General features: G+C 38.7%; 1 protein-coding gene and 1 long non-coding RNA gene across 3 annotated transcripts; one reads left to right on the top strand and one right to left on the bottom strand.

Annotated features, from left to right (window-relative positions):
- Positions 1 to 3,761: 3,761 nt before the first annotated feature.
- Positions 3,762 to 13,971, bottom strand: LOC116663548. Of its 2 annotated transcripts, XR_004319718.1 has the most exons (4): positions 13,724 to 13,971; positions 9,383 to 9,532; positions 8,050 to 8,199; positions 3,762 to 4,864 (listed from the first exon to the last, which is right to left on the bottom strand). It is a non-coding gene; the product is annotated as an uncharacterized LOC116663548 (long non-coding RNA). The 2 variants fall into 2 exon arrangements; XR_004319717.1 differs by lacking the exon at positions 3,762 to 4,864 and having other exon boundaries at positions 7,931 to 8,199.
- A 62-nt stretch (positions 13,972 to 14,033) lies between these two features.
- On the top strand, positions 14,034 to 120,431 carry UGGT1 (UDP-glucose glycoprotein glucosyltransferase 1). The gene is given in 42 exon segments (XM_032479242.1): positions 14,034 to 14,275; positions 19,156 to 19,291; positions 24,053 to 24,135; positions 26,377 to 26,507; positions 36,960 to 37,072; positions 38,834 to 39,008; positions 40,142 to 40,238; positions 41,178 to 41,256; positions 43,658 to 43,758; positions 44,455 to 44,554; positions 45,681 to 45,741; positions 49,628 to 49,719; positions 51,505 to 51,655; positions 53,657 to 53,776; positions 54,872 to 54,957; positions 58,439 to 58,574; positions 60,537 to 60,668; positions 65,398 to 65,562; positions 77,530 to 77,650; positions 80,265 to 80,363; positions 81,139 to 81,162; positions 81,665 to 81,759; positions 83,628 to 83,834; positions 84,714 to 84,845; positions 85,639 to 85,769; positions 88,753 to 88,848; positions 90,902 to 91,004; positions 91,874 to 91,953; positions 93,007 to 93,130; positions 93,132 to 93,197; positions 97,112 to 97,270; positions 97,830 to 97,915; positions 99,634 to 99,718; positions 100,796 to 100,884; positions 101,409 to 101,513; positions 102,912 to 102,996; positions 104,034 to 104,216; positions 105,422 to 105,582; positions 106,637 to 106,751; positions 113,905 to 114,021; positions 114,469 to 114,637; positions 116,405 to 120,431. Coding segments are annotated over 42 exon segments (4,674 nt in total). The 5' UTR covers positions 14,034 to 14,217; the 3' UTR covers positions 116,431 to 120,431.
- The last annotated feature ends 23,748 nt before the right edge of the window (positions 120,432 to 144,179 follow it).

Genomic DNA, 144,179 nt, shown 5'->3' on the forward strand with positions numbered 1-144,179 from the left:
TCTCTGGAGTGGCTTCTGTTTTCCTGATGAAATCGTGATGAACCCAACCATCCTCTCAGGACTGAATCTGTATCCCTTCGGTGACCTAGGTGACTGCTCTCTGGTCTAATCAAAGCCATGGAGATCATAAAACCTGGGGGCTTCCTTCTTTACACACTCAAATAATCTTCCCCAGCAGACCAGACTATTGGGACATGCTTTCCACTCTGACATTATTCAACTTAAGTGGTGTTAGAAGATGAGACTCAGCCCTTTCCTGAAGCCAGTTTCAGCACCAGACACCATAAGCAGAGTGCAGATCACAGGAACTCTTCTCCTATATCTTTTTAATAAGGATTTATGAAAAATTGGCTAAATGGTTAAAAATGCTTAATTGCTTGAAAATGGTTAGGATGGTAAATTTTATGTTATGTGTATTTTGCCACAATAAAAAAAATTGGGAAAAAAAAGTAGTGAGTGCTAAGGAAGGGGCAGAGTTTTTTATTCCCAGTGAAACCTACAAGTGATTTGCACAGGACCTTGGAGTTGCAGAGTTGTGAGACGCCGGCACACGTTTGGTGAATGATTCACACAGCTGCCCGTGGATCCCCCTAGGACCTGAGGGACAGGAGCGTTAAGTGCAGGAAAGCAGCTGAGGTCTGAGTGGTGCCTTTTGAGGGGCACTCCCAAAATATCAACTCTCACTCTAGAAGTGCAGTAGGGAGTGGGAGGCTCAGAGACAGAGTCTGACAACCACATAATCTAACTCACTAGATTAGTAGTTAATAGAGTCTAAAGTTAATGACATAAAACTTCTTCATGTTAAAAATACCAAGTAGTATGTCTACTGCCTCTTTTTTGTGGCTGAGTAATATTCCATTATATATATGTATAATATATACACACACCACATCTTTATCCAGTCATCTGCTGATAGGCATTTAGGTTGCTTCCATATCTTGACTATTGTAAATAATGATGTAGTGACCATCATTGGGGTGCAGGTGTTTTTTTAATGAGTGGTTTTTGTTTTTTTAGGATATATACCCAGGAGTAGAATTGCTGGATCATACAGTTGTTCTATTTTTAGTTTTTTGGAGGAAACTCCGTACTGTTTCCCATAGGGACTACACCCATTTATGTTCCCGCCAACAGTGTACAAGGGTTTCCTTTTCTCCATATCCTCACCAACATTTGTTACTTGTGCTCTTTTTGATGATAGCCATTCTGACAAGCGTGAGGTGATATCACATTATGTGTGTGTGTGTGTGTGTGTTTTATTGAAGTATAGTTGGTATACAATATTGTGTTAGTTTCTGGTGTACAGCATAATGATTCAGTTATACATAAGTATATATTCTTTTTCATATTCTTTTTCATTATAGGTTATTGCAAGGTATTGAATATACTTCCCTGTGCTGTACAGCGGGACTTTGTTGTTTATCATTGTGGCTTTGATTTACCCTTCTCTGGTGATGAGTGATGTTGAGCATCTTTTCCTGTGCCTGTTGGCTGGCTGTATGTCTTCTTCAGAAAAATGTTTATTCAGGTCTTCTGTCCAGTTTTTAATGAGGGTGTTTTTTTTTTTTTTGACATTGAGTTGTATGAGCTGTTTATATATTTCAGATATTAACCCCTATCAGTCATATCATTTGAAAATAACTTTCTCCCATTCAGTAGATTGTCTTTTCATTTTGTCAGTGGTGTCCTTTGCTGTGCAAAAGTTTCTAAGTTTAATTAGGTCTCATTTATTTATTTTTCCTTTTGTTTCCTTTGCCTTTGGAGATAGATCCAAAAAAATATTGCTATGATTTATGTCAAAGAGTGTTTTGCCTATGTTCTCTTCTAAGAGTGTTATGGTTTCTGCTCTTATGTTTAGGTCTTTAAACCATTTTGAGTTTATTCTTGTATATGGTGTTAAAAATTGCTCTAACTTCATTTTTTCACATGTAGCTGTTTGGCTTTCCTGACACCACTTATTGAAGAGACTATCTTTTCTCCATTGTTTATTTTTGCCTCCTTGTTCATAGATTAATTGACCAAAAATGTGTAGGTTTACTTCTGGGCTCTCTTCTTTTTTCCATTGATCTTTGTGTGTTTTTGTGCCAGTACCATACTGTTTTGATTACTGTAGATTTGTAGTATCATTTGAAATTGGGACGCTTGATATCTCCTACTTTGAACTTCTTCCTCAAGATTGTTGTAGCTATTTGGGGCCTTTTGTGGGTTTCCATATAAAATTTAGGATTGTTTGTTCTATTTCTGTGAAAATGCGATTGGAATATTGATAGGGATTGCCTTGAATCTGTAGATAGCTTGGGTTGTATGGACATTTTAAGAATACTAATTCTAATCCATGAGCACAGAATATCTTTCCATTTATTTGTGTCTTCTTCAATTTCTTTTATGAATGTTTTATAGTTTTTCAGAGTAGATCTTTCACTTCCTGGTTAAATTTATTCCTAGGTATTTTATTCTTTTTAATGCAATTGTAAATGTTGTTTTCTTAATTTTTCATTTTAATAGTTTATTGTTAGTTTATAGAAATGCAACTGATTACCATATGATCCAGCAATCCCACTCCTGGGCGTATATCCAGAGAAAACTCAAATTCAAAAAGGTACAAGCACCCCAATATTCATAGCAGCACTATTTACAATAGCCAAGACATGGAAGTAATCTAAATGTCCATCAGTACGTGACTAAATAAAGAAGACATGGTACATATATACAATGGAATACTACTCAGCCATGAAAAGAATGAAATAATGCCATTTGCAGCAACATGGATGAACTGAGAGATTATTGTAATACGTGAAGTTTATTTATTTATTTATTTAGGTTTATTTATTTTATTTTAATGAAGGTACTGGGGACTGAACCCAGGAACTCGTGCATGTTAGGTACACACTCTACCACTGAGATATTCCTTCTCCCCCCAGCCAGTCTTTACTTGTAATTTGTTAGATGTGAAAAGGAAAATTTGAAGGTGACAGACAGCAAATCTGCAATGTAGGGCAGACACTCAGATGCAATTTCTCCCCAGTTAACTGTCATGGAGCTCTGAGCAGTGTGGAAGATATGAAGTTTCTGGATCTTCTGTGATGAGGCAAAGTCTTGGTTCACATAGAAGTAAAATAAAGCAGCAGTACATTGGCTGGAGAGCATGGAAGGACCTCCTACCACTATTCCACAGCAGAACTTTCATTAATCTTCCTGAATGTGGCCTGGGTGGTACCTCCAGCGCCAGCCTGGACTGAACTGCCCCTGTGCTGCTGTCCAGGCTCATTTAGGGTCCTGGTGTCCTGAATGCTTCCTGATCCTGTTCCCAAAGCATCTTCCCTGAGGCCGCAGGCCATCCTGTGTCAGCTGTGGAGGTACCTCCTGTATCCTTTCTGGTGCCCACGGCTCAAGCCTCCAAAATCTCTTGTTTTTTAATTGAAGCATAGCTGATTTACAATGTTGTTAATTTCTGGTCTACAGTATAGTGATTCAGTTATACATATATATATGCATTCTTTTTCATATTTTTTCATTACAGGTTATTGCAAATTATTAAATATAGTTCCCTGGGCTATACAGCAGGACCTGATTGTTTTTCCATGTTTCTTTTTAAAAAATTTTTATTGAGATATAATTGACATATAACACTGATATTAGTTTCAGGTATACAACATAATGATTCAATATATGTTTATAATGTGAAATGATACCCACAGTAAGTCTAGTTAACGCCCACCACCATACATAGTTACAGTTTTTTTCTTATGATGAGAACTTTTTTCTTTTAATAGATTTTTTTTTTAGAGCAGTTTCAGGTTTACAGCAGAATTGAGCAGAAAATACAGAGTTCCCACATAGACCTCCCCACCCACACATATATACTCCCCTACCCTCAAAATCCCTCATCAGTGTAGTGTATCTGGTACAATTGATGAGCCGACATTCCATGTTTCCTTTTTATCTTTAATATTATTCTGAGTTTCCACCTAAATGTGAGTCCTGTGTGCTTTTGTGTGTATGCAGATTTATGTATCAGTGTTAAACACCTTCTGGAAAAGCAAATGGCTTTCTGAGGTCTATGGAGAAAGCACCAGATGGAACTTATAAGGTTCATGTTCCCAAAAGCCCTGCATCTAAAACCTCCTCAGGGATGATAAATACTTATGTTCAGCAATCCAAAGCTTTGTTATCAATAAAATGTACATAGGTAAGCACATGCCTAGAAGTTAGTGCAGTCGGGAGACTAATAGTCCCAATATTTTCTATGCTCTAATCTCTGGAATCTGTAAATGTTACTTTACATGGAAAAAGTAACTTTGTTGATGTGACTAAGGGTATGGAGGTTGAGATGGGGAGATTATCTAAGTGGGCACAATCTAATCGCACGAGTCCTTAAAAGTGCGGAACCTTTCCAAGTTGCAGTGGGACAAATGCAAGAACGGACAAAGAGAAAGATTCAGTGCCCTGTTACTGGCTCTGAGCTGCAGGGTGTGTGTGTGTGTGTGTGTGTGGATGGGAGAGAGGCCTCTGGGAGCTAAGGGTAGCCTGAGATGACATCCAGCAAGGAAGTGGAGACCTCAATCCAACAACAACAGGGAATTGAATTCTGTGAAAGCCTTGATAAGCAAGGAAGTGAGTCCTTCCCAAGACCCCCCAGAGAGGAATGCAGCCCAGGAGGACCCATGTCAGATTCCTGACCTATAGAACTGTAAGGGAATGTGTCATTTTAAGCCATTAGGTTCGTGGTAGTTTGTTACAGCAGCAACAGGAAACTAATACCAGCAGGAAACCATATGCAGCATCTGTGCAAAAGCTGAAAGCTTCTAACCCAGTGTTTTCAAATCTGCAGATCACAACCCTCGAAATCCATGGGCTATGACAACTATTTAAAAATAAAAAAGAACAGAAAATTATCACAGTGCATTTCACAGATTCTTACCCCCAAACTGCACCCATTGTGACAAATATTGATGCCAGTCGTGACAAGTTTCTGAGTGAGACAGTGCCAGGGAGGTACATTGGCTACTACTGGTGTTTCAAGCTTTTGTTTACAGGTGTCATTTGATTTACCAGTAAATGACAGTTTGACTGTTATCAAGATGTTATTAACATGAACAGAATTCACACCTGTGAAATGCATGAGAATTTTATCTATATTTAGCAAGTATGAGATTTTTCACTGAGGTTTTTTTTCAATTGAAGTATAGTCAGTTTACAATGTTGTGCCAATTTCTGGTGTACAGCATCATGTTTCAGTCATACATGTACATATATATATATTCCATTTCATATTCTTTTTCATTATAGGTTACTATACATGTTATTGAATATAGTTCCCTGTGCTATACAGTAGAAACTTGTTGGTTATCTATTTTATGTATAGTAGTTGGTACCTGCAAATCTTGAACTCCCAATTTATTCCTTCCCACTCCCTTTCCCCTCTGGTAACCATGAGTTTGTTTTTAATGTCTTCCACTGAGTTTTTATTATGATTTATAGTCATTTCACAATGTTGTGTCAAATTCCACTGTAGAGCATAATTTTTCAGTTATTACATGAACATATATATATTCATTGTCACTTTTTTTCTCTGTGAGCTACCATAAGATCTTGTGTATATTCCCCTGTGCTATACAGTATAATCTTGTTTATCTATTCCACAATTCTGAAATCCCATCTATCCCTTCCCACCCTCCGTACCCTTGGCAACCACAAATTTGTATTTCTATGTCTATGAGTCTATTTCTGGTTTGTATTTATGCTTTGTTTTTTCTGTTTTTGTTTTTGTTTTTTAGATTCCACATATGAACGATCTCGTATGGTATTTTTCTTTCTCTTTCTGGCTTACTTCACTTAGAATGACATTCTCCAGGAGCATCCATGTTGCTGCAAATGGCATTATGTTGTCAGTTTTTATGGATGAGTAGTATTCCATTGTATAAATATACCACTTCTTCTTTATCCAGTCATCTGTTGATAGACATTTAAGCTGTTTCCATGTCTTTGCTATTGTAAATAGTGCTGCTATGAATATTGGGGTGCAGGTGTCATCCTGAAGTAGGGTTCCTTCTGGATATAAGCCCAGGAGTGGGATTCCTGGGTCATACAGTAAGTCTATTCCTAGTCTTTTGGGGAATCTCCATACTGTTTTCCATAGTGGCTGCACCAAACTGCATTCCCACCAGCAGTGTAGGAGGGTTCCCCTTTCTCCACAGCCTCTCCAGAATTTGTCATTTGTGGATTTTTGAATGATGGCCATTCTGACTGGTGTGAGGTGATACCTCATTGTAGTTTTGATTTGCATTTCTCTGATAATTAGTGATATTGAGCATTTTTTCATGTGCTTATTGATCATTTGTATATCTTCCTTGGAGAATTGCTTGTTTAGGTCTTTTGCCCATTTTTGGATTGGGTTGTTTGGTTGTTTCTTATTAAGTCATATGAGCTGCTTATATATTCTGGAGATCAAGCCTTTGTCGGTTTCATTTGCAAATATTTTCTCCCATTCCGTAGGTTGTCTTTTTATTTTACTTATGGTTTCCACTGAGTTTTAATTATGAATGTTCAGATAAGTCTCAACCAGATATGTGCACAGTAGCTTTGTCCTTGTGTGTTTGGGGCTGAAATACATTCATGAACTGTCATTAAACAAAGCCATTTCTAATTTTTTGTTTTTGTACTGTTTATGTTTTTCCTGGGTTATATATACATATGAATAGAATAATATTTGAATATCAACTTTGCAATGTTTTTACATGATCAAATGTGCAAGTTTGAAGTGTTGCTTCACAAAATATTTTTCAGTTTTCTACATACATTTAGAGCATTAGGTCACAATGAAACGTTACTTACTGTCTGTTGCAGTCTAAACAGGGTTCTAGATCGTTCTAGACAGTACCATTAAAATACAGCTGCTATGGAAGGGCCTCATCTCATGTTCAAACAGTCTGGGGTTCTGGGATGTTACACATTTTTTTTTCTACAAGACTGTTTACAAAGACACAATAGTAAGAAAAATAAAAAAGAATTCCCAGTGAATAGAGGGTTTCTTTCCAAAGCATCTTTGAGCTATACACCATGTGGAAAAGGGATTCCTCAGAAATTACATAAAACTAGCATGGACTGCTTCCCATCAAACCTCTATTTCTGGTCAGAGTGATGAGGATACAATTTCCAGCTGCTGCCTCTACTCCCAGCATGGGGAGTCCTTTCCCATCCACCTCCAGTTATGCCTGGGCTGATGTGCCCCAGGCCCTTCTGTGTGTGCTGGCACAGGGCCATGCTGCTTTGTGGCCTTGGGATGTGTAACAGATTACACTGAATTGGTGGCATTAAAAAACAAGGATCATTATCTCACATAGTTCCTGTGAGTCAGGGGGACTACTTAGGGGATCAGAGAGCTTAACTGGTTTTGGCTTGCCACTTCTCATCAGAGCAATTAAGATATGGGCAGAGACATTTGCAGCAACGTGGATGGACCTAGAGATGATCATACTGAGTGAAGTAAGTCAGAAAAATGCCATATGATATCACTTATATGTGAAATCTAAAAAAAAAAAGTATACTGATGTATATGTATAACTGAATCACTTTGCTGTACATCTGAAACTTACATTGTAAATCAACTACATTTCAGTAAAAAATTTTAAAAAATCATACATCACTTAAAAAAATTTTAAAAAATCATACATCACTTACAAAAAATTTTAAAAAATCATACATCACATCTATAAAATTTGATACAAATTCTATTTACAAATCAAAAACAGACTCATTTACATAGAAAACAAACTATGGTTACCAAAGGGGAAAGGGCCAGGAGGCACAAATTAGGGGTTGGGGATTAACAGACACATATTACTATGTATAAAATAGATAAACAACAAGGACCTGCTATATAGCACAGGAAACTATATTCAATTTCTTGTAATAACATACAATGGAAAAGAATTTGAAAAGAAAATATGTATATGTATGTATATGTACAACTGAATCACTTTGCTTTACAGCTGAAACTAACATTGTAAACCAACTACACTTTAGTAAAAACATTTAAAAAAAAGATACAGGCAGAGACTGCAGCCATCAAACAGTATCCAACAGGAGCATCCAACGCCATGGAAACACACACACAGCCATGAGTTTGACGCCTGTCCATCTACTCACGCAGACCTCTCCTTGGGGCTGCTGGACTCTCAACACCAAAATGGCCTTTGGCTTATCCCAGAGCAAGTGATGCAAGAGAGAGAAAGAAGAAAGTAGCAATGTCTTTGATGACTTAATCTCAAAACACAGACTCCATAATTTCCACAATTTTCTATTGGTTACCTAGTCATCCATGTTCAGCGTGGAGGGGACCTAAAAGTGTCCAGATCCCAATTCCAGTGCGGGGGAGGATTCCCACACAACACCAAGCGATTCTTGGACAGTAGTGGAGTATTCTACAGTTCAACTCAATTCTGACACTGTCTACCTAGAGACAGAGTCAGATCCCACAGCTTAAGGGTTCAGTCCTACAGGACTGACTCCTCACCCTCTCTTCAAACACCTGTCACAAACCCAGGTTGTTGCCTGTCCTTCTGACTGATGGGTTACAGATTAGAGGTTCCCACAACCCTCTCCTTGGACTTCAGATGCCAGTTGTGAGACTACTGGCTATAAATCAGAGGTTCCCATGACTTTATTTTTGGATTTGATAAACCTGCTAGAGCAGCTCACAGAACTCAGAGAAACATTGTATTCACTGGATCACCAGTTTATTATTAAAGGATATAACTTAGGCAGAGGCAGATAGAAGAGGTACATAGGGCAAGGTATGTGGGAAAAGGCACAGAACTTCCTCACCCTCTCAGAGAGCATCATTTCCCCAAAACCTCCATGTGTTCACCAGCCCGGGAGCTCTCCCAGCTCCTCCCTTTTGAGTTTTTTTTTTTTTTTTGAGGCTTCAATACATAGGCATGATTAATTAAATCATTGCCATTGGTGATTGATTCAACCTCCAGCCCCTCTCCCCTCCTGGGAGGTGGGGGAGGGAGGGTGCTGAAAGTTCCAACCCTCTAATCACATGGTTGGTTCCCCTGGCAACCAGCCCCCAACCTTCTGTGCTTTTCAAAAGTTATCTCATTAATATAAAAGACACCTTTAAGCGCTCATCACTTAGGAAATTCTAAGCATTTTGGAACTATGATCCAGGAATTGTGGATAAAAACCAAATACATATAAGAGGTATATTTTTGTCATCTGAATGACCAAATACATATATTTCTCATAAATCACAATATCACAGGACCACGAAAGGGTGTGGATATTAGGAGGCAAGGATCTTTGGAGGTCCTCTTCAAACCTCCCCACAACCTCCTGAAGCAATCTTAAAAAGTAGTCTAAAAAAAGTATATTTTACCTTATTTTAGCAGAATGAAGATCTGAACTATATTCACCAAGAGGTAATTATTCAAGTTTCTTTAAGAATAGTTGAGGCAGGGAGGGTACAGCTCAGTGGTAGAGTATGTGCTTAGCATGCATGAGTTCCTGGTTTCAATTTCCAGTACTTCTGTTAAAATACATAAATAAAATTAAAAAATTTTAAAAATAACGAATGCTTAAAAAAAAACAATATAACTGAAATCAGCCCAGGCATGAGAGGATGAACCCATATTAAATTGAACCTCTATTAAAAGAACAGAAAGAAATTATTTTGACATAGACGTCTTGTTAAACAAAGGCCCCTGGGGTATAGAAGTGCTCAAGGAAAATCAAGATCTGGAAGCCCTCCCCCCATTCCAAATGCCAAAGTTTCTGGGCTCTTGTATAATATGTGGGTTAGAGCTGAAAGAACTGTAACTTCAAGACTCTACTTAAGAAGCAGATTCTAGGGAAATGCACATACAACAGAGGAGACCAAAACAAGACAGCAGAGGAAACTTAGGTCTCTGACACATACAACTACAGCAAACAGGAGCCTAACTCCTAGCCAGAAAAACAAAACTTCACACCAAGGCCTATTTACCTCAGTTCCTTTCACCAAAGTACATCATGTTTAGGTTTAAGGAAAAATTAACAGGCAAACTGAATGTCTTACAATCTGAAGATATAAAGCATCAGAATCAGACTCAGATATGGCAGAGATTTTGGAATTATCAGACTAGAATGTTAAAGTAACTTTGCTTAATCTGCTAAAGGCACTAATGGAAAAAGTGGACAACACACAAGAACTTGTCTTTGTGTCCACAGATGGCAGAAAGGCAAGGGAGCTTCCTGGGTCCTTTTCTTTTTATAAGGGCACTAATCTTATTTATGAGGGCTCCACCCTCATGACCTAGCACCTCCCAAAGGTCCCACCTTCAAATACTATCACACTGGAGATTAGGTTTCAACACATGAATTTAGGGGCAGAACGCAAATCTTCAGTGTACAGCAGATGGTCATAAGATCAGTGGTTGTCAGGCTTGGGGGAGAGGTGAATAGGTGAACAGGGAAAGTGGTGAAACTATTCTGCATGAAATTGTAATAATGGATACACATTTTTATGCATTTGTGCAGCTCATAAAACTGTAAAACGTTAAGAGTGAATTTTGATGTAAACTATGGACTTCAGTTAATACTAATGTATCAGTATTATTTCTACAATATTGCGTTTAGAGAGTTCTTTATGTATTTTAGATACAAGTCCTTTGTCAGACCTGTGGTTTGGGGATTATTCCATTTGAAAATTATTCTGGGGAAGAAGGTACAGCTCAAATGGTAGAGAATATGTTTAGCATGCACCAAGTCCTGGGTTCAATCCCTAGTACCTCCTCCAAAAATAAATAAACCTACCTACTTCCTCCCTGCCAAAATTAAATAATACAATAATAAATAAATAAATGTTTTTTTTAAAAAGAAAGTTATTCCACATATTCCATTATAAGGATGTAACAGTAATGTACTACCCTGATGCAAGATGTTAATAATAGGGGAAAGTCTGTACTGAGTATTAGGTATTGGGGTGGAATGGATGTACAGAATGTACGTACTATCTGCTCAATTATTCTGTAAAATAAAAACTACTAAAAATAAAGTCTATTAATCATTTTTAGAAGTTTGAGTCTCATTTTTACTCATTTTCCAATGAGAATAGGGTATTACATTATTTCTTATACTCCTTCCATCTTTAACACTTATGGTTTTCTTTTTTAATATTTTACTTTTTAAAGCAGTTCTAGATTCTCAGCAGAAAGGACAGACGTCTAGTATACCCCAACCCCACACAGGCACAGCCTTGTCCATTACCAGCACCCACAGTGATACATTTGTTACAACTGATGTTCATTCCTGGTGTGAAGTCTTTGGGTTTGACAAATGTATAACTACATGTATCCACCATGAGAATATCATACAGAATGGGTTCCCTGCCCTGAGAATCCTCTGTGCCCCACTATTTGTCTCTCCTCCCCCCTTATGCACTGGAAATCTTTTTGGTGCTGGAATATATCTTGATTTTGGTAGTGGTTACATAAATCGACACAAGTGATGAAATGACAAAACTATACAAACACACTGTACCAATGCCAATTTTCTGACTTTGATACAGTAGTATAGCTATTTGTGAGCATCAGGAGAACCAGGTAAATGCTACATGTGACCTCGCTGTACTATTTTTGCAGTTCCTTATGACTTTGTAATTATTTCAAGAAAAAGTTAAAACAGTAAGGACAAATCTGTTTTGGTTCAAATAACACAGCACTGAATTTTCTGAGAGAGGTTCAGCAAAAGAGAAACCCAACTTTCTTAGAAGAGATGCATGATCACTTACTGTATTGCTAACTAAAAACTGGCACTTGCCATCTGCCTCTACAAGGATTGTGTCACACTGGCACTTGCCATCTAATTCTGCTTGGATTAAATTAGAGCTGCTGCAGCTGCTGACCTCCAACATGCCCTGAAAGGAGTTCAGGAGTGAGGTGCTCTGGGAAAACGGCTGAACAGGCCTTCAAATAGTTAGCTATTTTTAGAAGATTTTATGAGCCTAATTCTTGTACCTCCTCATATCTAGAAAAGCACTAAAATCATTAATGGTGACATCTGCTCCTCATGACTAGCAGCAGCCTCTGTCTCAACACGTGCTTGACTGCATGTACCCCCTTCACTGAAATCATATATAATATTGAGTTCCCCCTGCTTCTTTGAAACAGTCTCTCAGAGCTTTCTGGGATGCTGTCTCCCAGGCTATAGTCCTCATTTTGCCCCAAATGAAACTTAACCCACAAACTTCAGATTGTGTGATTTTACTTCAGTCGACAGTTTACTATAACTAAGTAAACATTGGTGCTGTTAATGCATCAATAGTAGGAAACCAAGTTAAAACAGAAAGAGTAAACTCTGTCCTGTGGTGAATTAAAAAACAATTCCTTACACTTACCATATGACCCAGGAATCCCGCTCCTGGGCATATATCCAGAAGGAACTCTGCTTCAAAATGACACCTGCACCCCAGTATTCATAGCAGCACTATTTACAATAGCCAAGACATGGAAACAGCCTAAATGTCCATCAACAGATGACTGGATAAAGAAGATGTGGTATATTTATATGATGGAATACTACACAGCCATAAAAACCAACAACATAACGCCATTTGCAGCAACGTGGATGCTCCTGGAGAATGTCATTCTAAGTGAAGTAAGCCAGAAAGAGAAAGGAAAATACCATACGAGATCGCTCATATGGGGAATCTAAAAAAAACAAAGCATAAATACAAAACAGAAACAGACTCATAGACATAGAATACAAACTTGTGGTTGCCAAGCGGGTGTGGGTTGAGAAGGGACAGACTGGGTAGAATAGATAAGATTATACTGTAAAGCACAGGGAAATATATACAAGATCTTATGGTAACTAACAGCGAAAAAAATGTGACAATGAATATATATGTTCATGTATAACTGAAAAATTGTGCTCTACACTGGAATTTGACACAACATTGTAAAATGACTGTAACTCAATAAAAAAGTTAAAAAAAAAATTCCTGGGGGGGAAAGAAAGGTATAGCTTAGCATGCACAAGGTCCTGGCTTCAATCCCCACTACCTCCTCTAAAAATAAATAAATAAACCTAATTAGACGCCCCCCCCCCCAAAAGGTTAAAAAAATTCCTTTCTTATGGAAGCATCACCTGAAGCGATTTTAAAAGGTGTAGAAAACATGCAGTGGAAAGCTATTAATACAAAACCTCCCTCGAGAAATACATTTTAATATGGTCCTTTCCATTCCTTACAATGATTTGAACTCCTTTTATTCCAGCAAGGAACAGAAAACCCAACAGTCAGCTCCAGTTCTTAAGCACAGTACAGACACATCAGATTAAGATAAACGGTTTTAGTCCTTATTCTGGTATTCTCAAGGGAATGACTGTCATATTATCAAAAGTCAGTTAAAATTTTACACTTTTTATGTACCTCTTAACGTATTTTTGGTTTTTAGTTCACCTTAACAGTTAAAACACACACACTGTAAAGACATATCCTGGGTGGCTAAATGATCTGCTCAGTGTCACATATTCTAAAACAAAGTTTACATAGTTGATTTTTATCCCCACCCCCCAAAAAAGTTCAGAAAGACAAAGTAATCCTTGCAGATTAAGTATAAAATATAAATCATAAAAAGCGTAAAATTAAAAAAAAAATTCCTTTCCTCTGCTCCCTGGAAAGAGGAAAGCTATTGAAGTTCAGGGTTTAAAACAAAGATGCTCAGAAACATTAAGTCACCTTGTCCTTCACTGCGCAACAGTGCTTTTAATAGAAGGGTTTAAGGAAGTAGACTCTGAAGCTCCCCAGAGTTCAAATCAGAAAAAAGTGCGAAACCCCTAACTGGCTTCAGCACGTGGTAAAGCTTTTGGGTCTCAGCGGTCAGCCCGATAAGTCTCCCCGGAACCTGGACGACGACTGCCTCTTCGACCACTCTGACGGCAGGAAGCAAGGAAAGGCGGGCCTCCTCAGATGTAAGATGGCGGCGCGCGCGGCGCTCTGGGCGGCCCGACCACGACTCGGTAGCCGGAAGTCCTCCGAGGCTGGCGAGTAGGAAGCGGAAGTAAAGGGCGGTCGGCGGCCGGGCGCTTGCTGTGCGAGGCCGGCTTGCGAGCTGAGCCGCGGGAAAGGCGCGTGTCGGCTGCTTACTGGCGCAGCTGCTGCAGCCTCCGCCGCCGCCCCGCCCCGCCCAGGCGTTGTGGCAGGTGCCTTGGCGGACGGAGTGCGGTCCCGACATGGGGTGGAGAGGGGATGCGAGCGGCGCGTGTGCCGCCGCCGCGCGGCCGGTGACAGGTACCCCCGGGGTGGCGGGGGGAGGTCGCGCGGACCGGGCGAGGGTCTGGGCGCGAGGCCACTCTGAGTCCGGGTCACCTTGAGCTTCGCTTTCTTCCCTGACTCAGTTTCCCTCCCATGCCCTAGCCCTCCCCCTCCCTGTGAGCGCCCCAAGTTGCCCCTCAGTGTCCTCTGGGCAGGATGCCTTTTCTGCCAGGGTGGCCGCGGCTCTCTGGAGCCGTTGAGAGCCCTGCTTGAAGAGCTCTGAGACCCGTGTGCCCAAGTGCAGGAGGAGGTGGGGGAAGTGCCCTAACCTGAATTTAGCCCGAGCCTGACCCTGACTGGGTGGAGGACCAGCAATTTGCAGGACCCCGACTGGAGAACGACTGGATCTTTTTGTAGATCTCGGTCTTCCCTAAAATGAATTCGGGTGATGAATACTGGTTGCCGTTTTCAATTAATGTGGGGATCTGTTGGATGGAAATTGAGTGATCCGGTTTCACTTTTCGTGTGGGACCTGCCGGAAGAATAAGATCCGCGTCCATCGCCAATAAGTTATGGGTGTGAGCTGCTCGCGTTCCTTGGCCGGAATCTCTGGATTGTTTTCCATTTCTTGCCCAATTTGAGAATTGGCTTATTTTGTTCATTTGAAGTCCTGAGGTCTTACGCTTTACTATGCCACACTATTTTGGAAACATTCATCGTGCACCTGGCCAGCCAATTTTAGTGTGATGTTTGAAGACGTTTTAGATAGCTATATAACAGCATCACAAAATTAGGGATGATTGTAGCCTTTCTACTTGACTTGCTTTGATAAATTTGGCTGAAACTCCTACAATAAGTAGGAAATAAATATGGCTTTGTACAGCAGCGTGGCACCTTCACAGAGCACGTTTAACTTGAGGGGAATAAATTGAACTATGGAGAAAATTCTGTTAGACCTTTTGTGCAGTTACTTGTGATCATTTTCATATCAGATGTGTATTATCTTTTAATCAGAAATTAGATTTATGTGGCTCACAGGAAATGGGTTTTTAACAAATATGTATAAATGTATATTAAGTTTAATTATTTCAGAAATAAATTTATTTCTCAGGAAGGGTGCTTCCTAATGTTTTTTCCTTGCTGTTACCATATATGTGGAAACTCAAATAGCTATTAACTTGCAGGCTGCAAGTTGATTTTTGGAAGTTTGCTAGCTGTTTTCTTCAGCGTAAAAATAGAAAAAGAAAAAGTTGGTAATGACGTAGAAATTTATATCTCTTCTGTTTTCCTAAAGCAAAAAGCATTTGCCATGATATAATTTTGATTAACATTTCTGATACCTTGCTGTAGGTAAATAAGCAAAATTGAGTGTCTTTAATTTAAACTAGAGAAACCGAGCCACATACTAGATTTTACAGATGATACACATTTGGGCCTAGAACTTACTGAAGATTGTTTTTAATTTCTCCACCATGCCACAAGCAGTATGCCTACAGTCACGCAGTGTCACGTTGAGGATTCTGACAGTTATTTCAGAGACTGTTCCTCTTTACAAGCAACATTTAAGAACCACGAGGGTCAGGGGGATAAGAGATCTCGTAAAATGAAGGCATCCTCAAACAAAAGGCCATGTCAGTGAGGTTCTTACTTCTGCTTCCCTGGACAGCTGTTGCCTCTGGTGTCCCCTGTGGTATCTAGGAGGTGGGGTCTGGGTGGGAAAGCTCTTCTCTAATGTATGGTTCTCCTCCCTTTCTCATCCACACTGGTGCTGTACTGTGCTCCCAGGAACAAGGGGATCTCTGGGTGAGTCATAGTGCGTAGAGTTTTCATTTTCACCCTTCTCAAATCCTAGGCTTTTCATAGCATCTTTGCTCTTGGTGCCACGTCTTTTTTTCCGGTGGCTTTCATTCATCCCTCGGTGAACAAAGCCCGTATTTGTTTATTTCATTTTGAGTGCCTCCCGTGTTCCAAGCGTTGTGCTGGGCCTGTGACTGTGACAGACGAAACTCCCTGCTCTGGAGGAGCTCATGTGCTGTCCCCAAAGCCAGCCCAAGTGTGGGTCTGTTGGGCTAGTTGCTCCGTTTGGTCTGGTCGCAACTTCAGGCCCGCACCCTTGGTTTCAGGTTGAAACTGTCCCTCTCTCAGCCACCCATGTCCCAAGGACTCTGCCCCTAGAATATCCTTGGCCTTGCCTGGGGTCTCACAATAAAGCCCTCCCTCAGTCTGGGTCTGCAGTGTGAATTCTTACCCCTTCTAACGCCAGAGAGCCAGGGCAGAGAGCAGGGTACTGCAGAACTTTTAAAAATAGGCAGATGTGGGCTCCAAGCTTCGCTGTTTATTAGTTGGGCAAGTTCCTTGGCCTCTCTGAGCTTCGGTTTTCTTATTTTTAAAGTGGGGTTGATAGTGTTTCATCCCTTAAGCAGTGTATTTGTGGGCTGTCTGTTGTTGGCTGTGGTGAGCAGAGAGGACGAGGCAGCCACCCTCGGGAGCTGCAGCCTCCTGGGTGTTGTGTGGAAGACGGGATAACGTGGTGTATGCCGAGCCCTGACAGTGCCGCTGTCCAGGGTGATTTTGCTGGGAGTCATTGCTCAGTAAATGCTGGTGTCTTCTTGGGGCCTTCTCCCACTCCCAGGCCCCTGCCCACCCTGTGCATGCTGTCAGCGTGGATCAGTGCGCAGTGGCATCCCATCTCTCACCTGGAATCACCACTTCTGGGGGAGCGCACGTCTAGGTCCCTCAGGACACATTGTAAACATAGCCGGAACATAATATTGCTCCAACATAGTTCCTGTGCTGTCTCCAGTTTAGAAGCTAAGAGACTTTGGGGGAGAACTTTTTGGATTTTTTTCCCCTAGCCACAGAGGATACCTTTCCAAGACTTATTTTTGAGACCATGTAATAAAGATGAGGGTTATTCTATAATGTAGAAGATGACTTTCTGTTTCTTTTCCTTGTGATGACCCATTTTACTGGAACAGTTGATTCTGGTATAGTCCTTGGCACTTTACGAAGTGACTTTCACATTGCTTTCCCTGTCTCCCAGTGACCTGGTGTGGCTGGTACTGTTACTCCTATTCTAGAGTGTGCGAGACTGAGGGTGGAGGAGTTATTAGGTAACGCGCCTAGCTGTGGTTAAACTGCTAGCAAGTAGCAAACTCAGGAATTGCTCACAGGTCCCTGACTCTAAAGGTTTTTTTTTACTAGCCTGTGTTCTCATGCAGTGTGGGTTTCTGATGCTGCAGTCCACAGACCTCCAGGGGAGGGTGTCTAAGAGAGCTTTTGAATGATCTGACATTGGATGTAAGAGCTAGGGTCCTTCTTGCTCCCCTGCAGGAAATGTCAGTAACTATTGCTCCATTCTGAAAGGGGCCTGTGTCACCACAACGCCCGCATCCCCAAGCCAGGAGCCACTGCTGGCAGGTTTCATTGTCAGAGGTCTGCCCTAGGTTTTAGTCTTAATCTCTACCGGTGTTGATTTTTTTAAGTTCTTATTTATAAATGGGATGTTCATTCTTTTTTGTTTGTTTCCAAAGAAACTGGCAGTGCCTAAAGTTAAAACTCTTGTAACAGCAACTTTTCTATTTCTTATAATTGATTTTGCTTTTGACCATTGTTCTTCAGAGACATTGTGTGTTGTATGAAGCAAGATGTTGACACAAACGATAATGCTTTTTGTAAAAAGAAGATACTGATTGGTCACTGCAATATGGATTGGATTGTCTCCCCCAACAGTATGTTTTATAACTAGTGTCAGGGAATTGGGGTGAGCCATTAACATTCAGAAGCACAAGTTTGGTTTAGTGTTTCCCATGGATTCATGTCCCCTTGTGTTTCCATTCAGATGGGTGGAACTTGGATGCAGACTTTTCTATAGCCCAGGGGAAGTCTGGTTAGGGTTCTGTTGAAAAATCAGATCAAAGAAGTCTGCAACTGAAGACCTTTTTCTGGAATGATGTGGATGCCATGAGGGTCGCAGTGTGCTGAGGAAGCTGGGGATTTAGGAAGCCTGCATCCTATGGCCGTGAGATTTACTAGTGACCCCAACTTCCTTATTTTGTAGATGTGGACCTATTGACTTCCTACATTTCCTCATTCCCAAACCTAGATTTGAGTTTTCATTCAAGACTTATCATACTAGCTTCCTAAGGCCATTCTAACAAATGACCACAAACAACAAACAAATAAACTGAAACAACGTTTATTGTCTTACAAAGTTATGGAGTCTGGAATCTCTGAGTTAAGGTGTCAAAGGACCGTGTTCCTTCTGAAACCTGACAGGGAGGATCTTTCTTTGCCTGTTCCAGCTTCTAGGAGCCCCAGGTGTTCACAGCTTGCTGTATAAACTCCAGTTCTGCCTCCGTCTTTACCTGGCCTTCTCTCCGTGTCTCCTCACCGTAGCCTTCACTCTGTGTACCTGTCTCTCTGCCCCAATTTCCCCTTTTTTATAACACCAGGCATTGGGTCAGGGCCTGCCCTAATGATCTCATTTTAACTTGATTACCTCTGTAAAGACCCTGTTTCCAGACAAGTTCACATTCCGAGGTCCTGGGAGGGTAGAACTTTGCTGTATCTTTTTTGGGGCATACAGGTCAGCCTGTTACATCCATCCAGAAGCTGAGCTTCTGTCTCAGCTTTCCTCCTATGCTTCATAAAGTATGACTGTTACACTTCTGTGTAGTGTAGGTGCCCAGGAAACCAAGTGGAGCCTTTGTGGGAGAGTGTAATGAACCACACACCTTTCATTGTGTGTCGGTCACTCCGCAGATTATCTATTGAACTGTCTAGACAGTGGGTGCTGTTCGGTTTCGGGAGCATTTCTATTTCTGTAATATTCATGTTATTGTGTGTGTCTAAGTATTAGGACTCAGGTTTAAACATTGCCTTGTAACAAAACATTTTTTTTCCTCCCTTTTTAGGGGTTTGCCATAAAATGGGACTTTTGATTGTTCTTACTGGACTGTGGCTGTTTTCCTCAGTGAAGGCAGATTCAAAAGCCATCACAACCTCTCTTACAACAAAATGGTTTTCCACTCCCTTGTTGCTGGAAGCCAGGTAAGGAGGCCTCTTTTTCCTTTTTTCTCTTTCACATGTTAGAGTAAAAATGTAGGCTCAGCTAGTGAATGTTCAGGAGCTTTTTTAGGGAGTGTGGTTGCCATCATATGCGTTTAGTAAGAGCCTCTTTCAGGGCACACTGTGCTGTGTGCTGTTCACAGGCCGTTTGCACCCAGCATCTGTCAGCAGGCAACGACTGTATTTATAATATAATACTTAGGGACTTCTTTAGACAAATTTATTAAATTGGTTAAATTATTATGTTATCTTCCAGGAAAAGTATAAATGTGGTCAAAAGGAAAGAGACAATTGTACTTAAAGGACATTTTCTGTTTATCCGAAGAAGGTGTTAGGAGGTGTGTAATGAAAGGAAGAGAAGGGAGTGTGACAGGGAGGGGGCCCCTCAGAACTTGGCAGGAGACCCCCCAGGGTAGAGAGTACAAGGGAGGCTGAGGAAGTGGCCCCAGTTGATCTAATTTTAACCTCTCCGAAATCAGGATGCATTTCATCAAATCAAGATGTTAGCTTACATGGTTAACAAAAGCAGAAAGATGTGGTGGGCCGGGGAGGGCAGGGATAAATTAGGAGTTTGGGATTAACATATACACACTACTATATATATATAAAATAGGTAAACAAGAAGAGCCTACTGTATAGCACAGGGAATTGTATTCAATGTCATGTAATAACAATGGAAAAGAATCTGAAAAAGAATATATAGTCACTTTGCTGTATACCTGAAACTCACAGAACATTATAAACCAACTGTACTTCAATAAAAAAACGGATGTTAGCTTACAATTAAAATTGTTAGCGTCTTTCATTCTTAGTGTTTCATAAAATAATGACATGTCTTAAAATTGACAGTGTCTTCAGATTGATAAAATGCAATATAGTCAGTGATTTCTTGGGCGATTTTATAATCCAAGTGTATTGTTTAGTTAGTGTTCATAATATAAATACAACCAGATGCCTCTCTTTTAGCCAGTTTTTTGTTAATAGATAGGAATTTATTTTTATTGTATCTCAGATAATATACAGCTAGGATCTATAGGGAGTCTTTCTTTCTTTCTTTCTTTTTTTAAAAATGGAAGTATTGGGGATTGAACCCGGGACCTCATGCAGGCGAAGTGTGCCCTCTGCCACGGAGCTCCACCCTCCTTCTAGAGGATCTTTCTAAAGCATACCTTTAAGTGGGTTGAACAGCAAGCATTGGGTAAATCCTCAGAATTTGACAGTGCTGGAAATGTGAACTGTTGCGTTATTTCACTTAACTTTGTGGTCTTACTTTTGTGAGCTTCAGCCTAGAATTTTATCTTTGAATGTCTTCCCCCTTAATCCCTAGAAGAATGTGAGTGAAAAGTTTATGTTGATGGTGTATATGAACAGTTGCATCTCCTAGGGAAAAGCCCCATGTGGTATTGAGAGGCCAGTGGGAACGTGGGCCACGTAGGAGACTGGTCTTGACTTGCTGAGAAGCCTCCGGGACTTTCTGCTGAACACACTCTCTCCCATCACTTCTCTGTCCGTTTTCTCAGCAATATCAGCAACAAAATGGCAAAACCCCAAAACAACTCCAAAAACCCAACCAACCAATCCCCTTCTCCCCTCAGGCCCTAGACCCCCACTGCATGTATTTCATAGCAGTGTTACAGTAACTGATTGGGTCAGTGGGTGGGGCTCCTCAGGCCTCAGCACTTTGTTAGATCTCGGGTGGTTGTCAGAGTGAAGTGGCTGAAGGTTGTTTGCGGTCCTAGACAGCCTGAGCCTCATAACTGAACATTTCTTCCTTTCTGCTGCCTTTAGTCTGGTTGACTTGTCTGGTATAAAACTAAGTCAGTGAGACTTACTATCACTTTCTAAATAATTTTGTGCAACTCACCGTAGCAGATGTTTTATATATTCTGCTTAGTATTCTTAACTGAGTGACATTGCGTTCCTCTCACTCACACTAACATATTTCTTGGTTTTTGTATATCGTCTTAGAAGACTCTGATGACATACGCGTGTGGACTTTTGAGAAAGTATGCTAAAATTGTCCACCTTAATTGATCAGTTGTTTTCAGTTTCTTTGATCTCTGAAGGGAGTATTGTAAACTTCACCAAGTTACCTATCGCAAGCGTCGCCACTTTTCATGGTACACTGGCCATTTGCCGTCTTGGTTCACTATTTTTAGTCTTCTCCTGTGGCTGTTTGCAGACAATTTGCCAAGGTAATGGGACACGTAGGCAACTCAGAGATGAGCTGTGCTTACTTGAAATCACTCTACATTCACCTCCAAGGCTGAGGCCATGCCTTCCCTCCGGGTCCAGGGTGGACGTTGATGGTGGATCCCAGCACAGTCCATGGCGGGAGGGAGAAGGAACAGACTCTATCCACACATCGAGGCATGTGGCTCACACAGACCTTTTGCCTTCCTTGCATCTGGCTCTTAGGGACTAAAAATACTCCCATGTGTACTTTTAGATTGAAGCTGATGTTGACTTAGGGTTTGTAGCTTTCTGATTGTCCGTGGAGTGATACATACTTAATTAGGTAGACCCCTGAATATGTTCTGAGCTGCTATGGTTACTAACAGAAATAGGTGTAAATAAAGTAATTATTAAAATTGAAACAAGTGATCATTTATTGAGTTCTTAGATACTGTAATGGCCCAAGAATGCAGCATGATAGACTTGATTGATTGAGATTGGAATGTAAATTACAGTTTTCATTTCCTAACTCTGTGCCTTTAAGTGAGTTAATAACCTCTCTGAATTGCAGTTTCTTTATTCTAAAAAATGATTGTAACTCAGAGTGGCTCTGAGGGTTTGAGGACATGGGAGAGTGTTCTGAGCACAGTGCCTGTCATGTCGTAGGCCCTCCTTAAATGTGCATTTCCCTTCCCCTTCCTTCTGTATAGAAGGAAGACCAATTCTGATCTCCCACAGTAACCTTGTTAAACAAGTTTACTACCAGATATTTGCTATGTGGTGGATATTCGGGTTGTTCTAGTTTTTCTTTCTTTTGCCATAGGTGAAAACCTTTTTATTGTGACATTTCAGAACGTTTATGAGTGGAGAGAGTGGCGTATGGAATGTGCCCTCCCTCCCTCTACTTGTCGCCCAGGTTTAGCAGTTGTCAGCTCAAGTCCAATAACTACCACCACCACCACACTCTTCTCTTCCCTTCCCCCACTGAAATATTTTAAAGCAAATCCCAGACATCATTCAATTTCATCTGTAAAACTAGATTTTTTTACTGAGTGGAATAAGTATAAGAAGCTACAAAACAATTTAAAACGAAAAGCAAACACATGTAAGTGTAATGGAAACAATTGGCAGCGTTCCTTTTAATAATACCTTATATTGTTCCTGTCTTCCATGGATTAGTTCATTGGATATGGTAATTAATTTCCTTAAGACTCATTGACACTTATATATTGTAAGACTTATAAATGCAGTGGGATGCAAAAGATTGTGTGTTTAAGAAGTTTTCCTGTAATTATATGAAAAGCGTATATTTATGAGCAAGTGGCCTTTGTAGGAGGGTCTTAGTTTAAGTGAATCCATGTTCTCACCACAACTGACGGGTGTATTCTCTCTCCCCTCTTCTGCTAGCTTGTAAGTGCAGCTATAATTCATGAATTTAGTGTGTATTTGCATATCATAATCTATCTGTCTCGGTACCTGTTTTCTTAGACTATAAGCTGTTATAAGGTTGGGATGATGTCTGTGTCAGTTATTAGAAAGCCTAGGAAAATGCCCCACGCAAGGAGGCCCTAGATAATTTAATACATTATGATAATGGGTGTTTTAGGAAACCTATTTTTAGAGAAGCTGTGCATTACCAGGAAATGCTTCTTATTTTTCCCCATATTTCTGTGTCTAGCTGTGGAGTAGCGTGAGAGTTGTACAGCCCAGTGTTGACAAGTAATGGGAAAGTCTTCCTTTGGCTAGGTAAGCTGAGACCCAGATCTGTAGTTGGCTTTAAGTCAGGGAAAGACCACCACTCCATCCCTGTGGCTTGGAGGAGAAGATGACCAATTTACATGAACCGTTCAATTAGAACATGCTTTTTTTTTTTTTTTTAAAGGATTTTAGACTTTTGAATGAAGGGAAATTTAGCATAGCCATTATTTTAGGGCAGTAATACAAAGTCAAGAAAAAAATTAAGACGGCATTAAATTTGGGGATCCGATTTTATTAAATTAGTGCCAACTTTAAAGTAAAATCTGATCTCGAAAATGTGAATTTATGGATATTAAAAGACTACAACATGCTGCCTTTCGTGTCCTAGACATCTTTCTAGGGTTTATATTTCCCTTGGGAGGACCTTAGGCAAACACATTTTTTGTTCCTGGTTAAGTTTTTCAGAAAATGAGTGAGCAGAACTAGTACTGGAATTATCAATTCCTAATTCTGCTTCCAGTGCCAACAGCATTTTCACAAATGAGGTTTCATAAGCTTTCTTTATATTGGGACTTCCCTGTTGTGACATTGTTTTTATTATTCTAGGTTTCTTAATGCATACTCATTAAGTTATTAAGTGAATAAACTACGAAGCTAATTATCTATTAATAGCTAATCAGCTAGGAAGACTTGCTTATCATTAAGAAACATGTTATACATGTTTGTGTATAATATATATTATAAATTAAAAGCCAAACTATAGACATTTGGAAACTTAAAAAATGAATTTTATTCTCCTTAGTAATATAGCTTATATTAGAAGATTTTACTAAGTTGTTTAATTTCTGGTATTTCCCCCTTTCCTCCCAGTGAGTTTTTAGCAGAAGACAGTCAAGAGAAATTTTGGAATTTTGTAGAAGCCAGTCAAAACTTTGGATCATCAGATCATCATGGTAAAATTGAAGCAAATGTTTCTGTGACTTTGGTGTCTGGGAAAGTATTAGAAAAATTGGTTTCTGTCAGAGTATGTGTGACATTGCAGGTAATGGAAAACATTTTTATCTTTAACGACTAGAGTTGTGATGGTCACCAGCAGAACCAACACAAACTAATAATTATTTTTGAAGTTTATAACTGGCTGTAAGAACTACCTTTGATTTTTTTTTCTCCCCTTGTTTTTGTTCTTTTGAGTTCTTTTATTGAAAGTGCTGTGTGAATATTTTGTGGAAGTCAAATTCATTTAAAATCATTTAGTATTAACTTAATAACCATCCGATTTGATTCACTCTTTACAAACTGATTTCAGTTACAAACTGATTTCACAAGTGCTCTATTATCCGTTGTTTGTTATCACTAAGTCAGTGCCATTCAGAATGTTTTCCATCCTGCATGCCAGCCACCCACAACTCGACTGTCAAGGTAGCAGTTGTTTACAGGTTTCTGATGTACTTTGACAAACATTTTCTAATTTGGTAGAAGCTACGTAGAGTGTACACATTAGTTGTCAAAGATGCTGATACATGAGTTGTAAAACCTTGACTATTACATTGACAGGCATAAGTCCTTGTTGAAGAGAAAATGTGTAAGAATCATATGACTGCTGTTAATATTTGGCTGAGCTGATTTTAACTTTTTGATTTTTAAAAAATTAATACATATTTGAAAAGTCAAATCTGAATCTCTTTTGTTGCGATTTAAGTACCTAAATTAAAGGTTTTGAACCAGCATCTCCCAGCTTTAGTGATGGAATGGAGAGTCAAGTAGAATTGTTTGCGTTATCAAAAAAAAAATTTTTAGTTTATGATTTCATAAAACAAATTTATCAAGTGGGTTTTAAATGAAATTTGAACTCTGACATTTACAATGACATTTCTTCAATATAAATGATAATGTGTTCTTGTGAAAATTAGGGAGTATGAGTTCTTGGAAGTAATCATAAAAGTATGTTAAACGTTTTATTTGAAATATTATTTATAGTCCCACTACCCAAAGATATTCACTGTTAACATTCTGGCAACCTTTTGAAGTATTTCTTTCTGATCTCTTTTTCTACTTAGAAGATGCTAATGCCTTATGAAGCATTTTCTGTTTTGCTATTTGAAATGTTAATATTTTTCTTAAAATTTTTTTATGTATAGATAACTGATTTGAAAGTCAAAGCTATATGAAAGTCTATAACAGAAAAATCTTCCTTTTCTTCTGTTTCTCTCCTGATTTTTATAGGCATTTAAATTAATTTGTCTAGCTTTCAGTGTTTTTTTTTTCCCTTTTTTTTTTAATAACAAACACATATGTATCTATTCTTTTTTATTCTTTCTTGCAGTATAAAAAGTGTACTATATACATTGTTTGGTACCTTGTACTTGTCATTTACTATATCCTGGGGATTTTTTCATACTGGTACATGTTTGTTTTCCCTCAGATAATTTCTTCCAGTTGTTGTTTGTTACCTTTTTTTCTTTCAATTTTTTCTTTTTTTTTTTTTCTTAAGGGAGTGAGGTAATTTTGGGTTTTCTTTTTGTTTATTTTTTTAAGCAGAGGTACTGCAAATTGAACCCAGGATCTTGTGCGTGCTAGTCATGCACTCCACCACTGAGCTATACCCTCCTCACTTTCAGTTGTTGTTTTAATGCTTCTCCCCAAACTACAGTTTCTTCAGTATCCTTTAATACCTTGAACTTCCTTATCACCCTGCTCAGTTTTTTTGGGTTATTTGAGTAGATAACGTGCCCAGCACTGGGAACACAAAGGCAAGTCATAATTTCTGCCTTTGGGGGGCTCAAAGACCATTTGGGGAGATGTAATAGTGAATAAGTAATTTAGTAAATGGTGTGACAATGAAATACTATGGGAGCACAGAAGAGATGAACTTGGTCCAGTGAGGCATGGAGTGGGGACTGGGGGCCCCTCCCTGGAATAGGTGATCTCACTGCTGAATTCTTCATGAGAAAGTAGGTAGGGGTCAGTCATCCAGGGAAGTGGGAACATCACAGTCCAGGGAGAGGGAAGAGTCTGAGCAAAGGAAAAGGAGAGGAAGAGTCCAGCTGCGTTGTGTGCACCAAGGAATTGCAAGCATTTGCCAGCAGTTCGAGAGAGTATAGCGGAGAAATTTCGCCATCGTGTTCTTCATGAGCTGTCTGACTTGGATGGCTCTAGTCGTGTATGATGATTTTGATTAATGTTCTTCTTGACAGGTACTGATTATTCCTATTATCATGAGATATTGGAAGCTGCATTTCAGTTTCTGTCACCACTACAGCAGAATTTGTTGAAATTTTGTCTGTCTCTTCGCGCCTACTCAGCTACAATTCAAGCCTTCCAACAGGTGAGTTCAGTGCTTCCACATAACAGTGTTTTCAGGGCTTGTGTAACATGACTGGGTATGTTGCAGTTGTCCTGGAGTTGTGTTACACAACTAGACCTCTTCTGCCTGAGGTTTTCTAGATTTACAATGTGTTCATAAATTATAAGCAAAGCTGATGATATTAAATACTTAAATCATACATTATAAAAAATATAATTTGCACTTATTTTTTAAAAACTTAAAAAAAGTATATATTTATTTATTTTTAACACCTTTATTGTGGTGTGGTTCCTTTCTGTAAACTACACATATTTCTGATGTACAATTTGATGACTTCTGATAGATATATACACCAAAGAAATCACTACCACAATCAAAATAGTTAACATTTCCGTCACTCCCCAAGAGGTGGAATTTTCAAATTCCTGGTTTATCCCTTCCCACCTCCTTTACCCTCTGATAATCATAAGTTTGTTCTCTATGTCTGTTAGTCTGTTTCTGATTTGTAGATAAGTTCATTTGTGTCTTCCCTTTTAGATTCCACATATAAGCAATATCGTATGACATGTTTCTCTATATTTCTGGCTTAGTTCACTTAGAACGACAATTTTCAGGTCCATCCATGCTGTTGTAAATGGCATTATTTTATCCTTTTTATGGCTGAGTAGTATTCCGTGTGTGTGTGTGTGTGTGTGTGTGTGTGTGTGTGTGTGTGTGTGTGTGTGTACACATATATACACACATCTTCTGTATCCAGTTAATCTGTCAGTGGACATTTAGGTTGTTTCCATGTCCTGAGTATTGTAAATAGTGCTGCTGTGAACATTGGGGTACATGTGTCTTTTTGAATTATATTTTTGTCCGGATATATGCCCAGGAGTGGGATTGCTGGATCATAGGGTAAGTCTATTTTTAGTGTTTTTAAGGAACCTCCATACTGTCCTCCATAGTGGCTGGACCAAGTTACATTCCCACCAACAGTGTAGGAGGGTTCCCTTTTCTCCACAACCTCTCTAGCATTTATGGTTTGCAGACTTCTTAATGATGGCCATTCTGACTGGTGTGAGGTGATATACCTGATTGTAGTTTTGATTTGCATTTCTCTAACAATTAGTGATGCTGAGCATCTTTTCATGTGCTTGTTGGACATCTGGATGTCTTCTTTGGAGAGATGTCTATAGAGATCTTCTGCCCATCTTTTGATTGGTTTGCTTGTGTTTTTAATTTTATATTAAGCTGTATGAGCTGTTTGTATGTTTTGGAAAGTAATCCCTTGTCAGTCACATCATTTGCAAATATTTTCTCCCATTCTGTAGGTTGTCTTTTCATTTTGTTCATGGTATTCTTAGCTGTGCAAAAGCCTTTAAGTTTAATTAGATTCCATTTGTTTATTTTGCTTTTATTTCCATTACTCCAGGAGCTGGTTCAAACAATATATTGCTGTGGTTTGTGTCCAACAGAGTTCTGCCTATGTTTTCCTTTAGGAGTTTTATAATATATTTATTTATTTTTTAATGGATCTACAGGGGATTGAACCCAGGACCTCATACATGCTAAAGATGCACTCTACCAAATGTGCTCTATCCCTCCCCCCCATTTTTTTCATTTAAGGAAAAAAGAAAAAGAATATGCACACAAAAAACTTCATTTATATAACACAGCTCAGGAGAGAGGAGCTGTAGTTTTGCTAAACCAACTAACCCTAAAGTCTGATCACAGCCTGTGGATCTAAAAGCAGTTCACAGGAGGTAGGAAATGTGAAGCCATATCATATGAGACAGTCAGGAAGGTCTAGAATGTGGGAAACCTTGTGGTCAAACGATCTGATTTTGTCAACAAATAAGTTAAAAGGAGGAGAAAAGAGGAAAGGAGGAACTTCAAGAGAGACTTAAAAAAATGTGTCAGCTTAATGCATGTGTAGATCTTGTTGGATTTTGAGTTGAACAAACTTGTTAAAAAAAAAAGTAGAGAGCAAGAAAATCAAAGATGTGTGTATACCAATTATATATTTCGTATAAAAGAAATGTTAATTTTAAAACTGTTGTTAAAATTCTGAAATAAAACAGGTATAGAAAATGACTCACAAAACATAGTATAGTGAATTATTATGAAGTGAACACTCTTGTAGTTTTCAGCCAGGTCAAGAAATAGACTAGAACTTAGCCAGGCACCCTATGAGCCCTTCATGTGCTCTGTCCCCATTGTCACAGCTGCCTTTGCCCTTCAAGAGGAATCACTTCCTTCTGTTGGAATCACTTGCTGTTTTTTTTTTTTTTAATCATTTTATTGCCCAAGAGAGCATCTCCACACAGTAGAGTTCATTAGTCCTGCCCAATTTTTAAAAATTTGATCATATTTTGGGGGGTGGATAGTCTCTTAATTTACAGGTTCTCCCTCCATCCCTTTCTTTTCTGGTGAATAACAGACTGTGTGCCCTATAGATTTTTTCACAGTGTACATTTTGTTGATCACACACTTGTGAGGCATTGTACCTTCTGCATTTTCCTCTGATCTGTGTTCCTGAAAATTGGTGGCTGGATCCAGAGTCTTGGTCCAAATTGTGTTTCATCCCTTTGGCAAGTCTGTCAGTGGTGTGCCGTTCTTCCATTAGGAGGCACCTAGTGTGTGCTTTCTTCTCTTTTTGATTTAGCAGCCGTTACCACTCTATGCTTAGCTTGTTAATTCTTGGGGGTGGTAAAGTGGTGACTCTTTCATCTTTTCTTTTCATTTGTTCTTGGAGCATGGATATAAAGAGTCATCTTCATAGCAGCACGATATACAATAGCCAAGACATGGAAACAACCTAAACGTCCATGGACAGATGACTAGATAAAGAAGTTGTGGTATATTTATATAATGGAATACTATTCAGCCATAAAAATAATAAAATAATGCCATTTGCCACAAAGAGGCTGGACCTAGAGATTTTCATTCTAAGTGAAGTAAGCCAGAAATAAAGAAAAATACCATATGATATCACTCATAGGTAGAATCTTAAAAAAAAAAAAAAAAGGACACTATGAACTCATTTACATAACAGAAACAGACTCGCAGACATAGTAAACAATCTTATGGTTACCTGCGAAAGGGGGTGGGAAGGGGTAAATTTGGGAGTTTGAAATATGCAAATGTTAGCCACTATATATGAAAATAGATTTTAAAAAAGTTTCTTCAGTATAGCACAGGGCACTATGTTCAATAGCTTGTAATAACCTTTAATGAAAAAATATGAAAACAAATATATGTATGTATATATGCATGACTGGGATATTGTGCTGTACAACAGAAATTGACACACTGTGACTGATGGTACTTCAATTAAAAAAATAATAATTAAAAAAAGAAGAGGCCCCTCCGTCATGTGGTCCTGGGTCACGGTATTGTGCACATATGAAAGGCTGAGTGCATACTTCTTTCCTTTTATTTAAATAACAGGTTTCTAAATGCATTTGAGTCACAAGCTTCCTTTTACTTTGACCATTTAATTTTTCACTTCAGCTTTTTAAAATTGTGGTAAAATACACATAAACTAAAATTTATCCTCTTACCCACATTTAAGTGTACAGTTCAGTGGTATTCATACTGTTGTGTAATCATCACCATCATCCATCTTCAGAACCCCTTTCATCCTGTGAAACTGAAACTCATGTCCATCAAATAACAACTCCCCTTTCTCTCTATTCTGTCCCCGCCAACCCCTGGCCATCACCATTCTACTTTCTCTCCATGTGAATTTGCCCATTATAGACACCCCATATAAGTGAACTCCTAAATGTTTATCCTTTTCTGTCTGGCCTGTTTCACATAGCATCATGTTTTTAAGGTTCATCCATGTTGTAGCATATGTCAGAATTTCACTTCTTTATGGCTGAATAATATTCTATTGGATATATGTAACACATTTTATTTATCCATTGGATATTTGGATTGTTTCTGCCTTTTGGCTATTGTGAATAATGCTGCTGTGAACCATAGGAAAACAGGTGTCTGGTTGAATCCGTTTTCACTTCTTTTGAATGTGAACATGGGAGTGTAGTTCACGAATCATATGCTAACTCCATGTTTAACAATTCAAGGAACTGCCAGACTCTTCCAGAGCAGCTGCACTGGTTTACATTCCCACTAGTAATGCACCACAATTCCACTTTTTCCACATACTTGCCAACATTTGTTACTTTGTTTTTGTTTTTTTTTTTGAAAATGACTATACTGATGGGTGGGAATTGGTATCACAGGTTTTGATTTTCATTTCCCTAATGATCAGTAAGGTGGGAAATTTTTTCATGTGCTTATTGGCCATCTGAATATCTCCTTTGGAAGCTTGTCTACTTAAGACCTTTACCCATTTTTGAATTGGTTTATTTGGGGTTTTTTTTTCTATTTTTATTTTTGGAGAGTTATATTATTTACAATATAATGTGAATATAAATATATATTTACAAACTGAACGTCTTTGATGACATCTTCTGAGATATGCTACAGGCACAGGTTTAGCCAGTGAAAATTGGAGAAAAAAATCAGTGTATCACAGATGCATGTGCAGGGACATGTGGAAATTCCATGTTAATGTACCACATTTGCTGCAAATTTGTAGTGCATTGAACTATGTAGCACTAATAAGGGAAAACATGTTGAACATATCATAATGTCACTGAATGTATTTATTGTAACACAATGTCAAAAAGCCATTTATTATGTATACTTACGCTTCCAGAACTTCTGGTCACCCTGTGTAAGGAGAAAGTATATGATTATTTTATTTAAATTCATGGAGTAAGGGAGGCCTTTGTACATATGTAGTAAAACTCAAAGTCAAAAAGTAAATTCTTTGTTTCTTTCTATATGAGTGTGTGTGTGTGTGTATTTTTTTTTTTTTTTAATGGAGGTACTGGGGGTTGAACCCAAGACCTTGTGCATGTTAAGCATATGCTCTACCACTGAGCTATACCCACTCCTGCAAAAAGTAAATATTTTAAAATGCATTTTTAAAAAGCCCCCAAAGAATGCAAACTGTTTACACAGATTATCTTTAGTGAATGGGAACTTCTTATGTTTATTCTAAAATATTTTGAATTTTTTCATTTTTAATAGTATGTTTTCATAGGTTATTAGTATAAATTTTTTTTTGCACTTTTTTTGTTTGTTTTGAGCGGAGGTAGTTAGGTTTGCTTATTTATTTCTTAATGGAGATACTGGGGATTGAACCACAGGACCTTGTACATGCTCAGTCAGCATGCACTCTAACTCTAGAGCTATACCCTCCCCCTTAGTATAAATTTTAAAACAATAAAAATGAAAATTACTGTATAGCACTTAACTAAGCCACCAACACTGCATTTACTGGATTAATACATTTCTCTGTAAACACACTTTAAAAAAAAATTGGAAGTATAGTTGATTTATAATGTTGTGTTACTTTCTGGTATACAGCATAGTAATTCAGTTATACATATATATATATTCTTCAGATTCTTTTCCATTATAGGTTATGACAAAATATTGAATATAGTTCCCTGTCCTACAGCAGAAGAGCATTGTTGTTTATCTAATTTAAAATAATAGTGTGTATATGTTAATCCCAAACTCCTTATTTATCCGCCACCCCTTCCCCTTTGATAACCATAAGGTTGTTTTTTATGTCTGTGAGTCTATTTCTGTTTTATAAATAAGTTCATTTGTGTCATTTTTTAAGATTCCACATATAAGTGGTATTATATGATATTATATGGTATTTTTCTTTCTCTGTCTGACTTACTTCACTTAGTATGATAATCTCTGGGTCCAACCATGTTGCTGCAAATGGCATTATTTCATTGTTTTTTATGGCTGAGTAATATTCTATTGTGTGTGTGTGTGTGTGTGTGTGTGTGTGTGTGTGTGTGTGTGTGTGTATATATACACACCACGTCTTCTTTATCCATTCATCTGTCAGCATATATTTAGGTTACTTCCATGTCTTGGCTATTGTATGAACGTTGGGTGCATGTTATCTTTTCGAATTAGAGTTTTCATCTTTTCCAAATGTTTGCTCAGGAGTGAGGTAGCTAGGTCATATGGTAAGTCTATTTTTAGTTTCTTAAGGAGCCTCCATACTGTCCCCCATAGTGGCTGCACCAATTTACATTCCCACCAACAGTGTAGGAGGGTTCCCTTTTCTCCACACTCTCTCCAGCATTTATTATTTGTAGATTTTTTAATGCTGGCCATTCTGACCAATGTGAGATGATACCTCATGGTAGTTTTGATTTGCACTTCTCTAATAATTAGCGATGTTGAGTATATTTTCATGCGCCTGTTGGCCATCTGGATTATCTTCTTTGGAGAAATGTCTGTTTAGGTTTTCTGCCCACTTTTTGATTGAGTTGTTTTATTGATTGATTGATTTGCTATTGAGCTGTATGAACTGTTTGTATATTTTGGAAATTAATCTCTTGTCGATCGTATCATTTGCAAGTATTTTCTCCCATTCTGTAGGTTGTCTTTTTGTTTTGTTGATGGTTTCCTTTGCTGTGCAAGAGCTTTTAAGTTTAATTTGGTCATATTTGTTTATTTTTGCTTTTATTTCCATTATTTTAGGAGACAGATTGAGAAAAATACTGCTGCGATTTATGACAGAATGTTCTGCCTATGTTTTCCTCCAGAAATTTTGTAGTATTCTGTCTTATATTTAGGTCTTTCATCCATTTTGAGTTGATTTTTGTATATAGTGCTAGAGAATGTTCTAATTTCATTCTTTTACAGGTACCTGTTCAGTTTTCCCAGCACCACTTTTATGCAACATAGTTTTGAAAGTCCTAGCCACAGCAGTGAGAGAAGAAAAAGAAATAAAAGGAACCCTAATTGGAAAGGAAGAAGGAAAACTGTCACTGTTGGAGATGAGATAATATTATCCACAGAAAATTCTAAAATTGCCACCAGAAAACCACAAGAGCTCATTAATGAATTCTGTAAACTTGCAGGATATGAAATTAATATACAGAAATCTGTTGCATTTCTATACACTAACAACAAAATATCAGAAAGGGAAATTAAGGAAACAATCTCATTTACCATCGCATCACAAAGAATAAAGTACCTAAGAACCCACACAATGAAAAATTAGTTGGAAAGCACATATCTGAAAAGTGATTAATACCCAGAGTATATAAAGAACTCCTACAAACCAACACCAAAACCCCCGAAATAACCCAGCTTTTCATCATTCAGTTTGATGTTGATGGTGTCTGTTGATACACAAAGGTTTTAATTTTGATGAAATCCAGTTTATATGTTTCTTTCCTACTTTTTGTTGCCTGTGATTTTGGTGTTCTATCCATGAAATCATTACCAAATCCATTGTCAGGAAGCTTTTCCCCTATGTTTTTTTTAAGAGTTCCGTAGTGTAATACTAGTTCTTAAACTTTGGGTCTTGGATCCATTTTGAGTTAATTTTTGTATATGGTATAGAGTAAGGGTCCAGCTTCATTCTTTTTTATGTAGATACTCACTTTTCCCAGCACCGTTTGTTGAAAGACTGTCCTTTCTCCGTTGGTGGGTCTTGGCACACTTGTTGAAAATCAATTGATCATATATGTGAGGGTTTCTTTCTGGGCTCTGCTCTAGTCCATTAGTTTATATGTCTGTACTTAAGCCAGTACAACACTGTTCTGATTGCTCTAGGTTTGTACTAAGTCGATAAATCTGAAAGTATGAATCTTCTATCGAGGTCTTTTGATGCCACTCTACTAGTCTTTGATTGATTCCTTGCTATCTGGTATAATAAGTTTCAGGTTCATTTTGTACATCTCTGGTCCTAGATTTGCAATCAACTGTTTTGCTAAGAGGCTCACTGAAGTTTTGGTTTTTGTTTTTGTTTTGGTTTTTGTTTTTGTTTTTGTTTTGTTTTTGTTTTTGTGTGTGTGAGGAGAAATGGTATTTTAAGAGCATAGTCCTCTAGGCATCATTGCTAATGGGTTGGTCATTGTTCTTAGGCCTCCTACGTAGGTGGAGATAGGAAATAACTACCAATATATCTAAAGACAAAATATACAAAGCCATGTAAGATGAAATACTGCGTGAGTTCTTTCTGATGCGTTGAATTCAAATTGAAGATCACTTAGTTTGTATGTTACACATACATTTCTTTTCTTCCACATCGAGATCTTAGTTCTCAAGGATATAAAGGACGATGGAATTGGACTATCTCATGGTTACTCAGTTGTTTTATCCACGTCACATACATAGTAGCCTTAATAACGGTCATACTGTGGCCACAACTATGTTACTGAAAACAGTTAAAATTTTTTCTTTTGGCCTAGTCAACTCTGTCATTCCTCCCCCCATTTTAAAAAATGAGTGTATTCTACACAGAGCTTAGACGTTTCTTATTATACTGTCTCCCCTTTAGCCTCATTTAGTCTTTGTTTTATAAATAATTTGTATCTTTAATACTCACCACTGGTCCTTTTGCCAAATATCTTTAGTCAGTTGGCTTTTCTGACACTTGTTTACCAGTAAGATTTCTCAGGAAAGGTTAATGGGAGCAGTATTTCCTCAGTTTTTGCTTGTTTATGTAATAGTCTGGATATAAAATCCTTGGGATATATATTCTTTCCTTGACTATCTTAAACATACTGTCTCATTTTCTTTTAGCACGAAGTTGTCCTACCGAAAATGTGAAGATAATAGGAGTTCCTTTCCATTAAAAGTCTCTTGCTTTTTTTGTCTAGCACCGAAAAGGATTTTTTTCTTTTTCTTTAAAGTCATAATTTACTAGAATAAAGCTTACCAGTGATTGTCCTGGCTCAGTATTTTTAGGTATACAGTATGCTCTTTTAATACAGAGTTTCACATCATTTTTTTTATTCCAAGAAAAGTTTCTTAAGAACTTACTATAGTTTGTTCTGTCCCTTATTTTGGAATTCATATCATCCATATAGTGAATTTTCTTTGCTCAGCTTTGTTATCTGTCACTTTCCTTTGAATCTTTCTTTTCTTTATTTCTCTTCAATTAAAAATTTTTTTCCTCCATTCATCTTCTCTTTCTCTTAAGTCATTACTTTTTTTTTTCATTTTTTTGTTTTTGTTTTTTTGGTACTCCTTCTAGTTTAGTTTTCATTTCTAAAATGATTTTTGTTTTACTTCTGATTTTTTTCTTTAGTCTGTCATCTCATTTCTGAATTTCTCTAATTCTGACTTAGGTTTTTCTCTACATCTTATATAATTTTCTTAATATATTTTAATTTGTTTGAAATTGTTACTTTTTAATTTAAATTTTTAATTTTTGGGGGGGATGGGAGAAGTAATTAGATTTATTTGTTAATTTTTAAAATTTTAATGGAGGTGCTGGGGATTGAACACAGGACCTTGTGCATACTAAGTGTGCTCTCTACCACTGAGCTATTTCCCTCCCCTGCAGTGGGTTACATTTTGTCTGTCTTCTAGCTGTGTGTTTCTGACATGGTTTCATTGACTGTCGCTGTGCTGTCCAGTATGGTAGCCACTGGCCATGTGTGGTTGTTTAAATTTAAACCAATTAAAGTTAGACGAAATGAGAAACTGAGCTCTTCAGTTGCGTTAGCTACATTTCAGGTGCTCAATAGTCACCTGTAGCCAGTGGCCACCCTGCTGGGCAGTGCAGACGTAGATTTCTGTCCTTGCAGAAATTTCTCCTGTACAGCACTCATGTATAAGCATAAGAGTGTCATTCTGTTCTCTGCCCACCCCCCACCCCTTTTCTTACAATAGCTTTGTATGGGATTTGACACTGAGTCTTTTTCTGCTCAATTTGATGTGACATTAGTTCTCCTTAACTTTTAGAGGTTGGCATGGCTCCCTCTTCCATTAATTTTATGTTCTGTCGCTCTCTTCACCCTCATGCTGCTCAGTGCGCCCCTCGATGAAGTTGCAGATGAACTTGTCTCATTATGCCTTGGTGTTCACGCATTTCAGTCCAAACATAAACTCATATCTCCTTAAGCCTTTCCTTTGAATATCTTCCTGTGCTCCTTGAATAATTTCACAGCCTTTCCATCTACTCTTTTTTTAGGCCCAGTTGCTTTTTAAAATTCAGTGTCGTTCTTCCTATTTCAGGGAGAGGCTTCACATTTGTCTGCATAGTATACTTAATTCGGCTGCATTGTTATACTTTGGAACATACAGTTGACATTTGTAAGCTTAGTTTCTAAAAGGTACATACTGTATTCCCTGGATATCTGTTGATTTCTTCTGAGATAGAATTTTGAAGTTCTGTTTTGGGGATAATAACACCTACCTCGGGGGGTGATATTGGGAGGAAATAGATGAGACAATACATGGAAAGCAGTGAAACGTAAGGCTCTTATTTCCTGTTACTTAATGGATGCTCAGTAGATACTAATTTTTGCTTTTATTGATGTTGTTTTATTATTTTGTTACCTACTTAGAATATTCATGTCTTTATCTTATCTTTGGTTAGACAGTATTTTCAAAAACATCTTGTGTCTTAAATGACAGATAGCAGCTGACGAACCTCCACCAGAAGGATGTAATTCATTTTTTTCGGTGCATGGAAAGAAGAGTTGTCATTTTGATACCCTTGAGACTCTTCTCCTGACAGCTTCCGAAAGGTAGATTGTGTGTTTCTTTACTGAAATGTTGTGCATTCATTGTGCTTTCTTCTATATCAAGTCCGCCTTCTGGTTTCTCTTACGGGTTTTACAGTCTGAGGTCTAGTGGTTTAGAATATGAATTCTGGAACCAGACTGACTAGATTTATTTTAATCCCAGCTCCATCACTTAAAATAGTTTTGTGAACTTAGGCAAATTGCATAACCTTTCTTTCCTTATCTCATTTTGAAATGAAGATAGTAAGAGTACTTAATATGATTGTCGTTTGGTATTGACTGTATCAGAGAGATTACTTAGGCTTTGTCGTCAGCTTAGTAAAGAATATTCTGTGTATTGAAGCTCTCAGGATAGTGTTAGTTTCAGACAAAGGAGACCTTTTGGGGGGATGGTAATTAGGTTTATTTCTTTGTTTATGTATTTATATATTTATTTATTTATTTAATGGAGGTACTGGGGATTGAACCCAGGACCTTGTGCATGCTAAGCACACACTCTACCACTGAGCTATACCCTTCCCTGCCAAAGGAAGACGTTAAGGTAACTGCAAGCTTAATTTGAATATTAAATTGGTACTTGATGGGCTGGCTTTTTGGCTTAAAGGTAGGTCTCCTGTGGTGGACAAATATACCAGGTACGTCTTGCTGTCTGGCTAGGGCAGGAACCCCTCTGTACTTCCTCTAATGCTGTTATCCAGAGGACAGCAGTGATCTTTCTGTGATGTTGCTCTGCTGTACTAGAAGTGCCAAAGGTGTTTTAGGTGGGGAAATTCTTCTTTAGTAAGTTGATCTGCCCAGCACCTGTCCCCTGCCCACCAAATGACACAAGTGCTTCTTCCTTGGGGTGGTAACCAAAAAGTGCAGTGAGCATTCAACTTTCTGAGGGGTGAGGTATGGTGGTGCCCTGTGGGGAAACAAAATTGACTGACTTAAAAAATTCTTTGTTTAATTTGTTACCACAGTAATGCACTGCAGACCTTTATAAAGAAAAAAGTGGTAATGTCTCCTCTTCTGAGAGGTGGTTACTATTTTGAATAGTTTGGCATGTATCCTTTTATACTTTTTTCTGTGGTTATAAATTTATACAGGTAGGTAGGTTTATTTTTATGCACAGCGTCCGCCACTTAGTACATGTAGGTGTACCTCCTTCAGAGGGATTGGTAGATCATAAAGTCTATGCATTAAGATCTATAAATATCTTGATGCCATTCTTAGAGAAACTTTCTTGAGGGCAAGGTTTTAAAATTTATGAGGAAAACTTAAATGTTAGATCTGTTAGTAGGAGGATCATAATAGTAAAAATGACAGAGGAGGAAGATGCTGTAATTGGGAACTTATATGCTTAGAGTTATCTCTGCATTATTTGCATTATTTGCACTTAGGTTTTCAGATAAAGAGATCATTATATTCTGTTTATATGGTAGAATAATTTGCTAAAGCTTTAGTACTATGAGGTCTAAATATATATCCTTTTCCTGGCTTTTCCCCCTTCTCTAGGAATTGGTAACAATTATTAGTCAAAGTATACATTTTATAGTTAGTATGTATATAATGTAAATTTATTATTTTAAATTATGAACAAATAAAAACTCATACCTGTTAGTATTCTTACTAGCTGAAAACTATTCGTGATTGTGATACTCTATATTAAAATGTTTATAATCCTTTCTTGCATTATCATTGCTGCAGCTACATTTTGTACTGTTTTTAATGTTTAAAAACTTTTTAAGTTAACAACTTTAAGCTTTTAATATTTATTTTCAGACCCAAACCTTTATTGTTCAAAGGAGATCACAGATACCCCTCATCTAATCCTGAAAGCCCGGTGGTTATTTTCTACTCTGAGATTGGCTCTGAGGAATTTTATAGTTTCCACCAACAACTTATATCGGAAAGCAATGCAGGCAAAATCAATTACGTATTCAGACATTATATATCTGTAAGTATTGATTCATTTTATAACTGGTTTAAATATTAATTTGCCTAGCATAGCCTTAGCACTTAAGCTAATAATTTGCCCCTTTATAGAATGATTTGAACTATTTTTTTGAGAAATGTAATACTTTCATCAGATCTGTTACTTGCACATAGGAGGTACTTTGCTTGCCTTTCTGAAGAAATGTAAAACAATTATGCTTAAAAAATGGCTATGTAAAGTTTACATTCTTTTTAAAAATAAACCATATAAATTAATTTTGTCCAGATTTAATATGGTCATCATAGTATGGAACTGATTCTTGAATTCAGTTCCTTTTCAAACTTTTTCTTTTTGGAATCTTCTCATTTGATGGAAGGGGGAAGATTTCTAATGGGGTGAAATCAGGCAGAATTGATTTAAAATTAAGCCTTTAAAACCTTGTGTGATATTTAGTATTTAAAATATTTATATCTAAAGACTCTTAGCCTTTAAAATTTCTATGTCATAATGAGCTCAGTAAATATTGGATGCTAAGTCCATGCAAAAATAAAATTAAAAATTTTAAATGAAAATTTGTATGAGCAGAAACAGATTTTTCAATATCCAATTTTTAACCCTGCCTCCAGGCTCTATTGCTGGCATTAAAGATTCCAATGTCTCAAGGGCCTTCCTTATTCAGGGTAGTGGTGAACCTGTGACACTTGATCAGCCCAAACCCTGCCTGAAAACATTTAAATTCAATAAAAAAAATGTGCTTGCACACACGCACACACACACACGTATCTGTATACATGGTCCTAACAAAGCACTCTGGGTTTGAAACCTACCGATTTTCAACCCTGTGTAGATTCTGGAACTTTGTTGTCGCCTTCTCCATTTGTTCGCTTGGTGTGGTTACTTTTGCCCTCTTAGCCGTCCCTTCGTCTGGTTTTGTTTCTACCTTGAAATTCCTGTTCTCACTCTTGTGGCACGATCCACGATCTGAAGGTTGCCATGGAAGTTCAAGCGTATTTTGGATGCATAAATAACCCTCAGCGATGGCTCCGTGGCATTAACATGGTCGCGCGCTGCACGCTGTGAGACGTAAAGAGCGAGGCGGTAGTAATGGCAGGACGAACGGGGAGGTAATGATAGAATACTTGCTCTGCTTGCAGAATCCCAGGAAGGAGCCTGTTTACCTCTCTGGCTACGGTGTGGAATTGGCCATTAAGAGCACTGAGTACAAGGCCAAGGATGATACTCAGGTGAAAGGTGAATTTGTAAATTAAGACCAATGTGTTTTCTTGGCTTTAAATATGAGTTAAAGAGGAATTTGTTTCCTTGATGAGAATAGATTTGGGAGTATGATGAACCTGTGTTTGAATCCTGGTACTGTTATATCTGAGTTGGATGACAAATTCTCTAGGTCCTAATTTTATCCCCTGTTGAGTGCAGATGATGATATATGCCTCTTAAAGTATTTGCAAGGAGAATATTAGATGTATAGGTAAAGAATTCAACAAAGTTTTTTGCACAGAAAGGTTCAGTAAGTAGTAGCTGTTGTTACTGATGATGAGTAGTTTACAAATAGTGATTAATTTGTGACCCGATGTGAAATCTTAAACTGTCATATAATCAACGAACAATTTTATGTTTTTTATTATTTTCTACACTTGGAACAGTTTACTGGGGGTACTTCCTATTCTAATATTCTAGGATTTTGAATTATTTCAACAAATTTTATGTGCCATCTTTTTATGTCTTTTGGGCTTGTTTTCAAGGTAGAAATGGTTGGTTTTGGTGCATGAAGATAAGATAGCCTACTACCTCATCATCATTCTGTTCTCAATAATTGTATTTAGGATTAAGTTGCCTCATTGCAAATTCCTCAGAATTTTGATACTGAATACTATCATTCATAATTTTAAAAATATTAATTTTGAAATATTTAACATGTAAATTTTTCCAGAGTTTAAGGAAAAACACATTCTTACTTTATCCAGGAACACAGGCTCTATCAAAAACACGTTTATTCTGTTTGTTACCACTACAAAAATTTTAGTTGAGATATTCAACGTTTTCAAAGCTGTTACAATTTCAGGTGTTTCAAATTGTTTTTTTTTTTTTTTTTTACAATTTTCAAATTTCATGAAGTTAATATTTTTATTTCTAATCTGAGTGATTAGACATGTATTTGCTGTGCTTTTGTAGGAACTGAAGTGAACACCACAGTGATTGGTGAAAACGATCCTATTGATGAAGTTCAAGGATTCCTCTTTGGAAAATTAAGGTGTGTATATTCTTTTGGGAAATGATCTTATTCCCTTTAAACCTCCAGGCTTCTTCGCTGTGTGAGATCGTCTTTCTCATTACTGTCTGAGTTACAGACCTCCCAACAGTACTTTGTATATAAATTCTTATAGGAATAGATGACCACTTAAGTTTGTAGGACACTTTATGATTTCTTATTAATTCTGTTAATTTTTTTTTTTTTTGGTTTTCAGTGTACAAGTCTTGCATTTCTTATTTCTAAGCATTTTATTCTTTTGATGTTATTGTAAATGGAATTGTTTAACTCCATTACTGTATGTTTATTGCTAGTGTATAGAAATACAATGAATTGTTTTTAAGGGGGGAATTAGGTTTATTTACTTATTTATTCTTATTTTTTTTTATTTAACGGAGGTACTGGGTATTGAACCCATGACCTCGTGCATGCTAAGCATGTGCTCTACAACTGAGGTATACCCTCCCCCTGATTTCTGGTAATTTTGAAGCACATTATTCTGACGTGATACCATGGCTGCCTGCTTATGGCTCAAATTGATTTCCTTTTCTGGGTCTTGCAGTTGATGGTATAAAGTTACATGCCATTTTTTTATCTCTGTAATAGGAGAAATCTGATTGATTCCCTCAGTCCTTTCCTGAGAAAATCAAATGTATTTTAAGTTAGAGAGGTCGTGACTATTTACTTACGCTAAACTAGTTTGAAAAATTGCAAAAGAGGTGTAGTAGATTTTATGCCTGTTCAGTTGAAACACATTTTATTAGAATTTGCTTTATATGAAAGAGGCTAGGAAATGTTTTTCTGAAGAAAATTCTGTAACTTTTATGAAAGCATCAGAATTTTATAGCTGAAAAGTGTTCTTGGCTGTTATTTTAATTATTGCAATTCTTTCTTTTTCTTTTTTTTAGTAGGTTTTTTTTGGGGGGGGTGGAGGTAATTAGGTTTATTTATTTATTAATCATTTAATGGCGGCGGTACATGGGAATGAACCCAGGACCTTGTGCATGCCAAGCACATGCTCTACCACTGAGCTATACTCTCCCCCTGAGCTATACTCTCCCCTGTTGGAATTATTTCTGGTAAAACTTGATAATTGTTCAGAGCCCTGAATTCTGCCTTACCTGGAAATGTTAATTAGGATATCCACAGTGTGTTTTTGTTAATGGAACTAGTATGTGTAGGTGCAGTTTCATATACTTTAACATTTGGCTGATGAAAGACTTAACGAGATTAACCGTTTGGCACAGATGACGTACATAGTCCATGTTCAATTACTGTGCACATGTTGATTTCATCCTACACACATGTACATTTCTTTGTGTTTAACACTAGTTGTGGCCTCACTAGTATGCAGTCAGGTTCCATTTTTTTTTGGACTCAAGTTTCCAGAATCCCTTTGATATTCATGTTGTAGATGAGCTTTAGTTAGCACAAAGGTAGCATGCAGAATAATAAAGACATTTTCCTTTTAGACATTCAGAATAGTTATTTAGCTGTCTAAAGTAATTGGCTCATTTTAAGATATTTTTATCACGAAGAAGAGTTGGTAGTAACCGGAATTGGTTCTTGGAAGGTGAAGAATCTGAGTAAAATTTTACTTTCTGCATGTTACATTTAAGAAATTTTGATTTTCTAGTATTTAAAAACAGAATTACTCTGTTCCATCTGTCTGTCTGATCTAAATGATGTATTTCTGCCTCTGATAACTTCTGTTTTACTAACTTGAAATAGAATGTACTATATTTGAAGGTAAAACTAAACAAAACCAAATAATCTTGGTTAGCTTGAATTGTATTCATGTGACTAAAGGACTTGTGAGTGTGTAGCAGAAAGTAATTCATTTTGGGACTGGCAGCAGTGTATTTCCAGTTTTACTTTGAGAAATGAAAAAGATTCAGGAAAGGATGGAGACTAGCATAACACACCCATGTACTCACCACCCAGAGCTGATTGTTGCTATCCTACTTGCTTTTCTGTACCAAAGATCTATTTACTAAGGGTTTCCTCCCCACAACATAATGCCTTCTTTTACTTAAAGAAAGAGAGAAACAAGGTTAGTGAAACACAGCAGGTAGAGGTGAGATCCCCTCTGTCCCCTGCTCTCAGTCCCACTCCTTTCCCTCCCCCAGCATAGGGGTCACTGTTGTAGTGAGTCATGGCTTGATCTGTAAAATTTATGGTTTTTAAATTAACTTATACTTTTCTATATTAACTTCTTTTTAAAGAAAAGTATACTTTTTTTCCTACATTGTAGGAATTTGTATAATTCCTACAATGTAGGAATATAATAATAGGAAATTTTACTAAAAGGGGAAAATCATGTAGATAAAATTGGAGTCAACTTCTATATGTTCTTTGAGAAAGAGAAGTCACGTGAAAAGGACTGATGTTATGTTTCTTTCAGAGACCTGCACCCTGACCTGAAGGGACAGTTGAAAGAACTCAGAAAGCATCTTGTGGAGAGCACCAATGAAATGGCCCCTTTAAAAGTTTGGCAGTTGCAAGGTGATAAAAGCATAGAGGAATCATAGGCCTAAATTTTATGATATTAAAAACCAGAATTTGAACTTAATTATATTTATTCATAGATTTTAAGGATCATGTAATTTATTATGATTTATCAGAAAAGAAAGGAAGAAAGTCCTTTTGTAGGCAATAACACTTTTCAAGTAATACATATTTATAAATGAGTGCCAGATCGTTCTCTGTGTGACCAGATGTATAAGCTTGTAATACTAGAGAGAAGCGTGTCTTAATCTTTCTGTTTCTGTGTGTATACATTTATTAAACAGTTAGATGTTAAAGGCATGTGATTATAGCAGGATGGATGTGTGCATTTCTGGTCCAAAGAACTATATATCAAGGTTTTCCTACAACATAATTTACCAATGTCTTTTGCTAGACTTGGTGACATGTTGTAAATTTAGAAGGAACAGGATTTGGGATGGACTTACTCTGTGCAAAGTGTGTTGGTGTATGCCCAGGTGTTTATGCAGGAAGATCAAGGAATGGCTACAATAAACACTCCAGGGGCCTCAGAAGTGAATAAAACCTGACATTAAACCATGGGGCACTCTCTGAAGTGGTGACATTCTAGGGCATTCTTAATTACCAAGAACATAGTGGGAAATAAATGTGTTTTTCCCCATGTCTCACTGCGTTAGAGTAATACACTTTACTTTTTATTTGGCCTTGTTGCAGATCTAAGTTTCCAGACTGCTGCCCGAATCTTGGCTGCTCCTGTTGAGTTAGCTTTGGTGATTATGAAGGATCTTAGTCAAAATTTTCCTACCAAAGCCAGGTAATTTAGAGGGAGAAGGCTTTGAGACATGTACCTAATCATCCTCATGTTTATATGTAAAGTGAATCCATTCAAATATGAAAATTCTTAAGAAGTTAAGAGTCCTCTCCCCACCAGCACTGTGCTGCTGATGACACTATCTTTCTGAGAAGGTGACCAGTTGCTGCGTTGTGTGGTTGGAGCCCAGTCTAGGTTGTGTTCCTGGCACTGCCGCCTGCCAGGCAAGTGAACTTCACAAATAAACATGACCTCACATTCATCAGCAGTACAATGGTGATAACAATACCTACCTTTCAGGATTAGATGAGTTAACAAAATCTAATATACGCAGCCATAACTAATCTAGGGTCTGGCATGACTCTGGTGTTTTTCTTACTGAAGAGTTTCATGTATATCATCTTACTCAATCTTGATGAAGGAAACAAGTTATAGAGGCTGACTTGTTCATAATGATGGGTTCAGATTTTGAATGCAGCTTTTCTGCTATTGCTTTCAGTCATGGAATGGTCTTCCACATCCCATAAATTCAAGGCAAAATTGTTTCAAAAGTCAAATTTTTAGAAGTGTAAATGATAGTCTTTTTCCTGAGTCACTGAATGAAGTGCTTTGACTTCTGATATGAGATATCTTGTAAATAAATTTGTTTATTTGATTAGTCTTAGAAAATCCTTCTCAGCCGGGATCTGTCAATCATGTGGTACATTCTCATTTAGTCAAGCATTGCTGTTGAAGATACCCCTGCAGGATTCTGCCTCCATTGGAAGTGCTTAAACAGGATGAACAGTTTGTTGCCTTGATTTATTTAACGTTATCCTTTAGCCCATGAACTGCAGAGATCTTATATGGGAAGAGAATTACATGCGTTTAACTAAGGTCTTGAAAATAACTGCACTTGCACTAAAATGCAGCTACTACTGTGACTTTCCCTTGGCTTTGTGTCTTGTGATCATGAAAAAAATACAGATATCTGAGAGGAGAAATATATTTATCAATTATAAAGCTTTAAGGTTTTTTTCATCAGTTTTTTTGTAATTTATTGAGCAATGTGTTGTTTCATACTTAAATATAGGGAAATAGATGTTTCTATCAAATAAGCCAAGCACTGATCATGTTTTTATTTCCTTAGAGCAATAACAAAGACAGCTGTGAGTTCAGAACTTCGAACTGAAGTGGAAGAGAATCAGAAGGTATTAACCAACGGAAAACAGTGGCCCTTTCGTTTTGTATAATATCTTTAAAGATGAGGAAGTCTGGGTTAAATCAGTGATATTTAACAGTTTTACTCTTCTTTTATCAAAGATGGTGGTATTTTGATTCATTTCTATAATCTTTTTTATATTTATAGTTTTTAATCAAAGTTGAATATGAGCATAATTTGAAGCATCAAATGGTGCTACCAGTCTCTTTAGAAAAATGGCACCTCCCCAATATGTCTTACTCCCTGGTGTCCCCCTTCCCAGAAGCATCTGCTTTCAACTCCTGGTTGAGTCTTTTGTTATTTACCTCTGGACTTCTAGTAAGCTTAAACTGGTGCTTTCTCCATTCTGGATCCTTCTATCGCAAGGATGAGGTTTAACCTTCTTTCACTCCTGTCCCTCATCTCCCCTCAGTATCTTCCAATATTCCATACTGGACTTTCCCCACCTCCCTACCCTCCCTGTATTGTTGTGGTTTTATCAGTGTTTGAGCTGCTTCATGTGGACTGGTGGTTCTTTATGTTTAGTGCATACCAGTTCTCCTGGGACTTTTCTTTCACCTCTTGTTGGATCGCCTATTTCTTGGATTCCAAGTCCTCTTTGTTTTTGATTTACTCCTTTATTTTGGTGCGGCAAATCATTGTTCATGAGAAAAGTTGCATGCAAGGTAAATGTCAGACTCTTAAGAAACCAGTTTTCATTTCTGTTTTTATTGATAGCTTGGCTGGGATATAGAATTCTAGATTGGAAGTCATTTAGAAGTTTGAAGGCATTGCTCCTTAGAAGTTTGGTTTCTATTGTGGCTTTTGGGAGGTCTGAAGCCTTTGTATGAGACCTGGTTTTTCTTTCTTGAATCATCTAGGATCTTTTCTTTGACCCTAGTAATCCAAAATTTCACAGTGATATGCCTTTTTTAAAAGTCTCTGTACTGTTGCGTGGTTGCTGGGTCCTTTAAGCCTGGAAAATCATTTCTTTCAGTTTTGGGACATTTTCTGAAATTATTTCTTTGCATTTCTTCCCTTTGGTTTCTGTTTTCCTAGAACTCTGCTTATTTTTAAGATGTTATACCTCCTTGACTAGTTTGGCCTAATTAAAAATCTCTCCTTTTCTATTTTCTAGCTCTTTTGTCTTTTATTTTTAAACTTTCTGGGAAGGATTTTCAGTTCATTTGTTGAGTTTTTTTCTTTAGTTGTCAAATTTTTAACTTACAAGAGTTATTGTTATTCTTGGATTCTTCTTTTTATAGTATTCTCTTATCTTTCTGAAGATATCAGTGTTTTATGAGCATATTTCCTTCTCTCTGCATGTTCTGTTGCCTCTTAAGTTGCCTTTCTTTTTGTCTTGTTCTCTTGTCTTTAATGTTAGAGACTTTCCTTAGATGTCTGGTGGTCTGTGGCCAACCGCTCATATTGAGGAGTGAGGCAATAAAAAGCTGATTGGAAGCCCTAACGGTGTAGCTTTTTTGACTGTAGGCTGTGGAGTTCTGGCCGTTTCCTAGGGAACTCCAATGGCGGAATCTTTAAACCTTCCCTCTTGAGCCGCTTGGTCTCCAGAAAAGGATCTTCTGATCTTCTGCCTGGAGGGTGAGGTCTGGCCAGCAGGATTGTGGAAGGCCAGAGGGGAAGAGCATTTGGTAACTTCCACTCAGTCCCCTGTATTCAGTGTGGGATCCCCGCCCTCAGTTGTGTTTCATTTCACATAGTTCCGAGATTTTCTGTTTTCCTCTTTCCAGGGAATGAGCCTCCACTTTTGTGGAGCAGAGGGAGTCATGACCGCAGTCATCTGCCTGCATGAAATCAGCAGGGGAGTCTGGGGGCTCTCATCTTGAAAAGATATTCTATCAGAGCCATTTTTTTTTGCCTGTTAATTACCTCTTCATGCATGTGTTCTTCGTGCTGCCAACTCCTGAGCCTTTCGGGGGAGCTCCACAAGGTCACTTGGGGTTCTTGTTGGCTTTTTCCACTGTCAGCCTAGCATCTGGCTTTCTCAGGGTTGCTGGGACAGCTGCTCCTCCCACATCTCCTTTCCAGCTTCCACAATAAGTTGCCCTTTTTCTTTCCTGTTCTCTTCGTCATTGTGGATTTATAAATTTATTTATTTTTGCATTTTGTTTTGTTTTGTGAGGGGGAGGTAATTGGATTTATTTATTTGTTTATATTTGGAGGAGGTACTGGGGAATGAACCCAGGACCTCATTCATGCTAAGCATGTGCTCTGCCACTTGAGCTATACCCTTCCCCCAGACTTATAACTTTAAAAGAGGACCTTTAAAAAAAAAATGGCATTTCAAGGGAGTTTTCAGGAGGGGAAAAAAGAAGAAATGCTTGTGTTCAGTCTACTCTTTACCCCAGATTTTCTTAATCTTTATGTATATTAGTTAATTAAATAGATCCAAGGAATAAGTAATCCAGATGTACCTCAGATATTTACTAAACTGAAGAAACCTTATTGACCATTTTTATTTACTTAATTTTAAATTCCCAGAATAACAGTATCAAATATGACCTTAATTTTAGGGCTTTTTCCCCTCCACTGATGATAAAACATTAAACACAGGCTGTGTTTTGGTACTTCATGGATTCTTCTACTTCTACTTTTTTTTTTTGAGTAAAAATATTTTAATGAAGTATAAAATACAAAAACATAAGGCACATACAAAGATGTGCACAAATCCTGCATCTTTAGTGTGATGCATTTTCACAAAGGGAACCCACCTGTGTTTCCAGCATCCAGATCTAGAAATAGGTCTGCGCTATGTTTACCAGGCCAGCGTCAGTCTTTCTCCCAGTCGCAGGGTGCTGTATTTGCACCCTGGGAGCGAGTGGACATGAAGATTTTCTTTCCCATGCAAAAAATTCTGATCCTCATTGATTGAGCTCTTCTGTTCTTCCCTTACCTCGCTTGCCATTTAATCCTTGCAAGGCAAAGATGCAAAAGCCATGGCTTCCACATCGTTTTGTTTTGTTTGTGTTTGTCCCATACAATACTAGATCTTAGAGTTCATTCCTCTTGGTCCCCTGACTGCTAGGGAGCAAAGGGAGCTCAGTGGTCCCTGCCCCTCTCCTCCAGCCCTGGGAGAGTTAATGGATCAAGTTCTGTCTGTGGGATCTGATCCTCTTCTTCCTTCGCCTACTGTGTGGTGTCAGATATGTGAATAACAGCCCCAGTTTCCTTGGAGAGGAAGAGGAATTGAATGGAGGGGATATAAATCAACAGAAGCTACAATATGGCCCCAAAGTGATGTTTCTGATGGGTCAGGCGGGTCTGAGGGCTGTGCGGGCTGCACAGTCAACATGTGCTCCGCCGCCGTCGCAGGGAGCAGGGGTTGGAGGGCCCCACAGAGGTCAGGTCTCGGAGAACTAGGCTGCATGTAAGTGCTGTCCTCACCGCAGCAACTCACGGTTTCTTGGTGGGCCTTTGTTTGAAGGTTTAAGGGAGGCATGGGGTTTTGAAACTCTTTTAGAGCAGATCCCTGGACTTTGTCAAGAGGGCACAGCTGTTAATGGCTGCTGGGGCAACCTTGGCTAGCATCACAGACAGGGAAGGCTAACAGACAAGTGACCCTCAGCACTTGGCTTAATTAGTACCCTCCTTCCCCCTGACGTTGTAGGAAGCGGTGGTATTAATCATTATTGAAAGGAGGGAAGGAGGGAGGAAGAGGGGTGAGGTGTAAGCCACATAGACCAGCAGTTTTATTCCGTTGTAGTAAGTGCTAAGAACAGTCTGTGAGGGTCCATTAAAGGAAATCTTAACCCAGCCTGAAGTTTCCCATAGTAAATAAAAGGATGTCAACATTTGTGCATAGAATAAAGCCCCGAACATGGAAATTGTTGTTGAACATTCTCTTCCTGCTCCTTAATAAATTTTTAATGTTTCAGTATTTCAAGGGAACTTTAGGATTACAGCCTGGAGAGTCAGCCCTGTTCATCAATGGACTTCACATTGATTTAGAGACACAGGATATATTCAGGTATGGGTGACATTTTTCATTCCCTGAAAAGTTTTTACAACGTGTGGCCCCTGGTGACGTGTTCAGACTGGTTCCTCCTTGATGTAGTTAGTTACAAAGCCTGATGACGTCCCAGGCCCAGGGAGTGTGTGTACATGTGCCTGTGTTCTGAGCACATGATAGTTGGCCATTTTATCTGATGCCTTGGACTTTTAAGGCCCACGTGTCTTTTGAGGATTTCCTTGTAGAGCCATAGTTTTCCTGTCAACCATGGGAACAGAAAAGAGCAGGGTCTTTGGCTTCTGGGACAATGTGACGTAAGTTCATTCAAAATGCGGCCTCTGTTGTTTCTCAGAAGGGGTTTTGTCTTACATATGTTATATAAATATGTGTCTTTTTCTGTTAAAATGTGGTTCAGGACTAAATTGCTCTAAGTTGTCCTCATGAATTTTTAGGGGTGGGTGCAATGGACAGGTAGAATTCAGATTTTATCCTTGAAATTAAAATTGATACAGTTGACACTGTGGCTTCGTAATCATAAAAAAGTAGCTATTGCTAAGGCTTCAGAAGAAGTAGCTTCCAGAGTATGATATTTTTCAAATTAATTATTTTAATTAAGCTTTTATGTCCACATATTGCTTTACAGAGCTAGTAAAAAATTAGTAAACAACACATTAAAAGATTGCCTATATTTTTATTAAAAAATATATCTCTTTAATTTTCTGTAGTATCACAAACTGTGTAATTGCTTGTTGTAAACAGTTTTAAATAGTACAGAGATAAAGGAACTAAAAAGTAAAGTCTTCATTTCATCTTCTTATTTCTTGTTCCTCACCCAGCATACCTCTAACTTGGGTAGGAATTCCTCCAGACCTTTTTTCTGTGATCGTACGTGTGTGCGCCTGTGTAAATTGATACTGATATTAAAGCATATATTAACATATATAATCTAGTGTATTTTGGGGGTTTTTAATAAACTAATTTCAGATAATTGTAGGTTCATATGTGCAGTTGTAAGAAGTATTGCAGAGGAATTAGTATTTTTAAAAACATGCAGCGTAAAATCCAGACTTAGGGTTATTTCATTCTCAAGTTGTGTGTTTTTATTCAGAGATGATTTCTTTTTTTTTTTAAGTTACCATAACTTGCTCTTTCTTTCTTTCTTTCCTTCCTTCCTCCTTTCAGTTTTTAGTTTTATTAGGTAGAATTGTTACAATTTGACTGCACATATACAATATATTGCATGTAAATACATATACACAATATACTGCACATATTTTTTAATTGACATATATGTACTGTTTATTGTTTCTAAGAATAGATGAGAGCTTTATCTTTTTAAACTTACATAGTTATTAAAGGAATAAAGCCAACCACAAAAGAAGAATTAATTCAGAAAGATATATACACCCCGCTATTAACAGCAACATTATTTATAATTGCCAAGATATGGAAGCATCCTGAGTGCACCCCAGTAGATGAATGGATAAAGAAGATGCAACATGTATATGTAATGGAATATACCTCACGCATAAGAAAGAAGGGTATTTTGCCATTTGCTTCCCTTATTTAAAGATGATTTCTATAAGCAATGTATATGTTGATAAATATAAATAAACATGAACCATGAAGCAAGTCCTACCTACTTTGTTCTACATACTTGGAGAAAACGAAGCAGGGGAAGAGCTCCCTTTTTTGATTTCTCAACTACTTTGGTAGGACGTTGAGTGTATTTTTTCATGGTGAGAATTTTTTTTAAAGCTTTTTCTACTAAATACCTGTTTTTCTGTCTTTTGTTTTTTCCAGTCTGTTTGATACGCTGAGGAATGAAGCTCGGGTCATGGAGGGTCTGCACAGATTGGGAATAGAAGGCCTTTCCCTGCATAACGTTTTGAAGCTGAACATCCAGCCCTCTGAGGCCGACTATGCCGTGGACATCAGGAGCCCTGCCATTTCGGTAGGTGTCTCTGGGCGTGTCCACGGGGCATTCTGGCCACGTGTGTTACTATGGTTTTCTCATTTGTCTTTTGTGAGAAGTAGATTGTCCCTATCGTCTCTTGTAGGCATCAAAGATTTACAACTGCTTATATGGGACTATGTGTATATAATAAAGTAGGCTCTTAAATGCTCCAGAAAGTTGAGCTATTATGCTTAATGTGCTTAAGACAGTGATTTTCCCACTTTTAAAATCCCTCTAGGATTCAGCTGAGCATCTCCTGGGAAAGTATTTGGCTTATATTTTCTCAGTTGCTCCCATGTCTTATGTGATACTGTTTACAAACATCACAATTTTTAGCTGATAAACTTCTTTAACAACTTCGATATTTTATATTGAAGGATTTATAAAGATTAGTATCTGCTCTGTGATGTATCTGGGCCTCTGTCTCCTCATCTGTGAAAGAGGCGGGGGGAGTCGTGGGCAGTCTCGGGCAATGGTGGTGAAGGTGAGATCAGTGATGGAGACGTGCTTGTCACCCCCTCAACTCTCTAGTCCCCTTTTCTTGGTGTCTGTGCTGCATTTATTTGAGGGATTTTTTTGAAAGAGAAATAATATAGACTGTAGATACAACGATTTGAGTTCTCATTTGGTGGTATAACTGTTATTTTGATGAATACTGTTATGCCATTTGTTTTCCTGTTAAAATGTTTTCAGTTACAAAGAGTAAAGAGATGAATGTAATTGACAGCCATGTGACCATCAGCATATTTACTAAATGTTAACATTTAATCATTTTGTGTCAGGTTTGTTGTCTTGGAAGAAAAAAATGCTTCAGCCAAAGCCTTCCTTATATCCCTTCCCAGTCCCTCCCTCTTCTCCATGCAGTAATTCCTCTCCTGAGGTTGGCATGTTTCCCTCCTGTCCCTTACTGGATCATTTTCTTCCCCATTGCATCCTTTAAAATTTTGACAAATGCCATGTTAGCATCCTTCATCAATTTTTTTTTAATTATTACTCAACAGTTTTTTCAAGACTCAGTAGGTTGATACATATAGGTCAAGTTTATCATACCATGTTATATATTTTAACTTATTTTTTGAAGTATCTTTTATAAATTCACAGTTTAAAATTTAAGACATGCGAAAGAGTATTTATTGTAAAGACTGTTCACCCAGATGTCCAGTTTTTCTCCCCAGAAGCAACAGACATTATCAATTCCTTGTATACCTTTCCAGAAATACTCTGTATCCACCTGAGCAAGGTAATACATGCATATCTTCCCACCCTGCTCTTTCTATGCAAATGTTACGTACTACTTTATCCATTGCTTTCCTTATGGATATTAAGTTGTTTCTAATTTTTTGCTGTTACAAGCCATACTGTTTTGGCCTTTCTGTACCCCTCTCTTCCTGCATACGTGTGAGAATTTATTTGGGGTAGATACCTGGAGCTGGAGTACTAGTGGTAGGATAGTAATAAAGGCGTCAGCTTTATTAGGTCACCTTCTCTAAAGTGACCGTTCCAGACCCCAGAATTGGTGAGCGTTCCCATTGCTCTCTGTTTTTGCCTGTGCTTGGATATTGACAAACTTAAAAATTTTTTCAGTTTAATGAGTGTGAAATTTCATTGTGGTTTTAATTTATATGTCTTGAATTATTATAAGTGAAGGCATACATCTTTCCTGTGTTAACTGCCCATTTGAATTTTCTCTGTAAAGTTCTTACTCATGTTCTTGACTCATTTCCATTTCTCATATGTTGCTCGCCTTTATTGATATGTTAAATTTCTACAGATATTCTTGACATTAGTTCTGAATTGATTTTGTAGGTTGCAACTGCCTTCTCAATTCTGTGGCTTGTGTTTTAGTCACTCATTTTTCTATTTAATCGTTGTATTTTTGAAAATGGTCTTTTCCCATGTAATTCCTCTTAAAATAATTTAAAGTCTTATTGTTGCCTCTGCAGATTTCACTGGTAGTGACTAAAGTGTATGCACTGGTTTGTGTTCATTTTTCCTTAGTGGATCAACAACCTGGAGGTTGACAGCCGCTATAATTCATGGCCTTCTAGTCTACAGGAGTTACTTCGCCCCACGTTTCCCGGTGTTATCCGCCAGATCAGGAAGAACTTGCATAACATGGTGAGTAAAACTCCACATTGCCTGGCCATGATCTCTGTTTCTCCTGTGCCTTGTCCCCTCCCTTCCTGTCATATCGCGAATGTTCACTTCTCTCCTTCCCCAGCTGCTTCTCCCACCACTGCCACTGCTAAATGTGCCCGTTGTATAGCCCCATCCTAAAACTGAAAGGACTTGGAAATGTGTGGATCGTTTGTACAGCTAGAAAGATGTCAGTATATAAGGAGTGCTTCTCATCCTTAACCTGATGGTTCAGGCTGTGTTGTTTGAGTTTTAAGAAGGTTCTTTTCTCCTCAGAAGATGAGAATGTTGCTACCGTTTTTCTTGAATATCTTAATCTGTAAAATTTAATGGTTCAATTTATTCTCTTAAATAAGTCTTGCTGTCAGCTCCTACTTTTTATTCCGTATTTCACTGCTTTGGAGAGATAGAGGAGGAAGATTCTTGGTTGGCTGTCTTTTCCCATTTCCTCATTTCTTTCTCTTCCCTCATGCAGCTCCTGAAGAGACAGGAGCAGGTGAGGGCCGAGGTTGGCCTCCTCAAAACATGCAAGGGAAACGGTCCTCTTGACTTCCCTCACTCTTGAAACCACTTTTTTCCTTCCCAGTCAAAGTTTCAGTTTCTTTTTCGCTTACCGAAAGATAATTTATTAAATGATAATTTTGACTAAATAAAATTAGATGAAATAATTATTTTTTAAAGCACATCAGGAGAGCTTAATACATGACAGCTAGTATTGTGGTCTAAAAATTGGGTTCTAAGTGAATTCTTAATTCAGAGGTCCTTTGAAATGAGTACACAAGAAGCTAATCTCCATTTTCTAAGGCGGGAGGGTTAGTAGAACTTGAGTAAAGACTAGGTGTTAGCCACCTGGATACAAGCCCACGTTATTAGCATAATACCAGGGGAAGATCACTGAGCCTTTCAGTTCCACGTTCTTTCAACACAAAGGGAGGGTAGGTGCTATGTAACTCCTTTTCTGTGTGGATCAAAAGTGCCTGGAAGAAGGTGGCCTGCAAGTATAAAGAAGTCATTTTTATTGGCCCGGTGACATGTGAGTAAATGTGATTTCATGTTTTCCTTTTTCTTCCCCTGCAGGTTTTCCTAGTTGACCCTGCCCATGAGAGCACTGCAGAGCTGATGAACACAGCTGAGATGTTCCTCAGTAATCATATACCACTAAGGTAACGGTGGTATTGATATGACGGTCTGTCTCATTTAGCTGAGGTTGTGTTTGTCTTTCTTAAGAGCGGCTCTGGTGCTGCTGAATTATAGGATAATTAATAGTGGGGATCATTAACAGCAGTTTTATCTTTGCTCGGTATGAAACCAGTATCTTTTGGGATAGAGAATTTGATTCTCAATGAATAGAATCTTACCACTGTTGAATTATTAACAAATAGCCTGTTTAAAAATAGCACGTGGTCTCATCTTGCTTCCCAGCGAAAGGGAGCCCTCCTAGGTAAGCGTCCACGTCACAGAACCTACTTCCACTTTCAGGAGAGATGAGGACCTTTGCCAAGAACTTTTGTTAGACTGTCCAGATGTTTATACAGCTTTTTGTGATGCACACAGACACATGTATGTCACTTGTGTTACCAAGTCTGCCAACAGGGTACTGGAATGGCTGGGGTTCCACGGTGCCTTTTAAGAACAGTGTTTCAAGGGTTTACATATAAGGATTAAGACATTCTCACTTAGATTCTGAATAACGTAGTCTCTGGTAACTTGAATTCTTAGGAAACATGAAAACAAAGAAGAAAAGAACTGTTCAGCTAACAGTTGTGTGTTCTGCACTCAGCACTGAGCTAAGTGCTGTGAGTGGTGTGTAAGCCACATTTCTACCTTCTTGGAAAAAAATACCGTGTGTACTTCCAGTAAGATATTTGATCAAGTGCTAGGTTATGTCCTACTAGTTATAAGTGCTTTAGAATTTCAGGAAACGAAAGATTATGGGCAGATACTTGGGACGGACAAAGATTTCATGGCAAAGTTGAATTTAAGATAGGCTTTGAAGAAAATGATGAGTTTTCATTGATGGAAGAGCAGAGATTTTGAGTTTAATTACATTTTTAGTTTAACACATGAATACTGCCTGGTTGGATAGATGAATAAACTACTGAATTATAGCCAGTGCTATGTTTTAATTACAAGAGAAGTACAAGAACACAGAAGAAGTATGCAGTGGGCACTAATTAAATACTTACTGAGTTGCACTGAGGGACAAAGAGAGGGAATGTGGTCTTCAGATTGCAAAGGCAGGTGAGAAGAAGACACTCAACTCATAGGCAGTGAAGAGACGTGTTGTGGACAATTGGCAGGAAGACCCAGGGCAGACCAGCTGCTGGTTTCCTTAGTTTGAGGTGATGTGCTATGCTCAGCTGTCACCAGGACCCGAGGAGACGAGGGGACAAATCTGAGAATTCAGAAGTCTGAGTTTTGAGGTCTAGCTAACAGGAAACTCTGACATCCTTTCTAGAAATTGGGTACTTGAGAAAGGGAATTACTTTGTGGGGAGATAATTAGGTGCTAGCCTGTAATTTATTTTCATTAGAATAATATTTAGGTCATTTCTGCCTGGAGCTTACTTATATGATTTCTGTCATAAGTGGGATTTAAAAAAAAAAAAAAACAAAGACAATTTTCATCTAAAAACAGACTCTCACCACCTCATCCATGTATACACACATTCTAGGGCATGATGTTTGATATATGTTTATATTTTCATCTTCTATTTTTAGGCTGTACTTAAAAAAAATCAACTTTGTATTTTTTAGAACAGTGTTGATTAATTAACTGGTATTGGTAACATTATTATTAACTAAAGTCCCTAGTCTACATTAGGGTTCATTATTTTTGTTGTACACTCTGTGGGTTTTGACACATGAATAATGACCTTTCCCCTCTGTAGTGTCATGCAGATGAGTTCACTGCCCTAAAAATCCCCTGTGCTCCAGTTTTGTCCCTCTCTCCCCTCCTCTCTCCCTCTCTCCCAGGCCCTGGCAACCACTGACCTTGTTGTCTCCATAGTTTTGTCTTCTCCAGAATCATGATGTTTGTAACATTTCTAGATTGGCTTCTTTCACTTAGGAGTAGGCTTTTAGGCATTGTCCATGCCTTTTTGTGGCTTGATAGCTCATTTCTTTTTATCACTGCCAATAATATTCCATTATATGGATGTACTGTAGTTTTTTTTAATCCATTTTCCTGTTAACAGACATCTTTGCTTCCAAGTTAGTGCTGTTATGAATAAAGCTGCTACAGACATCGGTATTCAGGTTTTTGTTTGGATGTATTTTCGGCTCATTTGAGTGAGTACTGAGAAGTAGGGCTGCTTTATCTTATGGTAAAACCATGTTTAGTTTTTTGTGAAACCACCACACTGTGTTCCAAGTGGTTGTACCATTTACATTTTTACCAGCAGTGAGAGTTCTTAGCGCTCCACATCCTCTCCAGAATTTGGTGGTGTCCGAGTTTTGGATTTTAGCTGCTCTAATAGATGCGTAGTGGTATCTCACTATGGTTTTAATTTGAAATTCCCTAATGACATAGGATGCTGAGCATCTTTTAAGTTGAGCTTATTTGCCAGCTGTATGTCTTATTTGGGGAGGTGATTGTTCAGTTCTTTTGCCCATTTTAAACTTTTTTGTTAGTTTTAAGAGTTCTTTGTATATTTCACACATCAGTCCTGTATCAGACAGGTGTTTTGCACAGATTTTCTGCTAGCCTGTGGCTTGTCTTCATTCTCTTAAGTTTCTTTCTCAGAGCCGAAGTTCTTAATTTAAATGAAATCCACTTTAAAAATTCTTTTTGTTGTGGGTAATCTAAAGTTAGATCTAATGAGTCATTGTCAAACTGAAGATCACCTAATTTTCTCCTATGTTATTTCCTGTGAATTTTACAATTTGTGTTTTACATTTATGTCTGTGACCCGTTTTGAGTTAGTTTTTGTGAGGGTATAAGATCTCTGTCTGGATTCATTATTTTGCAGGTGGATGTCCAGTCGTTCCAGCACCATTTGTTAAAAAGACAGTCCTTTCTCCACTGCTTTTACTTCAGTGTGGAGGCTAGTGGCCTCTACAGTGGCCAGTGCAGGATTTTTTTGGCCCGTCTGTAGAGGTGTAATGGTGTCTCACGGTTTATTCCTTTAAGTTTTAAAATGTGGTAAACTTTAACTTTGGTTGTAGCTTTTTGTCTGAGGACAGTAGTAAATATTTTTACACTTTCCAGTGACCTATGAAGCTCATATTGCTGATATTAAATCTCCAAATCCCTCCTTTTCTATATATTTTCACATTCTGAAAATGTTCAGTTCCCCGAATTCTTGTTTAAAAACAATAAAATCTCCATCTAAAATTATAGCAACACCCTTCATGTCAGTCACAGCCTCGTTTCATGATGTGGAAACAGCTTGCTTCCACAGTGAAAAAGGTCTGAGCTGCCTTTGGGAACCTGCTTTTTTGTTCTGTGAGTGATGAATGTCTTTGCCAACCATGTTCCAGTATGATGTGAGATGTGTTTTTGAAGAGAAGATAGTCTTCTTCTATTAGCTGTAGTATTTCTGGGGGGTGGGGGTACAAGGATACCTTTCCTTTTTTAACTGGTTGCATTCTTTGAGATGTTTCTTTTTCTTCTTTTTGCCCTTCCCTTCCCTGTCTCCTCCAGACTTGGTTTAATCTTTGTGGTTAATGACTCTGAAGATGTTGATGGGATGCAGGATGCTGGAGTGGCTGTTCTGAGAGCGTATAATTATGTTGCCCAGGAGGTGGATGATTATCATGCCTTCCAGACTCTGACACATGTATGTTTTCATTCAACATGACGAATAATTTTTTAGAATCTAACTTACTCTAAGAAACAGTATGTGGTAAGGGGATTCTAAATTTTTTTAAAGAGAAAAAGGTAAATTATTTACACAAACTTTACACATTTTCTATTTCTGGAGTTGCCTTTATTGATACACCAATGTTACTAATAGATGGCTGTGATTTTAACTAAGATTCCTTAGATCCTAATTCCTTAGATACTAATATATTAATGTATCTTAGTCTTCTGCCTTTTGGTGATGTGAAATCACTAATTAATGCCTTTTGCTAAATGTGATGTTCTCTACTTGCTTAAAAGAGTGTTTTTTTTTTTTTCCTTTTGAGACCAGCATGATATTTTATTAGGAATCAGTTTAATAGTTAAGTCATAAAATTCTTACTGTCTGTTTTCTCTATTTTAACTGGGAAGTCTGAAGTACCCTGATATTTACATATATATTCAAGGTACTTGCTCAAATTCAGACAGAGAACTCTCCTTGTTTTTTGTTTTTTCTTTCTATTTTTGAGTATAAAAAACTTTACAACTAATGGTTCTTTTGTTTACAGAGTAGTGTTAATTATTGAAAACACATCTTTAAAGTAATTGATTGTCACCACTTTTACCTGTAAATGTGATGTGAGCCTGCTGTTTATGATGTTCGTCATGTTTATTGTTCAGAGATTCAGTCTGGGGCATTTTTTTATTAGTTAAAATGTTCGTTTGTTTATTTGGCCAACTTCTGTTAAAGACTTGGCATTTGCCAGGGCCATACTGGCTGCTTGGGATACAGAGAAGCTGCTCAGAATACATTTTCCCCCATCCTCAAAGGCCTTAGAATCTGGTGGGCGACACCATCACTCAGATGGTTCAGTACCGTGTGGGGAGCACAGGGGCTCCAGCAGCCCTGGGACCTCGCTCCACTGGGGCTGGCCCTGGGTGTTTTTGTGGCGTGGGAAGTTGTCCCAGCTGAGTGCAGGAAGAACAGGAGTCAGCTGAACAATGGCTACAGATTAGAGGTAGTGATTCCAAGTTGTTCGTGTGAGTTGAGTGGAGTATTGTGAGAGCAGAGTGGAGATGGAAACCTGGTCTTCGAGTCCACTGGGCTGGATAACAGGTGTCCAGATAGCAGAGTCAAACTCCAGTTGAAAACCTCATTCTGATGCTTGGAGATGGAGCTGATGAAGGATAAAGAAAGTGGCACAGATACGAGTCGATGAGCAGTTGCTGTGATCTCTGTGGGAAATGATGGTGGACCGCAGTGAGCAGTAGGGCTTGGAGAATGAAATAAGTTCAGAAGACATCGTTGAGGATAATGAGTCTGCTTTTTAAAGTTTTTTTTCCCCTCATAACTACGTGTATGAAGGAAAGGATAGTGAGTTTCACTCCTTTTTGTTTATTTTTAATCGCAAAAGTAAAAAGAATTACGTTCACTGCAAACAATTTTTTTTTAATAATATTAAAGTGTGTCAGTTTAAAATCTCTGTCTCTCCCCTCCTTACTCCTGCTCCATAAAGGCAGCCACTGTTAAAAGCTTCCCTTGTATCCTTCCAGGTACTTAATCGTGCATATACAGACACAGTTGTGTTATTTGTTTTATGTCTGCTTTTTAAAAACAGTGATTATGCCATACATATTTTGAAACTTTTTTCCCCTTAAACGTCATGGACATGAGGTCTTACTTCAAGGATTACTTACATGTATTCAGATTTTTAAAAAATAACACATTTTTGCACTTAGGACTTAATGTATGAACTGATTGAGTCATTTTCAGAATATGTAGTTTCTAACATAAGAAGGCATAAGGAAGTACCTGGAAGAGAGAGAATTGCTGATACAGCCAATTTGCTTTTTTAAGAGAAATAGCAATGTTTTCCTCTATGTTCTGAAATTTTTATAATAAATACTCTGAAATTTGGATTTCAAAGTGTAGTCGGTTACCTGGTTTTTCTTTCTTCAGATATATAATAAAGTAAGGACCGGAGAAAAAGTGAAAGTTGAACACGTAGTCAGTGTCCTGGAGAAGAAATACCCCTACGTGGAAGTGAATAGCATTTTGGGGATTGATTCTGCTTATGATCAGAATCGGAAGGTAAGACTTCTTTGGCACTTCTCATCTGGCTGCAACATGGTACTTTCCTTGCCTCCCCTTTTTGGGGGTTTTTGTCAGTAAAGGTGGTGGTGGTGAAGTATCTAGGTACTTGGCATTTAAAAGTTTAGAAACCAGATCACTTTTCTGTCTTTGCAAATATAGTTTATATTTCAATTGTGTGATGATATCGTCGATTTTTAGCTGGCCTGTTAACTATTAAAATGGAAAAACTTTGTTTTTACAACGCAGTGGTGGTGCTTGTGTGATGCATGTTCTGGATAAAATCACTGGGGAGTATATGATGTATGCTTGTCGAGATAGAGTGTCTGGCTTTATGTGTGTCATGTATCTAGTTGTTCAGGCTAAAGATGGGAATGTAGTAAGAAATGTAAGAAACAGAATGGCAACATGTGATAATAAAGACAGGGAAATTTTTTAACATTTTTATTTAAAGATAATAGTGTTTCTCGTGAGACAGTAAGCACAGCAAAGGACCTTTTATTGTAAGCAGGAACGAGGTGATCAGTTTATTGAAAGTAAATGTGAAGGCAAGGAAAGCAAATACATTTCTGAAACGTTTTAATTTAAAACAATGGAAGTATATTTATTTACCAACTTTTTTTCAAATGAAGGACAGGCCATTGGTTCTGCTGTTTGGAGATCCGAGCTATCATTCCATTAGGAAACCATACTGATAATGTGTTTATAATTCCTCTTATATCCAAGTACAGAATCCTAGATCGATAGTATCCCTCCCAAGTCTTACCCACACTTAATTCGGCACCAGTTGTTTTTAGCCTTTCTCCTTTTTGTTTTTCTAGTCATTCAAGTTGTTTTTGTTTCCTTCCTTCCTTCCTATTTTTTGAAGTAACATTGATTTGTAACATTATGTAAGTTTCATGTGTGTAGCATTGTATTTCTATGTCCATATTCCCTACAACTTGCTCACCACAGAAAATTGAGTTTTCATCCATCACTGTACAGTTGGTCTCCTTCACCTGTTTCCCTGCTCCCAGTATCCACAACTGTCTTCTCTGTATCTGTGTGTTTGTTTTTGTTTGGTTTGAGTTGTTCATTTATTTTGCTTTTGTTTATTTATTAGTCTTTTTATTTCACTTAGCATAATACCCTCAAGGTCCATCCATGTTGTCACAAATGGCAAGATTTCATCATTTTTATGGCTGAGTAGTATTCTGTTGTGTGTGTATATAGCACATCTTCTTTATCCATTCATCCATTGATGGACGTTAAGGTTGTTTCTGTATCTTGGTTATTGTAAATAATGCTGTGATGAACATAGGGGTACACATGTATTTTTTTTGATAAGTGTTTTTGTTTTCTTTGGATAAATAACCAGGTGTGGAATTGCTGGATTGTATGGTAGTTCTATGAATTTTTTGAGGAATCTCCATACTGTTTTCAATAGTGGCTGCACCAATTTACATTCCTGCCAACAGTGCAAGAGGGTTCCCTTTTCTCCATGTGCTCATCAACATTTTTTTATTGTCTTTTTGATGACAGCCATTCTGACAGGTGTAAGGTGATGTGTCACTGTGGTTTTGATTTTCATTTCCTGATGATTTGTGATGTTGAACGTTTTTTTCATGTGCCTGTTGACCACCTGCATGTCCTCTTTGGAAAAATGTCTGTTCAGTTCTTCTGCCTGTTTTTTAATTGGGTTGTTTAGTATTTTTTAATGTTGTGTTGTATAAACTGTTTGTATATTTTGAATATTGACCCCTTACTGGTCATGTATTTGTAAACATTTACTCCCATTCAGTAGGTTGATTTTATACTTTGTCAGTGGTTTCCTTTGCTGTGCAAAAGCCCCCTGCTAGCACTGTCTGCTGCCCTCCCAGCCACCTGAGGCGGCTCACAATTTGGTGTTCTGGTTGGGGCAGTAGAGAAATGAGCCTCTTTGACGGCATCTCACATAGCTGGAGAGGTTGAGCACTCAATCATTTGCCCTTACTTCCTCTGTAGGAGAAATCATGGGCCCAGAAGATGTCTCACAGCTCTAAACAGTGCTGTCTTGGGAGAGGGGTGATGTGAGTAAAGTCAGACTGTTTCTCTGACCCTCTCCACTGTGTCCAGACTCGTATCTTTTTGCTCTAACGGTGTCCTGGAACTCCTCTTCTGCAAACCTAGACTTCCGCAAAGGCTCCCTTGTCTGTAGGTGATTAATTAAGACAGTTTTTCCCTGAGGTTCCCAGGCTGTGGCCTGGAGCCAGCTGATGGGCCAATGCAGAGTCCACAGTCAAGGTCAAAGCCTGTCTGCCTGTTACCTGCCTGTTACCTGTTACAAGTGGGTGACACTTCTCGGGGCCACTTGGCGTATGGTGCTGGATCTCAAAGCTCCCACAGAGACACTTGGATGCATCCGTAGATGGATGCTGAATCACTGTTGTTCTGAGCTGGAGACAGCCATGAGGGACATCATATCTAGCCATGATGCTGGTAATATCATTCCTGCTTCAGTGTTAAATCTCCTTGTTTTACGATATATCCAGTCAGGTTTGGAGTCGAAGCTAGTCAGGAGATCTCCTCAGTTTAGACTGAAAATGGTTCCACTACTGTATTCCAACCTTCTGTTCAGTCACTTACCTTTTATGTTTTTTAAAAAATAAAATACTGTTGATATGGGCACCCAGTGATTTGTCACATTTTCACAAACAGCGTGAGTAGTGCTCTGGAGAAAAAGAAAAGGTAAAATAAAAGAAGGGCCACTTTGGGAATATTTGAGGAAACTAATGGAATTTTGTCATATTTCACATTTGGAATTTTTTTTTCTTAATGCTTAGCTCTAGTTTTCTATCATCCTGTTGAAGGAACAGTACATGTTGCCTTTTTTTTTGTGGATGATTGCTCCATCAAAGTAGTTGCTTGAAAAATATTGAATACAGTGGGCAACTGGGGAAAAGGGTATTTTTAAATGTTGTCTTTAATGCACTGACATCTTGATTTTGCTGAAGAATCAGTTGGGAGTATCACAGAACTCGGTCCTTAGTAGCTTCCCAGACCTGGCTGTTTTCCTCATCTGTGCTGACCAGAGGCCCTTCTTGTATGTACAGAGCATAATTCCCTGGCTATTGAAGTAGACATGTACTCTCAAGAGAAGGATGTTGTAAGATTCCCAGAGGTTCTAAGAATCTAAGTATCAGTAAGATTTTTTAAGTCGCAAGAACCGTACCACCCCTCCATATGAAAAAGCCCAGGAAAATAGAGTATTTTGAAAAGGAGAAATGAGTTCATTTTTTTTTTAAAGAGGAGAATGAGTGCATTTAGCAAATGTTATTACCCTGACAAATATCTGTACCTTTTGTTATAAATTTGAAGTTATGTCATCTTCTGGGTCTGATATTTGAAAGAAGTAATTATTTCTAAAATGAGGTAGTGCAATTAAAGTACATCTTTTAAACTGAAAAGAATATAGTCTGAGGGGTGCACATTTGTATCTTTCAAAGCCAGTAGATAGTAGTACTTAAGAAAAGTTCTAACTTATACATGTAGACATTTTACAGTTGACATATTAACTCTGAGTCTTTATTAAACTCAGTTATCATTCGTGAATGGCTCATTCATGACTTTCCCTGTAGTTAATGTTTTAAAATTATGTGTAATTAACATTTGTAGTGATCAGTTGATAGACACTCTCACATGTAACTTTTAAGCGTGACTCTTTGATAATTGGCCTGCATTCTGTTATTTGGTCTAATAATCTATTTGCAAGTTGTAAAAATGGAAAATGTATAGTCAAAACATCTACCTCCCGCCCTTGACTCTTACTCAGTTGCCACTTCCAGAGAAAAGCAGTGTTACTTACTTCTTATTGTCACTTAAAGTTATAATGTGGGTTTTGTTTTGCTTTCTTGGGGGATTGATTTTCAAAACTCAAAGTTATTAAAATTGAGTTTTTTTAATTTTAAAAATTGAGGTTTCATGAACTTCCTTGAAATAGTGGAGATGTCCCCCAGATACCTGGAGGAATATATGTGTGCTGATAGTTGGAAAAGTCCCAGATACATTTGCCACCACAGATGTATTTGCCTGGTGTTTCCTGCCAAGGAACCTCTTTTGTCCTGGAGAAGGAAAAAGATTGAGTTTAGTATATTTTAGAGTGATTTTTGAGCACTGTTTTCCCACCAACCTTGTTTGGTTTTCTATAGATGTAATTTCTTTTTTAGTAATAGGGACCCTTTTTAATTTAGAATTGGGTATAAACATTTCATCTTAAGTTATCTGCCTAATAACTTATGACAGTTTATACCTGTGCTGCCCATTATGGCAGCCTGTGGCCACACATGGTTTTTAACATGGAAATTAAAGGACTTCATGTGCTCAGTAACTACATGTCATTAGTGGCTGCTGCCTTTGACAGTGGGGATAGAGTATCTCCGTCACTGCGGAAAGGACTATTTAAGTAGCTTTGGCTGTAGTGATGTAATTCAGGTCTGATAGTCTGGACTGCTTGAAATCACCTTTCCCCCACCTTCAACCACTTCCTAATTTGCAAGATTTTATTAAAACACAGTCATTTAAACTCAGCTTTACCTAGTAGGATACTAAGTATGATTTTTTTTTATATATATTAAAATTTTCTTCTTTAGTTATTTCTTGGTTTCCATATTTCTGTTGATTTTTTTTCTTGTTAAAACACGTATGTGTGAATGCTTTGCTCCATTTGTCCCATGAAGGACAATAATGTGGTTTGTGGGTCCATGTGTTTCAGGAAGCAAGAGCCTACTATGAGCAGACGGGAGTCGGTCCACTCCCTGTCGTTCTGTTCAATGGCATGCCCTTTGAAAAGGAGCAGCTAGACCCTGATGAGTTGGAAACCATCACAATGCACAAAATCCTGGAGACCACAACCTTCTTCCAAAGAGCAGTGTACTTGGTAAGTAGTGCTTCAGGGCTGGTTTTGAAAGAGAATGATTTGCTTATATTTTTGTCGTCTCTGTAGTAGGCATAAAATTCTTTAAGGATCACTGTTTTCTATGCACCACTCCTAACTAATTTGCAGACTGCCAGCAAGCTCTGCTGTAATGGAAATATCCATGAGGCTTTCTGTAGATTATTTTTGAAATAGCTAATTTTATTGCCTTCAAGATTAAATTTTATTTTAAAAATTCTTAAGAATGTAGCATTTCTAAGAGGCATTTGTTCTATTTGTAAGGAATTTTGACTTAGAAAAATTCAAATGTTTTATATATATGGTTATTGTTGAGATATAATTACATGCCATAAAACTCAGCCTTTCAAGGTGGACTATTCAGTGGTTTTTAGTATTTACACAGAGTTTTGAAACTGTCACCTCCATCTAATTTGAGAACATTATTAGGTTCATAAACCTGACATGCAGTAGAAATCACACCCCATTTTCCCCTAGTCTACCCACTGGCAACCATGAATGTAATTTCTGTCTCTGTGGATTTTCTTGTTTTGAACATTTTATATAAAGGGGTTCATATACTATCTGGCCTTTCGTGACTGATTTCTTTCACCTAGCATAATGTTTGCAAGGTTTATCCTTGTTGGAGCATGTGTCAGTAATTCATTCCTTTTCATGGTCAAATAATAGTCCCTCAAGTGGATATAGCAACTATATTTTGCTTGCCCAGTCACCAGTTGATACATATCTGTGGTTACTATGAATAATGCTTCTGCTGTAAACAATTGTGGACACGTTTTTGTGTAGACACGTATTGTCAGTTGTCTTGGGTATACACCTAGAAGTGGAATTGCCTGCTTATGTAGTAATTTTGTTTTTAACAGTAATTCTGTTTTTAACAGAACTGCCAAACTGTTTTCCCAAAGCAGCTGCACTCTTAAACATTCCTACCAGCTCCACTTTCTCCAGATTCTAGCCAACACTTGGTATTGTCTGTCTTTGAGTGTAGCCTAGTGGGTGTGAAGTGGCATCTCACTGTGGTTTTGATGTGCATTACTCACACACGAATGACGTTGAGCATTCTTTCCTGTGCTTATTGACCATTTATTTTCTCTTTGGAGAAGTGTTTATTCAGATTATTGGCCTGTGTTTAATTGGGTTATTTCTTTTGTTACTGTTTAGTTGTAAGAATTCTTTATGTGTTCTGGATATGAATTCCTTATATGTATGATCTTCAAGTCTTTTCTCTCATTTTCTGGTTTTTCTGTTTACTTTATTGATAATGTCTTTTATAGGACAAATGTTTTAAATTTTGATAAGTTCAAGTTACTTTTTTTCTTTTGTTGCTTGTGCCATTTTATCGCATGTAAGAAACCTGCTTAATCCTAGGTCGTGAAGATTTCTTTTTCCTCTTCTGAGTATATTGTAGTTTTTTCTCTTAACATTTAGTTCTCTGATCAGTCTTCAGTTCATTTTCATATGTGGAGTGAGGTAGGAATCCACCTTTTTTTTTTTTTTATCCAATTTAACGTACAACTGGATAGCTTTTTGGATGCTTAACCGTCCCAAGCACTATTTATTGAAAAAAAAAAAAAACTCTTTCCCCACCAAATTGTCATGGTGCCTTTATAAGAAATAAATTGCCTGTTAAGATATAGCTTTATTTTGGGATGGTCTTGTTTTCCATTGACCTATATATCTTTTCATATGTGAGTATCTCAGTTTTGATTACTGTCATAATCAAGTGAGTTTTCCAACTTTCTCTTTTTTTAAGAATGTTTGGTTCTTCTGTGAACAAAAACTTCATAAGTATATAATGAATATAAAATACATGTGTACACCAAAGTAGTCATTATGATAGTGAAGAATTAGAAATAATTTAAATATACAATGATATGTCAGAGCACAATGCAGCCATTTAAAAGATATTAACTAAGAATATCTCAAGACACGTTTCCGACTTGTTGCCAAGTTAGAGCGAGCGGGTTATAAAGCATTGTGCCCAGGCTGAGTGTGTTACTGAATGTATGTGAGTGTGTCTGGGTAGGTGTGTTCACATGTAGGTGTGTCTGTACGTGTGTGTATGTATGTGTGTGTGTGTGTGTGTGCATGTGCGTGTGTGTGTGTGTGTTAGGCTGGAAGTAAACACCTCAAATGAGCAACATTTTCATGAACAGCATGGTGAGATTCCGGATGATTGTTTTTCTTTGGGCTCTTCTGGATGTATGGTATTTTCATCAATGAATATGCATTACACTGGTAATTTGAAATAAAAAGGTATTTTGAAAAGCACCAGCCCATTGGCCACCTGACAGATAGAAAACTGCTCAAGCACAGAGAAAACCAAAGTTTTAAATTTTTTTTTTTAAGAAGTCAGAATCGAGTCCAAAGAGTGAGCTACAGACAAGATAATTAAGATGCCCCTGTGGTTTCAAAACTTATTATGTAGTTTCAAATAAACAGCACTAATTTCAACTCACTATTTGCTAAAATGAATGTTTTTTGAAACAAAATCTTCCGATTCCAGATCCCATTGATTTAAATGAACACCTTTGCTTTCCAGGCTTCTCTTTTCACTGGGCTTCTCTCTGTGATCAGATGGGCCCCATCTGCCATTTTGCATCAGGCCACTTTGTAAAACTTGTAAAATACCTAATAAAATCTGATTAACTTTAATTAATCAGACATGTGGGGCTTTCTTTTAGGAGAAATCGAGGGAAGAGAAAAAGAATATTAGGGGCTTAAAACCAGCAAAAGCCTCTAAAGCTTAGCTTAGCATGTGTGCTTTGTGCTTGCTCAGCTTCAGGTGAATTTTAAAAATCCAAGCAAAAAGAAACCGCAAAATGCAAATAAAAGACAATTAACATAGCCCACAGTCTTCACTGTGACCTTGCCACCATTTGTAATTGTGTACCTGTTATCAGTCTTTGATGCACACACAAAACACATGATGCATGTGTGCACACAGGAGCTTACCCACATACCTGGTAGCAGGGTGACGGCTGGGTGCTCCCTTCCTCATGGAAGTTTTGTAACTGGAGGATTTGAAATTGGGGTATAATTGTTTAAAATTTTAAACAATTTTAGTTTTGGGAGGTGGAGACATCATTTCTGCTTTGGAGCAGTCTAACGTTTTTAGAAAAAGTCCCAATCTGGGCTCTTTAGTTACACAAATGTAAAGGACTCACATAGGCTACTGAGAGAAAATGACTAGGTCACCATAAATATGACCACAGCTGTGTAGTGTGACATGGCTCCTGCTAGAAACAAGGCCATTCTTTAGCCTGACTATGCCCTTAATATGTTGGAGAAACGATTTTTATCTAAATAAAAATACAGGATGAGCGTTGGTGTTCCTTAAAAAAAGAAGAAGAAGAATGTTTGACTCTTCTCTGTCTCTTTCAATTCCACGTGAAACTCATGATCAACTTGTCAGTTTCTGCAAAAATGGGGTCATTGGGATTTTGGTACGAATTGCATTGAATTTGTAAATCAGTTTGGGGAGTATTGAGATCTTAACAATACTGCATCTTCCAACCCATGAATACAGGATGTATTTCCATTTATTTAGGTCTTGTTACTTTCCATCAGTGATGTTTTGTAGTTTTCAATAAAGAAATCTTACACTTCTTTTGTTAAATTTATTCCTTAGTATTTTACCTTTTTTGATGTAAATTAGTTTCTTAATTTAATTTTTGGACAGCTCATTGATTGTACATAGAAATGCAATTGATTTTTGTATATTGTTCTTACATGCTGCAACCGTGTTGAACTTGTTTATTAATGGCTACTACTTTTGTGGATTCTTTTTGTGTATGTGTGGGTTCTTTAACATTTTCTGTATGGAAAATACTGTCATCTTTGAGATGACAAGGACATGTCATCTGCAAATAGAGGTGGTTTTGATTCTTCCTTTCTGATTGGGATGCTTTTTACCTCTTCCCCTTCCCCTTCCATCCCCTTGACTAGAGCTTCTTGTACGTACTGTGCTGAATTGGAGTAGTGAGAGTGAACATCCTTGTTTGTTCTTGATCTCAGGGGAGGAAGCTCTCAGTCGCTCACCAGCACATGTGATATTAGCTATTGGCTTTTGTTTTTGTTTTTTGCAAATTTCTTTTATTGGCTTATCTATGTTTCCTTCTATTATCAGTTTGTTGAGTGGTTTTTTTTTTCATTAAAATGTGTTGGAATTTGTCATATACTTTTTCTGTATTTCTATTGCGATGGTCATGTGGTTTTTGTCCTTTATCTGTTAATATGATGTATTATGTTGATTGGTCTTGTTATGTTAACCTAACTTTGAATTCCTGGGGTAAATCCCACTTTGTTATGGTGTGTAATCCTCTTTATTTAGTATTTGTAGATTTAAGTATATTGATGTTTTTTATATCAACTTGACTTCAATAGTATAGAAGAACTTAGCTCTTATAAATCTCTATTTAGCCCCTTCTTTATGTTGCTATTGTCATATAAATGACATCTTTCCACATTATATGCCCATTAGCATTGATTTATAACTATTGCCTTTTACAGTTGGCTTTTAAGTGAGCTAGAAAAAAAGAGTTTCAAATAAAAATATATTTATACTCTATGTATTTACCTATATAGTTACCTTTACTCATGCTCTTAATTTTTGTGTGGATTTGGGTTATTGGCTTGTGTCTTTTCATTTTAGCCTGAAGCAGTGCCCTGAGTATTTATTGTAGGTTAGGTCTGCCAGTGATAAATTCTCTACATTTTTGTTTAGCTGGAAATTGTTCATTATCCTTCATTTTTGAACAATAATTTGCTTGGATATAGAATTCTTGATTGACGGTCTTTTCAGCACTTTGAGTATGTCATTCTGTTGCCTTTTGATCTCTGTGGTTTCTCTTGAGAAATCAGCTGTTAATCTTATTGAGGCGCTGGTCTGTTGATGAGTCTGTTCTCTCTTCCTGTTTGGGGATCCTCTTCTGTCTTTCACTTTTGACACTTAATAATTCTGTCTAGGTGTGGAGCTCTTGAGTTTTTCCTGCTTGTTGTACCTTCCTTCCCTTCCCTCCCTACAGTATTTCTACTCTCTTAATTTTTCATTTTTCAAAACATGACTGACTGTACACATTTCAGGAACCCAAACCAATGTGTAGGCAAAGAAAATCTTAGTGTTCTTCAGGATTCTCATTAGCTTGAGAGGGAAATCAAGGTCCAGCACCCTTAAAGTGATGATTATTAAGACAGAACCAGTGGAAAGACTCAAGTGATTTGTCTGCTTTGTATTTAATTATTTAAAAATTCCCATGGCTACTAAATCTATCATAAAGAATAAAATAAAAAATTCTTCCCCCTATATCTAGCCATCCATCAACCCACCATCCAATAACAGGTGGTTGCTATTTTAAGTTTTCTCTGAATTATTCCAAAGTATTTTTTGTGTTTTGCTAAATGAATATTTACTCCTTTCTAACCTTTATTCAAAAGTGGTAGTATATTACATAACTATTCTGTACCTTGGCCTTTTCACTTAGCAAACTCTAAATTATAGGTCTTTCTAGTTCAGTGCATAGAGTATTCTCAGTTATTTAGATACCTGTGTAGTATCCATCACATCAGTGGGTCTCAATCAGAAGGAGCAGTTTTGCCCCACCTGGCACATTTGGCAGTGTGAGGAGACATTACTGGTTCTGGGGGATGGGAGGGGTGCTACTGGCATCTAGTGAGTAAGAGCCATGAACCCTGCTAAACGTCTTATAATGCACCTGACAATCCCTTCCCTTCCAGAGAGTTATCTAGTCCAAAATGTCAATAGTGCTGAGATTGAGAAATCATACATTATATGGATGTACCCTAATCACATTTCTTAGATATATAAATTAATGTTTTCCATCAAATCTGGGAACTTTTTACCCTTTATTTCTTCTAATAGTCTTTTGGCCTGTTATGACTTCTGACACCACACTGCTCAGAGTTAGGCCATAGTCCTAATAGATTGAGGACATGGTCCCCCCCAAGATTGTCTTCACTTTAGACAACAGCCACAAGTTCCGAGGTCCCCACGCCACCCTTGCTTATGATCAGCTGGCCACGACTGCAAGGGCTCTCTCAGTTTTGTCAATTGGCTGGAATGGCTTACAGAACTCAGCACAGTGCTATCTTTCCGATTAGTGTTACTTAATAAAAGAATATGTATCAGAACCAGCCAAAGAATGAGGTGCATAGGGCAAGTTTGGGAAAGCTTGGAACCTAAAAATTCTGTGTCTTTTCCCCATGAAGTCTGGATACATTACCCTCCCAGGTCACTGATGTGAGATAACATGTGGGGTCCTGCCAACCAGGGAAGTTCAGCCAGATTTTGGCGTCCAGAGTTTTTACTGGGGCTTCAGTCCACAGCCACTATTGATTGAATCATTGGCCGTGTAGCTGAACTCAGTCTGCAGCCCCTCTCCTGTTTGCGGAGGTCATGCTGCTCAAAACCATATGCATGCCTGGGACATTGTGCTGAACACCAGAAACTGACACATCGTGACTGACTATACTTCAATTAAAAAAAAAAACAAACACTCCAATCCTCTAATCACATGATTGGTCTTTCTGGCCTAGGCAGCTTCCATTCTGAGTCATCTTGTTAGCATAAACTGAGGGCCCACCATGAACCACCTCCTTAGTATAAACTATCAAATGTGGTCTTTGGGGCCCTCCGTAAATAACAAACACACCACTCCTACCTTCCAGGAGATTTCAGGATTTAAGAGGTTACTTCCCAGGAACCAGGGAGCTAGCCAAACTCTTTATTACGCACTGGTCCTTTGTTTCTCTCTTCTCCTTCTGCATATATGCATATATTGATACCGTCTACTGTCCCACAGGTCTCTTTTTCTCTGTTCCTTAGACTGAATAATCTCAATTGCTGTATCTTCAAGTTCACTAATTTCTTTTTACTGTCAGCTAAAATCTTCTTTTAGCCCTTCTAGTGAATATTTCATCTCAGTTATTATATTTTTAATTCCAGTTTTCTATTTGTTTCTTTTCCTTAATTTCTTTCTCTTTATTCATATCATTTGGTGAGATATAAATCTCAAACTTTCCTTTAGTTTGCTAGACAGAATTTCCTTTAGTTCTTTGAATATATTTAAATAACTGATTTTAAAACTTTGTGTAGTAAGTCCAATGCTTGGGGTTTCTCAGGAGTAGTATGTAGCAACTGTTTCTTTTTGTGAGTATGGGTCACATTTTTGTTTCTTTATATGTCTCCAAAATTTGTTGTTAACTGGATGTTTTAATTAATGTCATGTGACACCTCTAGAAATCAAAGTCTTTGCCCCACCGAGGTTTGTTGTTGTTGCAATTGTTGTTTGTTTAGTGACTTGACTGTATTTAGTGACTTTAAAATATGTATTTTTTTGCCTACGTGTGGCCTCTCAAGTCTCTGCTTATTAGCTAATTGTCACCTAACGAATAAACAGAAATTTTTTTAAATGCATGAATCCAAAAAAAGTCTTCCAGTTTTTCCCAAAGGTGTCTGTATACATGCTGGGGTATGCTTTCAGCACTCAACCAGGCAGTTTACAACTCTGCTGTAGCCTTCAGTTCTTGCTTGCACAGAGTGTCAAGGTTAGAGCCAAGAGTTGAGGGTCTTCAAAGATTTTTCCTGGCCACCATGCATATGTGGCCTTTTAGAGTCCAAGGAATATGAGCGCTTTTCAAGACCCCTTGTAGATATCTCATTCCCTAAATTTTTCTTCTGTTTCTTTCACCAGCTTTGTATTAATCCAACTGCTATCACCACTTAAACAACTGAGACATTAAACAATTATCCCTGATTGTTTTTGACAAACACCTCCAGGAAAAAGACACTTGGCGCTGAGTAAGGTCTGATTCAGCTCAAATGAAGAGAATGCCTGGAAATTTTCCTAGTCTGCTGGTTTTCACCTTTATTGCAGGGCTGTTGGTTTTTGAGGTTCCTGCATAGCTGGGGAGAGGTAGAGAGTAATAGGGCAAGTTAAAATGTCATAAAGGTTACTTTCCCTATTTAGCCTTTTTCTTGAATGAAAGTCCCCTGGAATTTTGAAAGCCTTTAGTTAATTTCCAGAGTTTCGAAAAAGTTTGATTTGACAATTTTTTTTTTCTCTAGTGTTCCTGACGCTTTAGGGGGAGAGGTTTTTCAAAGATCTTTACTCTGCCATTTCTGCTGAATGTCGCTCTCAAATACTATTTTATTGTAAATATTGATATAACAGTAACCCTAAGCAGAAATATGTATATTTAAAATTCTATTGTAGTAAAATACACAAAACATAAAATTTTACCATATGACCATTTTTAAGTATACAGTTTAGCACCATCAAGTACATTCACAATGTTGTGCAGCTATTACCGCTATCCATCTCCAGAACTTTTTTTCCGTCCTAAAGAGCAACTGTCTACCCGTTCAAAAATAACTCTTCATTGCCCTCTCCCCTGGCAACCACTATTCTACTTTCTATGTCTCTGAGTTTGCCTATTCCAGATATTTTGTGTAAGTAACATCATGCAGTATTTGTCACTTTTGTGTTTTGCTTATTTTAAGATTCATACATGTTGCAGCATGTATTAGAATTTTCTTCCTGTTAACGTTGAATAATATGTGTATCACGTTTGGTTTATTCATTCATGTGTTGATGGACATTTGGGTTGTTTTCCCCCTTGGGCTATTGTGAATAATGCTGCTATGAACATTGGTGTACAAATACCTGCTCAAGACCTTGCTTTCAATTCTTTTTGATATAGACCTAGAAGTGGAATTGCTGGGTCATATGGTAATTCTATGTTTAACATTTTGAGGAACCACCAAACTTTTTCATAGCAGCTATACTATTTTACATTCTCACCAGCAGATGTACAAAAATGCCCATTCTTCCACATGCTCACCAACACCTGTTAGTTTCTGTTATTTTGATTATAGCCATTCTGGATGGTGTGAAATGGTATCCCATTATGGTTTTGAATCATATTTCCAAAAATACTAATGAGACTGAACATCTTTTCAGGTGCTTATTAGCCATTTGTATATCTTCTTTGTAGAAACATCTGTCTGGGTCCTTTGTCCATTTTCCAAACGGATTGAGGTTTTTGGATGTTGGAGTGTAGGAGTTCTTTAGGTATTTTTGATATTATCCCTTATCAAACATATGATTTGCAAATATTTCCTTCCATTCTTTCGATTGTCTTTTCACTTTCTTGATAGTGTCCTTTTATGCACAAGTTTCTACAAGTAGTGCACAATGTGAGGGGATGAAATAAATGATTGTTCACTCTTAAAAAGGAATACTATGCAGCAATCTAAAAGTATTGAAGTAGAGTTGTTATGATCATAAATGCAGTGCTAAGATGTATTCAATTAGAAAGGTAAGCTAAAAACCTAAAAAATGCACATATAAATATATCTAAATCAGTATAGATGGAGACCACAGGAACATTTCTCCAGAGATTGGGATCCATTTTTACTTTATATAATTTAACATTTCTCAGATTTAATATTTTCTAAATATGTGTGGAAGCACATATAACTTTTGTATAATATTTATTAATATTAAAACTAGTTTTGGTGAAGTCCTGTTTGTCTGTTTTTTCTTTGTTGCTTGTGATTTTGGTCTCATATCAAAGAACTCAGTCAAATTCAGTGTCTTGAAGATTTTCCTCTAGTGTTTTCTTCTAAGAGTTTTATAGTTTTAACTCTTATGCTTATGCCTTTGATCTATTTTGAGTTAATTTTTGTATGTGGTGTGAGGTAAGGGTCTCACTTCCTTCTTTTGCGTGTGGATGTCCAGTTTTCCCAGCATCATTTGTTAAAAAAAATTTTTTTTAAAAAAGGAGTTACTTCTTATACTGACTGTTAAATGCCTTTATTCACACACAAAGAAATGTTGTTGGCTAAATTCAACTGCATGTCTTCTCATGAATAAGGATACATCCTAGTAGTTTTGTTAAGGAATTTGTTCTTCATGGAGCTATTGGAATGAAATGTGAAAACAGTTTTCATTTGCATGAATGTGACTTATTATCCAAAATTAAGAATAGTCCAGAAGAAATGGTAATTACTTTATTTCTTTTTGTTTAGGGATTTTAGTGAAAAGGTAAAAGATAATTCAAACATTTTGATTTTCCAGCCTTAATTTAACACATTTCTCTTTAACATTGTTGGATGTAAAAATTCAGAAGTTTCCTTTTCCTGTTTTTCAGGTACTAACATATCTGTGGCTTAAGAGAATGATCATTTTCAAACATTATTCCTTCTTTGAATACTAGTTTTCCTCTGTATCCCTTTGTATTGCCAGTGAGAATTTTAGTTTGATCCAGTTAAGTTTTATTTTAAATATCGTGACAAAAGTCATATGTGCTTCTGCATGTATTTAGAAATTAGTAAGTTTGGGAAATATTAAATTGTATAAAGGGAAAATGAAAGTTCTTTCCCTCATCCCAATCCCTAGAGGAATATTTCTCTGTGTCTCCATGTATATTGATTTATATATAACTTTGGTGCCTTTTTTTTTTAGCTTTTTAGCTTACCTTTCTAATTGAATATATCTTAGCACTGCACTTCTGATCATAGCAACTCTGCCTCAAAACTTTTAGATTGCTGCATAGTATTCCTTTTTAAGAGTGAACAGTCATTTCATCTCCTCATGTTGGATATTGCTTGTAGATTTTCACTTTTATAAATAGTGCTCAATAAATATTCTAATATGTACATCTTTGTACTTTGTAAGTTTTTTGAGAAATACCAATGATTGGAATTGTGTCAAAGGGCAATGTATATTTTAAATTTTGCACTAAATTCACTATAAAAAGATATGATATGCAGGTAGGGTGAAATTCAAAGCATGTGTAAAGATCTAAGTGAAAAGAAACTGTCACTTATTCACTCTTGTTCCCCTGCCACTCATCTTCTCTTTCTGGAAACAACTACTGTGTGTGTATGTCTATGTGTGTGTCTGTGTGTTTGTAAGTGGCTGCATTAAAAGGTATGTACATTTACAGTTTTGATAGATGTTGTCAAATTACCCACCTCGAGCTAGTTAGGCTTTTAATTGGAATCATTTCAGATTTATAATAGAAACCAAAGTTTTATACATAGGCTTACAGTTATTGAGTACCTTTGTAAGTCTTCTGAATTGCGTGCTTGGCTCATACGCTCCTTGTTGGCTTATAGTTTGAGAATTTGTATGCGAGTTATCTCTCTTGCGGTAAGCAGCCACAGAAGATGTCTGATTGGAATTTTTAAGACTTGACTTGTGTATATTTGAGTCATATCTATTCCCCCTGAAAATCATGTGGAAATATGGTTTTGTATGAAATATTTTAAGTGTGAAAGACTTATAGGTTTCACAGCCATTTACACTAGAATCACCTTCGTGAAATACAATTATTTCTGTAATATGAGAGGTATGAAAGGGAAGAATCAATGATAAATGATTTCTTCTCCCCCAGTGTAACTGTGACTCTGGAAATGTAGGATTACTTGGATGCCTGAAACTGAAAAAAGCTTTGGGTGATTTTTATTACAAAGTATAGTAACTGCTTGGGACAAGGCATTTGGCTTTCTTCTTTGGAGAGAAGCTGCTAGCCATGAGTAGATCTCTGGATGGAATTGTGTTAACTCTTAACTAATTTGTAGAGTTTGCCTGCTTCTGGAGGAGCGCAGTGGCGAGTGGAGAGATCAAATAAACACAGGTTTGCATGTCATACTCACTTCTCATTAGCTCTGTGACTTGGAGTAAGTTTTTTAACCCTTCCGTGCCACAACTTCCTCACATCGTTGACCACATTAGAGATGCTATACTTAGAGCACCATGCTTGGCTATGACAGGAACCTCTAACGTGGTAACTTCTACTTTTAGAGTTAAGCAGTACGTAAGAAGATACTGTAAATTTAATAATTTTTTAGTTCTTAGTAAACTGTCATTGATCATTTGTCTAACGTGCATCCCACCCCCAACCTGTTTCTTTTCTTTCCGGCAGGGTGAACTGGCCCATGACCGAGACGTGGTGGAGTATATCATGAATCAGCCAAACGTCGTTCCACGCATCAACTCTAGGATTTTGACCGCTGAGCGAGAATACCTGGATTTAACAGCAGCCAGTAAGGAGGATTTCAGAAACAACTTGGGGCTTTTTTGATTGGTCTTTTGGAATCTTTGCAGTTGTTGGATTGTAACATTCAGAAGATAACCCGAGATTGTGACTCAATTTTATGTTTAAGCTTTGCTCCTTGAGTTCATTATGTAAGTTTCTAAATTCAGAATGACTTCTCTCAAGTCATTCTGGGTAAATGTGTGTTAAACTCTGAAAGATAGTCAATGCCTTTTAAATACCAACTGAACTCAGGCCTTAGGTGATAACAAAGGACCTGGACTGTTGATATTCTTACAGTCCTAGAGCTCGTAAGCAGCTGTCTTCATCCTGATTTTGGAATCAGTCAGCAATAGTGTTGACAAATATCTCGGGCAGTTTTACTCTTGAGAACTTAAGAATCCCTTTTTAGAAAAATAAAGCTTCGGGGGAGACGGTATAGCTCAGTGGTGGAGTGCATGCCTACTGTGCATGAGGTCCTAGGTCCAATCTTCAGTACCTCCATTACAATAAAATAAATAAACCTAATTACTTCCCCACCCCACCTCCCCCCAAATAGTTTAAAAAAAGTAAATTAAAAAAGTAAAGCTTCATTGAGAAATAGGGTACATGCCAAAAAACTCAACCTCTTAAAGTGTACAGTTGTCAAGTGTATGATTTTTAGTATATTCTCAGAGTTGTGCAGTCACCACACTAATTTTAGAACATTCTCATCTCCCCGAAAAGAAATGACGTACCCCATTAGTAGTCATTCTCCATTTCCCCCTTCTGTCCATTAGCAACTCCTAATTTAGTTTCCATTTCTATGGATTTTTCTATTCTGGGTATTTTCTATTCTGGTATTCTTGGAAGATTTGGGCGACTGGTTTCTTTCACTTAGCCTAAGATTTTTAAGGTTTATCCACATGGTAGCCCATCTCAGACCTTCATTCCTTTTTATGACGAATAAGTATTCCATTGTATAGAGAGGCCGCACTTTGCTTATCTGTTCCTCAGTTGATGGGTGTTTAGGTGGTTTCCACAAGAATACCTTTTTAAGAGGTTAAGCCCAGGTGCAATTTGTTCCTTTTGCTTCTCTTGGGACCCTGAGGCCACTTCAACAAACTGCTGGAGACAAAGCAGAGCTATCATCCCGTGCCCAGGAAATCTCACTGGGGAAGAAGGGACATGTGTGATGGTGAAGTCAAAACCAAGGGCGCTTGTTGTAACTGAATACACTAAATATATAGGTCTCTTTATGGTTGTTACCTTATTGCAACTGTCACTATTCTACTTGAAACTAAATTCCTTTTCTTTCAGGCAGAAGAAAATGCTTAAATGTAAGCAGAAGAACATGCACATATATGCTTTTATTTGAAAAAGAAAGTTGTAAGAAAGTGAGCTAAATTGTTTCTTCACAGCTAGATTTTAGCTTTTTGCCAGAAGTATTATTAGAGCAAGGCAAGCAGTATTCTGAGTCTTTGTCAGCTGTAAAGGGTTATCTTTGGAGGACTCGTGAATAAGGAACATAAAAATCGTTCTGTGTTTTTGGATGTCTTTCTCCACTGAGTGTTGTAGTAATCAGCAGTGAAACGACGCTAGTCCACAGTGGCCAGGATGCAGTTTGCTTGGTGAGCATTTTGGAACAATCAATGAAAGAGCTGCCAGCATCCTCCTAACTCAGTGGTCACGGCCCCACCACCTACACTGCTCTTGGCCTCTGCTATCCTGCAACTAAGTTCTAAGGCCTTGGTATTTCCTCCCCTCCTGCCCATGGCTGTCATGGGCTGTGTCTGTCTTATTCACCAGGGCTTACCTTCACTAGACCAGTGACTGAACAGACAGGAGGCCCTCGCGGTGCTTTGTTGACTGAACGGGTAGACGGCTGAGTGGGTGGACAGGGGAATCGAGGGGAGGGCAGGCGGGCAGGCTGTGCTTGGAGGACCGTGCGAGAAGCATGGCATTTGTATTGGGGTGTCAGTAATGCGTGAGCCTGGGAAGGCTGCTGGAGAAAGTGGGTTTATGACACCATACTGGAGACCATCTTGTAGGTAGGAAGAAATGACCAGGTGTTTAGAGCAGGGGAATGACTTGATGAAACTGGGATTTCAATAAGAGGGGGAAATGGTTAATAAGAGCTTTGCCCTTGGGCACTAATTGGAGAAGATACGTATCTGAAAATGACCTTTCGTTTCTGTTAAGCTTAAAGATATGATATTTTGATAGACATGAAATAATAAGAGTTTTCATGTATTTTCTCTCTCATTCAACCCCCTTCCACCCCCAAATAGTTTAGGGAAGAGTTCACTGTGGGGACGGACTATGGAAGGAGAGATGAAGCTAAGTGGACCTCTATGAAGGATCATCCTCTAGTTGTAAAGTGAAAACAGTGGGAATAGAATCAACTTAAACCATGAAACTGACAAATACATATAATAGAGTGATGTGAGAGATGTGTATGTTTACATTTGTGTCTTAAAATGTGATCAGTGGGGTAGAGATCATGTTGTGAACTTGTTCAGTAAACATGAAACTTAATGTATTTCATTCATGCCTTAGAACATATTAGGTCAAATCAGATTATCCATTGAATATTAATATTAGATTGAATTTAGGCATATTAATTATAAATATATTTTTTTCAGATAACTTTTTCGTGGATGATTATGCTCGATTTTCTATCTTGGATTCCCAAGGCAAGACTGCTGCTATAGCCAATAGTATGAATTACCTGTCTAAGAAAGGTAACACATTTTAAGCTTATCTTGAATTCAACTTTTTTTTTCTTTTTAGTGTTTGCAAAAATTTTTAATTTTCAGTGTCTTTTGGGGGATTCCATAATTTTATTAATTATTTTGTATTATTATTTGAGTCTAGAAAGTATGTTTAAAATTTAATTTTTTATATATATTTGAAAATTCAGACAGCTTTATAAATTTTATTAGATAGTAAAGGCAAAAGAAAATTTTTTCATGGTTCCAATGAAAAAACAATTACAATGGAAAAATAGGTTAATGGATTGAATATTGGTTTGACTTGCCTCCTCAGTGACAACATTGGGTTAAATTTTGGGGGGATTTAGAAGATAAGCTTGGCTCGAAATCCTTGTGTTCATTTTTAAACTGATTTTTATGTAGCTATTTATTCAGATTAAAATTGTGTAAAATGATATCCTTTTAATGGCAGACAAATGCTCTTCCCCTCTGGTCACACTTACGACCATTTCAAAGCATGGACTGTCATTTAAGGCAGCTATTTTTATCCTCATTGTGATCATCTCCTAGAGAGAACTTTCAGTTTCCCAGATACATGGAAGTACAGGCAATCGCTGCCCTTTGGTTTCTCAAAGAAATTGGTTCTGAGGGGCACTGGAACAGTGCTAGAACTCCATGGGATAAAGGAGCAGAAAGAAGCATAGGTCATGTTGGGCAGTATTTAAAGTTTGACTTTTACAATAGGCATTAATTACAGAAATAACATTTACTTTTCTTCTACTCTTTCTCCTTCACTTTCATCCAGGAATGTCCTCCAAGGAAATCTATGGTGACTTTAAGCCTCAGAATGTTCTACTTCTTTTATTAATTACCTTAAGTGGTTTCAGGCACCTTTGTAATTCAAATTTATTGACACTATTGGCATGTTTCTGGAACCTGTGGGTAACAGATAACTTATCAATGCAGATAAATTTTGTGTAAATGTTTGCAAAGAATTATATTTCACAAAGTTACGAATGAATATGGCTAAAGCCTATATAATATGTTACCCACACATTCAAAGACTCTTTCTCATTTTACTCGCTAACAGATGCCCAAACCAAAATAGAATTAATAAGTGCATGTTCCTAGTTTGTAATTAAGCCACATGGAAGATTACCCTGCTTTCATTCTCGTATCAAGAGTTTCACTACTTTTGCTTTGTGTCTTTATTAAACTTGTTGTTTTCTTAATTTTTGCATGGTTTTCAGAAATTATTTGTATTCATAACAATGTTGAAACATATGGTGTGCTTTTTCCTCCCAACTCAGTATGTTTTTGTTTTTCTACAGATGATTCTTTTATTAGGCCAGTAACTTTCTGGATTGTTGGGGATTTCGACAGCCCTTCGGGAAGGCAGTTACTGTATGATGCCATTAAACATCAGGCAAGTACCTACACCTTTATTTTGTGCCTTTGAGGCTGCAGCTATCTTCGTGGGCATCTTTGTGCTGATGTTCTGCTGGGGAGGCTGGAGTCCTCCTTTTTTAGTGCTTGCAGGAAGGGAACATTGTTTTCTCAGAGGCCTGGCAGCTAGTAAGAAAACAGAGAATACCGCAATATCCTGACTTTATGGCAGGGAATAGGTTCTTTGAGAGGGAAAAATAATGAGCTCTTTGTCATAGACAAGTTTTGGTTGTGTGACTGTTGATGTTCTTGCCGCGGACATGCTGCAGAGATCGTGTTGTGTATTATATGGGAGAGACCGGGTTGTTACAGTAGAGAGGTCCCGATATGGGTGAAACACCATGGAGGCCCATTCGCGCGTCATAGCAGTAGGTGTAGACACGCAGCGGGATGCACATACAGGTGGTCTGAAAGCTATAGATAGCTCTGTCTATGAAAAGCTGTGTACATGCGGCATATAAACCATAGATGTGGGGTGAATATCAGTGGTGAACGGTTGAAAAGCAGTGGACTCTTCTAGAGATTGTCATTGTCAGAGAGTGAGACGTTACATTTCCTTTTCCTGAGCGGTTTCAGATTGGATCTCCATCCAATTTTCACACCCCTCCTGTGTCCCCTTGCCACCCCGTGTCTCAAGGAGACTTACTGAAATAGAGAAATTAACGATAGTTTTCGGCTTCACTGAAGTGCCGAGTACCTTTCTTGTCTAAGGGAACAGACTAGATGGTGTGGTCAATTCAAAGTTATATCAGGGGTATTTCTAGCGAAGGATGATAGATGTGTGTGTAACACACTCCGACTCTAATCGGTAAATGCTCAAGTGGTCAAGTTGGAGAACTGGGAAGGAGATTTGAATTTTTAAAATATTTTAACTGAAGTGAAATATGGGTTCCAAAGAAGAGCACAAACTGTTGGATGTGCAGTGTCACAAAGTGAGCACACTCCTGTGACCACCACCCAGGTAAAGAAGTAGAGAATTAGCTAACTCCTGAAAGCACGTGCCTGTTGTGACCTCGTCACTCTCCCTCCCCTTGCCCTCCGCGCACATCCGAGAATAGTTTGTCTATTTTTATTTTATTTAAATGGAATCTTATAATACGTACTTGTTTGTGTTTGGTTTCTTTACTCAACATCGAGACTTATCCATGATATTACATGTAGTGGTCGTTAGCTTTTTTTCACTGGGCAGTATTGAATCATCTGGCTGTACCCCAAAGTTTTGTTTGTTTAGTCTAGTTGATGGATAATTGGGTTGTTTCTAGTTTGGGGCTAGAAGAATGCTGCGGTGAATACTCTTGTGCATGTTTTTAGACGTGCATAAGTGTGAATTTCTGTCACTTACAGTCTTGATACAAACCCTTTTTTGCTTTTATGGGTCCCAGATATCTTCTCCCACATGGCTTCTCCCACCCAGGGAGACAATTTTTGCTAGCAATCTGGAGAGGCCATGTGAATGAAGAAGGGTTTGAGTAGAGACCTAAAGAATGCTGGGGACTTAAGGAAGTAACGATGCAGTGTAGATGGGGTTCACGTGCCAGTGTGAGGCGTGGCGTTTATTAGAGGAATACAAAATGTGTTGGGGAAATACAGGACTCGATGGTCTGTCATATGTGCTGTTTTTACAGGAATGGTTAGAAATGAAGTTGGAAAGGTAGGCTGGGGGCCAATTCACGTAGGGGTTTGAATGCCTGTTTATAGCATTTTAATTGTATCCAGTGTGCAGAGAAAAACTACTGAAGACTTAGAGGGGAGTATTATTTGCTACTTAGGGAGTATGACTGATGTGAATGCTGCTTTTTGAATTCAACACATCTACCACGTAACTCTTATTTCCCATTTTGTAAATAGAAATCCAGTAACAATGTTAGAATAAGCATGATCAATAATCCCAGTGAAGATATAAGTTATGAGAAAACTCAGATCTCCAGGGCAATCTGGGCGGCTCTCCAAACGCAGACCTCCAACTATGCTAAGAACTTCATCACAAAAATGGCCAAGGAGGAGACGGCAGAGGCCCTGGCTGCTGGAGTGGATATCAGGGAGTTCTCCGTTGGGGTGAGTCTCTGTGCTGCCCAGGCTGCACGGGCTGCTGTGACCTGTTCGTCTTCCTAATCAGGATTTGTGATTTTTGTTCTGAGCTCAGAGAGTTTTTTTTTTCCTTAAGTTGGAAGCATCTTTCCAAGAAATAACAATTCTGCCGTATTCCCTTTATTACTTTTAAACTTACTAGGTTTCTAGATATGCTTTAAGAAGGTTTATGTATGCTTTAAGTCACAAAGCCATTGGTTTTGTATAGTTTTTAAAAGATAGACAATATTTGATTTGTTTGTAGAGCAAAAAAAAATTGCATATAGAGATTTAAGCCACTTACTGAGTTATGAGTTAGGGGCTTATGTGTTCTTTACACACACACACACACACACACACACACACACACACACACATATAAATTTTATCGATGTATAGTTTACAATGTCATGTCAATTTCTGGTGTGAAGCATGATGCTTCAGTCATACACAAACATACATATATTCATTTTCATGAGGCTTAATGTGTTCTTGATGTGTTTCCGAAATAAGCCCATGTTGATTGATTTGACTAAATGTTTTGTATTTTTAAAATTTCTTATAAAATGATGACTGTACTTGATGTTTCCATTAGAAAAAAAGGCTCTCACGTGAAATTAGCAAGATTTTAAAATGCAGAATAAAGGTGTCATGAACTATAGTTTGCCAATTGAACAGTCGCAGAAGGAACAGGAAAAGGGAATAAGCATTGCTCGATAAGTGGGAGGCTGGGGAAAATGGGAGAGTGGAGAATGGAGAGATAATGTGAATTATGGAAATTAGTTACTCTTTCTACTGAAAGAGCATTTTATGATTTATTCATATGGTTCTTCATTTTGATGATCTTAATAACAATTACTTTCCTAGGGCATGGATTTCAGTCTATTTAAAGAGGTCTTTGAGTCTTCCAAAATGGATTTCATTTTGTCTCATGCCATGTACTGCAGGGACGTTCTGAAGCTGAAGAAGGGACAGAGGGCAGTGATCAGCAACGGAAGGGTGAGAATTTTGTCCTAACAAGGTTGACTTCAGATTAGATCAGTGAACAGTCCTGGCAGCATTCTCCTCTGAAGCTAGTAAACACTTCCAGCAGAGCCACTCTTTTCCCGAAGGTGATTAGGGCTTCTCCAGTGTTGACAGTCCTTTCTGCTCCCTTGTTTCGAAGGGAGTTTGCTCATTTTGACATAAACGTCCTCATGTGACACCTTTCTCCTGTTTAACTTTGTCCTACCATGTGCAGGGGGTTAACAGTGTGGTGGCTCTCAGTAAGGCCTTTGACACACACAGTGTTCCTCCTGCACGGGACCCTGTGTAGGGTTTGTGCGTCTGTATGAACTGAACTGGGTTAGGCTGAGAATAACCCATAAGTATCTTCGGCCACTGAAATGAGACTGGCGGACACACCAGACTTTAAACTCTTAGCTCTTAGGGTAAAATCTCTGATATCTACCACTATGTTTCTATTTTGGCTTTGTTATTTATATTCAGTGAGAAGCGTGAGAAGCAATGAAAACAATACTGGCTCTTTTCTTTGACCTCAGAGTTTGCTCACTGTAAAAATATTGCAAAGTATTCAAGTCTACGTACACTCTGTGTCGTTGGGGAATTAACTAGTGAATAACTGTGTGAGTCGACTGGGGTTTTGTTTTCACGTTTTTCACTGATGTGATTTAGTCATGAACATGTCTGGGGGCTCTGAGGTGATTTGGTTTATAGGATAATCTGAGGACAACAAAGGACTTCTCCACAGCTCACTGGTTGTCACACTGACCGCCCCCGCTCTTCCTTTCAGGTCATTGGGCCCCTGGCGGACAGTGAACTCTTTAATCAAGACGATTTCCACCTCCTGGAAAATATCATCTTAAAAACTTCAGGGCAGAAAATCAAATCTCATGTTCAACAGCTTCGGGTAGAAGAAGATGTGTAAGTTTTGCTGTCAGAGAAAACAGTCATGGGGGCTTTGTGAGCTGGGCTTTTTCTCATGCGGCCTTTTCTAAGATGTTTTATTTCCAGCTCTAAAATAATGTTCTTCAACTCAAGTGTTTGTTTATGCTTCTGTCGAAAAAAGTTGAATTTATTTTGTAGCCAGCTATTGAAAGAGCTGCATTAGTTCTCTCCATTTTTATTTTTATTTTTTTACTTTTGATTGTGGAAACTTTCAAACATATACATAAGTAGAAAGGTGGTTTGATTTATTTCTTTAGATTACGTATGTAAAGAAATACTTTCCCTTATTATTTCTTTAATTACCCTTTAGTTTTATTTTGTTTAGGAAAGGAAAGGCAAGCTTTGTTTTGTTTTTGTTTCTAATTGAAGTGTGGTTGATTTACAATGTTAGTTTCAGGTGCACAGCAAAGCAATTCAGTTGTACACATACATATATGTATTTTTTTCAGATTCTTTTTCATTGTATGTTATCACAAGAAATTGAATACAGTCCCCTGTGCTGTACAGTGGGTTCTTGTTGTAAGAAAGGCAGGTTGAATGCTTCTGTGCCTTTGTGTGCTAATATGGAGTAGGCAGTTGTTTCTCTTGCGTCTTCCAAAGGTAATGATGAGTTGGTTATTGTTGGTTTTCTATTTTTACTTTAATTCTTTCAGTGTTATTATTAGCTTATATATTTCAATAAGTTGTTTCCCAATGGAAGAAAATTAATCATTTGGTCTGTGTATTTGCTGTACCCCTGGAGCGCAGAGTCTTACACACATGGGTTCTGCATTAAATATCAAATGAATGTGTCATTGGAGGGTATATTTTTATGATTAATTTTTGAGGAACCATTGTGCTTTTTTCCACAGAGGCTCTACCATCTTACTTTCCCATCAGTAATTCATAAGGGTTCTGATTTCTCCACATCCTCATCAACACTTATTATTTTGTTTGTTTGTTTTGTTCAGTAGTACCCACTCTAATGGGCATGAAGTAGTATCTCCTTGTGGTTTGATGTCTACTTCCCTAGTGATTAGTGATGTTGAGCATCTTTTCATGTGCGTAGTGACCATTTGTGTATCTATGGGGAAACGTCTGTGCAAGTCCTTTGCTCATTGTTACTTGTTTGCTCTGTTGTTGTTGCGTTGTCGGAGTTCATGACGTATTCTGGGTATGCATCCCCTGTAGCTGTATGGTGTGCAGATATTTTCTCCCATGCCGTGGGTTGTCTTGACTCTCTTGATAGTGTCCTTCGATGCATAGTTGGAGGATATAAAATTTTAAAGTTCTTCTGGTTTTTCCTTCATCTTTTTCATATACCATCTTGCTGAAGAATTCAAGATGCATGTCTTAATGAAGTGCTGACTCTGGTCACTGCCGGAGGAGTCCCTTTGCCAAGTTCTGTGTGAAGTGGGAAGGAATCTTTTCATCTCAGCCAAACAGGGGCTGCAGATAAAGCGGTTGCCTTCTCCCTCTGTGGTTCTCAGTGAAGCTCCGTTTTCGCCTGTGAAACACTTCCCTGATGAAGGCCGGGAGGTACCCCATGACTTGAAGCCACCTTGTTACAGGCATAGGCGTGGTGTGCTGTCCTTTGGACCACTCCCTCTCTCTGTGGAGGCTCTAGGGGAGCCCCTGGGGCCCCTGGGGGTTGATAATTGCCAGACTGTGCACAAAAGACGTGCCTTTTACCAGCCACAGATAGCTCTGGGTCTGTCCTGGGTGAATTTAGGGATACAAGGTAGGCGTGGGGCTGCCAAAAAACACTGATGCTAAAACTGTTGGTGTTCTCAGGATGACTTTGCCTGCCTAGGGTTTTCGTCATGCCGGGGCGGCTCCACCTTGCAGTGGCCCCTGGGACAGCCATGCACAACCCAGACCTGCAGCCGGCAGGCCGTTTCAGCTCTCGGAAGCTCAGCTGTGGGCTCTTTGGTCATGGTGTTCATCCTAGTCCACGTAACCAAATGCCCATTGACGTGTTTTGTGACAGTGTGGACACATCACAGGAAACCCATGGTCTGTTTTATATGTATTTCAGAGTTAGGTCTGAGAAGTGCCAGGAGAGGTAATTCAGTATAGTTGTTTGGTTCAAGGAGAGACTGTGTAGGCTTGATTCCAGTTCAGATATTTTCACAAGTGCTCTTTTAGCATTCTTAGAATTTAGTCCTCAGTTCCACAGTTCAGAGCATTTCTTTCAGTCCGTGGTTTAGTTCGAGATCTTCCTTGATTAGAAATCAACTTAGGAGGGGAGAGGACAGCAGAAACACTTCTTCTCCGTTGTTTACTGTGATGCTGATTGTAATAGTGAAATAGATGATGGTGTAGCCATAGATATAATAGCACGCAGTCACTGAAAATACTGATACACCCTTATATTTATTAACCAACAAAAGATGTTTATAATATATTTTTTACATGTTTATAATATATTAAAGGAAAAATCAGGTTACCAACTAATGTAATCCCACTTTTGTGTGTGTAGATATTTATGTATTTAAAAATATAGAGGAATAATGAACCAAAATGTCACCAGTACTTGTTTCTTGAAAATGCTGTTGTGTGTATCTCTATTGCCTCCTTATATTTTTTCCTGCATGTTTTTCCATGAATTATTACTCTGATGATCATAAAAAGTAATAAAGTTATTTAGAAGAGGGTGAGGGAGAATGTAAATAACACTGACAGTCTGTAATGGGCCAGACCGTGAGCGGTGCTTTATTTTATATGCTTAGTCAGTGCGGTACTTACAAGAGCACTGTGCAAAGTAGGCATTATCTCCCATTTCACATATGCAAGAATCAGCGCCTTCCCCGAGGCTGTAAAACGAATCAGTGACCAAATCTGTACTTTTTCCTCATGCCTGGTACAAAGTGTATACTTTCTCCACGCCAGCTTGTTAAGCTGATTATATTATGTTCAGCACCAATTAGAAGACCTTCAGTTACAGAGATGCTAAATTTTTACCAACGGTGCCTTTCAGGGCAAGTGACTTGGTAATGAAGGTGGACGCTCTCCTGTCAGCTCAGCCCAAGGGGGATGCGAGAATTGAGTACCAGTTTTTCGAAGACAGACACAGGTATAGAACCAATGTCAGATTTGTGCATATTTACCATGACTTCATCTCCTTTATTTTTCCGTATAAAGTGTGTATATCAGCTTTTACAGGAATGGAAAATTGGGCATGTGGTTTTTATATATATTTATATTCTTATGTAAAACTGGTATAAACAGATCTCAGTTGCATAAGAGTTGGCATTTATTTCTAAATAAGTCTGAAATAGTTCTGAATGCACCCATTAAGAAAACAGAAGACATTTAATGAAACAGATCAGTTGTGAGTTTCTGATATTCAAGAGTAAACACCTTGTTAGAGCATGTGTCTTTTTCACCTTTTATTGAAAACTGCTTTGTTTTCAATAAAATAAAAATAAGTATAGCATGATGAGGAAGTCTTTGTCTTCTGTTTTCCAGTTTTTTTTGTCTTGAAAATTTTCAGACCTTGAGAATAGTTGAAAGACTATCACGGTGACCTCTCAAATATCTTTAACTGGATTCACCAGTTGTTAACATTCTGCCACATTTATCCATGTGTGTTAGGTCATTATATATCGTCCCTAAACTCTTCGCCATGTGTCTCGTGAATACTAGGAGCATCTCAATACTAGTAGCAAAGCTCAGCACTTTAACCTTGATACAGTGGTATGTTCTTGCATAAAAAGTAGATTGATATCGAAACCACATTAATATATTGTTCAGAATAAGCAAAGGTAAGCATTGATTTCAACAATTAATTGGGAAAACTTGGGTGGATTTTTAAATCCGTTCCGGCTTATTTCTTTTTTAAATGGATCAGAGGCTCTTGCTCATCACCTAAACACAGTGGCTTTAGAAGGAGGCCATGTCACTGGAAACTGCACCTGGGAAGATGCACATTCTCCCCAGGAATCCTAGGAGGACAAATGGAAACCTCACCAACTGTCATTCTTCACTTATTAAGAACAGATAAAATCTGTAATAATGCTGACAAGATGTGGTGACGTTCATTTCTTGACCTTGTAAAATTGTTTAATTCTTCAGGAAATGTGGTTGACAGGACATATTAGCCACAAACATATTTGTATCTTATGACTCAATAATCTCATATCTAGGACTTCATTCATGCTAAAGAAATTTCCAAGTATGAAAAAAACTGTGTGAAGTTCTTTACAGGTTAGAGGCTGTCTAAATGTGTAGCATTAAGGAATAGCTTCATAGAGGAGGGCATAGCTCAGTGGTAGAGCGCATGCTTAGCATGCACGAGGTCCTGGGTTCAATCCCCAGTGCCTCCTCTAAATAGAATATAAATAAATAAACCTAATGACCTTCCCCTCATAAAAACAAACAAATAAGCAAAAAGCAAAATAAAGCAGCAACATTTATAAATTTCAGAAAAAGGAATAGCTTCAGTAAACTGTGGCAGATTCACTTGGTAAATAGAAGATTCTTATTCAGGATATTTGACGTGTAACAACATGGAAAATCTTTATAATAAATCTCTAGAGGAAGGAATGAAATCGTTATAAAATTGCTGGTATTCTGTGGGTGCATGTGATCTTTATATAGGCATTTAAAACCTAACTACCTCCCTCCCACAAAAAAGTATACAGTACTGGATGTCTATTATATCTCAGTAAAACTCAAAGAAAGAAAAAGAATGATTTACACAGGCATTTAAGGAGGACTGTGTAGAAATATGCCACAAAGTAGTTGAGATGGGATGGTAAGATTTTACAATTATTTATTTCCTTTTTCTCTCTTTTGCAAGTTTTTTGTAATGTTCTTATGTTCCTTTTATTATTTAAAAAAATCAATTTCTTCTCATAACCCTCTTGCCAAGAAATGAAAATTGGCATAATGTTCTGTAACTGTCATTGACAAGTATCAGAAGCGTTAGAGGGTTTTGCAAACTGTGAGGTAGACACAGTTACAGAGTTGACCACCATGTAGCCTTGTTTTAGATCTAAAGAGTTTTTTTTTTTTTAATTCTAAGAGGGCTGATTGGTTATGTTGGAATGGCCCCTTTCACCATCTCCCTCAACTTTGTTTCCTGCTTTCCTCTAGATTAATGTTTTCTTTCTGATCTCTTGTAGTACAATTAAACTGAAACCAAAGGAAGGCGAGACGTACTTTGATGTCGTGGCCATCGTTGACCCTGTCACCAGAGAAGCACAGAGACTGGCCCCGTTGCTTTTGGTAGGGACATCTGCACAGGGTGTTCACGTCCTCATTATCTGAAGTGGGCACAAGCCCTGTGATTCTCTGAGGTTGTGTCTAAAGGGCATTGGAAATCTTGGGCAGAGCACATGTTCTCATAAAGAGTGGTAATGGCTCTGAAAACAACTGTATAACCTTAGAAAGTTGGTACAAGTTTGATTACCTTATGCAATTAAGAAAAAAGAATTATCTTAGAGCAAGATGCCTTTGCATTACATTTATTTATGCCATAATTTACATTGGCGAAGAAAAAAGGCAAATTCTATTTTATCATTTTTCTTCTTTATAACTAGCATTTTTGGTTGCATGTCCTTTAGGTATGTGTAAGATCTTGCAATTCTAAGCAAATTTAAAAGTGCTCTGCCAAAAATAGTTGCCTCAACTTTTTCTTTTTTTTTTGAGTTGTATTTTAAAGTGAAGTTTTGTTCAAGTATAATCAGATAACCTTTTTTGTGGGCGTTTATATATTTTTTTCATACGATAGTATGTAAGCTGCACTGATGAACCTGGAAAACCTTCTTTGTGGAGATGGCTACGCATTGTCTGGCTCGCCTCCCCGTATCCACGGGGAGCAGGAATGTGCAGTAGCCTACTTCCCGTGTTTCTGCCCACGTGATATGTGTGTGCGATTTAGACTGTGCACCAGAGTTGTGATTTCCAGAGATTCAGCCAGTGCAGACTTCACAGCATTTATTGTCTTTGTATCCTTTGGTGGCGTATTAAGAAATGTTCTCTCTTACCTCAGTGAGAAGTGATAAAATTTCTGAAGAGAAAATGGGAATATTTTGTCTCAAATATCAGTCACTTTGCAGGAAAATTTTTATGTTTTTTCTTCTGGTTTATTTTAGGTTTTAACTCAGCTGATCAACATGAATCTAAGAGTGTTTATGAACTGCCAATCTAAACTTTCCGACATGCCTTTAAAAAGGTAACACAAGCTATTGAATCAGCAACGGGAAGAATTGCACTAAATCTGAAAGCTGAAATTGAATGTTAAGGATAAAGTGGGCTTATATCTGGACGTCATGTTTGAAAAAAATCACTTATTGAAGTTCAGTTTTGCTAAATTTTTGCTGCAGTCAAAAGTTCCAGGAACTTGGTGTGATCATGGGAGCATTTAGGTGGCATTAACCTAGGGTCCTTGCACCTGTAGTTTGCTTTTCTTTTGCTTTTTACTTTCTATTTTTTTTTTTGTCAAAATTATATGATTCTCTAAAAACATTTGGATCAAATTTATGTAGTTAAAATGTGCCCTGATGCAGAAAGACACTTGTGTATATACTTTTTCTTCGAAGAGCAGTCATTTCTAAGTTGGAGTATCTGTATGTCACAGGAAGCTTGCTGAGGCTCATTTGCATGTATCTTGAAGAGGAAGGCAGGCTTAGCTGTATATTGTCTGAGCTGTGGGATGGTCATTTATGAAAAAAAGTTATTAAAAAAGCAGTTAATAGTATAGCACATTTGGGGACAATGAGAAATTCCTAATTTGCAAATGTGCTGGGTTCTATAGGTTAGATTCTAAGTGAATTGAAACAGGGTTTGAAAGTAACAAAAGGGTTCTAGCTTTCAACATTGTCTTTGTATAGGGGAAATATTTAAATGATTAATGTCTTCAGGGCTTGCCTGAGAACTAAGTCACTGTTTTGGACTTTGATTTTAAGAGAGAGAGAAGGAATTTTTCTCACCACAGGGAGGCAGGTGCCCAGGAAATGCTGGCGACCCCAGCAGCACCTCCCTATGCAGCACAGGGAGACATGACCTCCCCTCTCAGTCCCGTCCCTCCTTGCTCTCCTCTTGATCCTCAGCAACTGCAGGAGGTACAGTTAGGTCAAGAGATAGTTTTGGAAACACTTTGCTCAATCCGGAAGGATGTGCTTCCAAATCTAGTTTTTCTTAAGCCAGTTATTTACCTATATGGATGCCTGTAAAAGCAAGGGCAGTGGTTGCATTAAAAAATTAACATTTTCCTTTTCAATTTCAGCTTTTACCGTTATGTCTTGGAACCAGAGATTTCTTTTACTTCAGACAATAGCTTTGCTAAGGGTCCAATAGCCAAATTTTTGGATATGCCACAGTCTCCTCTGTTCACCCTGAATTTGAACACACCCTGAGAGCTGGATGGTGGAGTCTGTCAGAACACCGTATGATCTTGATAATATTTATTTAGAAGAGGTAAGAATATCTTTGCTTCCAAGTGTCTAATCATGTATAAAGCCTGTCGAAGGTGCTGGTGGTAGTCTCTGAACAGACCGGATCACAGCCTCAGTGGGCCTCTGAGAAATTAGTGTTCCAGTATAATTGTATTTTAAAAAAAATAACAGCTTCATTGAGATCTAATTCACATACCATAAAATTCACGCTTTTTAAATGTGCAGTTCAGTGGCTTTAGTATATTCACAGAGCTGTGCAGCCATCACCACTGTCTGATTTTAAAACGTTTTCATCAACCGAGGAGATACTCCACACCCATTAGTGATCACTCCCCACTCCCCCTCCCTGCTGGCAAACCACTCATTTACTTCTGTCTCTCCAGATTTGCCTGTTCTGACATTCATCTAAACAGTATTTCTGTGACTGGTGTCTTTCATTTTAATTATTTTCAAGTTTCATTTATGGTCTAGCATGTATTAGTACATTCATTCCTTTTTATTGCCAGAAAATAGTCCATTGTATGGATATACCACATTTTAATTATCCATTCATTGAAAGACATTTGGGTTGTTTCTACTTTTTTGGCTATTTTGAATAATGCTGCTGTGAGCATTTGTGTACAAGTTTTTGTAGACATTCTTTTATTTCCCCTGTGTATATCCTTAAGCATTGAATTGCTGAATTATATGGTAATTCTGTGTTTAACTTTTTGAGGGGTTTGCCACGTTGTTTTCCAAGATGACTGCATCATTTTTCATTCCTGCCCTAATGACAAATGATGTTGAACACTTTTTCATGTGTTTATTGGCCATTTCTGTATCTTCCTTGGAGAAATATCTATTCATATACTTTGCCTATTTTAAAATTGGCTTGTCTTTTGATTGTTGACTGTAAGAGTTCATTATGTATTCTGGATACAAGTTCCTTATCAGATATATGCTTTACAAGCATTTTCTCCCATTTTGTAGGTTGTCTTTTCTTTTCTTTTCTTTTCTTTTTTTTTTTTTTGATGGTGTCCTCTGAAGCACAAAAGTCTGTAATCTTGATAAAGTCTAATTTGCCTATTTTTTCTTTTGTTGCTTGTGCTTATGGAGTTATAGCAAGAAACCATTGTTTAATCCCAGGTCACAAATATTTACTCCAGTGTTTTCTTCTAGGGCTTTTACAATTTTAAACTCTTACATTTAGGTGTTTGATTTATTCTGAGTTAATCTTTATGTATGGTGTGAAGTAGAGTTCCAGCTTTACTCTTTGCATGTGGATATCCAGTTGTCCCAGCACCATTTGGTTTAAACACTTGTTCTTTCCCTGTTGAATGGTCTTTGCACCTTTGTCAGAGATCAGTTAATGATAAATATGAAGGTTTAATTCTGGGCTGTCAGTTCTGTTCCATTGATCTATGTGTCTGTCCTTAGGGCAGTGCCACACCATCTTGTTTACTATAGTTTGTAGTAAGTTTTGTAGTTAGTAAATGTGAAGTTTTCCAATTTTATTCTTCTTTTTCAAGGTAGCTTTGGCTATTCTGGGTTCTTTGCAGTTTGGAATCAGCTTGCTAATATCTGCAGGAAAGGCTGCTGGGAGTTCGATAGGGATTGTGTTAAATCCCTAGATCAATTTGGAGAGTATTGCCATCTTAACAGTAGTAAGTGTTGTGAACCATGAATACTGAAAGTCTTTCCATTTACATAGGTCTTTAATTTCTTTCAACAGTGTTTTGTAGTTCTTAGTCTACTAGCCTATACAAGATCTTGGCATCTGCAAATAGAGGTAGTTTTCACTTCTTTTCAGTCCAGATGCCTTTTATATTATTTTCTTGCCTAATTGGGAAAAATTGTAAACTATTGATACTATCTCTTGTTGTAGGTCTGTTTAGATTTTCTATTTATTCTGAGTCAGTTTTCAAAGTTTGTGTGTCTTAGGAATTTATCCGTTCCATCTAGGGTATCTAATTTGTTGGCATTTAGAGCATTTTCATGTAGTCTTTTTAATTTAAATTTAATGGTGATGTCTCCTTTCTCTTTGCTGGTTTCAGCAAATTGGCACTTCTGTCTTTTTTTCCTGGTCAGTCGAGCTAAAAGTTTGTCAATTTGTTGCTATTTGCAAAGAACCAGCTTTTGGTGTCATTGGTTTTTCTTTATTGTTTTTCCATTCTCTATATAATTTATTTCCATATGACTGTATTCTGAGTTTCTGAGGAAAATGATCCTTCTCCACTAATCTGTTTTCAAGATAGTGAAGATGTCTCGTCCCTCACTCTATCCCGAGCTCTGAGTGTACTAGCAAAGGAATTAAGGGATGTGGTCTTTACTTCAAAGCTTACAGTGCCTCAGAGCCTCCTTCCTTTTTAAGACATTTGTCTCTATGTCTGGTCTCAATATCTCCAACAAAATTGAAGCCTGTTTTCTGGTTCTGTCTCCTTGGAAATTGAGAGACCGGGATCTTGAAGATTTAATAACCAAAGGACTTTGCAGCCCTCTTTTCATGAGGTTGAATAACTCCAGTTTCTTTAAGAAGGATCCCTTAGGTACTGAGTTGGTGGAGGAGGGAGAAAGAGAGAGAGAGAGAGAGCGTGTGTGTGCGTACATGCACACACTTGTCTTTCTCCACCCCAGTCCTGTACACCATACTTTTAACAAATAGGGAATCCAATTTTTGCCTTTGAGGATTTGTTGAAGGGATTATCACGTGGCCACAAAAAGCACTAAAGAACAGTGCAAAGAAGTAGAGAATCAAATGCAAAGTAGGTTTCTTCCGGATCTTCCAGAGTTTTTGCTGCTCTTTCTTAGGGTTCCTCCCGTTTCCCTGCATTCCGTCGACAACATAGAGCCCGAGACTTGTCAGCATATGGAGGTTTACCTCTTACCTCTAATTATTATGCTGTTGGAATTTAGTATTGCAGTAACATGTTAAGCTCCAAATAGTTCGTTGTGAGCATTATATAGGGTTATAAAATCAAGCCTGAACTAGTCTGGGATAGAAACTCTTTAATTAGCTAAAGCCAAGCTGCCCTAAGACCTTGCAATCATATTTTCTGCACAGAATTAGCAATAATTTAGGCAGCTGGTGTAGACCGTGAATGATTTCATGCCGTTATGGAGCCATCAAATACATCTTGGGCATTTACATTAAGAACAGCAATATTTTCAGCTGTATTTTCAAGGCCAGGATGAATTTGCACTTTTCCTGATCTTTCTCATTGTTTCTGTTTTCTCATATAGGCTAATCCTTGTAGGATTGTCTTATCTATCTTCTCCATTATTTATATTTTAGATCTGTTCATTCTTTAAAAAAAAACATTTAATCAATTAATTTTAATGGAGGTACTGGGGATTGAACCCACGACCTCGTACATGCTGAACACGTACTCTAACCACAGAGCTGTACCCTCCCCACCTTCTTACTGTTTTTCTGTGTCCCTTTTCCTGACTTTCCTGCCAACCCACCTGAATTTTTAAATTGTGTGCTGTTAACTATCAGCACAATCAAGACGCAGCATTTCCCTTACCCCAGAGAGTTCTCTCATGCCCCTTTGAAGACAGTCCCCTCCTCCCCAGGCCCCAGGCATCAATTGATCTGCATTCTATCACTATAGTTTTGCCTTTTCTTAAATTTTCTGTAAATGTGATCATATGGTATATAGCCCTTTAATGTCACTTTGCATAATGCATTGGAGATTCGTTCATGTTGGATGTCTCAGTAGTCTGTTTCTTGTTATTGCTGAGTAGTCTTTGAGTGATTTAATTTTTAATGGGATTTTTAAAAATAAAGTTTATTTATTAATTTTTTTGGTGGGGGAGATAACTAGATTTATTTAGTGTTTATTTATTCTTAGAGGTGGTGCTGGGGATTGAACCCATGACCACATGCACGCTAAGCATGCACTCTACCACTGTATACCCTCCCTAGCCCTGAGTGATTTAATTTTGATATTGCAGGTGGACAGCGTAGTGGCTGCTGAGTACGAGCTGGAGTACCTGTTACTGGAAGGGCACTGCTATGACATCACCACGGGCCAGCCCCCGCGGGGACTGCAGTTCACATTAGGAACTTCCGCCCAGCCAGTCATCGTGGATACTATTGTTATGGCCAATCTGGTAAAGTGTCGGTCCAGCAGGTGGCGATGCTGAGTCGTCCTGATTCAGCCACTACAGTTTGTGATGGAGCAGTTAGCAGTTAGTGCTCTGAGCCTGTGTGGGGTTAAAATTCCTGATTGACCGACTTTGGTCAATATTCAAATCATCAGTTTAGCTAAACTTGTAGGTTGAAATTACACGACAACTTAAAATAAGAAAACATGCCAGAATATTCTGCTCTAACTGGACTGGCCCCTGAAAATGCATTGCTTTTGAGCTGACAGTATCTCTCTCTCTTTTTTTTTTTTGGTGGGGGTGGGGGAAGAGTTCAGCTTATTCACACTTCACACATTGGTTCTTCATTGAAGTACAGCTGAAGGGCAGGCTTCTTGACTCGATGGTCCTGTATTTTGCTAGTGTTTCTAATGCGTAGAGTTGACGAGTTGCATTGGGTTGTTAACTATCTTATTTAAAATAGAGGTGACTGATATATCAGAAAAAGAAATACCTATCCCTCAGAAGTAGCGTTTTGATGTTTCCAAGAGAATTGAAATATGTCTTTTCTACTTGTCGTATGTAGGGCTACTTCCAGTTAAAAGCCAACCCAGGAGCTTGGATTCTGAGACTAAGGAAAGGACGGTCTGAAGATATTTATAGAATCTACAGGTAGGATTAAGTGATGCAAGTACATTTTTTTCAGAATATCCTGCAAGACGAATCAGTTTGCATTAACTACTACACTGACAGTTAGCCAGGCAATAAGAATCTAATTTGCAATTGTATGTGATGAAACAGTGCTTTTCCAGGAAATTAAATATGGAAGAATTGTCAGGGTATAATTGGATAATAAGCAGGTTGAATAGTAATAACACATATAGTCAAGTTTGATTCTTCAGTCATTCTTTTGTGCTAACAGAGTCCCAGAATCAAATCATTCTGTCACTGTGATAAAAAACCATGGGCAGATGAGAAATTGAGTCATTTCAAGACAGGAGAAAACGAGATGAACAGTCAGACTTTTCAACCCAGGATAGTATATTTCTTTACCGGGAGTGAGTTGGAGACTGACAGGACATGTAAGCTTTGGCCGTGGAAGTTTTGTGCAAGCCCTGTCTTTCCAGGGCTGTGTATGGAAATACTCCCAGAGCATTTGGTCAGGAGCCAGGTTTTTACCTTCAGGTTTGCTACAAATGACTGTTAATTCAAAAAAAATTTATACTGCCTTTTAAAAAAGCATGGTCTAAATTCTGCTTAACTCAATTTAAATTAGTTTGAAGCTGTGTGAGAAGACTTCGTGTCGGTGCATTTAGGGGATGATTCCCATTGTTGTTGATCTAAAACATCATTCTGTTGTGTCCTCACCTGAGCCTCATAGATTACCTGACACACATGAGAGCAGTGTGATGTCTGCATATTTCCTATTTTATTAACTGCCTTCAAAAAATAGTAGATTTTTTTCCAACCAGTGTTTTCCCCAAATACGGTTTTGTAGAATTTTAATATTGTCGTTAAAAGCTTATCTGTTGTCTTTCTAAACCCTGTCCTGCTGTGTGTCCTTTTTCTGTCCACTCTTCTGTGGTGGCCAGAGCACACATGCCTCCTTTGCACCTAGCGGGCAAGGGCTTTCTTCCTCCGGTGCCTCTGAGATTCTGGGATGTTTCCTGCTCCCTCTCAGAATCTCACCTTTACCAGGTGACAGAGCAGCCAGGGAATTCATATTTTATCGTGGCTTTCTGTAGCTAACACCTTAAAAACTGACAACTGAGAATTTTAGGCCCTGCAGTTGGTTAGTAGGGAAATACTGTTTTTAATTTTTCCTCCTCGGCTCCAGTCTGCTGGCAGATAGAGCTGATGGTAGTTCTTCCTCCAGACCGAGGGCAAGGCCTGGACTTGGCTGTATGGCTCCAGGAAGAAGGACAGAGCAGAGACCTTTACTGAACCAGAGCTTGAGCCACATTCTGCTCTTGTCAGTTACAGAGTTGGAGGGTTGCATATCCCGGGCGGTGGCCCGGGCCACGAGCACACCTTTGTTGAAGGCACTGCGCTCGGCTCAGGCCTCGGGAACACACGGTTCCTACACGTGAGCACATGCATTGTCAGCACCGGGGGCCTCTCCTTCTGTGGAGAGAAACTCGAACTCAAGAAGAAAGCCCGGGCCGTGAGCCATGGGCACGCTCACCGTGTAAGGTGGAGATTGTGACAGCTGCTCCGTGCAGCTTGAAGGGGTTTTCTGCAGGTTGTGCGAAAACAGGCTGCTCAGAAAAATCTCCTTTGTGATAAAAGTGATGGACAGATACGGCCGGTTGACGTCAGACCGCTTCTTGCATGTGGGCAACTGTGGTTTGTAATCTGTCTCTCACCTTCTTCCCGTTTTTCTCCCTCAGTCACGACGGCACAGATTCTCCACCAGACGCTGACGAAGTTGTTGTCGTCCTCAACAACTTCAAGAGCAAAATTATTAAAGTGAAGGTGAGTTTGGTATATTAAGGCAGCTGCTCTATTAGGGTTGGTAAAAGCAGCAATTTGGTATTTGGTGGCTATTATGTGAAAATTGGTATCTTGAAACCAGCCCCAAACTGTCAGAGGTGATGAAATGTGTTAACTCCAGAAATGCTACTATTTTGGTTATGGTTTCACAGTATTTACCTATACCAAATCATCACCCTGTACACCTTACATTTACAGTGTTGTTTGTCAGTTATACCTCAGTAAAGCTGAGGAATAAAGAAAGAAACCAGCCCAAGACTTTAATTCACCACTGGAATTTTACTGTAGCATTTATAGGAATGCTGCTCGAAAGGCAAAATGTCTTCTGTAAATGTGAGTTTGTGACTTTCTTCAGCTGAGAGACTGCACCTTTTGGGTAATCTCAGTGAGCAATACAAGTCTCACTTTCCGTAAAATGTTTTCACAGATAACGTGTTGCTGGTATAGTAGCCACAATTCACATTATTATTATGATTTTATTCTCAGAAAGTTGGAGAGAATGCCAATGAAAATTTCAACAGCAGTAATAAATGGTAGCCCTATTTAAGTTCTGCTTTCCGTTCTCAGAATTTTGAAGTTCTTAGTGCCTTAAATTCAAGGAAAAGATATTATGGAATAAATAATCATCACGCACAGTAAACTCAAAAGCAGGCCACACGTGGTTGAGCAGGAAAGCGACCCATGTTGTAGAGAAGATTCAGCCCCTCTTTGTACTAGTGAGTCCTGTGGGCTGCACTCTTTCCCTGGGACTGGCTGTTAGCCTAGAGAATTGTGCTTCTGTTTTTACTCAGACTCTAAGGTTCTCTGCCCATTTTTCTCACTGCAAACAGTTGTTGTCTAATTAAAAGAGGCTGCTGTCTCCTCACTTAAGATTTTACTGTGATGTGACGAACATAGCTCTGTTGAGTACGTCTAGACCCTGAGTGGGCTGTGCCTGCTGGCTGGAGAACTAACTCCCTGTTGGGGCCAGTACTCCCCGTGTACGTCCAGGAGAAAGCAGTTTAATGCCTATGAAACCCAGTAGGAGGAGTGAGATTCCTCTTGTATGACTGATTGCAGGTTCAGAAGAAGGCGGACATGGTGAATGAAGACTTGCTGAGTGATGGAACCAATGAGAATGAGTCTGGGTTTTGGGACTCCTTCAAATGGTAAATCATAAAGAAGTACTATTTTTAAGGGAAAAATGAGATATAAGCACCTTCCCTTCCCTTCACCTGAGTATAATAATCCTGTCTGGGCTTTTCAGATTCCGCTCTGTGCGGCCGACATCTTGCACTCGTACGTAGTGTAGCTGAGTGTGTCCCACTGACTGACTAGAGGTCGGTGTCCCCTCTGTGGTGAGGTTACTTCTGTGCCATCCTTCTTGACACCAGTTGGATTTGCCTCTCTCTCCTTGGAGAGTTGAGTGCTAATTGCTCAGTTCACTTTCAGTCGTACGTTTTGCATTGTTCTGTGGACTAGCCCGTGTCCAGCAGCATCCCTCTCCTTGTCTGTCCCGTGGGCTGCTTTGCTGTCCTCGCGCCCTTCTCCCAGGGCACGAGCGGATGCTCAGTGCCCACGCCGTGGGGAGGAAGCAGGAGTGAGAAAGCACCATGTCCTGACCCCTCCCCTCAAAGGGCAGTGTGTCCTTTCCAGCATTTCACGGGTTCTTGTTTTACCTTTATTATTACAGGGGCTTCACAGGAGGACAGAAGGCGGAGGAAGTGAAACAAGACAAAGATGACATAATTAACATTTTCTCCGTTGCATCTGGTCATCTCTATGAAAGATTTCTTCGGTTAGTCATGCTGGTTATTTCAGGGCAGATGCATGAATTTGTCACAGCCTTCTTACTTAGGGAGGATGTGTTTTATGGGATTCTGCCCATTGTACTTCTGTGTATTTGAAGCACTCTGGATGGCGAATAGATTACTGTACATAATTGTGGTGGTTTTGATCTGGCCAGTCTCGTGGAGTGTCACTGTAGAGTAAATGCATCTTGTGTGGATATCACACGGCTATAAATCTTTAATATCACTGTGCACACATGGTGAAGAATGGTGTTAATTGTCCACCAAGCATCGCTTAAACCAGAAATTAGGAGGTTGACGTGGAGAATAGAGATGGAACAGGGCCTGCCTTCTAAAGAGTTGTAGGATTTTAGAGCCAGCAGGGGTCTTAGTTCTTACAGACAGGCTGAGACTTGAGGGGCATGGGGGTGCATCTCACGTCACCCAGCAAGAGCCAAGGAGAGGCACAGGCTCGGGCTGGTTGTCTCAGCAGTCACCAGGGGAAGGCCCCCAGGAGCGCCTTGTGGGCAGTGGTCAGCAGGGCCCGGCTGTGCCTGAGAGGAGATTTCCTAACGCCAGGGTTCTTTTCCCTCTTAATTTTCTGCTACAAACCTGTATAGCGAATAGTCAAGTGTCCTTTCACTCCTGTTTAACCCTCATATTTTCAGGGAATCATATCTAACCTAAAGAATAGCCATGTCAGGTGTTAGTGACAACTGAATTTAATTAAATTCCTTGACTTGAAATTTGTTTTTATTTTTTTTCAAAGTAGGAAATCCTGCCATTGTAACCACTCCCCGCCACCCTTACCTCCCCAGGCTCCCCTCCCCAGCAGGCATGGGCCGTGGGAGGCAGTGTGCTTACACGAGCTGCAGGTGGGCAGGGCTGCTTCTTGGAGGGATGGAGTCAGTTAAGCACAACCTCCGTTATTCACTTGTACCATAATTAACGTATCAGTTCACGAAGCAGTTTAGTTAGAGAATTAAAACATGTGCCTTTATCAGCTAGGTATATTTCGATAGGTACAAAGTACTCTTCCCAGCCAGTGATAATCTGTAAGTGCGAAAAGTGCAGCTTCCCATTTTCCACTACTAAGAGTCTCTCTCTGCCTGATTGAGCCATGAGTCACCTCTGCCATAAAGAGCACTGAGTGGTCTCGTGATTGATGGTGCTTGATTTTGTTGAGATTAAAAAGATTAGGGGTGGGAGGTGGGTATAGCTTAGTGGTAGAGCATGTGCTTAGCATGCACGAGGTCCAGGGGTCAATCCCCAGTCCCTCCATTAGAATAAATAAATAAATAAACCTAATTACCCCCCACATATATATTAGGTTTATTTATATTATATATAAATTTAAAAAAAGAAGATTTGGAAGTTTGTTACTATTACTTCCTTTTGTTTGACAGCATAATGATGCTATCAGTGCTGAAGAATACCAAGACTCCTGTGAAATTCTGGTTCTTGAAGAATTATTTGTCCCCCACATTCAAGGTTCGTTCCTCAGGCTTTGAAAAGGAAAACGTTCTTATTAAGGAGATCTGTACAGTATAATATACTTTTTACTACTTCTATATTATCTGTGTAATTTAAAAAAATTTTTTTATTAAGTTACCCTGATTCAGTTGTATAATTCTGTGTTGATTATTCTTCCAGACTGGTCTGTTTTGGGGGAAATAGTTGTTATAAAACTGAACGCAAAATTATGACCTGTTTGAAGCTTGGATATCGTTAAGAGGGGAGAGTCTGTATCTTTTGTTTTGATGAAGTCACATTCTCTTCCTCTGAGCATGCACGTCTGCATTTAATTGGAAAGCACAGTACTGGTTTCTAGTGAGCAGGATGATTAGTTCTATCGTGAACAACTCCCAGTGATCTAGGGAAGTAATGCTTCATCTGTGCAAAACAAGAACACACTTGCAAAGTTTCCTGCTTTATTTATATCAGTTAGTATATGTCATCTGAATTTATTTATTTGCATCTTTTTTGTTGTTGTTGTTCTATAGAATTTACTGAGCAACTTTTAATGCATTCAGTAATACCTCTCCTAGATAAGTAATTCACTTCTGGTCCCCTGAAATTACTTCTATTTAGAACCTGAAGGAGTTACTGCAACAAATTTGGTCAAAGTATTTGGGTTTGCCCTGGGTTAGACCTGGTGGGAAAAAAGGCTTAAAATCAGGTAAAAAAATGTTTTACTGAAATCAAGTTTAGACAGACGAACTTAAAAGTACATTTCCCTTAAACACACACACAGATGTAAATTAGTTACCTAAAAGCCTTCACTTGAAGATTTCTCTCATTTCATGTGGTGATTAGAAGCCATAAAAATGAAGATTTGATAAAAGTTTGTATGTGTTCTTTTGTATAGTCCAAGTGAGTCAGGGTGACATTTCTTTGTTCAGCTACTCGTGGTAAATGTCACTGGTGCTGTAATTCTGGTTGGTTGAGTTACTTATGAAGTTGTTTCTCTTAAGGTAAATGTTTAAAAAAAAAAGTAAATGATTGTTGTTCCTTGTCTCAAAAAATAGGAGTTTATACCTTACATGGCAAACAAATACAATTTTCAGTATGAGCTTGTTCAGTACAAATGGCCCCGGTGGCTTCATCAACAGACGGAAAAACAGCGCATCATCTGGGGTTACAAGATCCTCTTCCTGGATGTGCTCTTCCCGCTTGTAGTGGACAAGTTCCTCTTCGTGGATGCCGATCAGGTAAGCTCTTAAAGGCCAGGTTTCAACGGCAAGTTGGTATTAAAGGCATTAGACTTCCTTTTCCTTTTTAAATGATTTTATTTTTACAGTTGTGGGAAAAATACATGCTTGCTTTACACGATTTAGACTATATGGTTTTGAAGAATGTATTTTACCTTATTTAAAATACATGCTCAATTTTACATTATTTAGAGTATTTTCATCTTTTTTCCTATGCTTCTTTTACATAGTTGTGATTACATCACGTGAGCAGTTTTGCATCGTAAATTTAATTCATTTAACATACAAACTAAAAGTTGGAAAATTGAGTTTTATTTATTTATTTAAAAGGCGGGACTGGGGATTGAACCCAGGACCTCGTGCAGGCTAAGCAGGTGCTCCTCCACTGAGCTATACCCGTCCCACCCCACTACCTTCTAGAAAACTGAGGTTTAGCAGTGCTTGGCATCATCTCCAGTTATTTGCCCCCGATCTAGGAGTTACTGACATGGGTAAGAGACGGGAAGCCAGGAGCCTGGCCTTGATGATGTGGGACTCTTCGGATGGCTCCCTGTGGGCAACATTTGACTTAATGAAGAGGAACACACTGTAATTTTGGAGCATGCAAACTCAGAAAGTGCAAATACACTTCAGCCCTGCAGCTTTCCCTCTTCCCTTGAGCTGGCGGAAGCCTAGCTTCATTATCTGCACGGAAGTGACCGAACGTGTGCCAAAGTCACGGGGACAAAACTTCATCCCGCTCTTTGGAATCCCGCCTCACTTGGCTCACTTAACATCCCCTCTGGCTCGACCTGAGCGTGCTTTCCCAGTTCTTCTGTAATCACACTGAATCCTTGCTGAGCGCATCCTGGGTGCCGGGCCCCCTTCCCCACCAGTCCCTACAGTAATTCGTGTATCCTCCCAGCCACCCTGTGATGTCTTCATTTCACATGAGGAAACTGAGTCTAAGCAGTGCCAATTCGTTTTATTTCTCCTTTTTCTGAATACTCAGAATCCCGTGTGCCAGGCACTAGGCTAAGCGTCTTTCATGTCAGTGAGGGTGGTCAGCTACTCAGCAGAGGAATCCGGGCTCACACTGGGTCTACCCCTGGCGCCCTTGACCCCTGAGCTACCCTCCGCAGTGCCACAGTGAGACACCGTGTATTTTACGGACACTGCTGTCCGTGTGGTTGTTTAACAAATGACTGTGATCCTCTGTTCTTCAGATTGTACGAACAGATTTGAAAGAGTTGAGAGATTTCAATCTGGATGGTGCTCCTTACGGCTATACTCCCTTCTGTGACAGCCGAAGAGAGATGGACGGTTACAGGTTCTGGAAGTCGGGCTACTGGGCCAGTCATTTAGCGGGACGGAAGTATCACATAAGGTACTGAAAAAGGAGGACTTCGGATGCTGTTGTTTGAGGTTTCTCCTTTAAAATTAATTTTGCGTATTTAAAATCGTAATAGGTAATACATTAATGTGCATCAAAAGTAAAAAGTATTAAAAATGTATAGTGAGAAAAAACCCTTCCCAATTCTGCCTCTCTTCTGCCCAGTTCCCACTCCCACGCCAGATAACCTCCTCTATTCGTTTACTGTGTGTCCTTCCAGAGTTTCTTAATTCTTATGTAAACAACTATTACTTCTTTTTTACACAAAACATGTACTATCCTATTTACAGTTTTGTTCCTTGCTTTTTTCACTTAACGTCTCTAGTAAACCTATCAACAGGGAGAGAGAGACCTTTTTCCTTTTTACATCAACATATTTTTTCCAGGATATGTATTATTTATGGTCTTGGCTGTGGCATACAATGTTACAGTGAATAATTAAATACAAACTTCTGTACGTTTCAAGTATATCTGTAGGATAAATTCCTAGAAGTAGAATTCCTAGGGTAAACAGTATGCATTCGTTGCTTTTCTGGTGAACACTGCATCACCTCTGGGCCCAGTGTGATTTGGAGGCTAGCGGACTGGCAGGAAGCAGCACATAAGGAGATAAATGTTGAGGTGTGGTGATCTCAGTATTATACTTTATGTTCTGGGTCCAACAGAACAGTAACACTGGGGTATTTTTCCCCTGTAACATTTAAGACATCATCAGAATATCATCAATTACTGTCCGTTTTTATTAAACCAGATCTGCTGACATTTGCTAGAAATCTTCTTTTGTCAGAGATTATTTCCTTTGGAGGGCAGTTAAATAAGGAAGAGTGTCATTGTGAGCTGATGGTACCAGAACAGGGGTTTTGTACTAACTTCCTTAGCCATCTTCGAAGTAGCAGTCCTGACTCTGAGCCCCACTGTCGGGTCTCAGCCTTTTCAAAGAGAAGCCAGAAGGTTTGCCTGGTGATCCAATCCATGAATCAGCGGGGCAATGGGGGGGACTTGCTCTGCCATAATCCGTGGTTATAACAGATGGCTCTTCTCTGTCCAGTGCACTGTATGTCGTGGATCTGAAGAAGTTTAGGAAAATAGCTGCTGGTGACAGACTCAGGGGACAGTACCAAGGTCTGAGCCAGGATCCTAACAGCCTTTCCAATCTTGATCAGGTAAGTGGCTATTCTTTTGGTTAACAGTTTCAGTGATGGGCATACGACGCTGTGTCAGAAAATGAAGTAGTCTCCTCTGTTCGGACCGTGTTTTGCTTCTTAATGGAAAGGAATTGTGTGTGTGTGAGAGAGAGAGAAAGGGAGAGATTTTTATGTGTCCTTAAGGGAGGACATAGTGGTGAAAAATGTCTTAGGCCTGATGTTGGTCTGGGGAGGGCGGTGGAAGGAGGATGCTGCCTCTCCAAACAATCACCGTATCTTTTAATTTTGTACCCAAGCTAGTCTGACAAATTAGTTTCTCTGCCTGCTAGGGTCAGTTTGTCACTCTTCATGAGGAACTAACTAGCTCAGGATTCACAGCATAGAATATGGTATCACAATAAACCTTTTTTCTGTGTCAGAAACCGTGGTGTTTGTTAAGAAGTTTAGCTGAATCACTGCTTTATTAATTCTAAACATTTTTTAAAGGTGAGATTATAGTTTGTATTTTAGATACATAGTTTCACACATTTTGTTTTGCTTATGTGTGTCTTAAACATTTTTAAACCTTTATTGTGATATATAGCATCCTTAAAGAAAAGCGAGTGTACAAAACAAAAATATTTAAGTATATACATATTCATATGTGTCGGTGAATTTGCTACAGAGCAGATGCCCATGTGCCACCACCCAGTTCAAGAAATACAACATTACTAGCATCCTGGAAGCCCCCCTCTCCTCTAACAGAAGTATCCAGCACCCATTTCTGTATTGTATTACCATACTGTATCCTTAAACACTGTAGTCTTGCCTGTCTTCAGTGGGATTATAGAAGGTGAACTCTGCTGAGTCTAACCTCTTTTTCTCAACGTTATTATGTTACTGAGATTCATCCACGTTGTTGTGTGTAGTGGTGTTTGTTCCCTGTACAGTTGGGTTATTTTCCATTTTTGTCTTCATGGATAATGCTGCTGTGACCATTCGTGCACATGTCTTGATTGATGCATGTGTGTCCTGTATGTGTTTCAGCTGTGTGTACAACTGCAAGTTAGATTGCTGGGTCATCAGATTGGTGCATCTTTATCTTTACTACATAATTCCAAACAGTTTTCCAAAATAGTTCTAATTTAAACTCCCGTCAGCAGCGTGAGTTCCTGTTGCTCCATGTTTTGGCTAATACTTACTGTTTAATTTGTTAAATTGGTAGATGTGAGCTGGCATCCCATGTGGCTTATAATTGGAGGGTTTAATCCATTTATATTTAATGTAATTATTAGTGAGATAGGATTTATACCATTTCCTATTTGTCTTCTCTATATCTTGTTTTTTGTGTTTATCAGTTCCTAGTTACTGCCTTCAGTTATGTTATATAGATGTTTTCATTCCCTTCCTGTTTTTTCCACTATGAATTTTGTAGTTTTCTCATGGTTGTCCTGATTTATCACGAACACTTTAATTTATGACAGTCTAGTTTGAATAAATAACAACTTGATTTCCTGTAGTATACAGAAACTTTGTTCCTAGGTAGCTCCATTTCCACCCCCCATGCTGTTACTGTCATGCAGTTTACATTGTGTGCCCATCAACACATGTTTAGAATTATCATTTTTCATTGCTGTCTTTAAAATCAGATGGGAGAATAAAAAAGGAGCTCCAAACAAGAAATACATTGGTGTTGTCTTTTATATATATGCCTCTGTACCTTTCCTGGTGCTTTTATTTCTTCTTTGAGTTACTTCTAGTGTCCTTTCATGTCATCCAGAAGGACCCCTTTAGTATTTCTGGTAGGGTGGCTCCAGAGCTACACACTGTTGGGGAATGTGTGAATTTCTTTCTGGTTTTTTTTTTCCTGTTGACATATAGTTGATTTACAATATTATATTGGTTTCATGTATACAACATAGTGAGGCAATATTTTATAGATTATATACTCCATTTAAAGTTATTACAAAATAATGGCTGTATTTCTCTGTGCTGTACAGTATATCTTTGTGGCTTATCTATTTTTTACGTAGTAGTTTGTGTCTCTTAATGCCGTATCTCTGTCTTTCCCCTCCCACTTAACCTCTCCCCTGATTTGTTTGTAACCACTGATTTGTTCTCTGTATCTGTGAGTTTCTCCTTCAGTTTTTGATGAATAGTTTTGGTGGATATAGACTTCCTGCTTAACAGTTTTTTCTTTCAGCACTTTGAATATATTGTCCCACAGCCTTTAGCCTGCATGGTTTCTGCTGGGAAATCACCTGTTAATCTTAGACTGCCTTGTCTGTGATAAGTCACCATCTCTCCAGCTGGTTTCAAAGTTCTCTGTCTTTTGACAGTTTGATTATAGTATTTGTGTCAGTCTTTTTAAAGTTTATCCTACTTGGAGTTCATTGAGTTTCTTGGATGTGTAGACTCATGTTTTTCATCGGACTTTGAAAATTTTCTGTATTTCTTCAGATAGTCTTTCTGTGCCTGCCTCCCCCCTGCCCCCCCCCCCCCACGTGGGACTCCTATTATATGTGTATTGATATTTTTGATGGTTCCCACAGAACTGTGAGGTACTGTTTATTCTTTCTTCTTTCTGCTCCTCAGACTGGATAATCTCAATTGACCTATCTTCAATTGACCTGATTCTTTTTTTCTGCCTGCTCAAATCTGTGGGCAAACTGAATTTTCACTTCAGTTATTATAGTATTTAACTCCAGATTTTCTGTTTGGTTCTTTTGTATAATTTCTGTTTATAGTCTCTAATTTTTGGAACATCATTCTCTTACTTTCCTTTTGTTTTGTTAGACGTGGTTTCCTTTGGCTGCTTAAACATATTTAAAATAGTTGATTTAAAATCTTTGTCTTTAAGTCCAATGTCTGGGCCTCCAAAAGTATAGTTTTTATTGATTGCTTTTTTCCCCCCATATATGGGTCATAGTTTCTAGTTTTTGTTTTTTTCTGTGTCTCTTCATTTTTGTTGGAAACTGAACATTTCAAATAATCTAGTGTAGCAACTCTGGAAATTAGATTTTGCTCCCTCTCCAGGGTTTGTTGTTGCTACTTGTTGTACTAGTTGCTTGTTTGTTTTTGTGATTTCCAAACTAGTTCTGTGAAGTCTGCATTTTTTTTGTCTGCCTGATTAGCTTATGGTCACCTAAAATTGGACAGAAATTATTTTAAGTGCTCAGAACCACTGAGACTCCCAGTCTTTGCTAAAGACCTTTGGATGCATGTTGGGACACACCTTAAAGAATCAGCCGGGCACTTTCCAACTCTACCTTAGCCTTCTTCCCTGCCTGGAGCCTCAAGGGCAGCCAGAGCGGAGACCTTAAACCTTCTTAGGTCTTTCTTGGTTACGCACACAGCCCCGAGCACACTCAGAGCCTTACACACATACGTGGCCTTCTGCATTCCCAGGAATATGCCTTCTCTTTTCAAAGCCTCCTGTGGACATCTTGTTCTTCTGCTTCTCCTTTTAAGATTTTCGGTTAGTCTTTTCTGCCTCAGGCAGCCTTGGGAAGCGTAATACATCCAACAAGTGCTGCCGAGGAGAAGCTTTTCACATTGAGCAAGTTCAAGTTAGGTTGAGCCACCAGTCACATCAAATGATGAGTCTGTTTTGGGAATGAAGCTTTGAAAGATCTCCAGCCTTGTTCTCTTTGCCCCCAGTATGGAAATGCAGACTGTTATTTTTTGAGACTGATGGGAATAGGGTAAGTTAAAACACCACAAAGCTCACTGTTCTTACCAACATTCAGCCATTTTTGTTGACTCCTTGGATTGCTGCAAGCCTTTCGTTAATTGCAAACTTCTGAAAAAGTTGATTCTATGTTTCTCGATTCTTTGGTTGCTTTTATGAAGAGGTGAAGTTTCAGAGCTGGTGTTTGTTTAAGAAGTTTGCATGTATATATTTATATGACAGTGCCTTGTAATATTGTCAGGCTTTGATAGCAAAGCTATGTTGGCTTAATAAAATGAGTTGGGTTTTATTCTTTTTCATTTACCTCTAATTGGTCTGTGTAAGATTGGCTTCATTTTTTTTTTCTTAAATGTTTGGTAGAATTCACCAGTGAAGCCACATAGACATTCCTTTGTGTTTAAATTATGACTCACTTTCTTTTATAGTTATGGGTCTGTTGATATTTTTTCTATTTCATAAATCTATGTTAAGTTATACCTAAATTTCCTAATATGTTGTCTTAATGTTGTTTATACTATCCTCTCATTGTCTGTCTTTAATGAGATATAATTTTTATACAGTGACATGCTCAGATCTTAAACGCACTGTTTAACCAACTATGAAAAATGTATATTAAGAGCCAGAATGGTTTCATCACGTTATCTTTTCAAAGTCAGTAGGGTCTGTGTTGATGTTTTCTCTCTCTCTCTCTCTCTCTCTCTCTCCCCTCCTCTCTTGTTAAATTCCTGACATTGTTTATTTGTGCTTTCTCTTTTTTCCCTTGGTCAACTCATCAGGAATAAATCACTTTTATGTGTCTTTTCAGTGAACGAGCTTTAAATGGTTTTCATCCTGTCTCTGTGTTTCTTTTCTGTTTCACTAATTTCTGCTCTTTATTGTTTTCTTACCTTTTATTTCATTTAATTTGTTGATTTTTTTTCTGATTTCTTGAGATAGATGTTTAGTTCCTGATTTTTAGTCTTTTCTTATGTATGCATTTGGAATTTCTAAATTCTGTCTCAGCAAGACTTTGGCTACATTCCACATATTTTATATGTAGTATTTTTCTTATCATTTGACTCAATATATTTCTAGTTCCCATGTGATTTCTTCTTTAACTCCTGAGTTATTTAGAAGTGATTCCAAATACATAGAGATTTTCCAGCTACTTTGTGTGCTTGTTATTAATTTCTAGCCTGGTTGCTCTGGTCTGAGGATGTATCCTATATGATTTCAGGCATTTGAAGTTTGTTGAGCTTTGCTTTTTGGCCCAGATATGATCAGTTCTGGTAAACATTTAATGTGGTTTTATATTCTGCAGTTGTTAGGTGTGTTGTTTTTCTATGTATGTCTGTTAGGTCAGGTTTAGCAAAATGTTGTTATATTTGTTTTGTCTGTTTTTTCTGTTAGTTACCGAGAGACTGTGTTAAAAATCTTTTTCCGTATTGTGAAATCTTTCTTGTCTTTGGTCTTGTCCAATTTTGCTTGATGTACTTAGAGGCTCTATCATTCAGTGCCTAGAAACTTAGAAATTATATGTATTTCTGACAAAATGACCTTTTATTATCTCTGTTAATGCCCCCCTTTAATGTGGGGAGAGCTTAAAGTGTGTTTCATCTGAGTCAGCTACACCGGTTTTTCCTTTTGGTTAGTATTACATGGTAGTTTTTAGTTTAACCTTCTATTTTCAATCATTCTTTGTCCTTATGTTTTATTTCTTATAATAGCTTGTATCTGTTTGTTTTTTCCTCGGTGTGACAGCCATTTAATCTGAACATTTAGCCCGTTTATAGTTAATGTAAAATCACCGAGAAGTTTGACTTTTCTCTGGCCTCTTACTTACTCCATGTGTTCTGTGATGCTGTTTTCTCCTTAGTCAGTTTCCTTCAGATTGATTGAGAATTTTTTATAATTCCATTTTCCCTCTATTAGCTTAAAGTAATCACTTTTTACAAATAATTTTTAATGATTATCCTAGAGATTATAGTACGCATTTCTGACTTTGCAAAGGCTAATATTAATTAGTATATTTTACTGCTTTACCAGATAATGTGAAAACATCAGAGTAGCACTTCTCAAATTTTAGCATATGTAAGAGAATCATGCAAAGAACTTATTAAAGCATTAATTTCTGGGCCCCATCTGCACAGGCTGATTCAGTAGGTGTGTGATCAGGCCTAGAAATCTGCATTCCTAGCAGCCTCTGCTACAAGTCCACATGCTGTGTTAGAATTCACCCCTGCATTTACCCTCACCCCTCATGCTTTGGTGTCATGTAGTTTAGATCTCTGTATTATAAATCTGTGTTTAAAATAGTCAGTATCTGTTCGGGTTTACTCACAGTCACCCTTTAGGTTACTCTGTATTCTTCCCTGCATTTCTGGGCTTCCACATTGGATCCCTTTTCTTCTGTCTGAAGAATATCCTTTACTTTTAACCCTTAGCATCAAGTTCACATTTTTTCCAGTTTTTGTTGTCTGGGAGTGTTTTTATTTTACCTTGATTATTTTTTATTGTGGTAAAATAAAATGTACATAATATAAAATGTACCATTTTAACTATTTGTACGTGTACAGTTCAGTAACACTGAGGACATTCACAGTGTTGTGCAGCTGTCCAGCTCCAGGACTTTTTCATTGTCCCAAACAGAATCTCTGCACCCATTAAACCACTCCCTTTTCTCCTGCCCCTAGCCCCTGGTAACCTCCATTCTATTTTCCGTCTGTATGAACTTGCCTATTCTAGGTACTTTTGGAATCATACAATATTTTTCCTTTTGTGTTCGATTTGTTTCACTCAGCAGAATGTTTTCAAGATTCGTCCATGTTGTAGTACGTATCAGAATTTTCTTCCTGTTGAGATAAGATAAGATTCCATTGTATGTTTGCACTACATTTTGTTTATCCGTTCATCTGTTGTTGGACGTTTGGCTTATTTCCAACATTGGTGTATGAGTACGAGTATCTCTTTGAGTCCCTGCTTTCAGTTCTTTTGTGTATCTACCCAGAAGTGGTGGAATTCCTGAATCGTGTCAGTGGTTTGTGGCTTAGGACAATGGAACATTCTATTGTGTCAAGCTCAAAAGTTTTCCTGAGAAAAAAGCTTCAAAGCACAGAGTACAGTTGGCTAGAAAACACGTGGGCTCAGTGGACAGGGCGGATTCAGAGCTTCCTTTAAGTAAGACCGTGTGAAGGACAAGAACCACAGTCTATGCTTAGTTGATTTAGAATTGCTGTCACTGAGGGAAGTCTACATTCAGGCTATTTGTGAGTTTTAAGCTCAGGTTTTTCAGGTGCTTATTATGGGTAGATGTTTTATGGACCCTCTAAACTTTGTGGTTTTTAAAAACACCATAAATCAATATTTTAGCTTCTCTGAGGTTTTTGGTAAGGACCATTTCCGTTCTAAATATTTATGATTGGCATGTGGTATGTAAGCAGTTCACATCACTCATTTGCTGTGCATGTATTCAAATTTCTCCCAAACTTCAGGTTGTTGTGTTTTATCATCTTTACCAAACAGGATTTGCCCAATAACATGATCCATCAGGTGCCAATTAAATCCCTCCCTCAAGAATGGCTTTGGTGTGAAACGTGGTGTGATGACGCCTCTAAGAAGAAGGCAAAAACAATTGATTTGGTGAGTTGCCTGTGGCTCTTTTCTGCATCTTGGTCCAGTGTGACGTACAGCTAGACAGTTATTTAGCCTTTCCCTGTCTTGTGTAGTTTAGGGACTGCAGAACTTCGCACCTCGGCGGGAAGCCAAATCCTCTAGTGTCTGGAGGGGACGTTCTCACTGCTGAAAATCAGTGATGTTACTGCTTGTCTTCCAGATCACTCTGTGCCTTGTAATTTTCCAAATGGACTTTCTCTTCCTACCTTCTGGTAGCGCTCCACGGCTTCTTTGCAGAAGCTTCATATAACCCGCTGCCACATTGCTTCTGCTAATAAATACATCGTTTGGTTCCTCAGTATGGTTCTTTTTGTCCAGCTGGGACTTGTAGCCCAGGAACAGAAACAGCTTTGAATTCTGTGTAACACACCCTTTCTTCACATCAGCTGAAGTCTGTCGTTTCGATTTGTGCAGTGTAACAATCCAATGACCAAAGAGCCCAAGCTGGAGGCAGCTGTTCGAATTGTCCCGGAGTGGCAGGATTACGATCAGGAGATCAAACAGCTGCAGACCCGCTTTCAGGAGGAGAAGGAATCAGGAACACTGTTCAGAGACAAGACGACAAAAGAGCCAAGCCGAGAAGGTGAGTACAGACTTTTGGCTTTAGGTAAAGCTTCTTGGCTTTTCTGACTTCTGTTGGTTTCACAAACAGGATAATGAATAAAAGGAAAAGAAGAATCATTTGTTAATCCTTCCATCCTGATATCTGCTAGTGTGTATTTTTCACTTTCCTTATTCAGTTGGGCTTCTAAACAGTATTTACTAAAGACAGTTGCTGCCCTTTTATTCTTTTTTCTTTTCTTTTCTTTTGTCTTTTCTTTTCTTTTTTTCTTTCTCTCTTTCTTTCCCTTTCTTTCTTTCTTTCTTTCTTTCTTTCTTTCAGAAAGGGTGCTTTAATTGTGCTTATTGTTATTTAGGTTCATAAGTTTTATGATACATAGCCCAAACCTGACGTTATTTGGGGCCCTCTTGTCAGATTCCTTGGTTTTCCATTAAATCTGTCTAGGCATGAGTGAATGAACGCACTTAGGATCAAGACAAAGTACATATTGGTTTGAAAAAAGTATTATTCTTTCAAACAGGCATATTGGGCTGGGGTTGGAGTGTTTATATTTAATTTAAACCAAGAATAGAAAGGACTTAGTCTTCATATACTGTTTCCTCTGCTATATGTCTATCTCGAATGATGGCCAGTCTGAAAAAATCATTAGGATACAAAAGTGGCCTTTTGTAAACATTAGTGAGCTGGGCTCTGGATTTTCATTTGTTCAGCTCAAAACTAATTCTAAAAAGCAGTTGATCAGGAGGGTGTAGCTCAGTGGTAGAACATGTGCTTAACATGCACTTGGTCTTGGGTTCAGTCTCAAGCACCCCCGTTAAAACAGACAAATAAACAAATTAAATAAACTAAATTACCTCCCCTGCCCCCCTCCAGAAAAAAGCAATTATAGAACATGGATCTTGAGTGATTCACCTAGATGTAACTATAACATGATATTAAAAATCACAGCTTAAAGGCTAGATATTCATCATGAGAATAATTAATTGAAATTCATGAGTAAAATTTCAGGAATTTTCATGGGCAAATGGGCAAAGAATGTAGTATACTATTTAAATAAGAGGAAAACACAAATAATAAATGAATTTGAGGAAATGGTAATGAAATTAAAGGAATTAATATATAGTACATAGAAAAATGTACATATTGATAATGCCGTTTGTTGGGGAGATGGTGGTGAAACTCTCCTGGGTGTACCTTGTTGATCTTCATGCATTTGTACAATCCTTGTTATAAAGCACTGACTCAGTCATCAGAAGCCACTAAATGTTTATATCCTCAATAATTCTTCTCTGGAGAATTTACCTTGAAAGAAATAATTCAACACAGGAAAAAAAATCATATACATGGAGACATTTATTTTACCATTATTTGTAAGCCAAAAGCATTAAAAACAGTTTAAACATCCAAGAATAGAGAATGGTAAATGAGCTTACACTGCCACATAGGAAAATGTTTTTGTCTGTTATTAAATGAAAAACAGAAGACTCCCAACTAAACATATGTACATTTTTACTAGGAATAAATATTGTACTTGTGAACACAATTTAGGTGGACTTGGGGGTATTCAGGTAGTTTCGATGCTTTTAAAAATTTAACCATAAATTTTGTTTTTGCTTTCAAAATATAATAAAAACACACCAAACTGAAGCTCCTACAAACTTAAAAAGAGAGATACAGTGGAGGTGGGGTACAAACAGTAGGTTTCAGTGCCAGAAAATGCCCAATCTGTATTTTTATAACTTGAAGATAATCTCCTTTTTCTTTTCAATGGTCCTCCTCCACACGCAGGACTTCAGAAACGTGAAGAATTATGATCTCCAGAGGAGGCTAGGAAATACAGGAAAGGACCCCGTTTGAAAAACACTTTTTATATTAAATGCTAGTTTTTTCCAATCTGTCTATACAACTGCTGATGCCCCGGCCGGGCGGGGGGCCCACCGCGGACTGTGACTTCTGCTCGCCGGCGGGCCCTGCATCCAGATTTGCACCTCAGAGGGAGCCAAGTGGCCAGACTCGGCGACGCCGTGAAGAGCAGTCTTCTCACCAGAGGGGGAGGTGGCAGAGGCCCCTGGAGGACGACGACGAGCCCTGTGGTGCCCACAGCCAAGAGCACCCCCGGGCTGCACGCGGCCTTCCTTACCTCAGTTCACGGCCGGAGCTCGGGAGCTCTGCCCAAGGGCTGCACCGCCCGGGTCTGCGCCACCCGGGGCATCAGGTTCCCCATCAAATTGAAACCCCACAACAATCGTGTGTCTTCAGGGTCGGCTCGGGGCAAACTCATCTGGGGATAGTGGGGGTGGGTTGGGTGAGGGCGGGATGCATCAGGAGCAGGAGGGCTCCAGAGTGCGGGGGTGGGGGGTGATGGAGGGAGACCAGGAGTGAGCTGTTCTCTTTTATAAACCCTTAGTCCCATTGTGACTGATCAGAAGCAAAAACCACCTTCTTTTCCACCCAGCCCCACTGAACTTTTTAGGTCATTGTTTTGTAAGCAATTTTTATATTTGTGACAGTCTTTGTTTTCTCTTCCCACTTTCGGGAGAAAGCTCTGTCGTGGATTTCCTCGCTGGATAAGCCATAGTCAGGCCCCCCAGGATCCATCTTGACGGGCTCAGGGCTCCCTCAGCAAGGTCCCCGCATCCTGTGCCCTCTCCCTCTCTGCAGGGTTGTTCTCTCTCAAACCCCAGGGACATGGCTTTGGCTTCTCTCTACAAAAGGCCCAGATCCAAGGCCAGGAGAGGTCTTGTTGTGTCCATGTTTTCCTATACGCTGTCCTGTTCTCCTTTTAGTCGAGTAGCGGTGGATTGCCTTGGCCTTGCGGAACTGGCCAGGGCTCTGCCCGTTCTGATGGATGCCACAGAGTCGCAGCTTGAAGCAGGGTTAGCCCTGCAGTCGTGGCTTCCTGTCTTCCCCTCAGCGGCCCAGGACAGCCCTCCCACAGTGGCCTTTCCCGGTGACCGGGCAGTGCTGGGCGGCCCCCACCGCGGGGCCTCCAGGTGTCCTTGGCCCATGTAGGGGTGAGGGCCAGGGCCCAGCAGCGTGGCCCTCCCTCCTTCTAGAGTCTTCTGACAGCTATCAAGTAATTCATTTTTTCCATATTCACATGCAAAAGTTAGCCCAGAGGTCTCTTAGTCTGTCTGAGGGAGCTTTTGAGTTTGCTTTTGTAATCTCGTTAAAAATTAGGGAGGAGGGAACCCAAAACATTCTTTCGATAAATTGATCCGAGACTAACACGGCCCCTCAACACCGTTGCTGTTGACTCACCTGGTCAGAGCAGCCGAAGGGACGGAATGTGTGAGAGTGGGAAACGTTTGGCCGCCTTCATCTCAGGCTTGATTAAGCCGCCAGAGAGGCTTCTGCTGCTGCCACTTCTGTCTACAACCAGGGGCGGAATTGTACGCTTCCCCAGTTCGTCTCCTGGGAGCTCAAGCAGGCGATGAACTGGGGGGGAGTAACTGGGATGTGCTTTCTAAATGCCAGTTCCCTGGGTCCTTGGCCCAGGTTCCTGCCAGGTCTCTCCCACACGTCCTGTGTGAGGAAGGCGCAGTGTGGCATCTGTCCTCTGTCTGTGTGTATCATTGCCCCTTCTCTGTCACCCCCCTGAGTCTTCCTGATTGTTGGATCTAAACATGTAAGACCCAGCTTTCTTCTGAAATGGCCTAGGGCCCTCCTCCTCCTGCCAGGAATTCTTGGTTCATGTGGCATAAACAGGTTTCACAGTGAACCTCTGATGCCCTCGAAAGTGACTTTACCACGAAAACTTGGTCTCAGTGGCCTTTGTCTGTTGTCTCTACTGCGTGGAAGCAAATGGTGACTGAAAAGATAGACAGGAGAGATCTTCGCCAAGAAACAGGAATTGACTTCACTGATGCGTTTCAGGCTCCTAGAAACTGTTCACAGAGCACTGTTTTTAACCATCGTTTATGTCTCATGGATTTGTTTTTCTCTCATCATGCTGTAATGGAAAATTTTTCTTCTGAATCAGTGCCAGAGTGATACGAAGCAATGCGACATGTCCAAATGACATGCATGTTCTGTAAACAGTGGTGTTTGAGGTCAAAACAGGGGTACACAGCCTGCTCTGGGGGCTGTGGGAGCATGCCTGTGTTTGGTTTTAAAATTGTACTCAATACCTTCCACATTGAGAATGATTTGTAGTGTTTATTTTTACCATAAGCTTGAGAAAGTGTTGAATCTGTCCAAATGGCGTTTCAAATGGAAACAGACAGCTGTTTGTCCACCTACCAAGTGCCCACGCATTGGGTAGGCCCATGTATTGTGTGGACTCAGCACTGGGGCGAGCAAAGGTTTTATAAAAATTAAGACGTAGTTTCTAAGAATGGAGCTTAATTTACTCTGCCGTCCTCAGGTCCTCATATCATGAACAGTGTGTATCTGGTTGCAGAGTCCGTGGATGAAGGGCTGACAGCTAGGGATGGGGATGCAGTCTCACGGATAATAGGGAGGAAGCAGAGGGGATCATCCTTTGCTGACATTGTAACTTGGAACAGGTCAGACACCAGCCTCGTAGCAGTGAGTATAAAATGATACCCCTTCACCCACTTCTCCCCTAAGAGTAAATTTGGGTACCTGAAAGCAGTTTGTTTCCAAAATTGCCATGAATAAGAGAAATAATCCAATCAATTTACAAGGGAACATTTAGTGCATTTTTTTTGTCTGAATGAAATGTTTAGTATTCTGGTATCGAGTTTCATGGAAGTGGAAATGTTTGCGTAAAACTACAGAGTGGAGTCTTTCTCTTGGTAACAAGTGGAGGGTGCGTTGTGTGCAGTTATTTAAATAACTACTCCATTGTGTAACTTTAATAACTTGTTTTTTAAGTATTTGATTTTTATGGGGATATTTTTGTGGGACTGATGAATCAACTTAATTATAACTGTTATGTGTCTAGTTGGTGGGATAACATTTTTTATTTAAAATCATGTGTGTATAATGAGGAACGATCTTAATCAGGACTTTGGTGACCACCAGGTTGAATTCAAGAAAATTAGGCTTCATAAACTCAGGTCGTTGTTATTTCAGAGTATCTGGAGGATACCAGTTTCTCTTTCATTATGTGGTCTCTGATCTCTCGATCTACCACAGAAATGAGGGGGCGTGAGTCAGTGCCCTGAGTGGAGGATCTCCCCTCCTCAGCGTGTCCCTGAATGCTGACAGTTTATAAAAACAAACCACAAAATCGGCTGTAAGCAGCTGCATGCTCCCCAGAAGTAGTCCAGAAGTCTCAACTCCGTGGTAATGATTTTTGCAAACCAGAGGCCATCTCCTGTCTCTCCCAGTGCCCTAGCGACACAGAGGCCAGGTGTGGCCGATTTTGCGATAGGACCCAGGTTAGGGTGTGAGCTAAGGCCTTCATCCCCCTGTAACTTATGCATTGCCTTACTTGTCACCTTTTAGATTTCCACAGAAATGGGCATAATTCCTCTTCAAAGTAAAAGTAGCAAATTATAGTAACCTAAAGTCAACAATTTGAGAAAAAGATAATCAAGTACCATGATTTCCAACCAGTTATTTTTGGTAATAAGGTAAACATGGAAAAACAGAGAAAAACATTAGAATTTTAAAAGAAACCATGTACTTTAGAAAACCCTTTGTACCTATTCTGTTTGACTGTAATCCTCCTCCATTAAGTGCAGCCCAGGTCCAGGTGCTGCTCCTTGCTTGGGAACAAGCGCAGGGCCTCTGAATGCCTGCAAAGCCCTCTGCACCTGAAATGAACTGAGAATGAATTTCCTGGTACTGTAATGAAAACAAGGTCTGCTGAACACAATAAACATTTTCCTTCTCTTCTTTAAAACTGTCTGGTCAGTCATTTCACTTTTATGTTGAGGAAGGGCAGGTCGTTAAGAGCACCGAGTCCCACCCCTTGTGACAGGAGCAGCAGGTCTGGGCAGGAAGCAGAGCTTTACCCAAACAGCCTGTGGTGGTGGAGCTGGGTCCAGCTGCAGGCAGCTCTCTGGATTGTCTCTTCCAGGTCCCCAGCTTTGGGGACCTGCCCCAGAAGTACTAGCTGTAGCAGGAAGGGTGGCGCAGGCTTTGTTCATTTTGCAGACTCTCTGGGCTCCTACTTTGAGGCTAGATTTGGGGTCAAAGGTGGGGTTTCTGCTATTCAGGTGCTCACTGGACACTGGAAGTAGTGTGATGGGTGCTCTTGCCAAGGTGGACTGTTGGAAAGGGGATCTTGTGGCTGTTAGAACACAACAGAGGGCACCTGAGGTGGAGGAGAGGGGCAGGCATCTGGTGGTCAGGAAGCGCCCCTAGAAGGAGACGATGCTTAAACTGAAGCTTGAGGAATGAGCAGGAGTTATTCATGTAGAAGAGAGAGATGGGGCTAGAGGGAGGAGCAAGAGCTAGTGTGTCTCAGGGAGCTGCTGGTGAACCTCTGTGGCCAGTCATGGCCAGGAGAGAGGTGCTGGAGAGGGGGTCTGAGTTCAATCCTGGGGCCACCAGAAAGCCCCTGAGGGATTTTTAAACTGGGTACCAACATGAAATTGCTTTTTTTCTTATAATAAACTTTCTACTGACGTACAGCACGTGAAGGCACAACTATGCAAACGTGTCACCTTGATAGATTTTCAAGGTGAACACACTTGTATAACCATCACCCAGATAAAGAAAGAAAAGGAAATTGGATTTCATTTTAAATAACATTTAAACATTTGATTACAGTGTGGCTTCCAGTAATGACAAGAACATCGTGTCAGATTAGCCCTCCAACCAGTAATTATACACCCTGTTGAAATGCACTGGGAAGTGACCAGAGATGGGCAAAATCTGGAGGGGACTCAACACTGAAGGAGGAAAAGCACGTTGGATGAGATCCACATTTCAGTGACTGTTCCTCCTGCGGCACACAGGGAATAAAACAAGTGGCAGTCTTACAGGGCTGGGGAGCCCAGGCAGAGTTCACAGCTGTCTGAGCCGCTGGAGGTTGAAGGGGGAAATTCCAGAAATGAAGGAGCCACAGGGCTTTGAATTTGCCTTGAGCGCTCCCCTCAAATCCTCGGCTGACTCCTAAATTATACGTGAATAAGACAGGATTCCAAGAAACCAAAACAGAAAATAACAGCTGGAAGGGCTGGAAAAGTTCAGCAGAGACTTCAGTAGATGTCTGGTGCTGGAGAGGGGACGTTTAGGCTTGGTAAATATTTGGGACTTTCCACTAAATTTGAGCAAGTCTACGCCCTAGGACTAAGGGCAAGACTAGAATTGACACACTTCTAATAAAGCCAAAAATCAAGCCTTCAAATAATGTAGATGATCTGCTAGTAACTTCACTGCCTACTAAAACAAGACTCTGAACAGTTTTCATGGGAAAAGTGACTGACTCGAGTCTCCACAGTCTATCATTCAGAATGCCTAGCACACAATCACAAATCAGACATAAGAAACAGAAATATATGACTCATAACCAAGGGAAAGAATAAAAGAAACAGGACCACAGACAACCAAGATGCTGAAGTTATCAAATAAGAATTTTAAAATAAACCGAAGAGACTTAAAAACAAAATGTTTAAAGAATTTTAAAATAAGTATAAATTTGTTGAAGAAACAACAAGAATGAATAGATTCAAAGGATGAAGATATGGGGAATTTTAGGAGAGAGATAAACTTTCTAAAAACTAATTTCATGGAGGAGCTTAAATGAAGATTAAACACTGCAGAAGTAAGGATCACGGGATTTGAAGATAGATTAATAGAAGTTATCCAAATTGAGGAGCAAAGAGGAAAAAATGATTGGGAAAAAAATTAATGAATAGAGATATAATAACCTGTGAGCCAGTATCAAGCATTTTAACAAATAAGTGGAGTTTTAAAAGAAGAAAAAATATTTGGAGGAATATTGGCCAAAATTTTTCAAAATGTGATTTAAAATATACACTCATGGATCCAAGAGCCTTAGTGACTCTTGAAATATGATTTTTTAAAAATGCTGTTTTGACCCAGTTTTTGAGGCCCTGGCTAAAGGCCATTTGGTTATCTTGAGCAGCCAATCCAGGCCACACCTTAACCACTTCACTTACTGGACTCAGCTCTGGGTTGCTATACACTCACTCTCATCTCCCAAGGCCAGATACCAGACGATCGAGGGCAACTCTTATGCCCCAGAGCCCACTGAAACTATTCAAATTAGCCAGTCAGTCCTAAGCCTTCTTGCCTGCCCGACCCATCCTTCCCTGGAGAAACCACAATAAAGGCTCTTGCCCACAGTTCCTCCCTTGCCTCCTTCCTAGTGACCAGCCCTCGTGCTTCCTGAGTGGTCCTGTGTGGTGTGAACTGTGATGTAACAAAACTGTGAAACTCTGGTTTCTCTGTTGTTCTGTGGCCTCACCCTATGTCACCACCACCACCGCTCCAGCCCACCCCACCCCCCAATGCAGGATAAATATAAAGAAGGCCACACCCAGGCACATTATAGTCAAACACTGAAAACCAAAGATACAGGAAATCTTTTAAAAGTAGCCAGGAAAACAAAGAAAGATACATCATACATAGAAACAGCAGTAAGAATGATAGCTGGCTTTTTATCAGGAGAAAAGAACAGATGACAGTGGAATAAAAATTTTAAATTCCCCAAAGAAAAAGAAGCTATTGTAACATTATGTGGGGGAAATAGTCTTCAAAAATGAAAATGAAATAAAATTATTTCAGAATAACTGGATGTTGAGAGAATACATTGCTGGTAGACCTGGACTATAAAAATCGGTTGAACGTTTCTGGCTAAAAGGAAAATGATGCCAGATAGGAATTTAGGTCTATAGGAAGGAATGAAAAGCACTGGGAAACAGTAAATATGGGATTTTATACTATTTTTTATTCTTTAAGGGACTATTGGTTGCTTAAAGCAAATATGTTACCTGTATTTTTGGTAAATAACATGTAGAAGTAAAATACATGACAATTGCACAAGGGATGGCAGTTAAGAGACTATTATATTATATGTGAGTTGGAGTGACTATAATGCAGGGTAAACTGTGGTAAGCTGAGAAAGCATATTGCTTTTCCTAGAGCAACCATGTGAAAAAATAGTTATTGCCAAAAATCAAAACAACAAAAAGGAGGAGGTAGGAAAATTTTAAATTTAAAAAAATGTGAAACAACCCAAAAGAAGCAGGGAATGAGGAAAGTTCAAATAAATACTCCCCACAAAAAAATCAGTAATGGGGGAACTGAGGAACAAAATGTATGACACCCAGAAAGTAAATAGCTATGTGGCAGAAGTACGTAACTTTTTATCAGTATTTAATTCAAATGTAAATGGGTTAAACTCTTACGTTAGAACGGCAGAGATGGTGGGGGTGGGTGGGCGGGGGACATGATCTATATGTTGTCAATAATTGACTTTGTATCAGATACAAAGACAGTTTGAACATAAAAGGATAGAAAAAGATATTCCATGCAAATAGCAACCAGTCACTGTTGTGACTGTATTATTGTCTGATAAAATAGACTTTAATTCAAAAAAGTTACAAGAGACAAAGGACATTATATATTGATAAAGGGTCCAATCAAGTAAGAAGATTTAATAATGATAAACTTGTGCACACCTAACAACAGAGCCCAAAATATATGAAACAGAAATGGACAGAACTGAAGGGAGAAAAACAGTTTGACAATAATAGTTAGACAATTCAGTACCTGTTTTCAAAAATGGATAGATCAGCCAGACAGAAGATCAATAAGAATACACAAGACTTGAACAACACTATAAACCAATAGACCTAACAAACGTAAACAGAACACTCCACAAAGCAGCAGAATGTGTCTTCTCAAGTCACGTGAAACCCCCTCCAGGACACATGATACGGTAGGCTGCAGACCAATTCTTAATGAATTTTACAAGACTGAAATCATACAAAGTGTCTTCTGATCACAATGGAATGAGACTAGATACCATAATAGAAGAAAAACTGGAAATTTCACAGTAATAAAATTCACAAAAATTAAACAACATGCTCTTAAATAACCAACAGGTCAAAGAAAAAACAAGGGGAATTTTTTAAAACCATCAGATGGATAAAAGTGAAAACACAACATTCCAAAAGTAATGGGCTGCAGTGCAAAAAGGGAAATTTACAGCAGTAAATTCCTACTTAGAAAGGAAGTCTCAATAACTTAAATACAAATCAGGAACTAAAAAAAGAAAAGCAAACTAAACCCAAACAAGCAGAAGGAAGGAAATAAAGATTAGAGCAGAGATAAATGAATTAGAGTTTTATAAATTAGAGGAAAATCAGTGACATCAAAAGTTGGTTCTTTGAAAATATCAATGAAATTGACAAGTCCTGGTTGATGAGAGAGAAATTCAAAATTAGAAAGAAAAGTGGAGACATTACTACTGCTTTTACAGAAATAAATAAATGGATTATTAAAGTCCAATGAACAATGGTCCACCAACGAGTTGAATAACCTAGATTAAAACCTAGATTAAAAGGGTAAATTTTTATAAACACACAAATTATCAAAGCTGACTGATGCAAAAGGAATAGAAAATCAGACTAGCTCTATAACAAGTAAGGACATTGAATCAGTAATCAAAAACACCCCAGTAAAGAAAAATCTAAGACCAGATGGTTTCACCTGTGAACTCCACCAAACATATAAGATGAATTAAAACCAGTCCTTCTCAAACTCTTCCCAAAAAATGAAGAGGAGAGAACACTCCCTAATTCTATAGGCTAGCTAACTGACACCAAAAGCCAGACAAAGACCCTACATGAAAATTAGAGGCCAATGTCCCTTATATATAGACATAGATATAGATATAGATATATAGATATATAGATATAGATATCTATATCTATATCGATGCAAAACCCACAACAAAATACTACCAAATGAAATTCCAGCATATTAAAAGGATTATATACCACAAGCAAGTGGGATTTAGCCTCAGAGCAGTGTGGTTCAACATATGAAAATTATTCAATGTAATACAGCACATTAATAGAATGAGGGAAAAATGCCACATGATCATCTCAACTAATGCAAAAAAAAAGCCACTTAATAACCTAGAAATAGAAGTGGAATGTTCTCTACATGATAAAGGCAATATATGAAAAACCCAGTTGAGCTAATATCATATTCAGTGGTGGAAGACTGAAAGCTGTCCCCTAAGATCAGGAGAAAGATGAGGATGCCTCCTGTTGCCACTATTCAAAATTGTACTGCAGTTCTAGCCACAGAAATTAGTCAAGAAAAAAAAGATAATGGCTATCCAAATTTGGAAAAGAAGAGGTAGTTATCTTGGTTCACAGATGACATGATATGTAGAAAATCTGAAGGAATTCACAAAAGGTTGAATTTAGCAATGTTGTAGGATACAAACTTGACACACAAAAAATCAATTATATTTCTATACACTAACAATGAACAATCCAAGAAGGAAATTGAAGGATACAATTCAATTTATATAGCTTCAGGAATAATAATTTTCTTTAGAGTAAACTTAATCAAGGAGGCGAAAGACTGTATACTGAATACTACAAAACATTGCTGAAAGAAATTAAAGAATACCTAAATGAGATAAACAACAAGGTCCCACTGTATAGCACAGGGAACTACATTCAATATCTTGTAGTAACCTATAATAAAAAGGAATATATATATATATGTGTGTGGGTGTGGGTGTGGGTGTGGGTGTGTGTAACTGAATCACTATGCTATGCTATACACCAGAGATTAACACAACATTGGAAATTGGCTATACTTCAATTAAAAATAAAAGAATATCTAAATAAATAGAAAGACATACTGCATTCATGGATTGAAAGACTTAATAATTGTTGAAGTAACACTACTTAAATTTAGTTAGCAAATTCAAGCAATTCTTATTAAAATCCCACAGGCATTTTCAGCAAAAATAGAACAACTCATCCTAAAATTCCTATGGAATGTCAAGGGACTCTGAAGAGCCAAAGCAATCCTGATATAGAAGAACAAAGTTGAAGGATTCACACTTCCCAATTCTAAAACTTACTGCAAAGCTACATTAATCAAAACAGTGTGGCACTAGCATAAGGATAGAGCTATAGACAGAAAAGACTAGAGAGCCTAGAAGTAAACCCTTACATATATGGTTAATTGCTTTTCAACAGGCTGCCAAGACAATTTGATGAAGTAAAGGCACTGTTTTCAAAAGTGATGCAGAGACACCTGTATAGCCACATGCAAAAGAATGAAGTTGAATCCTACCAAGTTAGCAATTATGCCACCAAAATCACAGATAACAAAAGAAAAAGTAAATTGGACTTCATCAAAATGTTTTAAAAAGTTTGTGTACCAAAGGACACTATCAAGAGAGTGAAAAGACAAGCCATAGAACAAGAATAATATTTGTAAATCATGTATCTGGTAGGAGATTAATATCCAAAATATACAGAGATTCCTACAACTCAGCAGCAAAAACAAAACAAAAAACCAAGCAAACAAAAACCCACTCAATTAAAAAATGGGCAAAAGACTGAATAGACATTTCTCCAAAGAAGATATACAAAAGACCAATAAGCACATGAAAATATCCTAATTAATCATGAAGCAAATGCAAATCAAAACCTTAATTAAAAAATCTCCAACCGTAACTGTGTAGAAACCTGTTTCTACTGTTAGTTCTGTCAAGTCTGTGTATTTTTGTTATACTTTTTGATTGTGGTAAAATATTCATAACATAAAATTGATCAAACTTTAACCTTTTTTGTGTGTATAATTTAGTGGCATCAAGTACATTCACAACGTTGTGCAACCATCACCACCATCCATCTCCGGAACTTTTTTATCAGCTCCTATCGAAACTCCTTATTATACAGCTCCCCACTGCCCCTCCCCCCAGGCCCTGGTAACCTCTGTTTTACTTTCTGTCTCTATGAAGTTTTCTCTTTTAGGTACCTGATAGAAGTAGACTCACACAATAGTCACCCTTTTGTGTATGACTTACTTCACTTAGCATAATGCTCTCAGTATTCACCCCTGTTGGAGGGGCGGCTTAGTTGCCTCAAGCTGCTATGACCAAACACCATAGACTGGCTGCCTTAAACAACAGATTTTTTTCCTCACAGTTCTGGAATCCCAAAGTGTGAGATCAGAGTCCTAGTATGGTCAGGTTCACTTCCTGGCCTGCAGATGGCCACCTTCTTGTGTCCTCCCATGGCGTGGAGAGAGAGAGCTCTGGTGTCTCTTTCTCTTATAATAGCACAAATTTCCTGATGAGATCACCACCCTCATGATCTCATTTAAACCTAATTATCCCTCAAAGCCCTATTTGAGCTTCCATCACATTGGGGTTAAGGCTTCAACATACAAATTTGGGGAGTGGGAACACAATTTAGTGCACAATTTAGAGCATATATCAGAATTTCATACCTTTTCAAGGCTGTGTAATGTTCCATTTCATATATATATCCATCTGTCAATGGACTTTGGGTTTGTTTCTGTCTTTTGGCTCTCATGAATAGTGCTGCTGTGAACATTGGGGAACAAGTATCTGGTTGAGCCCCTGCATTCTTTTGGGTCAACATCTAGAAGTGGAATTACTGGATCATATGGCCATTCTATATTTAACTTTTTAAGGAATTTCCATAGTAGCCTTTTACAGCAGTTGTATCATTTTACATTCCCACTAGCAATGCACAAGTTTTCCAGTTTCTCCACATCTTCATTAATACTTGTTATATTTCTATTTAAAAAATTGTCATCTTATTGGATGTACAGTGGTATCTCCTTGTGGCTTTGATTTGTATTCCCTAATGAAAAATGATGTTGAGTATCTTTTCATGCACTTATTAGTTATTTAAATATATTCCTTGGAAAAGATGAATTTGCCTATTCTAAAAATTGTGGGTTTTTTTCAAATTGATGAATTGAAAGAGTTATTTATATCTTCTTGATACAAGGCTCTCATCAGATTTATGATTGCAAATATTTTCTCTCATCCTGTGAGTTGTCCTTTCACTTTTGACAGTGTCTTTTTATCTTATTGTTCTTTTGCTGCTCACACAGTTTGTCATATTCAAGAATCCATTGACAAATTTCAAGAACATGAAGATTTACTTCTAGGAATTCTATAGTTTTTAGCTCTTACATTTAAGTCTTTTATCCATTTTTAGTTAATTTTTGTCTGTGGTGTGGGGTAAAGGATTAACTTCATTATTTTGCATGTGACTTTCCAGTTGTCCCAGCACCATATGAGGGTTTATTTCTGGACTCTCTGTTCTACTCCACTGGTCTATATGTCTGTCTTTCTGGCAGTACCACACTATTTTGATTACTGTAGTTTTATAGTACATTTTGAAAAGAAGAGTGTGAAGCCTTCTATTTTGTTCTTCTTTTTCAAAGTTATTTTGGCTATTCTGAGTCCCATAAAATTTAATATGAATTTTAGAATTAGTCTCTTACTTTCTGCACAAAAAAAAAAATCTGAAATTTGTTGAATCTTTAGATCTCTTTGTTGGATATTGCCATCTTAACAATATGAGTTCTTCCAGTCCATGTCTTTTATTTATTTAGATCTTTAATTTCTTTTAACAATGTTTTATAGTTCTCATAGTGTAAGTTTTACGCTTCTTTTGTTAAATTGACTCCTAAGTATTTTATTCTTCTGGATGCTACTATAAATAAAATAATTTTCTTAATTTCATTTTTGGAATGTTCATTGCAAATGTTGAGAAATACAGTTGATTCTGTATATTGAACTTTGCTGAACTTGTTGAGTAGCTTAATAGTTTTTAGTGGATTTCTTTAGGATTTTCTATATATAGGAGTAGGTCATCTGTGAATAGTTACAGTTTTACTTCTTCCTTTCCAATCTGGATGTCTGTATTTTTGCCTAATTTCCCAGGCTGAAACTTCCAAAACAATTTTGAATAGAATTGGTGGTAGTGGACATCCGTGTCTTGTTCCTGTGAACAAGGGAAAAACCAACATAATAGCTGTTGGTTTTTCATCGATACCCTCTACCAACATGAGGAAGTTCCCTTATCTTCCCATTCTGTTGAATATTTTTATCATGAAGTTTGTTGGATTTTGTCAGATTTTTTTTCTGTGTCTATTGAGATGATCATGTGGTTTTTGTTTTTGTTTTCTATTGATATGATGTGTTACATTAATTGATTTTTAGACATCAAACCAACCTTGCATTCCTGAGATAAATTCCCCCTTAGTCATGAAATATAATTCTTTTTATACATTGCTGGATTCAGTTTGCTGGTGTTTTGTTGAGGATTTTTCCATCTATATTCATAAGATGTAGTTTTATCTCTTGAAAAGTTTTTGGTTTTGGTATTAGGGTAATATTGGCTTCATACTGAATAAGAGTTAGCAGTATTTATTATGTGTAAATAAAGCCACATTTACAATGCCCTTACCAAATAATATGAAATATATTTTAAATAAAACTTAAAAGAAGATTGACAATCAGCAAAACAAACAAAGAATATAGTAAAATTATCCAATCACACAGGCAATACTTGTTATTGAATGAAACTTGATGGATATGGAAAAGAAAAAAAAAAAAGGAATTCTACTACCAAGAATTACTACTATTAATATTTTCACATATTTGCATATATATTCACATATACATATATATCAAAAATAGGACCATACTATATATGCTACAGTTTTACTTTTGACAATTCTATACATGAATGGAGTTGTATGTCTTAGGATGCTTTAAGGTGCCTATAAGAGGAAAACCTCCTTGGGCTGGCATACCAAATAAGAAAATGTATTAGTTCACATATCGGAAGTCAGAGTGAGGACCATCTTCCAGCTGAGTGATTCAGGTGTTCAAAGATGTCACAAAGGTCCTAGGTTCTTCCTGTTTCTCTGCTCTGCCAGCCACAGCATCAGCTTTGGACTAAGACAGCCCCCCATGGCACTGGATGCTTCCTGTTTCCTTGTCAACATAGTGGGAGAAACTGGCATCCCACAGTGACAACCCCATCTTTCCTGTCGAGAGGAACTTTCCAGAAGACTGCGAAAGCCTTTCCTGCCCTGGAGCCAGTCACTGCTATCAGTCAAGCCCAGCCCTTGGGCTGAAGTCAATTCTTCCAGTTTCCCCTAACTGCTTTTTCACAGGGGGCTGGGGGAATTGAGGAGTGACTTTTGGCAAGTCCATCACAATGTCTACCATGAAAGTTAAAAAAAAAAATCAAAGTGCTTAAAAATATACATGAAAAAATCAGCAAGTTGCTGACCCATTCTGCTCCATCCAGAGGCAAATATTTTCCAACTCTTTAAGCTATTTCTTCCAGTATTCCCTCCAGACGTCTCAAGAATATACTTATAGAGTGTTATTTCTTGATACTCATGGTAACTGAGGATTTATTTGGCTTCCCGACAGCGATGTCTCCTGCCTGCTCACGTCCCCTCCCATGTCACTGAGTACAGTGCTGTAGTGGACTAAATTGTGTCCCTGGGAAATTTATATCTTGCAACTCTAACCCTCAGCGGGACTGTATTTAGAGATGGGGCCTTAAAGTGGTAATTAAGGCTACAGGAGGTCATAAGAGTGGGCTCCAATCCAATGTGACTAGTGTCCTTACAAGAAGAGGAAGATGAGAGAAGGCAGAGCGCACGCTTAGCATGTGCGAGGTCCTAGGTTCAATCCCTGGTGCCTCCGTTAAATAAATAAATAAATAAATAAAACAAATCTAATTACCTGCCCCCCGAAAATTTTAAAAAAAAGAAGAGGAAAAGACACCAGGGCTGTGCACCTACAGAGAAAATGCTAAGTGAGAACACAGCGAGAAGGCAGCTGTCTACAAGCCGGGAAGAAGTTCTCACCAGAACCTGACCCTGCCAGCACCCTGATCTTGGATTTCTAGCCTTCAGAACTGTGAGAAAATTAATTTCAATTGTTTAAGCCATCCCAGTCAGTGGTACTTGGTTGTGACAGCCCTCACAGATGTATACAGAAGCTTATCTATTTGGCCAAATCAGTAGTGGTCTAATCACTATGTGAATGTTGTTTACTTCTGAAACAAGCTATGCGTTTTAACTTTTTTCCTTGTTGAAATAGCTTACTTTATTTTAACTAGAGTTAAGTTTCTTACTGTCACTTGTTTAGTTTACTGTGCATTAATTTTTTTTTTGGCAAGTGCTCCAAGAGGTCTATTTAAATGTCCTACTGTCATCTTTCTGAATACACATACACCTCAGATTGTCTGGACATGTGAGTCTGGCCTCCATCCTGGTGGAGGAGGCTCAAGGCCAGCGCCACCCCCAGTCTCCATCACAGGAGACCCCTTTTTGCCTCTCTGCTGTTGGAGCCCCATGTCCTGGGCTTCCTCTCTCTTGAATTCCTACCCTGTTTTGCCAAAGAACATCCTTCCTACGAAAGAATACATGGCGGGTATTTCTGAGTCCTTAGGTGCCTGAAGATGTTTTGATCCTGCTCTGACACTTGATGCTATTTGGCTTAGTATGGAATTTGAGGCTGGGAATAATTTTTCTGCATTCTCTTGAACATTTAAAAATTGTTCCTATTTTTTCTTATTATAAATACTTTGCTGGGAGCTATTTTTTTTTAAACAGCTAAACTGTTTCTCTAGGATTAATTCCTCCAATGGTTGACAGGTTTGCACATTTTTAAGGTTTAAAAACAATCTGAGTTGCAAAATGCCTCCCAGAACCAGCAGTCTATGAGTATGCCTATAAATACATGCATACGTACATACACACACACACTTTTTGCATCGTCAATAGCCCTGCATAAAAGCACTTTAAAAATTGCTTGCTAGTTGGATGAAGGAAAGAATGCTTTAGCGAGCTGGCTCTGGCGGCTGTGGGAGGTGGGGCTGGAGGTGGGAGGAACGTCAAAGGGTAAGGCGGGGCGCAGAGGCTCCTACTTCTAGAGAGAGCTGCTTAAGAGGGCTGGAGTGGCTGGGCGGGGCTGCAGTTTCTCTAGGACTGGGTGATAGACCGAGCTGATGTCTCTGCTGGGGTAGGGGGTGGATAGGGATGGGCTGTCCCCCACATCCGTTCCCAGGCCCACCCCGGGCTTCCTGCCCACAACCCTTTGCACGAGTATAAATACCCACATGAGTTGTGGGAATGAAACTGAGCTCTAAACACGGAGGAACTGCAGTGTGTAAATTTGCCCTCTGCCCCTCACTGCCTGGAAGGCTCCTGCTGAGTCATCACGATGGCAGCCACGAAAAAGAAAGCTGCTCTGAACGTTCATAGACAAGCCTTTGTGGGGACGTATGTGTTCACTCCTCTTGGGTCTATACTTCGGGGTGGAAACTCTGGTCCGCATGGAAAGTGCATGTTTCACTTTTTAAGATACTGTCAAACTGGTTTCCAAAACGATTTTTCACCACTTTTTATTTCCGCCATCAGGGTATAAACTTACAGTTTCACTGTATCTTTGCAAACACCTGGTATGGTCAGTCTTAAAATTTTAGCCATACTAGTGGGTGTGGAGTGGGCTCGTGGAGGTTTTAATCTGCACTTCCCTAATACTAGTGAAGTTGAGTATTTTTTCATGTGCTTGTTTGCCACCAGTGTATCTTCTTTGGTATCTGTTCAAATATTTTGTCCTTTTAAAAAAAAAATCGGGCTGTTTGTATTCTTATTAAGTTCTAAGAATTATTTGTGGATTCTAGACACAATTCCTTTGTCAAATAGATGTTTTGCAAAGCTCTGCATTTGTGGCTTGCCTTTCCATTTTTGAATTTTTTTTTCTATTTTTTTGGAGGGGGTGGAGTATTTAGGTTTGTTTGTTGGTTTGTTTATTATGAAGTACTGAGGATTGAAGCGAGGACTTCAGGCATGCTAAGCACACGCTCTACCGCTGAGCCATACCTTCCCTCTTTTTGTAAACGTTTTTAGCTTTTAAAAAACTTTTAATTAAAAAATAACTCTAGACTCAACAGTAAGTTGCAAAAACAGTACTGAGATCCATTTGTTCTTCCCTCACCTTCCCCTAGTGAAGAAGTAACTGCAGGACAATGTGGAAATCAGGAAACTGACATGATACAACACTATTAGTTGGACTACAGATCTCATTCCATTTTCACCAGTTTTTTAATGGGCGCGCGTGTGCGCAGCGTGTGTGGTTACAAGCGATCTGTTCTCATATACGGGTTTCTATAACCACCCCCACAATCAAGATATGGAACTGTTCTAACACTGTGAAAAAATTCCTTTACTATCCTTTAGGGTTCTTCTCACCTCCAGCACCCTTGCGCCGTCCTTTGGCAATCCTTAATCTGTACTTCATTTCTGTAGTTTGATTATTTCTGAAATGTCATGCAGAATGTAGACTCATACAGTGTCATCTTTCGATATATACTCTTTTCCACTTAGTATAATTCCCTTCAGACCCATTTAAGTTATTGTGTATATTAATAGTTTGTTACTTTTTACTGCTGAATAGTATTTCACTGTACTGATACACTAGAGACATTTTTTCAGCCATTCACCCAGGAAGGAAATTTTTACTGTTTTCAAGTTTTGGTTGTTATGAATAAAGTTGGATGACCATTTATGTATAGGTTTTTAAAAAAATAAACATGAATTTTTAAAATTTTGTTTTTTACTGAAATATAGTTGATTTCCAGTGTTAGTTTCAGGTGTACAGCAAAGCGGTTCAGTTATACATGTATATATTTCATATTCTTTTCTTATATGTTAATATAAGAAATTTAATACAGTTCCCTGTGCTATACAGTGGGTCCTAGTTGTTTATCTATTTTATGTATAGTAATGTGTATTGGTTAATCCTAAATTACTAATTTATCCTTCCCCTACCCTTTCCCTTAAGTGAAGTAAGTCAGACAAAGAAAGGCAAATATCATATGTTATGACTGACATGTGTAATCCAAAAAAAAAAGATACAAATTTTAGTTACAAACCAAAGATAGACTCTTGGACATAGAAAACAAAGTTGTGTATAGGTTTTAGTGTGAACAAAAATTTTCATTGCTTTGGCATAATGTGCAAGAGTGCAGTTTCTAGGTTGTTTTGTAAATACATAATTAGGCTAATACAAGAAAATCAAACTATTTTCCACACTGGCTGTACCATTTTATCATCAGAAATGTGTAAGAGATCAATGTCTTTGCTTCCTCACCAGTTTTTGGTGTTGTCACTATTTTTAATTGTAGTCATTCTAATAGATGTGTAGTGATATCTTATTGTGATCTTAATTTGTGTTTCTCTAGTGGTTAAAGATGTTGAACATCTTTTTGCTTGATTTTCCATTTATATCTCTCCTGTTCATGTTAGCTGTCCTTTTTCTAATTGGATTGTTGTTCATTTGTTTTTTGCTGTTGAATTTTGAATTATTTGTATATTCCAGATACCAGTCCTTTGTAGGATTAAGTGGTTTGCAAATGTTGTCTCTTACTCTGTAGTTTGTCTTTTCATCCTCTGAACAGTGTCTTTTATGGAGCAAAAGTTTTAATTTGATGAAATTCAATTTATCCAGTTTTTTTTTTTTTTTTTTTTGTCTAAAACCTTTACACTTAGCTCTAGGTCCTGAAGATTTGTTTCTTTCTAAAAATTTTAATAGTTTTACATTTTATATTTAAATCCATGTCCATTTAGAATTAGATTTTTTCCAAGTGTGAAATGAGGGTTGAGATTCACATTTTTGCCAATTGTTCTGGCTCAATTTGCTGAAAAAACTATCCTTCCTCTATGGCATTACTTTTTCGTCTGAAATTACTTGGGCAGATTTGTGTGTGTCTGTTTGCGAGTTCCATATTTCTGGAACAGTCTGTGCTGTTTCCCTGCTCTGTGTGTGTGTCCCTCTGTTAGTACTGCTCAGTCCAGATTGCTGCAGGCGTACAGTTTTAACATTGAGTAGGTGATTCCTCCCTCTTCGTTTTTCTTTTTCGAAATGGTGTTAGCTCATCTAGTTCTTTTAACTTTTCCCATGTCAATTTTAAAATACTCTTCTCCATAGCTACCAAAAAATCTTTCTGGCCTTTAGTTTCATTCTGTTTGGGGAGAAATTTGGGGAGAATTGACATCTTTCCTATGTGACTCTTATAATTTATGAACACGGTCTATCTCTCCATCTACTCAAAGCTTTTTTGACTTCTGTCATCAATGTTTTGTAATTTTCAGCACACAAGTTCTGTGTGTTTTGTTACATTTATAACATATTTAATTTAGTTTTTTGAAGGAATTGTAAATAGTTTTGTGTCTTTAACTCTGGTTTTCACCTGCTAGTATATAGGAATGCAATTGATTTACGAATGTTTATCTTGTACCCTGCAACCTTGCTAAACTCATTTATTACTTTAAGGATTTCTATGTAGATCACCATGTTGTCTGCAAATTAGGACACTTTTATTTCTTCCTTTCCAATATGTATGCCTTTTCTTTTCTTTCTTTCTTTATTGTGCTGGCTAGAACTTCCAGCACTATGTTGCATAAGATTTGTGAGACCAAATATCCTTGTCAAGTTCTGATTTAAGGACAAAGTATTCAGTCTTTCACTGCTAAATGTGATGCCAGCTATAGTTTTTTTTTGCAGGTACATTTTATCAAGTTGAGGATTTTTCCTTTTATTTCTAGTTTTCTGAGAGTTTTATCATGAATGAGTGTTGAATTTTATAACATTCTTTTTCTGCATTAATTGATATATGATAATGTGAGTGTTCTTTTTTATTTCGCCTATTGATAATATTGATTGATTTTCAAATATTGAACCAGCCTTGCATTCCTGGGGTAAATGTCACTTGGTGATGGTGCATAATTATTTTTAAATATTGCTCAAATCAATTTGCTAATATTTTGTTAAGGAATTTTATATGTAGGTTCATGGGAGATATTGACCAATTGTTTTCTTTTTTATCAATGGTCTTTTTCTGGTTTTGGTTTTGGAGCCTCATAAAATGAGTTGGAACATGTTCTCTTCTCTTCTTTTTTCTGGAAGAGATTGTATAGAATTCGAGTTAGTTCTTTAAATGTTTGATAAACTTCTCCAGGAAAACTATCGAAGCATGAAGTTGTCTTTTTTGGGGAAGCTTTTAAGTTATAGATTCCATTGCTTTAATAGATATAGAACTCATTCAGGTTATCTATTTCATTTTGGGTATGTTTTGATAGTTTGTGGCTCTAGGAATTGGTGCATTTCATCTATGTTGTTGAATTTACATGTTATTTTTAAAAAATATAATATTCTCTTTTTATCCTTTTAATATCTCTAGGATCTATATTGATATTGGTAACTTGTATCTTTTCTCTTTTTATTTTTATCAGTTTAACTCAAGATTTATCAATTTTATTGATCTTTTCAAAACTTGCTTTGGGTTCATTTTTCTCTATTTTTTCCCACTTTCAATTTCATTGACTTCTGCTCTTATTTCCTTCCTTCCTTTTTTTCTTGCTTTCTGTACTGGTTTCTGTGACATTCTAATAAATCTTGAAATCAAGTAGTGTACATCCTTTTTCAGAGTTATTTTGGCTTTTTAAGGTTTTTTGCATTTCCATATAAATTGTAGAATCAACTTAATGTCTACAAAAAACTTTGCTGGGATTTTGATTAGAACTGAATTCACCTTTGATCAATTTGGGGAGAACAGACATCTTAACAATACTGCATCTTCCAACCAATGAACATAGTTTCTCTCTTTATTTATTTAGGTCTTCTTTAATTTACCTCTGCAATATTTGGTAGTTTTTGGTGTGTGGGTCCGCACATCTTTTCATGTCAGTGGGGCTTGGAGGTACTGAAGAGGCAGGCCTGGAAAGCCAGGGGTGCCTCTTGAAGATGGAGGTTTCCCTCTCTGGTCCGGCCCAGTGGTGGGTGTTTAACAAGTCTGTTGCACCTGGATAGGAATAAAAACGTGGGCCAACACATAGTACATATCAGTGTGGGGTTTTATTCTACATTCTTGTTAAATTTTGAAATATGTCCTATACAAAGGAGATGTGTATAAAACACATCTGTTTGGTTTAAAGATTCAAACTAAAACAATGTATTTCACTCCAATTGAGAAGGAGAACATTACAGGTATCTTAGAAGCAACTCCTCCCCACCCAACCCCTCTCTGGTCATTGCCCCTCTTTCCCGACTAGAGGTTATCATATTTCTAACATTTGTATTAATCATTCCTTTACTTTTCTTAATAGTTCTCTCTCCTACATACATAACATATGTAATTTAAAGCAACGCATTAGATCAGACCATATAAAACTGAATATAGGCCATCCACTCCTCCAGTTAATGGCCATTTGGGTTGAATTTGGGGATTTTTGCTGTTACAAACAGCATGACCGCAAACATTCTTTGACATGGGTCCTGGCACACATGTGCTCACCTGTCTCTAGGGTACATGTATGAAGGAGCGGAATCCCGGGTGATGGGGTGGCACCTCTGTTAGGTGTCTGCCTGGATCAGATGCCAAGCTGGATTCCAAAGTGATCTCTCCATTTCACGATTCCACTGGCTGTGCAGGAAAGTTCTTTTTTCCCTAAATCTCTCCTAACACTCTGTATTGACAGAAATTTGAATTTTTGATAATCTAGTGAGTATGGAATTGCATATCATTGTTTTAATGTATGTTTTCTTGAAAATAAGGGAGGTTTGGCATCTTCTTAATTACTGGCCCTCCTGTTTCCTTTCCTAAGAAGTAGGATATTTTAGGTTTTAAGCTATTGAGCTGTGTCTTTTTCTTCTTGGTACATAGACTTATTTAAAAAAGATATATATATATATATATATATATAATGTTAAAAATAGATTTAAAAACACAAATTTCTTCTGTATAGCACCAGGAACTGTATTCAATATCTTGTAATAACCTTTAATGAAAAAGAATATGGAAATGAATATATGCATGTGTATGCATGACTGGGATATTGTGCTGTACACCAGAAATTGACACATTGTAACTGACTATATATATATACACACTTTTTTTTTCTGGATTTAAATCATTTTCAAGTATATGTACTGCAAATATTGGTGTTTTTTTTTTTTTTCCAGTTTGTTGCTTTTTTTCCCCATTTTCTTTACAGTGTCTTTTAAAGACCAGAACTTCTTAATGTAGACAATTAAAAAAATCCCATTCTTTTCCTTTTTGGTTTATGCTCTTTTTGATCTTATTTTAGAAATCTTCCTTACCCCCAAGACCTTAAAGCGTCTCCTTTGTAAGCCTTTTAACTTTCATTGGTATGCTTCCCACACTGACAGTTATGAGTCTCCAAGTCTTTTCGCTGCGCCTCCTCCGTAGTCAAGACAGCGGCTGCGTTGCGCGGGTGAATGGAGGCCAGGCAGCCACTGCCTGGATCATGATCAGTCCCACCATCACTGCATACCCCGCCCCTCTCCCCCAGGCCCCACGAGCTCTCCATGGTCGGGGCCCGGAGCGAGTGAGAAGGCGCGGCCACGCCCACCGGCAGGTGGCGCCCGAGCCACGCTCCTGCACTCCTGACCCGTCCCACGAGCGCCGTGCCGCGGCTTCTTGCTCTGCCACCTCGGGCTCTGTGTCCCTTTTTTCTGGCTTCAAAATGGGCCTGCCCTCAGGGCTTTTATGACGATTAAAGATGATCTTGGCAACAGCTGGAGCTGGAAGAGCCTGCTTCCTTCAGAGCAGCTGGTTGGCCGCAGTCCCCAGCACTCCCTATTGCTTATGCTCAGCCCTGACCTCACATTTACCCAACTCACCAGGCACCTGGAGGCGTCTGAGTTTGAGACCCCCCCTTCCAGACATTAGCTCTCTAAGATGGAGAGGAATTCGTGGCTTTATGAGTCAACCATTGCTTTAAAAATTTTTATTCTGGTGATACTTGTGTAGTTTAGAAAGTCTGAAATATGCAGAAGAACAAGAAAAACAGCTTGTGTATTCACTTAAAAAGTAAATACTGTGAATACCGCTTGCCTATTTTTTGTTGTCTTCTTTTTGTGGAGTCCGTTCTTTAAACGCCTATATAGAGTATCTACTGCGTCCCCAGCTGTGTTTCAGGCCAGGGCCCCAACCCCGGATGGCTTCCGAGACTGCACAGGCCGCAGAGGGACCCGGGGCTGGTTCTGGTACTACCGGGCCCTTTCCAGATTGTTGGATAGCAACACCATAGAAATGAGTACCGCTTCCACAAGACTCCCAGGCAAGCAAAGCTTTTTATTGAAAGAGCTAGCTTGTACACAAGAAAGAAGACGAGAAAAAAAAGTGCTAGCTCCCAGGAGAAGGGGTGAGCTGCCTTTATAACACAAAGGGAGGGTTTGTCTCCTGATCACTGGTAATTTCCAGAAACCATCAAACTTCGATCAGCAGCAGGCAGCTCCATGGGGACTACTGGGAATAGGGAGTGCTGTGAGGGGAAAGGAATGCATGAGAATTTTCTGCAGGAAAGCCCAGGAACAGATAGGGTTAAAATTTATAGTTGAGCTTCTCGTCTTATGGTGACTAGGTATACTAGTTAGTGTAACGGAGATAAAGTTTATCTTTTATTCCTTCAAGCCTAGTTTTTTGTCTCTGGAACTCAGGCCTCCAGGGCCTTTGATCTTTAACTTGCAAAGCAGGTTTTGCCCAAGGCCATTTCTGGATCCTTTTCCGAAACGACAGTACTCAGTCTTCCGGCCTCACTGGCTTCCGGGGACCGCACGGTGGACCATGCCTGGCTCGTTGCCAGAGCGAATCTGATCCTGGTTTCGCGTCAGGTGGCCAAGTATGAAGTTGCCCAGGGTACTGGCGGTCCTTCAGGGTCGGCACTGCGGTGGCCGAGGACAGTCGAGAGGCGGGTGCGCATCCCACCACTGGGGCCCCTTCCCGCCGGCTGCTTCCCGCGCCGTCCTGGGGAGCATCTGGAGACCAGCGCGCACAGTACCGGAGCAGGGGCCGCGGCGCCTGTGCTCCATGCTAGCGACAACCCCCGGGCCAGACTCCTGCCTGGGCACACCAGGCCCCGGCCCAGGACCTGTCTCTGCTTCCAGACCTTTTCCGATTCTTGCGGGCGCAGGTGGAGGGGCGAGGGGCGGGGCGCCCGGAGCCTCCGGAGGGAGGAGCAACGCATGCTCAGTTCTGGGGCCCACAGCGCCCTCTGCTGAACGCGGCGGCTGCTGGCTGTGGGTCCTGGCTGTGTCCGCAAAGGGTGACAGTGCGATCTGTTCCGTGACCATGTCTTCACAAAGGTGGGTTTTAGTACCACGTGGAAGTCACCAAAGAGCAGGCGGCGTACAATCTGACTGCAAGGATTGATTAGCTGTGCAGCGTCCAACAAACCCACATGTCCCGTTAGTAACTAATGGCAGATAGATAAAAATGAAATTAAAATGATCTCTTAAATTTTTTTATTTTTAAATTTTTAAAATAATTTTTGTTGAAGTATAGTTGATTTAAAAAGTGGTCTCTTTGTAAACTTCTGTATGTGGCTTTCAAACAGCTACTGAGTTATTAGCATATACATACTTGTTAAATGTTTAGACCTAACTCCTTAATTAATGGACCCTTTAGGTATTTCTGAGGTGCTGAGAGCTCTCTGATTTGAGAGAGTAATGGGGATCCCTAGTTTAGATCGTTCTGCCTCTGACACTTGACTCCCACCCTCAGGAGGGGTGCCCACATGTGTGTGTGGTTTGGCAGCTCCCTCTGGACAGGCAGGACACCAGAGGGGCCTGGATACGGGGTTCGAGGGCAGGGGTGGAGACCCAAGCTATCCTTGTCCCCTGGACCACTGATGGGCAGTGTCTCGTCTCTGAGAGCAAAACTCTAGAGGGCAACTGGGGTGTGATTTTTATCTACACCTAGTGGTGTTGACCAGCTAATGAAGTTTAGTTGGAGGAAAGTTGGAGAAACAATGGGACGTGGTTTTATGGGAGGCTTTGCACAGCGCTGTGGGAGCTGGAGCAGTCTGGTCCCCGAGCAGCCGAGACATCCCCACACACGGGTGGGCTTGTGTTCGCAGCAAGAAAAAGCTCAGGTCTTCCTGGGGTTGGACATCAGGCCCCCTGGAAAGCAGTCGGGCAGCAGCTGTTACAATTAAAGACACATCAGGCCCAGCAGCCACTCTGGGCAGTCGTCGTAGAAATCAAGCGTGGAGGTGAGGCCGTGTGGGATAGCGAAGGTACCACTGGTACCCTGAGGCCGTCCACAGCTGCAACGTCAGGCAGCCATGGAAGAGATGCGGTGACTGCTTGGGCGGAAGACGTCACAGGGATTTCTACGAGATGTCATTCGGTGAGAAAATCCAGATGCAGGAAAGTGTGAAGCAGGGTCCTCCTTTGTAAAGTGTACTAACCAAAACCCTCTCTTGATACACATGTGTATATGTTCATATGCATTGAAATGCATATATGTGCTTCATGATTATTACATATGAGTGTGGACAGGAGCCATGGAGAATGTATGGAATGCAAATGAGGTTATGAAGATAGTCTGTGCGGGAGGCAAGAGGTAGGTGGGAGAGGAGGCGGGTATGTGGAGCCAAGCAAAGAAAAAGAAAAAGGATTGAAATAAATGAGAACGAACCCATTCTTCTGCGTTTATATAAAGGGTTACCCACAAATATATTCACACACGTATCTGCCTGCAGACGTTTTTATGTAATTAGAGGTGTGTTTGCCAAATGAACGTGAAAGGATGGGACTATAAGCAGGCCTTTTGCAAGTGGCATAAAACATCTGTATGTCGTGCTCTTAGACTCTCTGGGTCAGGCCCTGGGGAAAGGCTCAGCTGGGCAGTTTCCTCTTGGTGTCAGAGGTCAGCTGGGGCCTCGGTCACCTGAAGGCTCACTGGGCTGGCGGAGCCTCATTCCAAGGCGGTGCATGCAGGTGGCTGCAGTGCGCCGCTGGCTTTTGGCTGGGGGCTTGGTCTTCCCCCGTGGGCCTCTCCATGGGGCTACTTGAGTATCTTCCTGGTGGTCCCAGATGAACGACTGTAGCAGGAAAGCAGCCAGAGACAGTCATGGACCAATGTGTGTGATTTAAGTAACAGGCTGTGGGCCCAATGTGGCTTGTGGGCCATAGTTTGCCGTCTGGTGACATGTGGCCTTGTCTGCTGTGCTTAATACTTTGGCTTTTCCCCTGAGAGACACAAAGAACTGCTGAGGGGCTGGAGCAGAGACCTGGCGTGGCTCAGTTTTGACAGGGCTGCTCCAGCCGTGGTGTGGGGGACACACAGAGGGTCCAGAGGGAAGCCAGCAGCCCCAAGAAGAGGCTGTTGCCATGATCAAGCGGACCAGGTGGTGGTGATGGGGGTGAGAAGGGATATGAGATGTGCTGTGAGGATGCACACGGGTGGCTTGATTGACGAACCCACCTGCTCAGAAAGTAACATAAGTCAAGACACCTCGTTCGCACGTGGCCCCAGGTGGCCACCCTGAGCTGGGGGCTGGTGGCCGACAAGCACAGTGGGGAGGTCAAGGTGGCCCCTCTGGAGGGTGACAGGGCAGCTGTGGCTGGAGAGGCAGTGGGTGCCTCCCTCAGGAGTGGAGGCCAGCTCTACCCAAGACTTGGGCCGAGTCTATGTGCGGGGAGGGCCCGGGGCCAGGGGGCCTGAGCACTGAGCCTGGGGCTCCCAGGAGGCTGTCTGCACTGCAGTTGAGTGTGTGGATATGCAGAGGGTGCAGGAAGCGGGGTGGCCTCGTGTGCGGGGACCGTGGCCCTGCGAGCATAGTGGCCAGGCTGTCTAGCTCAGACGGGCCACAGCTGGCTGATCCCTGACCCTTGGGCCCTGTTCTGTGAAAAGAAATATGCAAACACATGACTAAAAATGAAGTTGTGTGGTTTTCGATGCAAGCTCATGATTCATGGTTGCTCAGCGTTCTGTTTAAATAAAACTGCAGACCCAGCATTTTTTGCCCAACTCTATTTAAAATAGATAAAAAATATAAAACAAGATCTTGCTGTACAGCACAGGGAACTATATTCAATACTTTGTAATAACCTATAAAAAAGAATCTGAAAAGGAATATATACATGCATAACTGAATCACTGTGGTGTACAACTGAAACTAACACAACATTGCAAACCAACTATACTTCAATAAAAAAAAAAAAAAAAAAAAAGAATAACCATGTCCAAAGGCAGCTTGCTCAAAATGCAATTCTTCTAGATAGGAAGGCCCCACTTCTGGGAATACGTAGTAGACACACTTTTCCCCATTCCTCCTGCTAAGTAGAACTAAAAACCCTGGATGTTTTATATACAGTGAGAGACAGAGAGAGACAGAGGTAGAGATAGCATATTTTATAGACATGTATACAGAGAGAGGTAAGTTAGCGTTCTCTCTCTATATCTATATAGACTACAATGTATATTATCTATAGCATATTCTTTCTTTCTATCTATCTATCTATCTATCTATCTATCTATCTATCTATCTATCTATCTATCTATTATCTATATCTATCTTGGCTCTAAAAGATAGAGAAAAGAAGACAGGCCAGCTTGGGCCTTTGAGACCCAAGGACTGACATGGCAGTAAGTTCCTGAGTTTTCTTTGGCCTCACGTATCCCAGAATCAGAGCAGAAGCAGCCACCAACCCAGAAATGCCAATGGGTGTAGGTGGAAAAGTCAGGCGTCATTGTGAGGGGCTGTGAAGTGTAGGTTAGACCCTGGCTGGCTATGTGCCCACTGATACGTGGAG

The sequence above is a fragment of the Camelus ferus genome, chromosome 5 (genome assembly GCF_009834535.1).
Source record: "Camelus ferus isolate YT-003-E chromosome 5, BCGSAC_Cfer_1.0, whole genome shotgun sequence".
In the NCBI taxonomy this organism is placed as follows: Eukaryota; Metazoa; Chordata; class Mammalia; order Artiodactyla; family Camelidae; genus Camelus; species Camelus ferus.